This window comes from Cryptomeria japonica, chromosome 3 (genome assembly GCF_030272615.1).
Source record: "Cryptomeria japonica chromosome 3, Sugi_1.0, whole genome shotgun sequence".
Classification (NCBI taxonomy): Eukaryota; Viridiplantae; Streptophyta; class Pinopsida; order Cupressales; family Cupressaceae; genus Cryptomeria; species Cryptomeria japonica.
The window spans coordinates 914,389,661-914,533,839 of record NC_081407.1 but is presented as its reverse complement, the minus strand read 5'-3'; the positions used below and the strand labels follow the sequence as shown (position 1 = coordinate 914,533,839).

At 37.2% G+C, this 144,179-nt stretch overlaps 1 protein-coding gene across 4 annotated transcripts; it reads right to left on the bottom strand.

Annotated features, from left to right (window-relative positions):
• Nucleotides 1–45,398: 45,398 nt before the first annotated feature.
• Nucleotides 45,399–136,058, bottom strand: LOC131073519 (uncharacterized). 4 transcript variants are annotated; one of them, XM_059217010.1, is made up of 7 exons: nt 135,941–136,058; nt 135,599–135,686; nt 101,351–101,597; nt 101,101–101,253; nt 100,907–101,012; nt 70,687–70,801; nt 45,399–45,852 (listed from the first exon to the last, which is right to left on the bottom strand). In XM_059217010.1, the coding sequence occupies exons 2-7, from the start codon at nt 135,653–135,655 to the stop codon at nt 45,802–45,804; spliced, it is 729 nt and encodes a 242-aa protein (XP_059072993.1). In that variant the 5' UTR covers nt 135,656–135,686; nt 135,941–136,058; the 3' UTR covers nt 45,399–45,801. The 4 variants fall into 4 exon arrangements, with proteins under 4 accessions (XP_059072993.1, XP_057865976.2, XP_057866031.2 ...); XM_058009993.2 differs by having other exon boundaries at nt 135,847–136,048; XM_058010048.2 differs by having other exon boundaries at nt 135,776–136,047.
• Between the last annotated feature and the right edge of the window lie 8,121 nt (nt 136,059–144,179).

Below are 144,179 nucleotides of genomic sequence, written 5' to 3'. Positions count from 1 at the left end.
CAAGCAGGTCCTCTAGGGAAGATCAGAATAAATCAAGGCACTTTGTGATGAATAGGGAGTACCAAGACATAGTACTTTGTGATGAACAGGGAGTACTAATATGAGCAACACTTTCTGATGAATAGTGAGTACAAAATATGAGCAGCACTTTGTGATGAACAGGGAGTGCAAAAACGTAGTACTTTGCGATGAACAGGGAATACCACTAGAATAAATAGCAACACTTTGTGATGAACAGTGAGTGTCACTAGGATAGAGTATCATAAACACTTAGGATAATAAGCAGCATTTTGTGATGAACAGTGAATACCACTTTGACTGACACAGTTGATTTGCTTGACTGCAGGAGTACCTACCTATGCTGGAGTCCCGAGAGAGATTCCCATCGACTCAGAGCTTGCGAGTAGAGCTGACATTTGAGGACAGAGCCGCCATTGAGGTTATGGGCTTGCGCCATATTCTGTATGTGCCTGAGTTTTGAGTGAACATGGGTTTGCTGACTACACTTGCTGAGAGATGGCAGGCAGAGACTTGAACGTTTCATTTGTCGATGGGTGAGATGACAATCACCTTGGAGGATGTTTATAGGATTCTGAGGATATCGATCGATGGGGAGTTAGTACCCTACGATCAAGATGGAGATAGGGATGCACTGAGACAAGTGTCCCAGGATCCGGGACTGGAGATGAGGGCTAGACATGTTGCTTGGGATACTATGACAGCGACAAGATTGGTGCTACCAACGGTACTGGCAGGAGTGATAAGTGGGTTCTTATGTCCAGATAGGGCGACACGAGGGTTGGTTGTGGGCTGGGGGAGTACATTGGAGACACTCATGACACAACATACCAGATATGCCTGGGGACCGTGCATGTTGGCGCATTTGTATTATGAGCTCCATCAGTTCGTATACCATGGATCTGTAGGATTGGGCTGCGGAGTGACATTGTTACAGGTATGGGCTTATGAGCATCTGCCTGTGACACAACTGATACACTTCAGAGGTAGAGGGCATGGGCACAGTTTTGTTCACCTGTATGACATGATTACATCACAGCCACAGATTGGCCGGTTGGAGTATTGGCACCGAGTTATGGATGAGGTAGACACTGTGGTATGGAGACCATACCAAGAGTGCGAGGAGTGGGAGGATGATGCAGCTGAGCTGCCCTATACATTCAGGAGTAGGTATCTGATTGGGTGGACACCCTATGTACTGGAGAGGCAGTTGGTAGACAGAGTGGGCCAACAGTTCGACAAGATTCAACAGATGCCATAGGGTTCCGGGATGTATGCTCGGACAGTGAGGGATCAAGCGCACTTCGGGCCATTGCTATCATATGATCAGGCAGTGATGCAGCTGGTAGAGATGATTCCCTTGCCTTGGGATATGTGGTCGGAGATCGAGGATGGAGGGATGGATGCAGAGTATACTGCATATTGGGCAGAGCATCCATTTCCACAGCTGACAGATCCATGAGAGCTGTTAGATGGAGATGGCAGAGCGGATGAGGATGATGATGGAGATGGTGGAGGTAGAGGCTGACGGAGGAGGCGGGGTGTGATAGGGGAGAGGAGAGTTGCTCCACAAAGAGAGGGTGGAGAGGAGAGATAGGCTCGAGTGGTGAGAGGCAGAGGTGGGTTGCCATTACAGGTGCCAGCAGCACAGGGTCCTAGACAGGTGCAGGGACAGGTACAAGGACAGGGACAGGGGGAGAGGCAGCCATAGGAGTAGTCATAGGTATAGGGATAGGGGCAGCCACAGGAGTAGCCATAGGTATAGGAGGTCGAGGAGGAGGAGCATGATGAGCTACTAGAGCTGAGGGAGATCTTCCAGGCATAGGCAGATGAGATCTAGGATCTCGAGCGGGAGAGGGATTGACTTAGAAGATAGCTCAGGGACATTGAGCAGGAGACAGATCGGGCTATCCAGCGTTACACTAAGGCTAAGACAGCACTGAGGGTTGGGCGACAGGTGGCAGAGGACACAAGGGTTGGATACACCTATGTTCTACGGGCAGGAGAGGAGATAGGCTACTAGTGAGACCTATACTACGGGGCTGTGTCACCAGATCAGAGGGCTAGGAGCTTTCGTAGACCATCACGGATAGCGACGACCACTGGAGGGAGTCACAGGAGATAGGCATCTAGCGGTGGGGTCATGGGTCCTCCACCACCACCAGATAGAGGGGATAGGAGAGATGATCCTGAGGCATGTCCTTCCAGGGCTCAGATTCCGTCAAGGCCAAGCAACTCCGAGGGAGGGAGTTCATCATAGCCTTAGAGGGCTCCCTATGTATCAGTTTGTACCATTTTGTATGATGATGTAGACACCTTCGAGTGATTGTAGCCATATGTTTTTGACATCATTGTATCATGACACTTATGATTATATATATGTGAGATGATTCATCTTTGCGGCATCTATATGCATGTGTATCTATGTGATGTATGCTTCTATGTAATGCATGTTTCTATGTGATGATTATGATATGGATGCAAATATGTACATGATGAAATGCAATATTTTTGTTCTTTTATGTTTTATATGTGATGCATATGTGAATGTATGAAATGCAGATGAATATGATAATGCAAATAACTATTTACATGATGAGAATGTAGAATGTGCTAACATGTGTTGTGTGCAAGATGTGATGTAATGATGATATTTATATGTATGTATGAAATGCTTATATGTAGTAATGCAGGTGCAAGCTACATGAAATGCAAATGTTTTTGGTGTGTCATTATACTGAGTCATGTGATAGCGGGCTACACAGACTCGGGAAGGATGATAGAAGTCAATCAAGAAAGGGGGATGAAAGGTAGAAGATATGGAAGTGAAAGAGCTTCTTGTGTGTTATCATCATTGAGCTTTATTATAAAAAAAATAGGTTATGACAATCTAGGCATATGTTCGACCCAGAAAATCATTCTACCTGTTTGCATGGAGATAAGACAGTTACAAACAAGGAATGCCCCAGTTCACACTAGACTCACAGTGTCCTCATATCCTTGGACAAGTCATAGCATTACTAAGAGACGATCCACAGACAACAAATAAAAATAGGTGACGATACCCCATCCTCGCCTTTCTAGTCAAAGACATCCTGGAGATAGAATCTCTAGTCAGAGACATCCCAGAAAAGCTAAAAGACATGTCACCAAAAAGATAAAAATCAAAAGAAAACCAAGACTCGACACCAACATCCACTGTAGTCCTCAAGTTTAGTGTCTCTTGTCACTTGTATAAGTCTTATTTGATTATGGTCACAATGTTTACTTTCACAAAAGGATAAATAGCACTGAACCATAATGTTGTCTAAGTCTGTTGAAAGATTTGATTTGTTGAAGCCCATTGTTGCTACTGTGTCTCATCTGAAACTGACTGAATCCATTGAAACTGATACTTTATTGCGGAGAAGACGGAACTTTATTGCGGATCGATGATGCAAGTGTTGCTTTATTATGGATTGTGCGCGGATAGATTGAAGAAAATTTGGAAGAAACCACACTCCTCGAAACATGTGATGCTCTTAGTTCCACACCCATCACTAGACGTAGGATTTTCCTTAGCCACAGATAGGAGCCGATTTATTATGGATGGAAAGGGGTGAAAAGGGAGGTTTATTATGAATGGCTAACCAATCTTAGGTAGATCAATAACAAGCCATTATGGGAATGGGTAAGTTTATTATGGATGTATAGGCTTGTGAGTGTGTGCAAAGTGAAGGATGAAATGGAAACCTGAAGGAGGGAGGAGCAATGTCTCTACGCATGGTGCTGGTGACCTAGTTTTCACCACGGTACTTGCCCAGGGCGCCACCAAAGTGGTTTTCACAGTTGGATGAAAATGTTTTTCTGTTTTTCAATTTTATTTTATTTTTATTTTATTTTGTGTCACAAGGCACCTTTTTGCTAGGTTTTCACCAAGTAACAATTTTTTATGTTTTATGATTTTTTTGAATTTTTGAATTTTTTGAATTTTTTTGTATTTTTGAATTAGGATACTCTGAAGAGCTATCTGTAAAACCTGCAAAGGTGCATTTTGTTGATAGGATCCTCCAAAGGTTCACCCTCTGTGGTTGAGAGCCGATATGCACCAGATCCATATGCTGCTGTGATGATATAAGGACCGAGCCAGTTTGGTTCAAACTTGCCCTTCTTCTCTCTGTCTTGCTAATTTTTAGGATTTTCTCTGAGAACTAAGTCACCTACCTCAAATGTGTGAGGCTTGACTTTATGATTGTAGCTGGGACTCATTCGTTGTTGATAAGCCTTGAGATGATTAAAAGCAGTTTGTCTTCGTTCATCCGATAGTTCAAGTTCTTGTAAGCGAGAGACCCTGTAGTCTTCATCATTGATAATATTGTGCAAAGAGACTCGTAAAGAGGGCAACTTGACCTCAATAGGCAAGATAGCTTCAGCGCCGCAGACCAGTGAATAAGGTGTAGCTCCTGTAGGTGTGCAGACGCTTGTACGGTAAGCCCAAAGTGCGGGATTTAGTTGGATATGCCAATTGCAGCCAGTGTCATCGACTATCTTTTTTAGGATTTTAAGGATTGTTTTATTAGATGCTTTAGCTTGACCATTACCTTGGAGGTAATAAGGTGTGGAGAAATGATGTGTAATATGGAAGCGATCACAGAGTTCATGAACATCCTGATTTTTGAAGGGACGCCCGTTATCGATGATGATGGAAACAGGAATACTGTATCGATAAATAATATAGTTGAGAATGAATGTAGCAATTTGTTTTCCAGTAACTTGTGTAAGAGGAACGGCTTCGATCCATTTTGTGAAATACTCTGTAGCAGTGATGATGAATTTATGACCGTTGGAGGAAGGAGGGTGATACTTTCCTATGAGATCGAGTCCCCACTGACAAAAGGGCCAAGGAGTCGCAATTGGTTGAAGTTCTTGTGCTAGCACATGAATGAGGTATCCATGAAGTTGACACCACTTACATTTCTTGACAAACTGATATGAGTCTTTTTCCATATTGGGCCAGTAATATCCAATCCTGATGAGTTTTTTGGCTAAGGTAGGACCACTAGAATGCAGACCACATATCCCTTCATGAACTTCACATAACACAACCTAAGCTTCGTCCCTTTCTAAACATCTAAGAAGAGTGCCATCTAGACCTCGATGGTACAGGATATTGGCTAAAATGACGTATTGGGAAGATTGGCGAGTGAAAGTGCGACATTGGTTATTGGATAGGTCAAGAGGAAGAGTATTGTCATGAAGGTATGTGAAAATGGAACCATATAGCTGGGAATCAGGACCAACAACACATATCATCTCAGTAGGAGTGATCTCATATGAGGAAACCAAAAGGTTATCCACCAAGATCTCATAGTGGGTTTCATTATGTGGTAGATCGATTAGTGAAGCAATCGTAGCCATGGCATCCATGGCTCGATTCTTCTCTCTTGGTATTTGCTCAAAGTCTAACTTCATGAAATGTTGTTTTAGGTCATTCACCATTATTTTGTAAGGCATTAATTTTTCATCCTTTTTTTGGTAGTTATCAGTTGCTTGACGAATTACAAGTTGAGAGTCCCCAAAAACATGAAGTTCCTGGATTTTCCACTGAACTGCAATCCGTAATCCAGTTGTTAATGCCTCATATTCTGCTATGTTATTAGTGCAGAGAAAGGATAATTGATATGATTTTGGTATGGAATCTCCTTGAGGTGTGATGAAGAGGATGCCACCTCATGCACCATGCTGTGTGTAAGAGCCGTCAAAGTATAGTTGCCAAGGATTTGCGTGTGACACTGTCAAGATGGATTCATCTGGAAATTATGAAGTTAGAGGAGCATCATCTATCATGGGAGCATCTACTAATTGATCCGTGATAGCTTGTCCTTTTATTGCTTTTCTGTCCACATATTCAATGTCGAATTCACTCAGGAGTATCACCCATTTGGCGAGTCGACCCGTAAGCGTTACTTTATTGAGAAGGTATTTCAATGGATCGATCCTTGCGACCAACTTAGTTTTATGAGTTAGCATGTAGTGTCGTAATTTCTGTGAAGCAAAGACCACAACGAGACAAGCCCGCTCAATTGGGGTGTAGTTTAGTTCATATCCTACCAACGTGCGACTGATATAGTAGACTACCTTTTCTTTGCCCTCAGCACCTTGTTGTGATAAGAGTGCCCCCAGTGCTATTGAAGTAGCGGATATGTATAGTAATAAGGGGTGATCTAGAACTAGTGTCATTAAGACTGGTGGATTCAGAAGATAATCTTTGAGCATCTGGAAAGCCTGTTGACAGTTATCATCTCGTTTGAATTTGATGTTTTTGTGTAACAAGTGCTGAAAAGGATGACATTTGTCTGCAAGTTGTGCTATGAATCTTCATATGGATTGGAGTCTCCCTTGCAAAGATCGAAGTTGACTGATATTTCTTGGTGGTTGCATCTCAAGGATGGCCTTGACCTTGGCTGGATCGGCTTCGATTCTTCTTTTTGAGACAATGAATCCCAGGAGCTTCCTGAAGGTTACTCCAAAGACACATTTCTTGGGGTTTAATCTTACTTTGTATTTTTCCAACCGATCAAAAATGACTGAAAGTATGTCCAAATGTGTATCTCTATCTATTGATTTTCCCAAGAGGTCATCAACATAATCTTCCACAGTAACGTGCATGAGATCATGAAAGATATTAGTCATTGCTCTTTGATATGTAGCGCCTACATTTTTTAGCCCAAAGGGCATGACACTCCAGCAAAAAGTTCCCCAAGGACAAGTAAATGATGTTTTGTGTTGATCCTTAGATGCGATTTTTATTTTATTATAACTAGAGAATCCATCCATCAAAGATAACATCGCATGACCTACTGTGAGATCTACAATCAAGTCAATATTTGGTAATGGAAAGTCGTCCTTAGGACAAGCTTTGTTGATGTCTCTGAAATTTGTGCATATTCTGATTCTACGATCTAGCTTACTGACAGGTACTAGGTTGGAGATCCATTCAGGATAATCAATTGGGCGTATGAATCCGACATCCAATAATTTCTCTAGCTCTGCTTTGACTAATAATGCCACTTATGGATGCATCTTTCTTAACTTTTGTTTGACTGGTTTTGCCCCCGGTTTGACTGTCAGATGATGCATTACCAAATCTGGATCCAGTCCAGGCATATCAGCATATGACCATGCAAAATTGATTTGTCGCTTTGTGAAGAAACTTATGAACTTTGATCTTTCTGTCTCTGTGAGAGATTGTGCCAGAAATATGTTATGTGGAACTTCTTCCATACCAATGTTTGTTTTGATGGTCTCCTCTACTAACATAGATGATTTTTCTTCATATGATGCTGGGAGAATGTCGAGCCTTCCATCTTCAGGTGCCTCAGAGAGGTTTTCGCCCTCAAATACGTCCTCTCTTTTTACTTTTTTGGGGTCAAACAGCCCCACAATGTGGTTTTCACCATAAGACCCTTGATTTGTTTTTTTTTATGTTTTTGCGATTGGAAGGCCCAATACCCTCACCAAAATATGCCATGTTGTTGAGTTCTATAGTGTATCCTGCCTTATGGTCCCCAAGGGGGAGATCATCTCGTATGCTTAGATAGTCAATAAAGGCTTCATCATTTTGGAATGTGTCGAACTGTGCAGGTCCTTCATGGTCCCAGTCAATAAGTTGGTGGTGAACAAGGGGAAGGCCTTTGATGTCCTCAAAATTAGCGGGGCTAAGGGTAAAAATGCAGTTATATTCAGGTATGTCGAGGTTGAATCATCGAGGTCTTCGTTGGCACTCTCCTCATCTGTCTCAATCGTGAACGAATCCAAATTGTCATCACTAATAGCGCATTTCAGGATAGGTGTCCTCATTCTATGTGATCTCGACCTAGAACCTAGAGGCAAGGACTATGTGGGATCCTCAAGGGTTGTTTCTTGACCAATTTTGAATTTTCTATAAAATTCCTCTTCTTTTGAGGGTTCACCTAGTTCTCTGAATGTCTCAGTGAGTTCATAGTCACTGGAGGACTTGTCCGAACCCCATTCCCATTCATTGGAGTCAGTGGAATAATGGTTCTCTTATTGAATTTTGGCAACTTTGATTTGTAATGCTTCTCCTGTCTTTTGAGTATTTACCTTGGAAGACATGAAACCAAGTCCTTTCGAGCATTCCTTTTTGAATGTCAATTAAGGTTGTAAAGGTTCCATGATGCCTTCCTTTCTTAATCCAAGAGGACTTTTTCCATCATACCCAAATTTTTGTAGGATCTTGAATCCTTTGCCATATTTCTCACATGGTATGCTAACGTGATCTTGTGTATCATTTTCAGGGTCTTTGTAAAGCATTTTGTATAAGTCCTCTTCTTCCACTTCACCCCATCTTTGGAAGATAGTAGGATCCCATTTTAGTGTAATGATAGATACCCGTTTAGAAGGATGTGGTCGTCCATATTCCTTTGGTGAACTCATAACTTGTTGTAAGCACATGGTTTGATTCAAAGTTTATTCACCCATGCCTTTGTCCTGATATTTCCCTTTAAGCTCACCTTGTTTTGATGTCAAAGGTTTTAATGACTCAGGATCAACATATGCAGAAGAAGGGACAACCTCCCTATTACTTGGAATGATCGTCTCAGTTTTTGGTCTTAAGTTCTTGCAATATATGAATGGATTAGGATCACCATTAACTATTATTCTGACTCCATTGTGGGGCACCATTAACTGTTATTTCAACTCCATTGTGGGGAAACTTAATGCATTGGTGATATGTAGAAGGGACTACCCTCATTTCATGAATCCAAGGACATCCTAGCAAAATATTGTATGTGAGATCCAAGTCTAGGACTTGACAAACCACATCCTTTGTAACTGGCCCAACTCTAAGAGGCAAGGTGACTGTGCCTTTGGATGAGCACTCTTCGTCATCATATGCCTTGATGGTAATCTTGTTAGTAGAATTCACAGCCTTGTCTGAATATCCCAAATGTTTAATAGTAATCAATGTACAAATGTTTAGACCAACTCCTCCATCTATCAGGACTCATTTTATTCGATGTTTGTGTAGGAAGGCTTCAATGTGTAATGGTGCATTATGTGGCTGACTTACGGAAGCGTCATCGGCTTCTGTGAATGTAAGGGAGTGTGGAACGGAAAGGTATCCCACCATGGCTTGAAATTGGTCCACATTCAGATCAGTAGGAATAGGCGTATCTCTCAAGATTTTGTCAAGAATGGCTTTATGTGTGGGAGATATGCGTAAGAGCTCAAGGATTGAGATGAGCGGGGGTGTTTTCCCTAACTGTTCTACAAGGTCATACTCAAGTTTGGTTGATGAGGACGCGACATTTTTGGCTGGAGCACCTTGCAAGGTGAATTTACCTCGACGAGTTGTAACATTACATTATGAGGTTGGTTCAGAAGAAGATATGATGCCTTTTAGGACAATCTTAGGTCTTTGGGTAGAATTCTCAAGCATTTTGTCCTTGATGATAATGGTAGAGACATAATTATCCATTGAAATGTGATTGATAGTTGAATCATAGTTATAAGATGCTTTGGTATAGTTGGTCTGGTCATATGTGGCTTTAGCTTTCCCTTTGTCATGTTTTGGGAATGGTTCCTTAAACATTTCATGTTCTTGATTGGATGAGTGTCCTTCAATCTCAATGTCACCTCTATCAAAGAGATCTTGTATGATGTTCTTTAGTCGATGACAATTTCCTATTTTATGACCTTTGCTTTTATGAAATTCACAATACTCATCATCATTCCATCAATTTGGTTTGACCTTTGGCTCATATGGAGGCAAATCTGGAATTGTGATTATCTTGTTTGGCACTAGCTTTTTGAAAATGGACTCTAGTGGTTCTCCCAATGGAGTGTACTTCCTTCGTGATTTGGAAGTTGTTTAAGTATTCACCTGATTGTTTGTAGAGCTTGATCCAGAAAAAAATGATTTTGGGTCGTACTATATTGGCATCAACAACACCATCATTGACTGTATTCTTGTTTTTGCTCCAAAATCTTGGCTTGTCTTTTCCTTTATAGTCATCTTTGTTTTCCTTGAATATCTTAATGACTCCTTGTTCAATTAGGACCTTTTCTGTTGCTAAGCCTTTTTCAATGACGTCCTTGAAGGTGGACAAACAAGATTTTCTTAGGTCATAACCAATGTCTTTGTTAACATTTTGGGTGAACATCTCTACCATTTGTTTCTGTGGGATTTCACAAGAGCATCTACTGGCTAGATTCCTCCATCTTTGTAAAAATGATGAAAAAGACTCTCCATCCTTTTGCTTGGTGTTGCATAAAGTAGTGACTAATATGTCTGTCCCTATGTTGTATGAGAAATGTTGGATAAATGCCTCTGCTAAGTCACCCCATGACTTAATTCCATGTGGGATTTGGGAGAACCATTCCATAGCTTGATCACCTAAGCTCTATGGGAATAATCTCATCAAATATGTCTCTTCTTCTGCCACTTCAATGCAAGTTGTGAAAAACTACCTTATATGTGCCTTAGGATCCAATTTTCCTCTGTACTTATCAAACTTAGGTGTCACAAAGTGTGTAGGAAATGGAGGCATTGGAATGCTTTTGTCAAATGGATAGGGACATATGTCTCTCATTGTGTAAGTTGGCTTCGGTGTATTTATGTCCTCCATTTTCTTTTGTAAGTCCTTATTTTGTTGTTCCAAATTGTTCTTAGGTGGAGACCAACTTCTTGGACCATACCCCATGCTTAAACCATCGGGTGGAGGAGGAGCATACTACATATATGGATGATATTGATCATACATATGTTCATATGGAGGAGGTTTATGATGATGCTGCATGTAAGGACCACTTGGTATAGAGTCATGATGAGGAATAGAGTATTTGATTTGTCCATGTATACCATACTCTACAAGCATTTCATGAGTTTGTTCTAGTGTGTTGCCCCCAAATTTGACGCGGGGTTTCCTTGTGTCCAAATTTTGATCATGCCTTTGGATGTCCAATTGCTTTGGTGGTTGGTCCTTAGCATTGGAATGTGATTGAGTATATCTTTCTACATAAGACTTCCATAATGGTCTACGAAGGTGAGTACCATATGCTTGACCATGTGTGTATGGGACCTCTGGTTTTTGAAACAAAGATGATGGTGATTCAGGCACAAGATGTGGTCCTCTATTGCCTCCACTATTAGGCCTCCTTTGATCCATGTTGGGGTGAGGTTGTTGCAAAGGTTGATTTTCCATTATTTGAGACATGTCAAAATCATGAGGGATCTTGGCTCCACTTTGTGCCATCACTTGTAAGAAGTATTGTCTATCTCTCCTCATTATTTCCTCAACCAATCGATTGAAACAAGGATCCATAATGGAGTCTTCCACTTCTACTAAATGTACTGAAATGTTGTCCATATTGTCTTTGTGTGTGTCATTGTTGTTTGTAGTGTCCATGTTCTCAACATTTGAAATGTTTCTATAGGCATCCATGTCAGGTAATGTAGTATGATCAGAATTGAAAAAGATATCATTGTCATACTCATAGGAACTCATATTTGCGGACTCTTGAGCCTCTTTAGTTTCTCTCCTAGATTTTTGGGAACGGGTTTCAACCATGAACTAGGTATTGACCAAGATGTGTGAGACTAGATGAAAATGGGAAGATTATGGAAGACCAAGAGTTGGATGGAATGTAAATGAATCTGAGGTGTACTTGCAATGTCCAAAGTGTAAGACCAAGTATGTATGTAGTAGAGTAGGTGTGGCTTCCAAAGAGATGATAGTTTCTCTTGATGAGGTAAGTTGACCTTGACTCTAAGTAAGACCAAATGAGACCCAAAGGTGATAGACCTTGATGAGGGACCACTTAGCAAAATGTTGTTGTATGTAATGTGTTGACAAAGCAAGATGAGGACAAGCAAGTGGCCTTTTGACTCAAGTTTAGACAAATGTGAATGTAATGCAAGATGTAAAGCAATGATGGACTTTGTGAGACCCAAAGACAGGTTGAATGCTAGATGAAAACCCAGAGAGATACCTAGGAAGCTCAATAAGTCTAAAACTGGTTGTTCTTGTTTGTTGAATTATGAAAGTTTTCAATCTTGGACACAGACATGTCTGTATACTTCACAGACGCGCTTAAATGACATAGACGCTATTCTGTCAGACACAGATGCGTTGCTGGGATGTTGTAAATGCAATGTTGTTCAAAAACCACAGATGTGTTTCTGTCCTTCACAGACGCGGTTATGTCAAACACAAACGTGTTTCTGAAAACTTTGTGCAATTTTTCCAGTCTGTGAAGTTGTTTGTTGTGAACCAATCTGAATGCTTGACTATTTTTCGTGACAAGAGGACACAATATCGATGAAGACTCAATGTTTGCAAGTGTTTAGACTCAACATGACTCAAAGAAAAGTGTGTTGTTTGATGTAAAATTGTTTTGGATACACTTGAAGACACAAAAGACACAATGTTTTGATGTTTGGTCTGGAATGTTTAATTGTTCAAAATAAGACAAGCACAATTCTTATGGCTGGCCAGGACAATAGTTGTTGATCCCACATAGAGTTTCCCCCGAGGCTACGCTATTCAGAGCAGATACTTAGATGCTTGACCCCACTGGCTCCACCCTCGACACTCACTTCTCGAGGCAACCAAGCATCAGTCCCCACGAAAACTCCTCGTGGTGAACTTTGTATCTCTACTAAGAACCATATGTGTGTGGGCCGCTACCAGAGGTCCGACCTCCTGCCCCAACAACTAGAAGGATTTTGGCTTCTAAAACAAAAAGGTACTAGTAAGGGCATCCGCTCGTGTGGCCATACATGCAGCACTTTCAGCTCTGTAAATACAAAAGGCTCCCAGCCGGTAGGGGTTACGCCCTACAACTGATCAAATAAATTTGATCAAACGGGTTTATGGGGAGACATAGTGTCGGTATGAACTAATCAGCACACTTTATCCATAGTTTTCACCATGAATACAGTTGTTTATAGTGGTTCAGAAGAGGTGGGTTTTCCTCTCTACCACTTGCGTCGTTCTCTCCTCACTAGTAGTCCTAATGACCACACGGGGAGACAGACCCTCTAAAGATTAAACAAAAAGAGCCTATTGCCCAAGACACAAAAGACACTAGTTCAATTTTTTAGTTCACCAATTGAAGTGTTTTCTAGTCTATGAAAACAAAGCACACAATAAAATTCAAAAAACCCTTGCCAAGGTCCTACAACAAAGATCTGTTACTAGTTTGGATTGTTTCAAATGATCACCCCTTCCTGCAAGCACACAAGTTAGGTAAATTTTAGATCCAAAAGACTTTGTGAAATAGGGGCCTTCGACAAAACAATTTTGCTTTCAAGACAAGCTGCACCAATTTCGTTAGCTAGATCTGAAAATGTTAGCTCAATATAAACCAGATTTGAAAGCTAAATGACGAAACCGAATCACCAAAACCAAAATGTAACTAAGATGAACACAGACGCAGATATTATCAACACAAATGCTATATAATATGCAAACATGCCTAGATCTGGCAGAGACGCAATTCCCAGACACAGACGCGGCCCGCGAACACAGACGCGCTTAGATGGGTCACAAACGCGATTTCGGAACACAAACGTGTTTCCTGGAATCTACCAAAAAAAAAATGATGTCGAAGACGCAAACGCGATTCCAGATGTCACAGACGCAACAAAAAAACAAAAAACACGATCCGAAAGTGCGCAGACTCAAAAAAAAATCAAAATATTGTCGAAAATGTCAGATCTGCAACTTCCAAAACACAAAATCTGCAACAAAGATATTATAATGCAAAAGGGACAAGAGTCCCACCGGGCGTGCCAAAATGTATATGGTGAAAATGGAAACAACAATGATATTGAAAGACTAAATGAATTCAACCACAAAACCCTAGCCTGACAATTAATAAAGATCCACCATAACATATGAAGATTACGTAAGACAATGCAAATCAAATGAAATCACAAAGATTATACCATCACATGTCCAATAGGGTTTGGATCTCCATTCTTCCTATCTCCATTGATCTTGCTTGATATATTTGCTCTCAAATTTTATGTGTGCACAAGAGCTCAACAAAGAATGGAAATGTGGTTGCAAGTAGGATTGCATATGTATGTTCGAAAGTGTAGTCGAGTGATTAGAATGCATTCGCGAGGGTTTGATAATGAAGGAAACATCTCCTTATATAGAAGACACTATAAGAAATGGAGGGATAAGATTGAGAGGTGTAAAAGAGGTCGGCTATGATTAGAGGGTAGGTAAAGAAAATAATGAAAGGGTAGGTAGTGTATGAATTAAGAGATGAATGACATGTGTCATGGGTAGAAAAGGCTAATGAATTAATTAAATAAATAAAGATTCATTTAATTAATAGAGGAAGTGGGATCAATTAAATAAATAAGATATTTATTTAATTTAGGAAAAGGGTAATTTAAATAAATAAATGTATTTATTTAAATGAGAAATAAGGCTAGAAGAGGATAGATGAATTAATTAAATAAATAAAGATTCATTTAATTAATAGAAGAATTAGGCTAAAATAATTAAATAAATAAAAATATTTATTTAATTAGACCAGACAATTTTAGGTGTCTACACTAGGTTTGTCCTTTTCTTAGCTAATCCCTCTCTAGATAATATGTGAATGGTAGATTCCTTATTACCTTGATTAAATTTATCCTTCTTAGGCCTAGATGTTGAGGAAGAGGATCCAAATGGTTTTTGTTAACTATAAATTTATCCTTGAATACAGTTAACTTAAACATTTGAACTTCAACCTAAATATCTTCCTTGACGCCATTGATAAAACGACTTTGAAAAGTTTTCATGAAGGCCACTTGTTTGATTGCCCAACTTCTCAAACCCAATCTAGCATTCTCATATTGAATGTGTCTAATGTAATTTAGCTAAAGAGCTCATTATGGATCAACCCACAATACCGTGTCCCATTTTTTGGCCAAAGTAGGACATTGAAATCAACAATTTTCACCAATTGTTCACTTTTTGACACAAAAACTAAACAATTTAGGAATTTGAATATGATGTGAATTAGTTTTCTGAGGTTTTGTCTTTAAATTATAAAGATATATTTTTAAAAACCTTAAGATATATTTTGTGATTTTTACGTAGCTTTTAATAACATATTTTTTATAATTAATACTATTTTCAAAAGATGACGTTTATTCGATATACCATGACTTTATTTGTACAAAATTATGAATTTTTAAACATATATTTGCAACACCAATATCTAGGTCGGTGATATTTTTTTATAATTGTTTCATAACTTTTTGAATTGAGATTAAATATAATTCAAACGTAGGTTCATATGATATTGCATAATTTTTTTTGTATGAATTGAGTTAACTCTTTGTTTGTTGAGATAAGGACATCAATAACTATGACAAAAAAATGTTTTGAAATTTTACCATTATTTTCTTTTTTTTTCGCGTGTGTGAAACAAAGACCTTGATATTCAAGGGAAAAATTGCATTCAAAATAAATTAAAAAAATATAATAGTCAAATTAAATATATTCAAAATTATACTTTTTGGAAAGCTTATAATAAGGGATGCATACTTACAAAACATAATTTCCAAATAAGTTCATTTGATCCCCCAAAAGGTAGAGAAAAAGTGGTTTTTTACTAGCATTTTGGTAGGTCCAAAGGAAACTCCATTACAAGTATGCTTTAAGATTAGAGGGGTTATATCTAAGGGGTTTTTATTAAAGGGGGTTTGATCTAATCCTCTTCAATTAAAATATTTCAAATGGAAATTCCTATGGCTTAAATCATTAAATTTTCTAAAAAATATGCGATTTCAAACAAAATTTAGGATGTCCCAAAAGTGAGATATACTATTGTGGTAGCACCCATCTTGATAGGTACTTGGACCAAAGTAGGTGAGTACATTCCTATGAAATTGTACATGTAAGATATAGTAGTGCTTTTATAATCATTGATACAATTGTATGACTTAATTCTATAAGTGAAACAATGTAATAAAAAGCTTTTGATTGATGGAAAATTGATGAACTATACTATTATGCTTTATTGGTAAAATCATTACCACCAAATAATCAAAATTCTAACTTAAGAAATCATGTAGTCCTACCCAAATTGTTAGGGTTGGAAAGATCCTTGATTGGAAAATGTTGACACCTATCATGATTCATATGGTCTTGTCACTTCATCACATAATTATACATAGAATGAAGATCTCTCATCTTATTACTTAAATATTCTACCATATTAAGCCCATTGAGCTTGAAAGTGTGTGAATATTATTCATATCGTAATTGTTGGACTCTATCCTAGATGGATTCCAAAGAAAGCTTTGGTTTGTCTTCTGATTTATGGCCAACAGTCATAGTGAATACCCAGATTACTAAAAGGATTGCTAGAATTATATGAAAAATTTGATTACAACAATGAGATGATCACAACTATGTGCATGTCTAAATGAGGTAAATAGTGGCCCAAGCTAAAAACAGTTTGCCTAGATTTATATGTTAAGATATAAATGGGTAGATCATAGGAAAGATATTTTCCACAACTACTTATGTAGCCACTTTTGCTCACCAAGATCTCGAGAGGATAGGGTGAGAACATATGTTGGATAGTCATAGATAATAGTAAAATTATAATATTGCTACAAAAAATAACCCTCAAAGGATCTCTAATACCACTTGTAGTCATTCTACAAGATAAATAAATACAATGTACACATATATACACAGACAAAAGAGCTATATTATCTTCACAGGCAAAAGAGCTATATTATCTTCACAGTGCCACTTTAATGGGCAACCATTCAATAGAGCATATATTCCAATTAGAAATATCCGAGATGATTTCAATTGAAATTTTATTACAACATAATGAGTCTTACTTGAGGCATCTACTGCTATCCATACATATATCCAAATGGTATTTGTAGTAGCATGCACAAGTTATGGTTTCTATAAGTTTGAAGAGCAAAAACTATCAAGAGTGGCAATTTAATGTGCCAAGGTGGTTTATAAAGTGTTGAGCCAGTTTTTGGTGTGTTAGAGCAATTTCAAAATTCTCTCTTTACTAGAAGTAGTAGTTTCACTCATACTTAATAAACATACTCTAATGTTTTTGAATTTTTAAATCTTTTGTATTTAAAGGGGTTCTTGGAACATTTAACTCTACAAGTATGCAATGTATTTTTTAAATAACATCAAAGAGAGAAAGTAGGGTATTAAGAGTAACATTTTATGCATGCTTATCAGATCCTAGTGACTATTTCAAGTCTAAGAGCACGGTTGTGGATTCTTGTGAGGCGGTTGTGGATTTGAGGTAGAATATTAATTTGTTGATGTAGTTTAAGTCCAAGTGGATTGAATCAAATTGAATCAAATTATATACCATATTTGAGTGATTCTAAGACATGCTACAACTTTGTTGGAATTTTCACTTGAAGCAAATTTCTCTAGGGAATATTGGTGGCACGATGTTTAGAGTTTTAACTTGAAGGAAATTTCTTTAGGGAATATTGGTGTCTCTATCAACTTATGATGCATGTATGTAAATTTAGTCAATTAATTGCTTTCAAATAAAATTCATTGTCCATGAACTAACATATGGAATATCTATCCTAGTTTTTGGATCACCACCTAACAAGTCGAGTAAGTGCATGTGCCCAAGTCACTAATATTTTTTTGCAATAAATCCTCAATTTTAATTGAATAGTCCTTGTTATTTGATTCCATGCTCACCCAATGAAGTGCCTTGTTCTCCTTTCAATTTCAAAAATACATCCTAAATATTTGTAAATACACATTAAAAGGAAAATATCTTTATCCTATAATTTTGGAAATACACTTAGGAATAGGGTATCTATACACGTGTGCTAAATTTATTATATGTATGAATTCATTTTTTATGCTACTAGCCATAGTTGATTGTAATAGCTTAAATTGCATTGAAATAGTAATACATAAAAAATGTCATAATTGGTGAGTTGGTCACAACTCTCCATAGCCCATAGTGTCCAAGGGATATAAATATTACTAAGGGAATAAGAGAAGTTAGAAGGGGTGCTAGTTGAGTGAATTAAGAATTTAACATCATTTTTATGTGGTTAAATTAAAAAAGAGGGTCTTGCTACAAAGTAAGATTATCTAATCATAATTATGATGAAATTGTAAAAATTGTAACTTTAGTCAAACTTGCCATAATTAAATGATATATCAATGATGTGAGATCTTATGCACCAACATAATCCTTGAGATGAAAAGTGTTAATGATTAGTATGCTTCTAGAAAAAAAAATGCATTTACATTTTTTTTCAACGTTTCAAATTACACTTTGTGATCTATGATTAAGATTAAGAAATAAAAATGATAACATGACTACATATTAACTCCATATAAACGTAAGATGCCATGGAAAACAAAAGATAAGGTTTTAAAGTGAGTTTATTTTTTTAAATCAAATATAAATAACACAAACTAGATAAAAGCATCTAATCAATAATAGAAGTGGGGTAAGTAAATAATATGTAATGTGTATATACAACTACTTATGCAATGACCTTCAACTCCTTTTGCAATAAATCTACTCCAAATAAAAACTACACCCTTCCTACAATGTGTCATAAGCTCCAAACAAATTTGAACGCCTTTGAATGACTTTGTTTCTCATGTCTAATTTTTTCCTATGACACACTAGAGAAAGAGTTAAAAACTCAATAGACACCCTTACAAATACTTCCTCTTATCTTCTAGATATTTGGCTTCTTAGGTCAATCACATTTGGATAGTTTTATCCATGTCAAATGTCTCACTTAGATTTTATATCTCTAATTTATACTAAACTCAATCTATGTATATTGTCCTCTAGATGGCAAAATTGAAAGTTGTTGAACAAAGTTGATTAATCATGTTTTTCATTCTTAAACTTGTTTTCGAGTTCCTTGGTGTTAACATATTCCCTAAATCCCCTTGTTTGATCTAAATGCATTTTTGGATTAAATTATTGTCCCATCTAAATGCATTTTTGGATTAGATTATTGTCCCATGCTCTTCACTTGTCTAACATGTTTGGCCTTTTTTTAGTGTAAATTGTTTCTAAGTGTGAGCATTTTGTATCATCTTTTACTAAACTAATTTGATTTGTTTCCATCAAACTTAAATTGTTGTTTGTTGTAAGAATTGGCTATAGAGATCATTGTAATTTGTCATGCACAAACTATTGTAGACCACATAAAGTAAATAATTTTATGATGTGAAGAATATTGCATAGCCAATAAGGAAGATTTTGGGTCAAGATAAGGACAATGATTATGTCATTCTCATCTAAAAGAAGGAAGCATGGAAAATATCAAGATGAGCATTTGGGTTAAAGGGAAACAAATATATGTGGCAAAAGCACGACATAGAATCTTTAGTGCAATGGTTACACACCATAGATTGTCTAGACACCATATGTTAACAACAAATTATTTTTTAAAGGAGCGTATACTTTTTCATATAAAAAAAAAGATATGGGAGCCTACTACAAAGGTGATGAAGGGTACTCCCCTTATAACCCAACACACAATAACAATAGAGAAATAAACAGAAAATGTGAGAGAGGAAACACTTGCTTTCTATTATCTCAATGAAATGAAATTGAAACATTCGGAAAATAACATGCAACAACCACATAGGCATTCTCATTACAATAATCTGTAAGCCAGAGCCACGATCTGCATTACTGGAACCGTCCTCTGTAACCCTCGTTCACCCCTCTATATAGCATCTATAATCACCTTAGAATGTTCTAGAAAGTGTAACCTTTCCCCTTTTGGAGCCCAACAATCCACTAGTTCATTTTTCCCGCCTAGGTGGAATTTCATTGAAACAAGTTTTGGTGGCACAACTTTCGGGAGCCATAACTTTTGACTTGGGCATTGGATTCACTATTATAATATATCATTGGAAAGATGGTGAAGAGATATACAAGAAAAAATACATCAAAGATCTTTTTGTTTGGGTTTCGAACCTTTTTAGGGTCTCTAAGGTTTTCAATTTTGAGTTTTAAGCTTCATTAGAGAAACTTCTCAAGACAAAAACTTTCATATATTTCAAACTGTTTAGGATATTGAGATGATTCTTTCACCAATCATCTTATTTTTCAATTTTGCTCCTTGGGTCCAGTTTTCATGTCAATATGACAAAAAATGAGTAAAAGTCATGAAAATAACGCATGACTATTTTTGGCTATTTTTAGCTTCCATACATCTTATATAGTGCAACCAATCTAATGGGTCCCACATAACTAAAGAGAAACCACAAAACAAAAGGAAAACAAAATATTTCATTTTTTCAATGATGCAAGATTACTTCTACACCCTAGATGCTCCTGCATCAGATACCCGAGGTAATTTGAGAAGTGACCTTGTCACATCTCATGTGTTCAAAGGAAAACCAAGGTGGTCAACCTCTGCTTTAGACAATCATTATTGAATCTTCAACATGCCTTCCTTTCCACTCGACCAAATACTCCTCATACTGTCTATTTCATGTGCTTCTACCCACATAGCTATCTAAGATGCCTTCTATCTCCTCCTTCTCTAAACTAGTTGCCAGAACATTCCACTGTTCTTTTTCTATTTCATCTTCAATACCACCTTCATGATACTCTGTCAAATCTGAAATATTAAAGACCAATGAAATTTTAAGTCCACTTGGCAACTCTACCTCATATGCATTTCCTAAATCATGCTTCTTCAAGATTTTGTATGGCCCAAATTTATTCCTCTTCAACTTATTATATGTTTCCATTGGAAATATCTCCTTTCTCAAATGCACCATGAATTCTTCTCCAATATGAAATTACTTATATCTCCTTTTCTAATTCACCTTAGCCTTGTACTGAACATTCATCTTATTAATATACTTTTTCACTTCCTCATGCAAATTCTTTAGGTGTTCTGCAAATTCTTCAGCTTTGACACTACTCTTTTCTCCCTTGTCCATCTTCCTTAACTCATAAGCATTTCTAGGACTATTTCCAAATACAATATGGAATGGTGATTTACTACTACTCATATTGATAGAACTAGTGTATGCAAACTTTGCCTGTGGTAAAATCAAATCTCATCCCTTGGGCTTATCTCCTAGTAAGCATCTCAAAAGGTTACCCAAACTCCTATTCACCAATTCAATTTGCCCATCGATCTATGGATGGTGTGCTGAACTAAACTTCAAATTTGTCTTCAAATTTTTCCACAATGTCCTCGAAAAGTACCCAACAAACTTAGTGTCTTGATTCGAATCTATATTCTTTGGTAGACCATGTAGTCACACTACCTCTCTAAAAAATAACTTTGCCACATCAACAACATCATTAGTCTTCTTACAAGGAATAAAATATGCTATCTTTGAGAATCTATCCACGACCACAAAAATGGAATCATATACTCTCAAAGTCCTCAGTAAACCAAGAACAAAATCCATACTAATATCCTCCCATGGCCTCTCTAGTACAGGTAATGGCTAATGCAACCCTGTATTCTACTTGATACCTTTTGCCATATGACATACTCTACAACTTTGCACAAACTTCTTAACATCTTGTTGCAATTGTAGCCAATAATAATGCTCACTAACAAGATAAATTGTCTTTTCTCGACCAAAGTGTCCAACCAATCCTCCACTATGCTTCTCTTTGATTAAGTTCTCCCTTATGGAATTTTTTGGAATGCACAACAGGCTTTCTTTGAATAACATCCCATCTTGGGTTATAAAATCCAACCACTTGGTCCTATCTAAAGTAACAGGTTCCATGCAAGCTCTCGAAGCCTCTCCAAAATCAATATCTTCTGGATACAAACTCTTGAGTTCATGGAACCTAACTACTTCGATTTACATCTCTGTCAACAAATTATGCCTTTTGCTTAAGGCATCTGCAACCTTGTTAGTGTTGACAAATGCACACTCCAATGAGAAATTGTAGGTGATTGAAGGTATTGTCATTGATGGCAACCTTACAATCATATGATACCGGCAGGCACCGGCACCAGCAGACTCTACACCGGCATACAGCTCACCGGCACCGAAAAGATTGATTACCGGCACCATGGTCGATAGGAATTTTGTTTAATTATATTTTGTATTTAATTGTAAAATCTTTTTGTAAGCCAACATGGCGGATTGTAATAAGACTCATATAAGTATGAGATCTTGTAGATCATTTAGGAAGTGGATATGGTTAGATTATTGCAGACCTAATGTGCGAATTGTAAGGCAGATTTTGGATAAGGGTTTATGATTATTACAGAGCTTAAACCGGTACTGAACCTGGCATAGCAGATGTTGATCTGAAGCAGTACATGACATTGGATTTGTATAATCCATTTTGTAAGTCAGTGAGACTTCTTTTGTAACTAAGCAGTGAGCTCTAGGCACTTGGCCTTCCTACATGTGCATGCCCCTATTGTAACAGTAATATTCTCTTATTGGCCAGTAAGTGAATATTGTGGGTCACGAATCCCATGGAGGTTTTTCCTACACTGGATTTCCTCATTAAAATATTGTGTTATGGTGTGTCTTTCATGTTGTGCTTATTGTTCTTATTTGTTGCATTTCAATAGAAAAGTCTTTACATAATCCATCTTCTCCTCCAAAGATTATATCATCAACAAAAACTTCTATAACCAAGATGTCATCATTAGTCACTTTATAGTATAAGTTGTTGTCAGCATTACCTTTAGAAAAACTAATTTTCAAAAGGTATTTATCCAATCTAGCATACCAAGCTCTTGGAGCTTGCTTCAACCATTACAAAGCTTTCCTTAACCTGCAAACCATATCTTTGTTATTTGTCAAAGAAAATCCATCAGGTTGCTCAATGTAAACTTCTTCTTCAAGATCTCCATTCAAAAATGCACATTTAACATCCATTTGATATACTTTGTAGTTCTTGTGTGCTGCAAAAGCCAAGAATAATCTGACTGCCTCAATTCTAGCTACCGGTGCAAAGGTTTCATTGTAATCAATTCCTTCTTTCTGTGAATATCCCTTACGCACTAGTCTTGCTTTATTTATGATTACCTTACCATCTTCATTAAGTTTGTTTCTGAATACCCATTTTGTTCCAATTACATTTTTGTCTTTAGGCTGGGGAACTAATGTCCATGTGTTATTCTTTTCAATTTGTTCTAATTCTTCTTCCATAGCTTTAATCCAGTGTTTATCTTCACATGCCTCATTAATTGATGTTGGTTCAATTTGAGAAATAAGACATACCTCTTCATTTTCTAGTCTTCCTCTTGTCATAACTCTTTGATATTTGTTCCTAATTATCTGCTCTTCAGAGTGGTTCAATATTACATACCGGGGTGTCTTTGTTTGTTGTTGTTCTTCAGTTACAGTGGAATTTTCAGATGATACCGGTGTAACTGGATCATCATTCTGTACCGGTGTGTTCAATGTAGGTTCATTTGTCAGTATCTATGTTTGTGCTTCAGATGATTTCACTGTAGTGTCCACTATCGATTTTTCTTTGTTTACCTCTGTGTTGTCTACTGTCGGTGACTCAGTTGGTTTTTCAGTTTCAGTAGTTGTCGATGGCTTAGTAGATGCAACAATATGCACATCTATGGTCTCTGCCTTTCCAGTGTCCGGAAAATCATTTGATCCTTCAGTTTGTTGTTGTTCCCCAATTCCAATGTTTTCAATTCCAATATTTCATGTCGATGGCTCTGTTGCCACATCTGTCTTCTCAGTTGATTCCTTATCCACCACAATATTGACTTCCTGAGTGTCAATGTTCATTGTGTATAACACCTCAGAATAAGGATTCGTATCCTCATGTGGAGTCTCCACATTCTCAATAGCCGGTGAACTATTAGTTAGTACCGGTGGAGTAACTGAAGGTGGTGGCAAATTGTCTGTCACTTTTATATTTGGTGGTCCACCTACTTTGCCTTTTCCTTTGTCCTTATCCTTTTGGTATACCTTAAAGGGTTTTGGTCTTTTTAGTTCTTCTTGTTTCTCTTTCTCCACAAAGAAGATGTCTCATTTATCAGTTGTTTCTTCAGAGATTTCATTCATTCTGCCTGCCATTAGAGTTACATGTCGGTGACCACTAGAAAAGACTGTCATGTTTGCTTCACTGATCAGTTCATCAATTTCCTCAACTGATTTCACTGGATGAACAACTAGCAATTTCTCAATCTTGATTTTCTTGTCTAGTTCCATAATGGCTAACCTTTTAGCATCAAGCCGCCTATATAGATCACTAGGCAAGTCATCTATAACCTCTATCAAAACTTTCTTATAAATATCTAGGTGTAAGATGATACTATTTTCTATGCTTTCTTTCTCCTCATTTGTAAAAGTATCATACAATTTACTTACATTTGATAAGTTTCCATCATCGGTTATTTCATTCAATAGGTTGTCAAGTGGAGGAATAACCTGTTTTTGCTTTTTCTTTCTAGGTGTCATCTTTTTAGCTAGGGGCCTTACTGCCTGTTGTTTTTGTCTTGTCTTTCTGGGTGCCGGTGAGGGTTTTCTTTTTCTTTCTACCCTTTTGAATACAACCGGTATCTCACTGTCAGAAGAAGTTGCAACCGGTGAAAGATGTGCTTTCGATTCAAGTCCTTCCAGTTCACTTTCCTTAATACCAGTTTTCTTTAATACATCTTCTTTTATTGCTTTCGCCTATCTCATTCCCTTTCTCACTATATGTTCAGTTTTCTTAACTCTTTTCTGAGATTGTATGCCACTTTCAATTGTTTCAACATTACCAAATACTTTTTTTGTCAGTTCCTTAGGGGCTTCTAAGAGGGCTTTTGCTTAAGTTTGAATTATATTGTCATCTGTCTCATATCCCATCTCGGTAACCCAAATAGTTCTAGGGATAGCTGCCTCCATCCAGATTTCATCTTTCTTGATCACAAAGCATATCTCCTTTTGATACTTATCAACAATTTCTTGAGATAGCCTTATTCTTGTCTTCATTCTTGCTTTCAAAGTTTGAATATACTCATTTATGTTTTTCTCTTTGTCGTCTCCCATGTTGTTTAGTATGTCTAATAGTTGCTTTCCTACCGGTATATCAAAACCAAAGTCTTTCCTACCAATACCGAGTACTTCCTTGGTAATGTATAGCATTAAGCACACAAGCAAGTTACCAAATTTGAAAGTTCCCTTCTTATCACCTTTGATTTTCTTCAAGTTGTCTATCAGTTCATCTTTAAGCCATTCACATACATCAATTCTTGCATTGTCATTCACCATGTCATATGCACTTTTAATACATAAGCTAAAGACAGAGTTTAGTCTGTTTGCATGTGTAGCCTTATAACCAAGAATCATACTGACAAATCTAACATTGATGTCCTTCACATCATTGACTCTTAGGGATCTTTTGTCAAATGTTGTGCCGGTTAAGATCATCACAATGTCATTTGAAACTTTCTTAGTTCTGTTAGGCCTGCTACCGGTGGAAGGTAAGCATGTCACTGCCCTAACTGCCTCTTTAGTGATCTTATGGATGGAATCCAACCAATAGAATTTTCCATGGACTCTGGTCAGGACTATCCTTATCACATCTTTCGGAAAATCAGGGATACTAAGAATGTCCACAAAACCTAGGGTTTCCACTACCTTGTGTTCCGGTTTGATATTACCATTGCCTTGAATAGCTTGAATTTCCCAAGTGCTTCTGATTTTTCTCTGAGAAAAGTAACCCAACACATTCTAGAATAGTCATCAATTATTAGCATGAAATATCTATCACCTTGTAAGCTTTTAGTTTTAGCTGGATCGCATAAATCAGTATGAATTAAGTCAAGAGCATTATTGGATTTTTTTGGAATACTTTTAAAAGATGCTCTAACTTGTTTTCCAAATTGACATTCCTTACATACCAGATTGTGAGGTTTAAAAATCTTAGGTAAGTCTCTAACTGCTTTAGTTGTACTGATTTTCACAATGCAATCAAAATTTGCATGACAGAGTCTCTTATGCCATTGCCAACTTTCATCAATATGTGCAATCAAGCAAGTGAGCTCTAGGCACTTGGCCTTCCTGCATGTGCAGGCCCCTATTGTAACAACAATATTCTCTTATTGGCCAGTAAGCGAATATTGTGGGTCACAAATCCCACCGAGGTTTTTCCCACACCGGGTTTCCTCGTTAAAATATTGTGTTATGGTGTGTCTTTCATGTTGTGCTTATTGTTCTTATTTGCTGCATTAATTTTGGTTTACCAGTACATAGTTTTGGAATGCTTTTCATATAATAAGTTCAAAAAATTCATTAACCGGTCAGATACTGATTCACCCCCCCCCCCCCCTCTCAGTATCTTTGGGAATCCTGACAGTTAGACTTTCCACTACAATGCTTCAAATCAAAAGTGTAACTCTACAAAAACTTGACCCATTTCAAATATATCTGATTCAAATTTCCTTGACTATTCAAATATTGTAAATCTTGATGATTATTAGATTAAAACAAATCCTTAGGCAAAAGATAGTGTCTCCATTTTCTCAATGCCTGAACTATAGCATAAAACTCTTGATCATAAATAGAATATTTTCTTTTGGCATCAGTCAACTTTTCACTAAAATAAGCAATGGGTTTTCCTTCTTGACTCAAAACAGCTCCAATAGCATTGCCACTAGCATCACAATCTACCTGAAATACCTTGTTAAAATATGGAAGTGCTAAAACAGGTTGCTATGTAACTTTTCTTTTCAATAGATCAAAATTTTTTCTTCCCTTGTAGTCCACTTAAAGTCTTTTCTATCCACTCTCATTGTTTCAATTAGGGGTCCACAGTTACTACTAATTTTTTTTTAAAAACTTTATATAAAAACTAGCTAAACCATGAAAAGATCTCACCTCAACAACACTCCTTAGCATAGCTCATTCAAGGATAACCTTCACTTTATTTGGGTCCTTTTTAAGACCATCTGTTTAGAAAAAAAATCCAAGGTACACTAACTCCTTCACAAAACTATATTTCTTTAGGTCAATCAATAACTTTTCTTCCTTAACTTCTCAAAGACCCTATAAATATGCATTATATGCTCTTCCAATGTCTTACTAAAAATCAGAATATCATCCAAGTGAAAAATAACAAACTTACTCAAAAATTATTTCAATGCCTCATTCATGCGCCACATGAATGTGGTCGATGCATTGGTTAGCCCAAAAGGCATGACTAACCACTCATATAAACCATCCTTTGTTTTGAAAGTTGTTTTCCATTCATCTCCATCTCTAATCCAAATTTGGTGATATCCACTCTTCAAGTTAATCTTTATGAAGTACTCAGCTCCACTCAAACAATCCATAATGTAATCATCCTCGACAAGGGAAATCTATACTTGATAGTAATCTTATTGATAGCTTAGGAGTCTATACATGTCCTCCATTCTCCAATTTTGTTCGGTGCTAGTACTACAGGTACTACACATGGACTCAAACTCTCTCCAATCAACCCCTTTTGTAACAATTCTTGCACTTGTCTATTCAACTATTCACTCTTTGTGGATTCATTCTATGGGTTGCCTTATTCGACAAACTAGCTGCAAGAATTAGGTCCATTTGATGACTAATCTTTCTCACTAGTGGTAATCCATCAAGTACATTATCAAATACAATATCCTAAAAATTGTCCAACAAATCTATAACATCCACAGGTACATCTTCTTCTTCCTCTTTATCAACTTTTGGAATTAAAGCAAAACACATATTCTCATGCTTCATGCCTTCTAGAAACTTTCTTCCATCAACTAAACATATTCTTGCATTACTACATACCTTTTCCTATGTCTCCTTTAATTGTTCCAACTTGTGTCAAACACCATCCATTGTCAAAGAATAGGTATTTGCATACCCATCATGAACTGGATAACGATCAAATTTACATGGTCTCCCTAACAACATATGACAACATCCATAGGCATAACATCACACAATATCTCGGCATGATAGTTTCAACTCTTGAATTTTACCATACATTGTTCCTTGACCAAAGCCTTATGTTCCTTTTGGAACCAAGAAATCCAATAGGGATTCAGATGCCTACTTCTTTCTAACTTCAATTCACTAACCATTTCCTCATAACCAAGGTTATCAGTACTACCACTTGTAACACATAGGTTTACTACTTAGAGGGTAGGGGGGAGGGGAGGGGGGGAGAGGTGGCGTGAATCAGTAGTAAATAAAGCTTTTACAACTTCTTAACATTTATGTTTAACTTGTGTGCAACTAGAGTTGTATAATCTTCTAACTGAAAAATTGAAGGAGAATGCAATTGGAACATAAAATCAAAGTAACCACATAAGAAATAATGCACAATATTTTACGTGGAAACCCAGGATGGGAAAACCATTGTGAGAAATGTTGCTAGGATTGACTGTCCTAATCCAGCGTCACAATGAATCCAATTACAATATTTAAGGGTACCAACCCTAAGGAGTCACCAAACCCTTGTCTATACCAGAGCACCAACTCTGAATAAATAACCAATCCTTTTGTCAAAGCACCAACTTTACAAATCCCACATCAAAGTTTTGAGCACCCACCCAACAACTTAACATATCAGTATCAGAATGTTATGTTCACAAAATTATGTCACCACTTCATGAATTACATACATAAATCATCATTTCAACAAAAGACTAGACTTTATAATATCAAATAAAAACCATCTTTTGGAATTCAAAACTGTGGCGTTGAACAAAATAAATTGAACGAGTATTGAAAGTAATGTAGATTTAGTAGCAGAAATGACCAAAGATTATTAGATTTGAATATAAACATTTCTCTATAGATGGGTGCATGAATCAAAAAAGAAAACCAATCTGAGATGATGCGACACTATACATCAAACAAACTCTATCAAATGTTACTAGAGATAGATCTGCCAGAAGTTCCTCCAAATTTCAATATCAGTAGATTTCCACAATCCATTAGTATGCCTATAATTAATATGAGCTTTTGGATTTGATTGTGTGAGATTTTTAGACATCCTTCAAATTTGCTATCAATAATGACAATAAACTAAATAACCAATCTATTGTATCATTACTGGTATGACCCGAAACTATATAAGATTGAAACAATGTTATCAAATTCAAAATGGTTGCTATACGGTTATACCTGTTCACTGTTCACATAGCATTTTTCTTTGCTCATATACCTTCTAAATACACACCATTATTTTCTTCAACTCCTTGAAACTTTATCTTCTTATTTATATGGCATTAAATACTTATGCATTGAACACGTGGTTTTATATTCCTACTTCAAAAACACTCATCAACGAATGCATACCTTTCCATGCTTTAAAAGACTTATCAAATCGCATATGAAGGCTATAGTTGAAGACAGTTTATAACTATCTGAGACTTCAGTTATGGACAAGTAGAAACTAACTGTATTGGTTCTAATTTGTGTCTTATTTCTAACAAATAACAAAAACTCTTCAAATATTACAATAACCCTTACTTGTTTGGCTTTCAGTTATTAGTTAATTAGAGCTTAGCTATAACTGATTGCCAACCAAAACATTTTTTTATAAAAGTGAAACAAAGACAATGAGCCTTTTGGCCACACATTGACATCAATGGCAAACATGCCAACAATCTCCCCCTTTAGCATTGATGTCAAAATGCAATCTGCAAACAACATCTGTAAAACATCTGCCAACACATCTAAAACCAATGATCAACAAAATGAAGAATAATATCATGAAACAACATAGGTGATCAACAAAATGAAGAATAATATCTGCAAACACATATCTTTCTCTCCCTTTGACATCAATGACAAAGGGTCAGGGATAACAATTTTTCTCAAGACAATGCTCCCCCTAAGCAGATGCATGGATATAAACAGACTTAGCGAGAAAACAAAACCTTGGGCTTCCATCTATGTCGAAGCAAAACCTTGGGCATCTATCTATGTTGAAGCTAACCTTCACCAATCTGCCCAACCAAACAATGTGCACCCGATACTTCTCCTAAATCATAGATATTATATTTTGTTCTTATCCCTTCAGCAACCAACCTGCCTGAATCAACTTTTTTGATTTCACACCGGTGAGCATTAAAGTTCACAAAATATCCATTATCACATATTTGGCTGAAACTTAGCAAATTATACTTCAAGTTCTCTACATACCAAACATTACAAGCTTTGAAAGTATCATTAATACTTACAAAACCTTTACCTTTAATTTATATAGATGATTTATCACCAAACTTTACTACACCACAATTTCAATCAGTAACGGTAATATATTTACTCTTATCACCTAACATGTGATTCGAGCAACCACTATCTATGATCTAGAGATTCTGTCTATTCACATGAGGAGCAAACTGAGCAACCATGGACATTTCTGACTTCTTGTCTCATTTCTTTTTCCATAATTTCTTTGTGTCTGTCTTGAAGATCATGTTCTCAACCCTTTTCTTTTTTGCAAAACCCAAATAAAAATTCCTTGCAATATGACCAACATTATGACAATTAAAACAAATTATATCGAACTCCTTCAAGGAATCAAAAGAATTTTGACTATCAAAATTGATTTTCCTTCTCAGGATAACCGTACAATTAATTGCCTTATGACCAAAGTAATTACATAGATTTGAATAACCATAGAAGGAATAAAACTTATGTGTTGTCCTTTTTCTTGTCGGAAGATGCCATTGGGGATATTCTTTTTGTCTCTGAATTTTAACAAACTTATCATTAGTTTCCTTTTTATTAAAAGGGTTATTAGAACTCTAACCTTTATCAAGACCCAAACCTAATTTGTTCTCATCTAACATGCTAGAACTTTTAACAAACTTTGTTTTTCTAACTAACTCACTTTTATATTATTCTAAATCATGTTGTAAAGTCATGAATTTATCCTCTAAAACCATAGATTCTTCATATTTAGACAAAAATATTGAATGTATTACCTCTTCCCTTCTTACCTTCTTCAATTTCACTTTTTAACTTGATGATCATCTGATTTCCTTCTTCAAGATCTCTCTTTAGGACTTGAACTTCTTTTAATGTTGAAACCTTGTGCTGATAGTTCTCCTTCTTCAATATGTTGATTTCTTCAAGGACACATAGTAGTTTTCCTTCAAGATCTATTTCACCTTCTTCGACATCATCTTCATCACTATGATCTAGTGAACTAATTGCCATGAACAACACTTCACCATCAAATTCATTACTATTCTCTACAATTGAATTTTCTTCATTAACACACAAACTCTTCCTCTTTGAGAAGTTTTGTTGTTTGTAGAAAGGTTTGCTTTTATTCTTCTTCGTGAAATTTTCCTCACTGTCTCGATCATCTTTGGTATAGGGACACTTAGCAGCGAAGTGTCTAGCTTTCCCACAGCTAAAACACTTGAGGGGTAGTTTCCCTTTGTACTTTCTAAAGACCCTTTTGAGTTTCTTTATAAGTTTTGCAAGCTCTTCACTGTCATCACTATTTGACAACGAACTTTCTTCTTTTGCCTTCCTTGTTGCTTTGAATGAAGTTTCTTTTTTGGTAGTTCCTTGATTAACAATTCTCATCTCATAAGTAGATAGTATTCCATGTAAATCATCAATAATGAGTGTTTTAAGATCTCTAGCTTCTTCTATAGAAGAAAGCTTAACATTATACCTTAAGGGTAATGACCTTAATACCTTCTATACAACTGCTTTGTCCTCCACTATTTCTCCAAGGCCTTTATTATCATTTACTATTTCATCCACTCTTAACAAATATTTTGTGATTTGTTCTTCGTCCTACATCTTTAAACTTCCAAATCGAACTTTGTAGGTTTGAAGCTTGGCCTATTTCACCTTGTCATCTCCTTCATAAATAATCTTCAACTTGTCCCAAATCTCCTTGGTTGTTTTACAATGCATAACTTTAACAAACTCGGTGTTAGACAAACCACACAAAATAGCATTTTTAGCATTGGCATTGTTTTCATAATCCCTTTTCTCTGCAGGATAAGTTAAAGTATGAGTTGGCATAGTATATTCATCTACTACGAACATCCAAACATCAAATCCTAGAGAAGACAAGTAACTCTCCATTCTTATGCTCCAAAAGGCATAATTGGTGCCATCAAACAATGGTGCTTTATTAGAGGATGAACCTTCCCGACAAACCATGTGTTCTAAAACTAGAATCTACTTAGACTAATTAAGTCTTTATACAAGCATTGGCTCGGATACCAATTGTAGAACACAAGTTTACTACTGAGAGGGGGGGTGAATCAGTAGTAAATAAAACTTTTACAACTTCTTAACTTTTATGTTTAACTTGTGTGAAATTAGAGTTGTATAATCTTCTAACTGAAAGCTAAAGGAGAATACAATTGGAACATAAAATCAAAGTAACCACATAAGAAATAAAGCACAATATTTTACGTGGAAACCCGGGATGGGAAAACCACAGTGAGAAATGTTGCTAGGATCAGCAATCCTAATCCAGCCTCACAATGAATCCAATTACAATATTTAAGGGCACCAAACCTAAGGAGTCACCAAACCCCTGTCTATACCAAAGCATCAACTCTGAAGAAATAACCAATTCTTTTGTCAAAGCACCAACTTTACAAATCCCACATCAAAGTTTTGAGCACCCACCCAACAACTCAACATATCAGCATCAGAATTTTATGTCTATAAAATATCACCACTTCATGAATTACATACATAAATCATCATTTCAACTAAAGACCAGACTTTATAATATCAAATGGAAATTGTCTTTTGGAGTTCAAAATTGTCTTTGAACATAATAAAGTGAAAGAGTATTAAAAGTAATGCATATTTAACAACAAAAAAGACCAGAGATTATCATATTTGAATATAAACATTTCTCTACAGATGGCTACATGACTCAAAATAGAAAACCAATCTGAGAGTGACACATCATTGTACATCAAACAAACTCTATCAAATTTTACTAGAGATAGATTTGCAACAAGTTCCTTCAAATTTGTTGTCAATAATGACAATAAACTAAATAACCAATTTGTTGTATCATTACTGATATGACCCGAAACTGTATAACATTGACATAATGTTATCAAATTCAAAATGGTTGCTATACGGTTATACCTGTTCATTGTTCACATAATTTTTCTTTGCTCATATACCTTATGAATACACACCATTCTTTTCTTCAACTCCTTGCAACTTTGTCTTCTTATTTATATGGCATTAAACACTTATGCATTGAACATGTGGCTTTATATTCTTACTTCAAAAACACTCATCAACGAATGCATACCTTTCCATGCTTTAAAAGACTTATCAAATCCCATATGAAGGATATGGTTGAAGACAGTTTGTAACTGTCTAAGACTTCAGTTATGGACAAGTAGAAACTAACTGTGTTGGTTCTAATTTGTGTGTCTTATTTCTAACAAATAATAAAAACTCTTCAAATATTACGATAACCCTTATTTGTTTAGCTTTCAGTTATTAGTTAATTAGAGGTTAGCTATAACTAATTGCCAACCAAAACATTTTTTATAAAAGCAAAACAAAGAAATTGAGCCTTTTGATTACAGTTTCTCCACAAACCGAATTGGATTTGCTGCTTCTATATACGACAACACATCAAAGCCTTCAAGAAACACATAATATGCAATTTGAGTCTCACAAAGGTATAACAAGTGGTCTTAAATCCAATCTTGTTAAGTTGATCTTTAAACCGGAAATCATCTGGACAAATATTGACATCAATGAAAAACTTGTCAAAATCACCATCTATAATGACATTGTGAACTTTACCATTACACTTACATCTTGGGCAAAATCGATTATTTCTCTAGGTTGGTTCCTTCTCATCGTTCGACAAGGCTCTTCTAGTAACAAGAACCTCTCCTCTCTTTGCATCTTCAAAATGTGAGGACAAAACATCTTCATCTACATGGGAAACTCATGCATTACCCTCAGGTCTTCTATTTTTCCTCCCTTGATGTTGGGGACACTCATAGCCTCTATGACCTTCTCCACATTGGAAACATATTCCATGAAAGCTTCCTCTTCCCGATCCTCGTCCTCTTCCTCTTCCTCTTTGATCTCCATTATTTTGATCACAAGGATGGTAGGAATTATTTCCCCTCTCATTCTGACTACTACTAGAGTCATCATTCTTCTTCTAGTCTTCAATTCAATCTCCATAAGACCACCCACCAGTCTTTCCACCACGAGCTCTTGCTTGCTCTCTAATCTCATGTTTAGCTTCTCTTCTACCTTCAAAGCAAATTGATATGCATCTTCAATGATAGACACTCTTAACAAACTCAACTCTTCTTGAATACTTGGCTTCAACCCATTTATGTAACGAACAACTTTCTACTTATTGGCTTCAAAATGGCCTGTTTTAATTAGAACTTGATAAAACTCTTCTGTATACTCCTTGACAAATCTTCCCACTTGATTCAACCCTTGCATCTTTTTCAATAGATCAAGCTCACGGTTAACAGTAATGAATTGTCTCTTCAATTTTTCCACCATCTAATCCCATATTATTTTCTCTTTTCCTCTTCTATTCCTTTCTAAGTGAACTTCTTTCCACCAAATACTCGCATGACCCTTTATCTTGGTCTTTGCAAACTTGACCCTTTTAGGATCACCCACTTCCTCATATTCAAAATATTCCTCTATACCATTGATCCAATCGATCAACTATCTAGATTAAGATTTCCAAAATATGTGGAAACTTCAAACTTTGACCTTTTTCCAATCTTAGAAATGGCCCTCAAAAACCTAGCCTCATCAGGATTTCTAGCTACTTCTTGTTTTCCTTCAAACTAGTCTTCTTCAAATTCACCCCCCTTCATATTTTGCCCTAATATTAGCTCCTCTGCATAGCTCCTCTTATAGTGTTTGAACTTGTCTCTAGAGGGCTCTAAAACCCTCTTCTGTCACACTAGCGTTTCTTCCACCACGGTTCCTTCGTGGATGCATTTTTCTCTCTTTCCTCACAAACCCACAATCACAGTCCTAGTGTAAACAGTTGGATATTGTTGGTCATTGTTTCTGCTAGGATATGTTGTTGTCATTGATGTCAACATATTCCTATGATTTTCTCCAGTGATTACAGATTGGGAAGATTTTTTGATCTGGTTTGTCGTGTTGGTTTGTTGATCACTGTTTTGGAGAATCTGGTATATCCTCTGGTATATTCAGTTGTGATCAGATCTAGTGCTGAGCTTTTAGGATATTGCTTGGGATAGTCTTGTGTATCTTCATTTCAAATGGATCGTGATTTGGTGTTCTGCAAGTTATCTTTCTTCGTGACAATTGATATTTGGTTGTGTTCTTGAGCTTTCAGACGTTGACCGATGAAGATTTGAAAAGTGGTGTTGGTGCAGTTATTTCTGATGATTCTAACGTGCTTGCTGGTGTTTCTTAGTCATGTCCTATTTGTTTTGGCCATCTGCATTGATTGTTGTGCGAGTTTTTGGTGGTTTCTATCAACCGGTGATGGTTTGCATGTTATGCGGTATTTTTGGTGGTGGAGCGTGTTGTGGTTGAGCTTGGCATGATTTCCGATGGAGTTTTGAGTTTGGGAATTTGATTTAGGATCATGTTATGCGATGTAAATGATTATATTGATTCGGTGGTCGATCTTTGTATCGTGTGGTGTAATTTTGTAATTGAGGGTTGAAGGTTTAGCCAACCTTGTTATCAAGGTTGATGAATTGTATATATAGGTGATATAGTCATATAGTTTGGGTGTTGATGTTGTGTCTACATTATCAGAGAGAGGTTTGTGTGTGAACAAGTGATTTATCTTTCGGTATTGAGTTTGTGGTGAGATTGGTGTTGCAGGGTAGACATTTGTGTTTAACCGGAACTGTAATCAGGCATTTGGAGATGTTATTCTTTCAATTCATTTCTTCCGGATTGTAGTTCGAATTTTATTGTAAGTCATTGAGACTTCCCTGAGGATTGTATCCTTTCGGGACATTATATTTGAGCAATGAGATTTAGCCAGTGTGCCTGAATGCATGTGCATTCCCCATTGTAACATTTTCACATACTACTGCAGAGTATCATCTTACAATGGGTAGGTTCCCACCATGGTTTTTCCCTTAATTGGGTTTTTCACATCAAAATCTTGGTGTTGTATGTTGTGTTGTTAATTTGTTAATTTGTTAATTTGTCTTATTGTTGCAGTTTATCAGATTTGTGTTTTGTGGTTAAGTTTGTTATTCCGGTGAAGACTTATTCACCCCCCCCCCCCTCTCAGTCTTCCCTCTTGGTTGCTTCTACTCTGATACCACTTGATGAAAGGTACTCCCCTTATAACCCAACACACTAACAATAGACAAATAAACGGAAAATGCAAGAGAGGAAACACTTGCTTTCTATTAACTCTACTCATACCACTTGATGAAGGGTACTCCCCTTATAACCCAACACACAATAACAATAAATAAATAAACAGAAAATGCAAGGAAACAATTGCTTTCTATTATCTCAATAAAATGAAATTACAACATTCAAAAAATAACATGCAACATTCAAATGGGCATTCTCATTACAATAATCTACAAGTCAGAGCCACAATCTGCACTACTGGAACCATCCTTTGTAACCCTCGTTCACCCCTTTATACAACACCTATAATCACCTTAGAATGTTATGGAAAGTGTAACCTTTCCCCTTTTGGTCCAACAACTTCGAAGAGCCATAACTTTTGACTTGAGCATCAGATTCGCTATTATAATATATCATTAGAAAGCTCACAAAGAGATCTACAACTACTAATACATCAGAGATATATTTGTTTATGTTTCAAACCTTTTCAGGGCCTCTAAGTTTCTCAATTTTGAGTTTTAAGCTTCATTAAAAAAATTGTTCATGACAAAAACTTTGGTATCTTTCAAACCAGTTAGGATATTGAGATGATTCTTTCGCCAATCATGTTATTTTTTAATTTACTCGGGTCCAATTTTCATGTCAATACAAACAAAAATGAGCAAAAGTCCTAAAAATAACACGTGACTATTTTGGCTATTTTTAGCTTCCATGCATCTTATATAGTGCAACCAACCTAATGGGTCCCACAAAACTAAAGAGAAACCACACAACAAAAAGAAAATACAACATTTCATTTTTTGGGTGATGCAAAATTGCTCCTACACCCTGGATGCTCTTGCATCAAAAGGTGCCACATCCCAACAAATGATAGGATGAATTTTAAAACCCAAAACACAACTTGAAAAGTAAATGACAAGCATAACAAGCTCATATTTCCTCTCATTTTAGTCAAAGTGTTGAAAATAATAGCTAGCTCGGACACCTGATTATTGAATTTTAATGTTGTTAATGACAATTAAAATTCATATTTTTTATCTCTCATGTAAATGAATTATTAAGTTGGTCCCAAGCATATAACGTGCAAAGCAATCAAATGTGTTTATTGGGCTGGACCCAAATGTGTAACGTAAGGTAGCATGGAAGGCAATTAATTATAATTATTGGGCTGGACCCAAATGTAACGTGAGGAATGTATAATGACAATGTAATATAATTTAGATAATCATGCAAGCCGACTTGGTGATAATTGGCGCCAAAAGGTTGATATAAAACCATCAACAAATGAAGTCATTCTACAATCAACACACCACGGATATAATCTGCTCTTCTATATCAGCGAACTCTCCTTTACTTGTGCGAATTTATTTAAGGATATTAGGCGAAGTTGAAGGCTCTCCTTGTGTGATTCTGCTCCAGCCTATCTCAGACATCTGTTGTTGATCTCCTTTATTCTTCATTGCTCTGCCAACTTGTTGTTTGGACAACAATCTGAGATAAGTTCGCTATATTGTAATTGCCTACATTAGGTTCATTCAAAATAATCAGATTATTAGTTGCCCTTCACTTTTAGTTTTTTGTTTTAGTTTTGCAAGATGGTTACAGGTTTGAAAGTAGAGGATAGACTTGAAGGTTCCCTCAATTTTACATCATGGAAGGTTCGTGTCCTCCTTGCTCTTGAAGAATTAGAGTTGTTACAGTTTGTGGAAGATATGGATCTGACTGAACCTTCGGATCTAGAAGAGCTAAAGAAATTCACAAAGAATGCTCTCAAAGCAAAGAAGTTCCTTATTGATTCCGTGAAGGATCATCTTGTTCCAGTCATCTCCAAATTGAAGACAGCTCCAGAGAAGTTTAAACATCTAGAAGGGATATATGAGATCAACAACATCAGTCGGACACTTACATTGAGGCAGTAACTTCTTCAAGTCAAAATGAGCAAAGGAGATTCAGTCATGTCCTTCTTCATGAAGATTTCAGAATTGAAGAGCCAACTCAGCGCCATTGGAAGCGAGGTTGTGGACAAGGACATTGTCATGATTGCCTTGAATAGTCTTCCTGACTCTTGGGATCCTTTTATTCAAAGCATAAGTGGAAGAGTTGAATTCCCTTCCTTCGATCGCCTCCGGACAACTCGCATTCAAGAGGAGTCACGCCTTGCTGCTAGAGAAATGCACAAAGGTTCTCATGGAGGAGATCAACATGTGCTTGCATCTCAACATGTTAGAAGAAAGGGAGGCCATTGGAAGAAGAACAACTTCAAAAGAGATAGAGACTTCAGACCTCTTGCTTACGATTCAAGGAAGAAGCCAAGAGATCTTTCACGTGTCTGTTGCTTCAGATGTGACAAGTTTGGACATTATGCTAAATAATGTTAGAACCAGCCCATGCAAGGAGAGGCCAACCTGAATGAAGTTGCAAACTCAGAAGATAATGAAGACTACCTCTTCATTTTTGCCTTGTCCAGCAATGTGTCAACCGATAGCAACACTTGGTTGATCGACAGTGGTGCATCTAGACACATCAAGAGATATCGAGAGCATCTCTCAGACTTGATGAAGAAAGAGTCCAACCTTCATGTGGTAATTGGTGATGATGCTCAGTATTCGGTAAGAGGTTTTGGTAGCACTTCTTTAAATTTAGAATCTGGCATGTCCTTGCATCTTAGTGATATCCTATTTGTCCCTGGAATTAAGAGGAATTTGATTTCTATTTCTGCTCTAGAAAATAAAGGTTATCAAATAACATTTTCTGAGGGTAAAGTACTTGCATGGCCTAAGAAATCTAGTATTAAATATACTCGTGTTATTGGAAATAGATATGATAGTTTGTATAAGCTTTCAGCTAACCCCATTCGAGCACTCATTCATGAAGCTCCCAAATCTAGTGAGCTATGGCATAGAAGGCTCGGTCATCTTCACTATCAGGCACTTCCTTCACTTGAAAAGATGGTTAAAGGTATTCCTAAACTTAATCAATCTCATGATGATGCTTGCAAAGGTTGTGCATTAGGTAAGAACACTAAAAGTCCATTTCATAAAAGTGAAAGTAGAGCTAAGAAAAAATTAGCACTTGTTCATTCTGATCTATGTGGACCCATGTTTGTTCCTTCACCTAACGTATTTCTATACTATGTTACATTTATAGATGATTTTTCTAGAAAGACTTGGATTTACTTTCTAAAATCTAAAGAATCTGATGAAATGTTAAGTAGGTTTAAAGAATTTAAAGCTCTAGCTAAAAATATGTGTGGTAAAAGGATTAAAGTGTCAAGATCTGACAATGGAGGTGAATACACCTCAAGTAGCTTCAATGACTTTTGTGTAGAAACAGGAATTAAGAGGAAGTTCTACGTTCCCTACAATCCTCAGCAAAATGGTGTAGCTAAACGAAAGAATAGAGCCATTGTTGAAGTTGCCAAAGCTATGATTCATGATTGGGACCTGCAGACATTCTTATGGGCTGAAGCATCCAGGACTGTTGTGTACATTCAGAATAGATGTCATCGCCGTGTCCTGAAGAACATAACTCCCGAGGAAGTTTTCACAGGAGTCAAACCAGATATCAGCCACCTAAGGATCTTTGGAAGTCCTATCTATGTTCATGTGCCAAAGGAAGAGGACTAAGTTAGAGACTTCAGGGAAGAAAGGTATCCTTGTTGGATATAGTCAATCTTCCAAGGCATTTTGCATCTACATTCCTGATCAAAGATACATTGAGGTAAGTAGGGATGTCACCTTTGAAGAAAATATTGCTTTCAAGAAATCTAAAGGTTATCTTATTGATATTGATAAAGAAGTCAATGATATGGATATTGATACTAGCCCTAAGATTCAGAGGGAGTCTATTGAACCTCCTGAACCTATTGAGCATGATGATCCTCTTGAGCCTCTGGTTCCAACTGATGGACCTAGAGACATTGCAGTTAGCAAGAAAAGACCACTTTGGGTTAGAAGCACAATTCAAGATGCAAAAAATTTTGCAGCTCCTAGTGGCATTTTCAGAGAAAGTAAGAGACCTCAGAAGCTCTCCAACTATGTTGCAATGATGCGCAACATGATTGAGGCTAAACCATCCAACATAGAAGAAGCCATGAACCAACAAGCATGGAAGTTAGCTATGGACGAAGAGTATCAATCCATCATCAAGAATGATGTATGGGATATTGTGCCTAGACCTAAAGGTAAGTCTATTGTTTCTTCCAAATGGTTGTTTAAAATTAAACATGTTGTTGATGGTAGTATAGAGAAATATAAAGCTAGATTTGTAGCTCATGGTTTTTCTCAAAAGGAAGGCATAGATTATGAAGAAACATTTCCTCCTATTGCTAGATATATTTCAATTAGAACTATTATAGCTATTGTTGCAGCCAAAGGTTGGAAATTACACCAGATGGATGTAAAGACTGCCTTCCTTAATGGTGTTATTGAAGAAGAAGTCTATGTTGAACAACCTGAAAGTTATGAGATTCGTAATAGAGAAACTCATGTGTGCAGATTGAAGAAAGCTCTCTACGGCCCCAAGCAAGCTCCTAGAGCTTGGTATGAAAGAATTGATAAGTACTTAGTTAGTTTAGGGTTTTATAAGAATGATGTTGATCCTAACATTTACTTTAAAGTATTTAATGGTGAAATGTTAATTCTGGTTTTATATGTGGATGATTATTTCTAACTGATGAAGATAGTCTCATCATTAGGTGTAAGAAAGAATTAGCTACTGAATTTGAAATTAAGGATCTAGGTCTAATGCATTACTTTCTAGGGTTAGAAGTATGACAAAGACCGAATGAAATTATCCTTAGTCAAAGTAAATATACTATTGATATATTGAAAAAATTTGGTATGATGGATTGTAAACCTATGTCTACTCCTATGGAAATTAACTTGAAGAAGTTAAGTATTTCTGCAGCTAACTCTAATTTTGCAGATCCTTCAGAGTACAGGGAGTTGATTGGATCCTTGATGTATCTAGTCAACACTAGACCAAATATATATTTGCTATGCATTGAGTGCACTTAGCCAATTCATGAACCAGCCAAAGCATGTTCACTTGGTGGCAGCCAAGCACATCCTGAGATATTTGTGTGGAACAATTGGCTATGAGATGAAGTATCCAATCAACACAGTAATCAATTTGGAAGGCTACTCTGATTTTGATTGGGCCGGAAGTGATACTGATAGAAAAAGCTCTTCAAGAATCTGTTTCAGCTTGGGTTCCGCTATGATCTCTTGGGCCAGAAGGAAACAATCCTTAGTTGCATTAAGTACTGCAGAAGTTGAATACATTGCCTCAAGTGTGGCAACCAAAGAAGCAGTTTGGCTTCGTAAGCTTCTTGTTGGGTTGTTTGGACAGCCTTGGGAATCCACTGTTATTTATTGTGATAATCAGAGTTGCATTAAAATGTCTAATAATCTCATGTTTCATGACAGGTCAAAACATGTGGAAACTCACTATCACTATGTTCGTGATATGGCACAAAGAGGTGCCATCTAGCTGAAATATATCAACACTGATGAACAGGTTTCAGATGTTCTCGCCAACCTCTAGCTCAAGTGAAGTTTGAGTACTTCAGAGAGAAGCTTGGAATTGTGGAGAACACAACATTGATTGAGAGGGAGTCTCAATCTTAGTGATGCAATTTAGTTTGCATCCTCCACCCTCTGCGAGCAATGCAAGGTGACATTGTATCCTTCTCTGGGAGAAGGTTGAGGTGTAAGACCTCTTCCACCCTCTGTGGGCAATGCAAGGTGGATCCATCCTCTGCGGGCAATGCAAGATGGACATCATGAAATAAGTTCATGATATTTATGTGTTTTATTGCAGGTATACTCTATAGAGCTTATACATTCATCCTTGCAGGCAATGCAAGATGAAAGTCATGAATGGATCATGACAAGTGGCAGATATCCTCCTTAGCTAAGAGGGAGTGTTGAAAATAATAGCTAGCTCGAATACCTGATTATCGAATTTTAATGTTGTTAATGACAATTAAAATTCATATGTATTATCTCTCATGTAAATGCATTATTAAGTTGGTCCCAAGCATATAACGTGCAAAGCAATCAAATGTGTTTATTGGGTTGGACTCAAATGTGTAACATGAGGTAGCATGGAAGGCAATTAAATATAATTATTGGGCCCGACCCAAATGTAACGTGAGGAATGTATAATGACAATGTAATATAATTTAGATAATCATGCAAGTTGACTTGGTGATAATTGGCACCAAAAGGTTGATATAAAACCATCAACAAATGAAGTCATTCTACAATCAACACACCAACGGATATAATCTGCTCTTCTATATCAGCAAACTCTCCTTTACTTGTGCAAATTTATTTAAGGATATTAGGCGAAGTTGAAGGCTCTCCTTGTGTGAGTCCGCTCCAACCTATCTCAAGCATCTGTTGCTAATCTCCTTTAGTCAACTGTTGATTAGAGCTAGATTCTTCATTGCTCTGCCAACTTGCTGTTTGGATAGCAATCTGAGATAAGTTCGCTATATTGTAATTGCCTTCATTTGAGATAATACATATTATATTTAAGGTTGGGTTTTTCACCTCCAAGAGGGAGGTTTTCCCAAGGTATTGGTGTCTTGTGTCTTGTATTTTATTGTTGTTACTGTTTATTCACAATCTGATTATAATCTAATTGCTTAAATTAACATCTAATTGCTTAAAATTTAACACAAAGTGGTGCCCATCTCTACAAGGTCATGACTAGGCAAATCTAAGATTGGTGTTGCAAATCAACTTAAGCAAAAACAGCTAAGACCTAAGAAGCTAACTTCAAAACGCAAGTGGCTATGTGATGAAAACAATTAAACATAAAAAGACTCATCATTAGGCACAAGTATAACATGAAACATGGGTGCATTTCTAACACACTATATTACACTTCCTTGAGCCCTTTTTACAATACCATTCCAATTTAAAAATACCACACATGGATATCTTTATTAGAATAAAACCCATAGACAAATAACATACACACTATCATAACCATACGAGTTAGCTCACTCAATCTTGATTGTTGCTTGAGACAACCCAAGTTGTCAATTCAACTCTTGCTTGCAATGGTTTAGCTTGTATTGTGTGGTGATTACCAGGGGAGTCCACTACACACCACCAAAGAGTGGTTATTGGTGGGCTCCCTTTAGGTGAGCCTACCAATTCCTCTCTCAGTAAAATTAAATAAAATTAGAAAAAAAAAACACAAAGATGCTATCACTTATATGTGTGCCTTGATGAAAAGGATATAATATATGTTTACAAAGGATGGCACATATATGTTGCATCTAATGCTACTTAGTTGATTATATTTTGACAGCTTGTATGTCCCTTTAGGTGTCTAGGTTGTTTACCAACCCATGATTGATCAATTCTAAGGCGTATGGTATCCTTCTCAACATTATTGCCAAAAGAAGCAACATCAGAATGACCCCAAAACATTTTCATCCTCATCATTCATTCCCAAGAACAGGTCAAAAAGGGCCTAAGCATATATCTTATATTGCCACAAAATACAAACAAAATTCCATCGTGCCAAAACATGTTGCATGTTAGGATCTTGGGTTGTTACATATAAATTTGTTACTATTAAAGTCTAGTATTCCTTCAATCAACTAAATTGTGGATCTTGGGTTGTTACATATAAATTTGTTACTATTAAAGTCTAGTATTTCTTTCAAGTTCCTTACACAAGACACTTAAGCTGCTACTGGTGAATGTTCGTTCCAAAAGAAACACCTGTAGTGTACTTATAGGTTGATAGCACATAAAATAAACACAACTTTCCCTATAACTGCTTCCTGTAACTACTTGCAAATCAAGAAACATGGATATTTACATGACCTTATGTAGGCTATTAATGTAATCAAGACAACTTCAATGATGTGAACCAAAAATAGAAAGTTGTTGCATTATTTAACCAGAAATTGAAACCCATCACTGGCATCCTGCTTCATTGCCTTGCATGTCACATTGTTAGTGCACTCGAGAAAATTAATTATATAGCATAGTGATATCCAGCATTCTACACTTGTCTGTTGAGATTATGTTTCATTTGCTAGAAATGCTTAACACATATAAAATGTTCTCTTAGCAAAGAAAAATGACTAAGTCCTTAAACTAAAATACACCACTCCGTACTTTCAGGATATCATTTACATATTTCAACTCCACTTATATAAGACTGTATATCCACCTTGAAGAAACAAGCAGGCATTCTACTTACCTCTGAAAAATGCCATGGATAAGAACACAGCATTCGTAAGTTTTTTGCTTTAATCTAAAATGGTTAGACTGAGCCTCAAATAGGCAAAAGTCATGACTATTAAGCAAAATAGGTAAGTATCATATAAGCATTACAGAATTGAATGCAAAAACTCGGGCTTCTTGTATGCACTCAATTATCAGCTAACATTTAGCCCACTGATTATAACTTCAATGTTTTTCCTTGCCTTGAACATCATGTAGTAGAAAAAAAAGTTTTATAAAGCATAGAATGTCACATGCAATTATTATTAATATTTTTTTATTTATTTTGATGCTCCCCATATCGTAGTAACTGAGCATATGTAATGGTTGTCAACTAAGCACTTTATTTTACCTGAATGTGTAGCTTTAAATTACCTTATATATTTATATCATTGTAATCATTACCATCATGCAATCACTTATGAGATTACAAGGCTACATAGTTTCTCCTGAACTTTCAATGCAAGCAAAATAACAGACCATCCATAAAGTTTGCATACCTTCCCTCATATATGCAAACTTGCAAAGCATGCCAAGATATTTTCTCTAGGTGACTATGTCCAGTTCACACACAGGATGCAAAGCAAGGCAGACATCTCAAGATCACAATTAAATTTTTACGTGAAAATTTTGGATAATTGGCTTCAAACTAATGTTTCTGCACTTGTGGAATAAAGCACATCTTAGAAGGGAAGTTGTCAGTTGTTTTAAATTTTACATTTTTGTGAGAAATACCATCTTATTGATAAAGACAAGTGATATTAATATATATTTTAGCTTAACCATCAGGCATCGGTCAGTCATAAAAACAAATCCATTAAATCAATCGGAGTTCTTTAAATTGCCTTTAAATCCGTTCAAAGAATATAAGTCCATAGGCTTGGTGGTTTGAGGAAAAAAGACAGGTGTCAAGCTCCTGCAAGATTATCAGTGAACTGAATAGAACATATTAGATATGCTGAGTTGCATATTCAATAAATTTAATGAGAAAGTTGTTTGTGAGTGCATGGTACGAGATAGCAATACATCATTGCCCTTGCAATTTTACAACACTTGCAATATAATAATATCTAAAGATCTTAAAATATCAATACAAACATGTACTCCTTATGACAATCTGACCCAAATCTGTCAAGGAAAAACTGTATGATCCTTTAAAATTGAGATCTTCATTTTGTTAGCACCAGTAAAAGGCCAAATATCGTTTCCCATACCCTTTGTCATGTTCCTTCTTCAAAAGCCTCCGTGGTAGTAATATCCTTCTTAATTACCTGCAATGTATTTGGACTGTCAGACTATCTTAATGGAAATTTAAGCACCGAAGCTTTTTTGGTATCTGCACTTAAAGCTGACGTTGTCAAGCCATACGTGTTTATCCCGTGCCAGAGGGCTATTCAACCCATATGCAACCAGACAACCATCCACACCTATTAGTACTGTAGTGCCAAGAAAATAACATAAGGAAAAAAATGCTTTGTGCCACTGGTTACATATTTCTACTAAATTCCATTATTCTATCCTGAAAACCATCTCTAGCATGCAGAACAACAAACCAAACTGCAACTACTTATTTATCTACACTTCCATGTCCTGGCTACATAACAACCAGAAAGAGATGATTTTTGGCAATTCTAAAGATAAAAAGGGATAGAATGGAGCTGAAGAAATTCATATGGAGTTCCCCAGAAATGCATTGACTAACAATGATGGAGCTAATTGCAACAAAGGATTGAGGTGATAAGGGTACACATTTACCTCGTTGACACAACCTTTAGTCCTCTATCGATCCACATCTTTTGATCTCAACACATGCCTTTAGTTTCACCTCGAAATTAGGAAAGACAAAAGGTTTTCCCTAAGAAAGTTATCAGCCTGAGGTCTACCATGAAATATGATGACATTTCTAAACCCACATGGCCATTGTGAAATTTGCATTTTACTTTCTGAAATGGTTAACATAATAGATTGATAGGTGTTTGTGTTGTATATGAACAGAAGATATGAAGCATGGTGTTTATGGTTACTTTTTCAGCTTTCTAAATTGAAGTGCCATTAATATTACTTCTTTTTCTAGCTTTTGGTGCTGATGCTCTAGAAGAATTTCAGGATGCAAAACTCTAATAGTGAGAGAATAGGACTGTGGCAGATATGTTTTGGCCTATGAACATGAAATACATCAATCTGCGTTTTGTACAAATTGAGTTTCATTAATAAAGTCCAGAGTAGCAACAATTTAGTCATATGCCCCAAATTCTTCATCCATGCCATTCTCTCACATCAATATCCAACTATTATTCCAAACTAAAATTTGGCACCAAACTCAATTTTCCCATAATTTCTGCAACACTGGCTTTATCAAAGTCCACATTGGCTTGGAGGCAAGAACATTTAGTTGAAATGACATTTTAGAATATTTCAATAAATAAAGCATCCTTTTCCAAAGCTGACATTTGATGGCGCTTCATGAGGAAATTTTAAGATAAAGATGGAAGCATTATTAGAGATAAAAAAATAATAATTAGAAAAGCAGCTTATTTTTGTGTTGTAGTAAAAAATGTTGCTGAAACAAAAATGGCCATTTAAGAGTAAAATTTTCTTTTCAATGTGATACTGTTCTCAATTGAATCCGAACAAGGAATCCACCCAAGGATCTTTTGGATACATAAAAACCACCAACATGAACTTGCTAACTTAATAATGACGCTGAAAAAGTTACAGCAACAATAGGCTGCTTCTACATATTATTGATTTTTCTCTCAATTGCTTATAAATGGCTATAAACATCTTATTATATAATAATCTGGGACAGGAGATGCGTTCAATACAGGTGGTTGAAAAGTCGGTGCAGAGGTGCTACATCATGGTAAGTGCCTACTAAATACATTAAAACATGTTATTCTAAATGGGATGCACACCTATTTATTCAACTCCCCTTAAGTTTAGCTTACAGTATCAAGGAAGAAAAGGAGAAATTAAGGGACTATTTCAACTTAAGGACTACTTTCTTAAACCCAAATAAAAATACAAGATACAGAAAATGATCCTCAATAAAAAGGCTAGGAGAAAATATTTACAAAATGGCTAGTGGAATGAACATGGAAGTGTTGTGCTGCAAGAAACTTAGGTTTTTGAACCCATTTGTAACAATCAACTTCTTTTGGCATCAATCAACGTGTCTGGAACCATGTACCAGCAAAGTAAGGTTGTTTACTATATACTATGGTGGATCATTAATTGTCCCTGGAGATGTGGCTTGAGCAATATATTCTCTATTAAATAGCGTCCTACAAATAGTTGGGGGTACTACAGTTAGTGGTTCAACTGATAGAAGATCAGCTTATCTTCCCCAACCTAATCATCAAACATGTCATCTTTTAAAGAGGACAGGTATTGAGGGAAGTCTAATAAAAAAAGAAAAATTAGGCATGCAAACCTGACCAAGAGACGATGCTGTGGCCAGAAGTTATCAAACTAGTACAAAGGAATGAATCACAAACCTTGCTAGTGGTAATACTAATGTTTGACCAGTCCTCCATGTCTCCAATTACAACACAATTTGGTGAAAATTAAACATATTTGTCGCATCTTGGATTGGTGATTTGATCAATGGGGGCAAAATATTTTGTGATCATATAGGCACCTGATTAACCTTTTGAAATTATTCCCCATCTCTTCAACATTGCCTTCTCTAGGACATATAAAGAGGGTTTATTACTGACAAATATTTTGTCAATGTTACAATTATTAAAATAATATTGTATTGTCTATAATGGTCATTTTCAGTTATCAGTTAGTTGGTCTGTTTAAATTTTTTTTAGTGTCTTAGAGTTGAACTGGCAGTCGCTATATTTAGCGTCAAGTTTATCTTCCAGTTAACAGTTTGTACACCGGCTTGTAAATCTCTATTTAAGGAGCCATAGTCTCCTTTTATAATATATTGAATATTGGTTTATCTGAACAACAATGAGTGAGAATAGAGAAGTGGTATTTTGATGTGGCCATATGATGTGTGGCCCTGAGTTAATAAATCATGTGTAGGAGAAAATTTACTTGTAGCAGAGAGTATAAAGTAGGAACTAGATCTGGAAGCAACAAGACTCTGAGGAAGAATCGAGTTCTGACCCACTATAGATTGTACTTCTTTACTGCAACTTCTAGTTTTGCAATCTTCTTTGTAGAATGTGGCCTGCAAAATGTGCATACCATCGGTTCTATCTTCTTCAACTACTTGGAGGAAGAGGAATTTTACTAATTGCCTTTAGGTAGCTTTTTGATTCTTTCAATGATGTTTTGGTCTTCTTCGAATTCAACTAATGATGTGCTTTAAGTATGTTTTCAATTTATCTGAGATGTCCTTATTATGGCCTTGTGCGGTATCCCTGTTGATCCTCATGTCTTGTGTCCATGTAATTTGTTCCTCGTCTTGTGAGATACTCATAATTGTTACCTTGACTCCTTGTTTTGTATTCATGGTGGACTGTGTCATGTCCCCTCTAGCGAATACAATGACCTGAAGGGAATTAATACGAGTAGATTTGGTCAGCATAAATCACCCCGTATTAAAGAGAAAACAAATATGTTTCTGATTTGGTTACACATCAATTTGTTAAGACAGCCAATTTGTTAAGTGCGGCGATTAAGGAGAAAAAAGGATGCCACCTTTCATGAAAAGGGTTTAATCAAATGTCACCCCCCTTCAGCACTCAAGGTATAAGAAGAGAGATCGGGATAGAGGAAAGACATTCAGAATAGAAGAAGAAAAACTACAACAAGAAACATCATTGATTCTCAGTCATTAGATATTATAAAATCACAGGGAGCAAGATCAGACCTTCAATACATCAGCAAAATCCTTCCGAGTCATAGCAGACCAGCTGTTATAATAACAATACTGTGGTAGGTTGACTGAGTTTAATACTTTATTTATAGATATGAACATAAATATATAATATGATTGTTTCAAGTATATGCAAATCTAGTTAACTGATCTAAATATCTCTGCATTTAATATGATTACAATGATCTATTCATATAGGGTAAGGAAGGCAGAAATCAGCAATCAGGGAGAACAGTTTAGGGTACCCTCTTGCAGTGACCAGTAGGGAGAGAACGGCTATGAGGGCACCCTCTGGCACTGTGAAAGGGAGAGAACAGCTAAGGGCACCCTATAGCTGATTTTCCTTCCCATCCATACGTGAAGAACTGTTAAAAAACATAAGGATCTTCAGCCATGGATGTGTGGAGGAGGATTGCATGAAGGGAGAGAACAGCTGATTTAGGGCACCCTTCCTTGCCTACTCATTCCATATCTTCCATGACTAAGATCCGCATACAAATCAGATTTTCTATGTAATAATATGTATATAATATCATAGCTAAACTATAGTTTCATTCATGAATTTTGTTTGCAATATTACCTAACCCTAATATTAAAGATGTCTATATGTATATATGCATGTGTTTCATGTTGTGATTGCAGGATTTAAAAGGTAAAGGATCATATTATTCAAGGATATGTACCATAATTTGTTGCAATTGTGATCTTAGGGCAAATTCTAGGGCAGATTAGGAAGGGGACATTACAGACTGGTTTGTTAAAATATGACTGTAAGTTAAAAAGTTTGCCTTTGCTTTTGCCTTCATGTTATACTTGTTTGTCAACTTATTATCAACAGTCACCTTTCACATGAGTGGTTCATTTCATTCTATTTGTTGACCAGGTACTTGTTCTCCGTGGATGAGTGGAATGAATTGGCACGTAAAATGCCTATTTATCAATCCACCATGATGGTACAAGTACACAACTTATGTCTCTCTAGTATGGCGATTTCTACAAAAGTGTGCTGACATTTGTATTCCTGATTGGACCTTTAATGAAATTAATCTGCATCAAGAAGTATAGTTGGCAAAAGTGGCACGGTTTCCTTTTATGTAGTAGAGCCCACGGTTATGTGGCATGATCTGGTCGATTGCAGTCTATCAATAGATCATACCATCCAGCACTTTGGCAATACATAGATGTGCCAAAGACGTTTATTTCTAAGGCAAGTTGATTTTGACTGTTTAATGCAGTCAAGGTTTAAGTGAAGTTAGAACCTATTGAATGGTGAGATCTGGTGGGTATGATGCATCCGCATAGCATGATCCCATTGGTATCTACATATTAGTAGATCAAAAAGTATTCACTTTTGGTCATCTGCACATATGTTGAAGACACTGATCAAAAAGGTAATCAATCCAGACTATTGATCTCCATTTAATGAATCGAGATAATATAGTCAAGTGTTGAAAAATAAAGCTACATAGCATGATTCGGTTTACTCTCAGGAACAATAAATTTCTGTGGTTGTTCAAGGTTTCAAGCAAATTTGGATTCTCAAGATAATCTCCCTCAATCATTGATGTTAAAGGTGAGTTGATCCAAACCATTGATTGAGTGGAGTTCGAATGCATTGAGAAGGGTGATCAAATAGCTTTGTGGTGCTGCATGTCGCAATCAGATGAATATAAATAGATTGGCAGATTAAGGGGTGTGCAATTTTATGATTTATTGTTCTGCTGAACACATCATTTTCAAGGGTGGAAGCATCTTGATCGTTAATCATGTCGATGCCTAATCAACTAAAGTGGCATGGTCAAAGAGACGTGAAAAACACTTGGTATGGCATGTTTAACTCCTACTGGTTGATGAGAGAATATGTCAAAACACCATAAGGGTATAGATCTATAGAAGTAAATGAAGTTCTACCATATGGAGTCGAATGGCAAGAGATGGTGGGCTCATTTTATTTATTCAAAACAGTCTCTTATAAACTTGCCAAAATTACAAAGTTAAAATGGATCATTCGTCCCTTCACCCTGTTTGAAACTGGCTAATTGCAGTGGATTGGTCAATTAGGTAGGTCATACTTATGGTTGTCTTCTAGTCTACCATGTTCATCGATCTTTGGACTGTAGGATATTGATTGTTGATTGTGGATGAAATTTAACGGGTTAAGGGAAACAATTGGAGGAATATTTGAGGAAAACATGATACATTTTAATCTACGTTACCCCAAGTTTCCGGGACGGGGGGACAGGGGGACGAGTTTCTGGGACGGCAAATTTTTTTGCCAAATTTGGGGACGGGGGGGGGGGGACGGCAAAGGGGACGGCTATATAAAATATAGGGAAAATTTAAAAAATATAGGAAAATTCTAAATGTTCATACGAAAACATGGATAAAGCATGCATCTATACATTATATTCATATGAAAACATGGATATAGCATGTGTATGATACTATGAAAACATTCTAGAATGCAAACATCGAACATACAACATTATCAATATGCATTTCATAATAGATATTGAAGAAATAACATACAAAATGCCCAAAGGCTACACTGCTGCCATATTGTTTCATTGTTAGTTGCGATATGGAAATCAAAATAGTACTAAGTAAATACTAAAAAGCAAAGTATAATATTTATTATTTAATATTTTATTATTTAATTTATTTTCTATTTATAAATTTTAAAATTTATAATATTAATTAATTTAAAATTATAAATATTTGATATGAATTAATAAATTTAATGTTGCATTTTAATTTTAATTTTAATGTTGGAAAAATTTAAAAAAATTGAAAATACGACATTTTTTTATTTTTTTAATATTTTTCCCTAGCCCTAGATGTGGGGGACGTCTAGCTGTCCCCGGGACGGCTGGGACGTCCCCAATCCGTCCCCAGCCATCCCCGAGACGTACGGACGTCCCCCACAACTAGGGAAGCCGTCCCCCCATTTCGGGGACATCCCCTGGCCGTCCCCAAGTCCCCGAAACGTCCCCGGGATTGGGACGGGGGTTTTTAGGTAGGGGACACGTCCCCGGGTTTCGTAGATTTTAATCAATTGCAGTTGACTGGCTGATCAAGCAGTGAGCACTTCTAGTAACCCATTGAATGGCCTACAATTGTTGATCTAAAAGAGGAACTAAAGTGGGCCATTGGCCTAAAGTAAAGTTCAAATTCCTTCACAAAATATTCTAAATTTTCAAATGAAAAGAAATGGTGTATAGGAGTTTATCAAGAAAAAATTTCAAATGAAGGATTGATTAATGGAGAAGCAAAAAGCATTAAATGCCTGATTGCAAAAACACACTATGATGACCGATAAGGGTTTTATAGTCGATGAATATTTACAATGGAAAATATAGTTTGGCTGTTAATGTTGCAAATCAAGGAGATGGATGTTAAGGTAACTAATGGGGAGCAAATAGTAACCTTATTGTTTATGGAAACCAAAAATGGAGTTCACTAATGGAATATTGGCCATCTTCTAACCACTTATTTGCATTTGATATTTTGATCATGTTAGGTCTCAGCAAGCATAATGCGTATATGTATAAGGAAGATTTTTTCACCTTTCTAGAGAGGATCCTGTTATGGCCTGCACACTCATCCCTACACTCAATCTGTATTGAGTGTGTCAAAAGGCCCATCAACAGATCCAAAGGAATGTTCTGTAATGGACAAGGTATAAGTATCATTGTAAATTGGACCTCCCAAGTATTGCAGTTCTCAGGTGAGGCCTGATTAAGTGTGCTATATGGTTAAGATGGATTTAATACCCAGGTTTATCTATTTTTAGGGGTCAAGTGGTACTTTGTATTCCACAATTATACAGTAGAACCAAATATTTGAGCAAATGCATATTTTTGTCCTATTAATCATTACATGAAGTTGAATAGAAATGCATGCTTGTTACAAACTCCGTTCCTTCTTTTGGTATGGAGCATATGCAGCAATGCAAATGTAAACAAGTATCAATTGTGTAGTCATCTAGGTAGGAATTATTGGTTATAAATATAAGCTTTATCTATAGAGACAGGATCTCTTGTCCAGATTTGTACATTGTGTCCTCTAGAAAAAATAATCTCATGTCAAACTTTGTAGTTTCGGTCAGGAGAAGATGTTTGCAAGCAGTTAATTCTCTCCATGGTGTGAATGTCTCCATAGTTGGCAAAGAAGTTCAAGGGGTGATAGATTCATCTCTAGGGCCACATTTGCTAGTTAGTTACTATTTTTAATTATTCTCCCATTGCAGCTAATGTAAAAGCTTTTCACCAATAGTATATGGGATTTCTTTGATCATTTATGGATTGTTAAAGAATGCTCTATCATGTGAAGTTTCTTGATTCTTGAAATTACATTTAAATGGAATTACAACTTAAATGGTGGAAATATAATTTTGACTCTTTGCTCTTAGTTGATTCATATTTAGCTCTTAGGCTCAAATTTTATAGATGTGTTTTTGCCCATTTCTTTAGGTCTAGACTCTGTCACCGATATATTGACACACCAGTCCTCTATAATGATTACATCCTCTATTCTCTTTAAATTATTGTAAGTTATGTCCAACCAATTTGCATAAGCTTGTTAAAGATTATCTTTGCCACATTTTGAGAGCCTACCTTTGTGAACAATCTTTAAAGAGTTTTGCATTTTCAAGGGCTTCACAAGCCACAGATGGAGTAGGAAATTGTAAAAGATATTTACATTTCGGGATATTAACCTAGTGTTGCATTTTTAGTTGCATTGTAACCTGTAATGTCCCCTACTCGGATTTGGTCTAATTTAACCTTAATCAATCTATTTTCAAAGTTTAAGAGTCAAGTCTATCTTACACGAGTCAAATCTGTGATATTTGATCTTTCTTTAGTCTATCAAGTACTTGCTAACTTACCATATTAAATAATCAATCTTATTCTGATTCATTTATAAATCATTTACGCATTTATTAATTATTATTTGTACGAATTATTATGTAATATTACAGAGTAATTTCTAAAAGTATTATGTTAACCATAATTATTATATTAATATCTATTATTATCAATATCTATATTTACAATCATTATGTTACTCCTTATTATGATTTGAGTATATATATATATATATATATAAACAAATGAATTAAATAATATTACTAATTATTTATGGATTTGCTAGTATCCTTCTATATAATTTACTAATACTACTACCACTTAAAACAATCCTTATTGGTAATATGTTTAGGGCCTGGTATTGGCAGACAGATCTGACGCATGTCAGATCTGGTCTACCACTGTCATGATACTTGATATCCTTATTAAATATATTGCACTCTATGTTAATATTTTCATTAATATTAAATTCTGCATAGAAACATTATCGGACTTCATAAAGTAGAAATACATCCCCACGCATACCATCAAGGGCAAGGATGCTACCGCCTGTAGCTTAATACTGATCTGATCTGTTCTGATCGGTGGTTCCCCCTATTTTTTCCTCCTTTCGAGTGCTGATCTGCTATATGTATATTCCTCAAATCAGTATTGGAGGGTTACGTCCTTTCCATGGTCCACGACCCTCCCAAAAGTGGTATCTCTCAATAACCATCCCTTGCCCCTTCACTAATGAATTGCTGTTGTCAATCTTTAATGAGTTCGTTGACTAAGTGTAATCGTTCCATATCAATGATCAATTACACTGGTTAATATAAGCACAATTCGATGCTCCTTTAATCATACTAATCTCTAACGTGTGCCTTACTTATTGCTGTATTGTTGTCTTGTATAAATATCGCTGTCTGTACACAAGTTTATGCTTCGATCTCTGATTTTATGAAGATAACCACTGCTTGATAGATTGCTGTTCTGATCAACCGCCAGTTCGATCTGCCATATACCACACAATCAAACTCAAATCCCTGTGTATCATAACACAGTCTTCTTGTTGTTCATATACCCATCATAGTTGTAGTAATCAGAACACTTATGAAATTGCTACCACCCTTTTATTTGTCTTTGTAATCACTGCTGTAGTCAAATGGATTGTTACCTTTAACCAAGAGTCAACTCATATGTGATGACTTGTATTTGTTTCTAATTACATCGAATCTCCAATAGTAATAAGTACATTGTATTTGTTTATAATTTATAATATATTAATTATGTTTATAATAATATTGATATTATTAATAATAAATATTAATGAATATTAATTAAATAATAATATTTAATAAATAAATAAATATTAATATTATTAATAATAAATATTAATGAATATTAATGAAATAATAATATTTAATAAATTTCAAATAATCATTAATTAATAATATTAATAATTGCTTCATTAGGATATATATAACGATCAACAAGGGGATATGACATAACCCAAGGCCAATACTTGTTTGATGTATAGAGATTAATGGTCTAAAGTACTAGTAGACCAATATAAGGGGTACTCAGTGACAAATCTTTGAGGTGTTCTTATGAACAAGGTATATCTAAGCCATGTGACCATGTTATTTTCTTCTTCTTTTTTTATCGGTAATATATGATTATTATTAATAATAGAAATAAAGGATTACATACAATATTCAAAATCATATCCGATCCAAAAACCACCAAGACTGTAACAAAAAACCACCCTACATACCCGCCAGTGCCACCCCCAAGACACCGTTGACCCATATCCATTTTAACAATTAAATTGTACAAAAAACAAAGCTATTCACCAAATATGCCATTAACACCTAACCTTGGAGCAAAATGGTCTCCGTATACCACGAAAATTTTAATACACCACCCCCTGAGTCCCCCTACTAGATACATATCATGTATTCTCAGAAACCCTACATACATTATAAAATTGGGGGCTAATAAAACCAAGGACAAACAAAAAAAAATACCAGCTCCATCCCCAATTTGGCGCCATTCAGCAGGAACCCTTCATCTTTGGCTTGTCTGGGCCATTATCCCAGTAATCGTCAAGGTTGAATTTCAAGCCATGGTGACCCTGTTTCTTTTTCTCCTCCCGAGCCATCGGCCTTTCAATCTCCTCTCACACAAACTCTTTCAAACTCTCCTAGCCAATTAGGACATCCTCCCATCGCTCTTCTCTATTCTCACCATCCCTCCACAAAATGAAAGGCCTGAATTCTGCACTTTCTTCGCCGATACAGATGCCTTAACTCACATTTCATCGTAAGCCTTTCCTTGGGACTACTCTCGCGAGCAAAGATTTCAAACTAAAGAGATAAATCTCTAGTACGCAAGCTCAGAGCACCCACTCCACCCCCTCCTTAGTACCTAATTCCAAACCCCATGCAGATACCATCGACACTATATCTACATTAGTGTGGAACCTAAATTCTGATTTCATAAAGTCCTCCCCTAGCAATATGTCCAGAATTTGGATAAAAATAGGATCCTCATGCTTGAAAATGCCACACACCCTCTTCTCAAAAATTTTACCTAGAAAGGCCAATTGTTGTTTTGATGACAAGGGTGAAAATTTGGCCTCCATCCTCTCTGCTCTGCACCAGCTCTCCAACTCTTTCGTGCCTCCGCTCACTATCTTTTCACCTTGCTTTGAAATGGGAACCAACCCAAGGTGTCCTTTAAATCACTCCCCACCCACCATGGCCAATACATTTCATCATTCCTTCTCAAACGCCAACATACTCTCATCTTTGTACGCCATCTCAAACCCTTGAAAATCCTCCCATATCTCTTCTCCTCGCATAACATTTAATGATATCCCTACCTTGGACAGAGTGTCCGCAACTGTATTACCCTCTCACGAGGCATGTGAAATTTGAAAGTTTTCAAATTCTTTAATTTCCTATAATAATATTTTTATAAATTTATCTAATCTCCAGGAGGGTGTCTCTCCCTTAATTAAGGCATTAACAATTATTAGCGAATCCCCTTCAAGATGCAACTTCGGCTTCATTATTTGTCCCTGTTGGTAGCCATCTCGCACCAAGGGCGAGAATATCACCCTTCCAATTACGAGCCACGTATCCAACCCCTAATGGACCCAGATTCCCTTTTGATGCACCATCAAAATTAATTTTGATCCATCCTAGATCCAATTTCCTCCAATCCACTTTTACCTTGTCTTGACACTTCAGATCAACCAAAGGAAGCCCATTAACGGACCATGTGACCATGTTATTTTCATTTCTATTTAATTGTTCTATAAAAACTTCTAGGAACACACTTCTTGGCCTAGCAAAGCCAAAAGAGTGGACGAGCTCCCTGCTTGTTAATTGTCCCAAATTACTTGTTCTTTGATCATGAGTCACACCTAGTTTATCTAAACAAACTTTGTTCCCCAACTTTAGATTTAGAGATGTATCCTCTAAAAGATGATTATGAAGATGTGAGTCAAAATCTGCAAACCAAGCAAGTTACCAAGCTAATAAATATACTGCAAACCAAAGGCCTTACCTTCGAATGCCTCACCTACCTATACATCCAAGAATCCTAGAAAATCAAGTGAACAACAACCAGAAGGCCAACATTATTATATTGTTAATTTATTAAATTAATTAATATTAAGTCATTGTTTGAATATTTAATTTCTTTTTTTTTATCAACTTAACAAAAGTCAATTTAATTAATTGTCACCTTAAAAAAAGGGGGCATTATAGAAGAGAGTTATGATGGATGACAATGGAATAACCATATTCACTCTCATCAAACCTTCTAGAAAGTGTTTTGGTTATGGCCAAATTCTTAAGCCATTGAATTTGCAAGTTTTGGCTACTCAATACAAGAAGAGTTATTATATTTGTAAGGGTGTTAAACTACCATATCACTAGCCAACAAAAAAGGGTGGACCACAAAATCCAATTCCACAACATGAAGTTAAGCCCCTTGATACTACCACTTTTGAGTACTATTTCAAAAATGTATATCAAGGCTTGTGCCAAGTTATGGCATTGATGTAGATGACCAAGTGAATTTGGGGATGTTAGCAATTTGTGATGACAATCAAAACCATCATTCCAACTCACTACTTGACTATGCAAATTATTTATCTAAGAATCTATATGATCATATTGTGGGTTTCAAAGATGCAAACACCAAGATGGGTGATAAGAGGTTTGAAAGACATTCCCTCTTATGTCATCTTTACCTATTTGCTTTAGATTGTGACTAGGATGATAGGTAGAAAATAAAATATATGGCACCTAATGCTCACAAGGATGAGGTTAAGCCCATTCAACTTTGGTCAATCCATATGGACAATGATTTCCCCCATGCTCTTTCAAAAAATTTGAAGGATACTTTGTTTACCCCCAATAGAAGAAACTGGGTTATGCAAGGACCATAAAACAAATGATGTAGAGTTTAAAACCATGACATATTCCAACAATAGAAGAAAATAAGGAATAAATGGGGCAACTAGTTCATTTTTTAAACATACATTGCCACAAGCATTTATGGGTCCATTCTTGCTCCCTACAAGTTGCCCTATAATATACCAAACGTAATTACACTCTTGGAGGCAATCAGATAGATGTATTTTGCAAACTAAGATCACTTCAAGAAGGAATCAAAAGGTGTCTTTATTCCCCCACTTATTCAAGCTGTTGATTTTCAAATTCTCAACAAGTAGGGTATTAATAGGATTGCAAATTTTTTAGAAACTTTGGGATGCCACTCCTACACTATAGAAACTATGACCCTAAGCAGCAACTTGATAAGCCTAGGAGCAAGGGGAGAAATGGATATGAGCATAAGTACCTAGAGTCAACGGACCCAATAAGGAAGTACCAGAATAATGTGGAAAGGATTGTTGTAAAGAGAAGATGGATCTGCATAGGGCTAGCAAAAAGGAAGATGAATCATTAGATTCAAAATACACTAGAGCCTTCCATGATGTCAAGTACAAATTGAAAAGAATGAAATTGCTTGTGAGCAATGCAAATACCCTTGTAGTAATGCCAAAGGATATTGTGTAAAAAGCACCAGAGTAACAAAAGAGATATAAGATAAATTATCCCATATGAACCAACAATTATTGAGCATTCTACTCATCCACTACCTACTATATCAAAGGTACCACAAATGGAATTGCACGTTGAACCACAAGAGGATTAAGGAGGATCAATTCAATGGAAATTGTTGAATAGCCCTAAGCCAAGGCCATGCCCCCTACAATTTCAGCACATGAAACACGAGGAATATAATGTAGAGATCAAGCAAGCACAACCATGAGGTTCCTCCCTTAGTCGATTACTTTGCTACAAAAGGTTTTGAGGAGTTCATTCCATCTAATGATCCCCTAGGCATGCAAGTCAAATTCCCTAACAAAGATGATATGAATTCTAGTCCACCTGAATCCCCCACTATGATGCAACGAATCTTTTGAAACAACAAACATTAGAGATGTGAGGCGAAAAGATCTGATGGTCTTTTGTTAGATGATACATTTATCAAGGCAAAAGAATTTCAATCATTTGCCTAGATAGTAAAACTAAGAGAAAAGAGAATCCTTGAGAAGACCAAAAGAGTTAAGGAGATGCTGATGAAAGATGTCAAGATATTGTAGAAAGCTCCAACCTTGCCCCTATTTTTTACTTCAGAACCGAAACGTCACTCCAAAACAAGGGAGGTAAATGGTAAGAGATAGAGGATGTCTTTTTTTTTGCTTGGGTCGAATATTACAAATGCAATGGCCCCTGACACTATAAAAAGAAAGTAAAGGGACGAGAATGTGTACCATAGCCAAGAGGAGGCTAGCAAATTCTTTAAGGGGACGTCTTTTAACCCTAAAGTGCAAATCTTGGTTGTTTGGGCGTTAGCCCCTACTAAACAGATTACATGCCACAAAGGCTCCAAGGCAAACTTGTGAAGAGATTTGTTGACATCTCAGCAAATGCATTACTTGTGCAAACCATCCAATTAGTGAGGCCACCACTAAGAAGTTATACAAAGAGCATGGAGAACTGAAAGAGAAAAACTTGAAGCTCAAGTATGCCCTGAATGAGGAGTCCTTAGTGAGAATTTTACAAGCTCAGGTTCAAGGAGCCGAGTGAAAAGGGATTATGCCCCCTCCAAGGACTTTACAAGCTCGTGGTGATTCAGGGCAAGAGATGAGCAGATTGAAAGAGCTGCTACAAGAGACAAAAGACAAGGATAGAGAATACAAAGGAAATTCAAAAGACCCGGTCAAGTGTGTTTGCCAAACCAAAGAATACAAAGAAAATTTACAAGAGATGGTTACGGGTATTTTCTAGGCCATAGTAAAGAGCTTGCTCAGACTTTTTGATAACTTATGGAAATGTTCACCAAAGCTAGTAAAAGCTACAATCAAGTGAAGTTAGATTGAATCACAGCACAAAGAATAAATAGCATTTGGATTCCTTGAGCATATTCATTGAAGAAGATGCTGAAAAAAGCTAAGTATGCCATTGGGAATATTGATAGAATGTCAGCAGCCCATGATGTTTGAAAGCTTCTTTATGATACTGTATTTTAAAAAAATTGAAGGCTGAATTAGAGGAGAAAAGAAAAAGAATATCAACATTTCCTTGAAATATTGTCGTCTTCAATTGAGAGCTCTAATGGTAGTAGATTATGTTGACGTGGCTAAAGTCGGATTACCAACTCCCTCCGCTCAACACAAAATAGAATTGTTGAGTATCCTATCCTCTCTTGCGTAGGGAAATCCCTAATGCTGTTTTAGATGATCAAAGGGGACAACCTCAAGGTTCCAAATGCCAGGTCATGACTGTGGGATAGCTCAACGATTTGTTGTGTTTTGCTGGTAACACAAGGGGGCTTACGTTTACAACAAGTTGTCTACATCCAACGATGTTGCAATTCTTCAACTAGGAAATAAAATCAAAAGGCAAGGGTTTAGGGATCCTAAGTGCAATGATAGGAATGACTAATGTTGCAGGTAGACAGATTTCCATAACCAATTCTTGTTTCGCCAGAGACACCCTCACAACTCGACAAGAACAGTGCACTCTGCAAGGTGATGAAGGATTTTCAGACCAGAGATACTCATCTAGTCACCCAATTCTGGCGCAACCTAAAATGAACGCCTACAGTTGAACTAAGCATAGTTTTGGGTTCAAACTAACCATGCACGGTGACCTACAACCAGCAAGTCCCCAATGGTATGAACCTGAAATACATCAAATCCCCCCACATTTCACCATCAGAATCATTGAACTCTAATTCTCACCAGCTGAAGGGAAACCATGCAAACAGGGGAAAAACAAAATAATAAACACCATGCTTCAATGTTTATGTATTGATTTCAACTGCCATTACAACAATTCCTCACAACAGTTCTACTCTATTCCTAATTTACAAACTACAAATACTTCAAACTCCTAAAAATCTAACTAATTCTAACCCCTAAAAAAATCTAACCTTTTACAAGAGAAAGCCCTCTACCTTTTATAGATTTTACAATTCAAATCAAGGGCCAAGATTAAAGGCATCCAAGGGCCCTGATCTGCCTTCCAGAAGCTTGGCAGCTTTAGCCCATGACCATTAACTTTCATTTGTCCTCCCAACCATATTCTCAACTACCTGCAATTGTTTGGCATCAATTCAGTCAATCTGGTAGTTGGAAATAACTGTCTTGTGTCCCTTTGTTTTAAAATTTCTTGAACGGGGCCCACAGGCAGTCCTTTTACAATAAAGCAATTCAGTTTTTAAACCGATTTTCTGGAATTAATTCCAGTTGTGTATGTTTGAGTTTGCACATTTTGAAGCCCTTTGAGTGTTCTTCTATCTTCAACCTTGTTGGCTTAGTGGCGTCGCGCTTCCCCGTGCTTCGTTTAGCTCTGCACTCCTGCATTTTTGCTTCCCGGCTTTGATCGCGATCATGTCTCCAATTTGCGATTCAGGTTGAAGAAAACTCAGCTAAAATCAAACTCCGGCTTCATGAGTGTAAACGTGAGATTTTAAACTTGGCTTCTCTTGCTGTTTGCAAATTTGGCCCTTCAAGTATAATTGTGCGATTTTTATGACTCTTGCAAAATAAAATAGAAAACACCGAACTTCTTACTCGCCCTCTTTGCCAACTCGAGCCTTGATAAAAAAATGCACGACTTCATGCGACTTCGCACTGAAACTCGGCATCTTACAAAAATGTGCGATTTTCTTCCATTTTTGCAAACTCGGCATTGGGCAGTTTTTTGAGCGATTTTTTAAACCTTTTGCTCTATGAAACTTGCGCGATTTAAGATAACTACGACGTCGGGTTTTCTCAGGAACTAGTCCAACATTTTCATGGGGAAATGAAAATCGCGATTTTGCTTCGGGATTTTCTCGAGTTTACAGAGGATATGGAAGATGAACTTCAGGTATCTTAGTGCAAGTGTGTGATTTCATGTTAAGCCTCGACCCTTTTGGACAGAATGCAAACTTTGTATCCATTGCGAAATTAACAAATTCGCTGAACTTCCTTTCACCCCCCCCCCAACCCCTTTGTCATGCGAATTCGGGTTTCTTAGTGCAAGTGTGCGATTTCTGTTTTAAATGCCTCTCTTGCACTTTGCAACACTTAGAAAAATGTCGCGATTTGCATTTCGGGATTATTCCTGGGTTGAGAAGGCTCGAATTTCATTTCTGCTACGAACCACAAAAAGCCGAATCTCATCTCTCTTTCAACCGGGCAATGGGGGTCCCCTGTCAAAGATGAGGTGGGGTGTGCGATCCGCACAACAAACTGTAGAAAAGCACTAGAATTTGGAAGGATGAGTTCAATAATTTGGCCTCCTTGTTTGCCAAATCACTTTTGTCAGGAGACAAGGTGGAACCTATAACATTCAATCATTAAGTTGATGAAATATCCCTTTCTCTTGTTGTTTCTGTGTTGATGAACAATGAGTTTGTTTGTTTTCAAGAATTCTTTTGATTCACAACATTAAATGTTGAACTTGTAATGGTGCAGATTGACAAAGGAAACGAAAATAATAAAAGTTTGCAAGAACAATGTTGCAGAAGCCACTGATAATAATTTGATATGGTCTTCTTGCAAGTGTTTGTAAACTTGCATAGGTTGTGTGCAATTTAAGCATTCAAGGAAATGAACAGCAGAAAGTCGTAACTTTTCATTCATCACTGAATAGGAAAATACACAGCAGAAAGGAATCTATTACAGTATTTAAACAACACAAATTCTGACCTCAGATTCAGACATTTGGCATGATAATAGTTGTATTCGCTATCATTTTCCAGATGGAAATTACAAACTGAATGTGAGACTATGATTGGAAGACTCCCAATGCCCTCAAGGCCAACTACAGGTACCACATCCCCTTCCAAATCCACTTGATCAAGGCAGTAAGTTAATCGCTGTCATAACCTATGTCACAAGATTCACCGAACTTCAACCATAGAATTCGGATTTTGGCGAATTTTAAATATCGCTATAAAATTCGTTAAAATTCGGCTTCATTTTCATACAGGAAAACGTGTCAGCTTCTTCCATTGAGTAAAATAAAGTGTTTTTGAAGGGTTTCAAAAATATTTTCTAAGGTTTTCAACCATTTTTTAATAAAATGGTGTTTGCGGCTCACTCTAGAAACATTGCTAAATCTTCCCTGCACGTCTTTCCTCCGTGTCTTTCCTGATCATTTCCACCACGACTTTCACTTCCCTGCACTTTGAACTTAACCAACCTTTGGTCGTTAGGGAGGTCTGCGGGGCCGAGGTTTGAAGGCCACGCTGTAAGAATATTAACTCTGGGTTCTATCCCATCCAGCTTCAGGATTTCCCAATTGGCAGTGCTCAGACCCCTCTTTGCTACCAAACACAGTGCCCTGAAAATCAATTGCTGCAGTCGGTGTTTTTCCTGAGGCTGCGTAAGCTTTAATTTCATCTCCGGCTTTGTAGCTGACATAGGTTGCCGGAAAGGCATGGGCATCTGCTATGATTTCCTTCCCAGACATAATGTCTGCAACCAATATCATCCCCGCGCCTCCTGCTGCTAGAAGTCTCCATCTGCAATTTCAATCTTAATCTGCAATTTGTCTTCTGCATTCTTTACTTCTGTTTTTTTTTATTTTCTTTTTATAGGGTTATTTTAATCTATAGAATTTCAAGATAGTTTACAACTTTATAATATTATATTTATTAAGATATGTTTTAAATTATAAATTAAGTTATATTAAAAACTGCTATATTTATCAAAATATAGTTTTAAATTTTTTAATAATAGAAGTTTTAAATTTTGAAATGTTATATTTAAATTAAGTATATACTTAGTCTATCATATTAAAAAACTTCTATATTAAATTAAATAAAATATAACATAATACAATTATATCATATTGTTATGAACTATATATATATATGTATAGTTATATGTTGTATTTTTTTTTTAATTTTATATGTTCATAAAATTATTGTTTACAAATGATAAATTTTTTTTTATTTAGCTATTTTGTGATCTATTACTTATATTTTAAAAAATTAAAATTATATAAAGCGAATTTAATGTTGAATTTTTTTTGAATTTTTTATCTAGTCGAATTTCATCCGAATTTTATTATTACCAAATTCAAATTCGAATTCGAACCTTGTGACTTAGGTCATAACGATGCTGGTAAACACAGTTAGGAGCTGCCACTCATCAAAATCTGTCCAATATAGGCTCGTGTTCCCCTTTTAAAACCCAAATCGGCTTGTATCTGATATTCATGTCTGCTCCAAACATCATATTCAGTCATCATGCCCTTCATCCACAGACAGACTTGCAAATGGGTTTCCAAAATCACTGTCTCAGACCTGGAAGTTGTACACACAGCCTGTGAATGGCCATGTCCAGCAAGGAAGATATGGGCCAGCAAGATAAGCCATCATTCTACCCAGAATAGGTTCATTTCTGCCATCCAACTCCTCTAAGTCTTCTTCCTCACGATTCCAGCTGACGACTCCTGGTGGCCCGGAAATAGCACCATGTGTCAATCAGCCCAAAATAAAAATAAATATAATGTCTTCTACTTGCTGTAGCGAAGCTTGTCTTCGTCCTTGAATCTGCAGAATGAAGCACTTTGTGGTTTCTGAGATGAAGCCACCAAGGGAATACCTGATTTTGCATCCAGACTACCCGAAGGCCACTAGGGTTTCGTCCTAGGGCTGGAGAAAAACACGCACACGGATCAAGAAAAAGTTTCCATAAAAGTCAATAACATAAATGAATGCCAATACCCCGATTTCTCCTTATATTTTTGCTTTTTTCCTTTTATCAACTTTCACACATTAAAATGTTAGTTTTTCCCACATTAAAACATTAACTTGGGCTTAAGTCAAATAAATTGCCCAAGGGGTCTAGGCATCTCCAAAATAATATTAGGTGTCCCTCCTTGTAATTAAATATGAAAAGGTTATAATTTATACCTTAGGCCTTATTTCATATTTAATTAATAACTTTTATTCCCTTGTCGCTTTTATTTTTGCTCTAGCGTCAGAGAACTAGAAAGGCTAGCAAAATCAATCATGATGGAGCGCTAAGCAGAAGGGGAAATTACAGTTGATCATATCCTAGCACTAGAAATAAGAGTAGGTAACTTTATTAGAGAAACCAGGATCATATTGGATGCCAAATATGATGCAAGCATGGACAAAACTAAGAAAATCATTAATGTTAATTGGCCAAGCAATGATGTATGAGATAAGTGGTCAAATAAAAGAAATTGAAGGTTTTTGAATAAGTTATGTATTCTTTTCATGTTGCATTGATCATTCCCTTCAAGTATAAAGGGGACACATGGGTTTGTTAGATTCTCTGGCAAGTACTCTGCTATATGAGCAGTAATAAGTAAATTCAAAGGCAGTAAGCAATAATTTTATACAACTGAATATGTCAGCCACTCACAAAATCACATGAGGTAGCAGAGTGTCCCCACGATGCAATAAGTGAATCATCTTGTTGAGCTACATACGGAAAATAAAGCTTGCAGTACCAAAACCAAGAAATTCTTGTTATACAAATCACATGGTATTGCATTATTTTGATCAATGTCGGGAGATGTTGAAGAAAATAGAAGCCAGCGACAGTTTGTTTGCATGTCACCAAACATCCAGATTCAGTTGGAATTAAAGGAGCTATTCAAAGGACCCAGATCTACTCCTTCAGTACTCTTAACAGTGATTTGTTCTTTGAAGAATGTAATGAGAAGTTTGAGAAGTGGCATTGATCCAGCTCCTTCCCACTTAAACATCTACTATGAATACATGGTCTTAATTATGGATAAGTTTGCTCTTGAAGCATCTCTTGGCTATGTCTTTCTAGAGGATAACCTAAGGAATAAATTACTAGCAAAGGTTTCATTCATCGCATGTTCCCCATCCTCTCTATTTAAGGTCCAGCTCATGAACAAGTGGCAGTTGCACTAAATTTTTATGTCAAGGTAGTATTTTACTTACGCATCATATGGATCAGTTTCAGCAAAAATATAATGCATACACCTGTGAAAGAGTCCATCTGGAAACTCCTAGTGAACAAGAATAGAATCAAATTTTAAATATGTTGTGATGCATTCAATTTGTAATTGCATTTCAATTAATCAATTCAAAACTCTTTTCTGATTAGTGTCATAAACTAACTTAATTTCATGCTGAGAAATTCAGGCGACCTAACAAGTCTCTAAACACACATTTGTTGTGTTTATGTTAAAGCTTAGTTAGTATCCTAATCAAGTATCAACTGCAAACCTTTCTAGCTTAACATGTGTAATCTGACAATAAATGTGATTGAGAAGCACGCTTTATGATTCATTAAGCAGGAAAGCATTTGATGATTCAGAATCTTCAAGTTAGAGCATATCAGGTGAGCCTATCTTCACTGTGATTTTTCTTTGTTCTGTCATAGCTAGCTTGTCTAACTTTGTTCTCAAGGGACTAAGCATGAACTTACAAATTGCTCCCGATTCAACACTTTAAAATCATAATGACAAATCCCTTAACAAAGTATAACTTAATTCACTCCATAATTCCACAATGCACTTAAGCATACAAACGAGTACTCAAGTTCTTTATTATTCATAAATCCTTTGCTCATTTAGTTGTGGATTTATTATCTTCCTGTAATTTCAAAATCTCTGATTGCAATTTCACACCAAACTAACACAGTGACAGCGAATCGGGACCTTTAGGGTTTAGTTTAGTCTTTGCAATAAAGTTTCCCTCAAAGCTGTATGCCATTCTTTGAGATCTTTGATAGAATCACCCTCTTAAGCTTTGTAAAGCTCAAAGTGTAGAAAAGATGAGGCCCCTCTTGTCAATTGGCATGTTGAGTCAGATATTTTGAGCATTAAGATTCATTTTATCCAAAGCTTTACTCCATACCCCAGAAGTTGTTAAATCCTTTAATGAATATCATAGAATATATTGTTAACTGATCAGAAAACCAACACATCCCACAACACATTCTCTCACCACGCAGAAGCCTATCTCACCTGTAACATGGTGGAATTACTCGTTCAGTCTATACTAGAATCCAATCTTAATCAAAAGGTACAAGCTTGCTTCCATCACGAGAGCAACTGGGGGCACCAACAACAAAGCACCATCCCACTTGTGCCTGGTAAACTCCATATAAACTGCATCTGGAACCATGGCAATGAACTACAACATTTAATTGCTAAACATATAAGCTGAAATTAAGTTATGATTCGATTTCCTCTGAATTCCAGAACCCATTCTTTGCACCTTCCCCGGTGGATGTATTTATACCCAAGGTTGAGTAAAATAGTTGACACAAGGGACTCGAACGTCTCCCATACAAAGAGATAGAAGAAGAACCGAGTCTACTTCCATAGAAGGTTCTACCATATTTTTTTCCCATACATGAGACTTACTGCTGTTAAAATGATCTGCCAGCCCTTTCCCCATCAGTGAGCTTTTTGCTGCAGCTGAACTAGAACCAAATGTTTGTTTAATCATTTTTGAATCAAGGTGACACCTCATGATAGATATCTACCAAATACATTAGGACATGCTGATTTAACATTTTAAAACGTAGGTACATATGTTTGTTCAAATGCACATCTAAATAGTAAATACAAAATCCAACTTAGTAACTAACTTAAAGTTTACCTCAACATAAAAAGGTATATTTTACACCAACATACATGTACAAGGGGATTCTAGTGTTCCTAGTCTCTTGGGATTCCTGTTGGATACACAAGCATTAATCATTTAAATGCAAACCCTTACATGCTATTTATTAAATCTTGCAACCAATAAAACTAAACAATTAGCCAAAGCTTTGGTGGATGTTATCTCCAAAATTATAGCATGAAAATCCATTAAAAAGTATTTATCACAATGTAAGAAAATTTACATTGGTTTCCTTCACCTACATTAACCACCATGGTTACTCTCCATCCTACATATCATAAGAGCAAATGATGACCTGAACTTTATGCTTAATTGTATTTAAAAAAACTCCCTATGGTGCAAGAAGATGGTTTCCATTTGTTCTATTGCAATCTCATATGGTGGGCCTTGAGCATGAAGGTATTGGATCGTGAGATTATCTTTATATTCATATTACTCACAATTTAATTGTATTGCTGTAATGTCCTCTACCTGATTAACATAGTTAATCTATTTCAATATACTCTAATTGATTGAGAGACTAATCATGAAGCCGGTCATTGATATTCTTCAATTTATTAGTTATTAACAAGAGCTTATTTATTTTCCTCATTAGATGACTGATTTCATTATTCATAGTTCTTAATATAGGTATCAGACCCTGCTACTACTTCAGTTTTAAGGGAGAAGGGTCTATGCATGTTACCAAAGCGCTTAGAGACCAAATACAATAGGTTCCCTCAAAGTTTACAGATCCAAGCCCTTACCTATCTTGGGTCTATACCCTCAAGGTTTATGGGTCGCTGATCCCCACCCTATTTTGGGACTTAACCTGTTGCTTGGATTTAGACTGCCCCTCTTTGGAACATCTCATTCCCATCTTCTTATATACTGACAGTAATTTCTTATGTATTATGAATATATACGAAATTAAGTATGACTGTCATACATATTACAGTCCATATTAATATTACTATTAATTCTGCATAAGAGCATTATCGGGCTTCATATATTAAGCGTACTTATTAAACACATCCCCATGCATACCACCAAGAATAAGGATGTTACTGCCTGTAGCTTAATAACAGTTCTGATCTGATCTGATCCATGATGATGTACAGTTTGGTTCAGACTGAAGCCTGATTCTTAGTTGATATCTTCTTATTCTTACCGATTCTTGACATTAGGCCAAATGCTTAGATTGAGCGATACAAATAGGATATATTAAAAGATGTAAAGATTCCATGATGCTGAATGAGTATTGTTTCTGTATTAAATATCTCAAAAGTCTGATTGGTTGCATATCTTCATTTGGAGTAGACATATCCCTTTCTTTAATCGTGGCTCTTCACATACACTAAACGCATCCTTTAGTGTATTCAAGTTTTTAATTATTGACGGTTTGTTAAGGCCAACCGTTCTTTATGTTAAGGCATAACAAATCGGTTTTGACATAACATTGATCAGTTTATTTTCGCTGCCAATAAACACTAAAGGCTGATTATCACTGTCTATTGCTGAGGGGACAATCTCTGACACCTGCAGTCCTCCCAGTATTTGCTTTAATAATTAACTTTATTTATTTTTCAGGTTATCGATCAGGATGACTGCAATTCTATTATATATAATTTTTATTGAATATTTATTTATTTATTATTATATTTGTTTCTCATTATATTGTTATGATAATGAATGTTTATTTATTTTATTTTATTTATTGGATTCATAATCGGGGGCATGCATTGCCGTTGCAAGTAGAAACAAAAAATTTAGGCAGCACTAACATGCTTTTGAAAAGGCAATTTCTTTGCTTCATTGAATCTGTATATGGGGGATGAGGCAGGGGCAAATATATGTACAGCCTGAGAGGTTCTAATAGTGAAGGTCTCTGTATTCTATAGAGGCACAAGCTCAAATCCAGCAGAGTGTACAGCATGTACATTTATTATGAATGGCATATAAGTTAGCAATCCCACAGTGGGAATGGGGTGTCTCAAGACTCATACACCAAATTGTTGCTTGCTTGACATTCACCTATAAAACACCTTTTTCCTATAGGCCCTCTACCTAAATACATGTGTGTGTACACACATATATACATATGTATATATATGTAAATGTGTGCACATGTATATATTTATTGAGAGAGAGAGAGAGAGAGAGAGAGAGAGAGAAAACACTTAGGGAAATTAATCACAATAGCTAGGAAAATATACCTGCATTATGGATTCTTTAACTTTTCCGCTGACAATCCCATCAAGAGCTCTCTCAGCAAGCTCATATACTATCGTATCACCTTCAGGACCACTGAGCCTTTCCCTTTGTATGTATCTGCATATACAAATGATATTTAGCATTATCACATACAGGCATCGAGATGACTCACTTGACTCAGATACAGGTCTATAAAACTGAAGCTTCAATATGAATCCCCAAAATAGCTGCGTCTCCAAAATCATGTGTAAGTGCCTCAACATTTCCCACATTTTTCAAAAGGACACATTATTGCTTTCATTGAATAATGCATTTTTCTTGAGTACATGGCACACAAATTAAAAAAGTATATACACCACATGCAAATAATGTGAGATAAAAAGAGTTTAAAAAATTACTAAACCTCCAATACCTTTGTAAAGTCAAACCTATCAAACTGAGCTTGTCAACATCTGTTCAACTGTAATGTCCCCTATTTATAGGCTGTCAATTCCCAAAGGGAAACATACATTACTACCTACCATGTTACAGTGATTATGAATTAATGACTAGGGTTGCTCATAATACAGTTAGGCATTGTCCTTATTCAGGCCTAATCTTAATCCCCTTCTAATTTCTATCCTAGATGGGAGACTTGCTTGTCTAGAGCGCAATGATACCATCTCCCTAATGCAGCCCAGATTACCGGAACCTCAGTTCATTCACCCTTGGGGCCCGCAGCCTAGATTTCAGGATCATGAGTTCTTTCACCCTTGGGGTTCATCTATCATGAGATGGTTTTACTCCACCTCTCCATAATAGCATCACACCACTCCTCAGGAAAAAGGAATTAGAACGGGTTAATAGTTTGGGACTGTAAATATGTCAATATCTTGTTGTACTATGAAAGTATATGAAATTAAGTATGACTGTCATACATATTGCAGTCTATATTAATATTGCTATTAAATTCTGCATTAATACATTATCAGGCTTCATATATTAAGCATACATGTTAAGCACATCCCCATGCATACTACCAAGAACAAGGATGCTACTGCCTGTAACTAATAACAGTTCTGATCTGATCTGATCCATGGTGATGTCACTGGATGCTTTTGATTCCTTTCCTTTATATCTCTCAATATGAGTGAGAGGTCACACCTCTTCATCATGTGTGCCCTCTGGCAAGAGACACACCGTTTCACCATTAGCACCCTTTGAAAGAGAGCAACTCTTCATTATTTCTACCCTTTGAAAGGGACACAACCTTACTTCTTATTTAAATCAGATCTGCACTTCTGATTCCCAAATTATTCCCCCTTCAAATGAGTTCTACTCTCCCTTTTATACCTCATATTTGAGGGAGTCACAACTTATCATTTCATGCCTTTTGACCATTCATTAACTTTAATCAAATTTTAATTATATTTAATTATATTCTTTTACATTTTAATTGATTTTTTTTATGTTTTTTTTTGTATTTTAATTTTATTATTAAATTATACTTCAAAGTGGGGACATTACAGTCCACCCCACCTAAGATTGCTTGTACTCAAGCAATGTCAGTTTTAATTTTCTCAAACTGAGTCATCTACTAATTGTGAGGATTCCCCAAATCGACCTTTGGGAATTTGTAATCTTTCATGTGATCTAATTAGCTTCTTCTATACAGTCTAAGATAATTAAGGAATTGGAGGTTCTATACCAAGTGATGTTTCTTTCATTATCTTGGTTATGTCCACTTGTGCTAACATGATAGACATGTTGGAAATACATCAGTTCAAACACAAAGCATACACACAAATACACATGCTGTTAGATTTATTGATTCAGCTTTACCATGCAGGATGACTGGATCAAAGCTCTGATACCATTTGTAATGTCCCCTATTTATATATTGTCAATTCCCAAAGGGAAACATACATTACTACCTACCATGTTACAATAATTATGAATTAAATACTAGGGTTGTGTTGACGTGTCTTAAATCGCATCGCTCCAAACTCCATACGGCCAACGCAGAATAGAATAACCAACTGAGTATCCTACTCTCTCTTGAGATAAGAAAGTCTCTAATGCTGATTTTTAAGTTTGATCAAAGGAGACAACCTCAAGGTTTCTTTCGTCAGGTCTTGACTGCGGGATTTTTCAGTGGCTTGATGTGTTTATGCTGGAAACACAAGGGGGACTTACGTTGAATGGGTAATTTATAGATAAGTTCCCTGGAACTTTTATAATCTTTCTATCAAATGATTTCGGTTAAGCTAATACTATTTTAATGGGACTACAGGTTTTCTGGATAAAAAAGGGGAAAAAGGAGGGAAGGATAGAGAGAGAGAGACATGAAATGTAAATTCTAACTAAGATAGCAAATTCAGTCAAGCAGACAGACACCTCCAAGTAACTAGATTAAGCATTATCAGCTACTCAAACACAATGTTTGCATAAATCAAGTGCAATTTTCAAAGGAAAAACAAGATTTTCATGTTACCAAGCACAACATCAGAACTTTTACATTCATAGTTAGTGTTTAATAACCGAACTAAGTATAAGGGGTTCAGACTAACCATGCAGAGAGAAAGGCCATCAGCCGTTCCCCAATGGTATGAACTGCGAGGATTCTATCAGATGCTTGCTTAAAAATGCTATGTAAAAGAAATGAACATAACTGAAAGATTTCTAAATTAAGTGAAGAAGGAGACCATGCACTCACAAGGAAACTTGAAAACAGTCTTAATCTTTGCATTAATTCCTATAAATTTCTCCAGAGCTTTCGCAACAATCCAAGAACTTCTTACAAAATAAGGGAAAACCAGTCCCTTAAATAGACTTCAAAACAGGATGAATGGCCCAGATCTAATCTAAACAAGTGGCCCAGATTCATCCAAAAACATTGCTGCCCATACCCATAAATGGGATGCAAATATCAATAACCACCCCCCAAAGGAGCAATAACTACCAAAAAAGGTAATTACAACAATTTGAAATAATCCAAAAAGGTGCATCAATAAAGTTTTACATTTTGTTGACTAAAAGTCAAATGTCACCTTTTGGTGCCAAAAATGCACTTTTCAAAATTTAAAAAAGGAAAAGCACTTTTAAAGTTTAAGAAAAAGGATAATTACTTTTTAGGAAAGCACTTTTTCCTTTCCAGCTTCACATTCCTTTTTTAGAAATTCATTTTCACCATGCAAATACTCTTGCCAAAGATCTCGACCTGCGGCACGCTCTTCGCAAACATATTCTTGGAATCTGCGGCATAGTTGAAATAGCAGACTGAATGGAGGCATAGGAGGATGGCGAATTTTATATTGCATGCCCTCGAGGTATTGGTCTACCTGTTTAAGACCATCTCGCCAACTGGAACGATTACGCTCAAAGCATAACATGTCCGAGTGGAACTACCCAGCAAAGTCGAGGTCCTTAGTGGAATAAGTGATCTTATTTGTTCCCAACCTTTCCTCCCAGTCTGGCGGTATCACTTCATCGGACTGGTCATTTACCCATCCCGAAACCATTGATCGAAGGATTATCTTGCCGAGCTCCTACATGTTTTTTAGAATTGCCTCGCATGCATCATGTTCTCTATCAATGATTTCCTTAGCATTATTTTTTAGATTGACCGTCCAGTACCACTCTTTGAACACGCCGATACCATGAGGGTGCAGGATGTCAGAGAGTGTAGGGATCTGTGCCTGGGTCCAAAAGAGGGCATTGATGAGGGGAAGAAAAGTGTCAGCTACTTCCTGCATTCTAAGGGATTCCCTTTTTACCTCCAGCAGCTTAACCAAAGTGGTCTCTCGGTGGTGAGCCATTTCCTTCACTTCCTCAAGGATTCGTTCTCCCCTTGTCCTGATGCCTTGTATCCATTCCTTGACGGCCTTTGCGGTGTCCCGTACTCCTTCAAATTCTGTTGTGGTTCTTTGTGCCAATACCATCAAAGGAATATGAGACTCGGGGGCATTGCACAATGGTCTCAGGAGTTGATCGATATACCCTTCGGCCTGTTCAGCACGAACTCGATACATATCCTTCTCAGCTGTTATCTCTTCAAGTTGCCTGAGTATGTTCTGTACTGAATCTTTGAACTCTTCCTTCTCCTGCTCTTTAGTGGCTCGTCCGATGGGGACAGTCATTATGCTATAATCCACCAGTGTGATCTGATCTGCTGGCTTGTCTACAGGTGGGGTGGCAATATGGAGAGTGCGGTTCCTTTGCTCATCTTTGGTCACTCTAGAATATGCCTTGGGCTTTTTCTTCCCCTTAGCCTTAGCTTGGTCTATGCGCGAGAATATGTCCTCTAGATCAATAGGTGATTTGGTGGCAGCCTTGCATTGGGCTCTGGCAATTAACCATTCTTGAGGTACTGCTTGGGCTGATGATATGGTTAAGTCTGCAGTCTATTCTTTGGGGTTCTCAGTCGACTCATCACAAATTTGCAGTTGTCCTGTTACTGGAGGGATGGAGGAGGTGCCAAGTTCCTTGCTTGCAGCTGAATTTTCTCCCACTTCACTGAACAATTGTCCAGTACCTTCGCGTGACGGTCGCTCTTCAGTCCTTTCGAGCTCGCGGGCCTCCTCTGTCCTTTGCTCTCCTTCAACGGTAGAGTCTTCTTTGGCATTATTATGGAGCAACAGTTCATGGCGGCTCTGTTGAGTGGGTTCACGCACTTCGATCCCTTGAATGGATGGAATTTCTCCTTCCTCTATTTGGTTACCTGGTTGGGTTGATTCAATGGCCCTTAGCTCAACCTCTAGCATATCAGGTGCGGGGGAATCATCAGCTCCGAATGCTTCAATGTCACTCTGGGAAGGCGGAGCAGGTATGCAATCTAATTCCACTACATCGTCGAACGAATTGGAGTTCTTTGACGATGAAGTGACCTCTAGCTTCCTTATGGGGATTTTTTCCCTTCTTGTTCTCTTCGACGTCCGAGTCCCTCTGCAAGCCTTAGCTTTCTTTCTCTTCTCCGGTTTCCCAATGTCTTCTCTGGGTGCACTGGACGTTCCTTCGTCTTCGGAGGACTGAGAATCAAGGCTGCCCATTAGGTGGTAAGTGAACTGGACTCCTTCGTGAATTAGCCTCTCAATCTGTTGATGTAACCATTGATCCATGTACCTTGCTAGGGCTGCCATGACCGCCTCGAAATCAGTGATTGGGTCCTGGGACCGATCAACGCCTGGCAAGAGATGCCTTACTGCTTCAAACTCTCGGACTTGGAGGCAATTTCCCGAATCTGTGAGCTGATCTGAGACCCGACGGTATTCAAAGAGTCGCATCTGCTGCACACTCAGCCTAGAATATTCCCGCCTCCGGACCTCATAGTCATCAAAGAGATTCTTCCAATAGTCTTCAACCGATTCCTTTGCTCTGTACCGCCTGCCATAGGCTCTTTTTGCCAGATTATCATGATCAAAATATTTTCTTGGAAAATGGTCCTGTAGGCCATAAGAGGCCAGCTCTGCAAGGGATTCCTCTGCTAGGGTAGGGGTCTTCAGGTGGACATCATGGCTGCCTATGACCATGGTGAATGTGAATCCAGCCTGCTTTCTTTCTCTGAGTAAGATGTCGGTCGGGCGTGACTGCCTTGCGACCTCCATAAGAACTACTTTGTCGGTTGGGTACCATGGAAGTCGGAGAGGGGCACCATCGAAGCCTGCTATTCGGATATAGGAGAACCTCGGGAACTGAATGAACCAGGCTCCATACCTTTGTACTAGAATAGTAGCTTGCTCGGAGAGCCTTATATGTAATCCTCCCTGCATTAGCCTGACCAAGCGCATTGTGAAGGCGTCATTGACACGCTCGTATTGGCCAACTGCATAAGCTGGGTTGTTCTTTTCCCTCTGAGCTATATCTTGGTAGTGCAGTTGCAGGTAACAATCATTGACCTTCACCTGACCAAGCCCATTTCCGATTTCTCCTTTCATTATCAAACCTGGCAGCGGCTGGTTCTTGGCGAACATATAGACCAAATAAGAGGTCATAGTGAAGTATTTCTTCATTTCCAGCTCAATCAGCTGAGTGTGGATGTTGTCGCTTATGATATGGGCCCAGTCAAACTTAGACTTCCCAGCGAAGACCTGCTCTGTGAAATAGAACATCCACTCTTCAAAATAGTTGGATTTAGGAAGTCCCATGACTCGGCTGAGTAATGTGATCATATCCCCATGCTCATTATGAAAATCACTCCGCGGGGTCTTCTTCCCAATTCTGGCGCTCAAAAGCCTCCTCTCTTTGTACCATTCTTCGTTGATCAGTGCTTTGCATCGGGCCGGATTCATATCATATGCCCCTTGTGCTTCATCTATGGTTGTAGCTGTGGGATTGTTAGGGAAGGGAATGTCGAATGCATCACCAATGCCCTCAGGAGAGAAGTTGGCGATAGTCATATTCTCGAGGAGCACTAATCTGGAATTTGGCTCATAATGTCGGGCAGCCTCTACCACTAATTCATAGTTTTGTACCACTGGAGGAAATCCTACCGCCTGGGCGATGCCACTTTCCACCATCTGCCTAGGCTTGCCATATGCGTTAGGTGAGAAGACCCGATTCCTGAAGTCTCGAATATCAGTATGGCCAAGGTCGGTATCACCGATATTGTCCCAGACGCTCTGAACTTTCGACTCCCTCAATCCTCCTCTCTGATATTGATACTTCATCCTTTCAACCTTACGCAGGATATCTGATTTGGATGCTCGCCATGTCTCAGCTGTAGCGGGCGTCTTTGATGATTCTACCGCCGATTTAGGCATTTATCCTGCACAGCTGGATGCGGATTACGAGGCGATACACAAGGAAGTAAGGTCGGTTAGATAGAAAATACCCCAGCATTCAAAGGTTAATTCAAAATTTAGATTGGACATGGAGCGACATTTCTAGCTAAAAGGGCTTGATCAATTTTAAACCAACATATTCATGAAGATTTTTTGATTACGAATTTATACTTAACGCATTTTGGATTTTGGATTAATTTTCAACAGAGACAAAGCATGAAAAATTTTCCCAAGTTAAAAAAAATGCAATTTCTGGCAAAACCTTAGGAGTGAATTCTAAATTTTGAGTGCTTTGAACAACGTTTTACAAGCGAAAGAGATGCAGATTTCAAAAAATTCAAGCATTTTGATTAAATTTCACGCATTTGTCTATTCGATTTAAGCATTTCAGATGATCATACGAGACAAAGCGTACTTACCTGATGAGAGTGGATGGTGAGAGATTGCCCGCCTCTGCCGCGTGAAGACAAATGGACGATTCTGCAAAGTTTCGAATTTCAACGATTATCTCCTTGATTTAAATTTTTCGCGGTTGTTGGACGAAAGAGAATTTATCATTTTAAATGGTTTTTACCCTGGGCAATTGGCAATCTGAATTTGAATGATCTGGAAAAGTTAACGCAGCGTTTTACCTTGAATATGAATCGCGCGAAATTAGCTTTCTTTGCCTTCCAAAATCGGACGTGGTCTCCTTTGCACGAAATGTGGCAGCGTTGAGGGGATATATCAAATTTTGAATTTCCAAATCTGGGCCTGTGCGCAGCGATTTCGGAGAAGTGGAGGACTTTTAAATTTCCAAACGATTTCACCTTTCAACTTCGGACCTTTTGGCGAATGCAGAGGCCCTTCAAAATTTAATTTTGGCTTTTATTCAATCCCAAGGGCAAACTTCGGACCCAATAACGTCTTTTGCAAATTTCGCGTTTCTGCGTTTTGGCGAACTGGAGATTTTCGGAGCACCCGCACTGTTTGCAAGTAAAAACTTCGGACCCTTAACGCTATTTTGCAATCTTTCCAAACATCTTCGGAGCTTCAGGGCATTTCGTGATTTCGGCGACTTCTGGAGTTCAACGCTTTGCCAAAAACTTCGGACCTATGGGATGATTCTACAAATTTTGGAGCATATGGATGTTTTCGCTACCTTGGAGATATTTTTGGATTTTAACGATTTCGTAAAAACTTCGGACTTCAAAACCTCCTTTGCGATTTTGATATGTTTTGAAATTTCGGAGCTAGGGTCCGAAATTGAGGACAAGGCGAATTTCGGAGCTAGAGGAGCTTTTCGAAACATTTCACATTATTTCACATTTTCTAATTTTTATCCTAGGGTCCGAATTTGGTCGTTTAAGTGATTTTCGGACCTTGAAGGTCTTTTTGAAATATTTCACGTTTTTCAATTTCGCCCCTAGGGTCCGAAAAATGGACGCCTTAAGTATTTTTCGGAGCTTTCAAGCATTTGGCGAACTGGGAATATTTTCGGACCTAAACGTGCTTTTGGGCAATTCCAATATATTTTCAATTTACCCCCCAAGGTCCGAAAATGGATTAAGGCGGATTTCGGACCTGGAGCACCCTTTGACAAATTTCGGAGCTCTCAGCACCTTTTGCGATTTGCCATTATTTCAAATTTCGGAGCTAGGGTCCGAAATTGAGGTTTTAAGTGTTTTTCGGACCTTGAGGGTCTTTTTGAAATATTTCGCGTTATTTCACACTTCTCCAGTTTTCGCCCCAGGGTCCGAAATTGAGGTTTTAAGTGATTTTCGGACCTGGGGCTACCTTTTGCAACATTCAAAAGCATTTTACATTATTCTCGGACCAAATGGGAAACATCGAATTTTGAAATTTTCGCCCCAGGGTCCGAAATTCAGCCCCCTGGGCGATTTTAGCAACTTTTAACTTAGTGAAATTTTAACCCTTTTGGCCTCTGGGTCCGAAATTTGGCCCATAAGGCAATTTTGAAAACTTACGTAAAAATTCGGACCTCAAAACAGTTTTCGCTAGATTCTACAAATTTGGATCTTGGAGGCTTCGGAATTCTAAGGCATTTGGGCAAGTTTCGCAACTTCAGCATTTTAGCGAGAAAATTCACTCCTTCACCAGCAGGCGAAAATCATCCTTCATTCAAATCCTACAAACATTCGCGGGGATAAACCTTATGCAATCTGCTTCGTAGCTCTTGTGCGAAAACAGGGACTTTGGTCCTCGTGCGACCTTTAGACGCACTGCTCTTGCTTGGCAGGCTTCGCTAATTTCTACCACCTTACGCCTATCCAAGGCGATTTCAAAATTTCAAACAAAGTCTTGGCATTCATGCCCGAGGGCTAGACTAGCCAGATAGATTTATCGGCTCCTTTCCTTGACATCATCACTTTACGGACCAGTCGCGGACTCGCTCGAAAAGACGCGAGACACTCTGCGCGAAACTCAACAGGGCAAAGATGAGAGGCTCAAAAACAGGAAGGGGGACCCTGTCGGTGACAGGGAGCGTGTGCAACGCACAACAGGTTGCTCATAGTACAGTTAGGCATTGTCCTTATTCAGGCCTAATCTTGATCCCTTCTAATTTCTATCCCGGATGGGAGACTTGCTTGTCTAGAGCGCGATGATAGCATCTCCCTAATGCAGCCCAGATTACCAGAACCTCAGTCCATTCACCTTAAGGCCCGCAGCCTAGATTTCAGGATCATGAGTTCTTTCACCCTTGGGGCTCATCTATCATGAGATGGTTTTACTCCACCTCTCCCCAACAGCATCACACCACTCCTCAAGAAAAAGGAATTTGAACTGGTTAAGAGTATGGGACTGTAAATATGTCAATATCTTGTTGTACTATGAATGTATATGAAATTAAGTATGGCTGTCATAAATATTGCAGTCTATATTAATATTACTATTAAATTCTGCATTAGAACATTATCAAGCTTTATATATTAAGCATACATATTAAGCACATCCCCATGCATACCACCAAGAACAAGGATGCTACTGCCTGTAACTTAATAACAGTTCTGATCTGATCTGATCCATGGTGACGTCACTAGATGCTTTTGATTCCTTTCCTGTATATCTCTCAATGTGAGTGAGAGGTCACACCTCTTCATCATGTATGCCCTTTGGCAAGAGACACACCCTTTCACCATTAGCACCCTTTGAAAGAGTGCAAATCTTCATTATTTCTGCCCTTTGAAAGGGACACAACCTTTCACAATCAGATCTGCACTTCTTATTTAAATCAGATCTGCACTTCTGATTCCCAAATTATCCCCCCTTCAAATGAGCTCTCCTCTCCCTTTTATACCTCATATTTGGCGGAGTAACAACTTATCATTTCATGCCTTTTGACCATTCATTAGCTTTAATCAAATTTTAATTATATTTAATTATATTCTTTTATATTTTAATTTAATTTTTATTTTTATTCTTTTGTATTTTAATTTTATTATTATTATTCATTATTAAATTATATTTCAAAGTGGAGACATTACATCAACAAATTCACCATGACATCAGCCCTCATTTTTGTTCAACAAAAAGTATTACATCTCCTTTATAGCTCATCATCAAGCTACAATCTTTAAAAAAATCAATACATTCTAGCCATTTAGTGGTAGCACAGATGCATTAAACCATCATAATGACAGTAATTGTGTTAATGATCATAATTTAGAAAATGAAGCAAATTTTGATATTATATAGATTGTTATTTTAGAACCCAGAGATCCTCAGTCCTAATCTATGAGGACCCAATAACTTGTGCCATTCTCTAAGTATTGTATGATAGCATGATGTATCAAATTTTAGACTACTAAGAACAAACAATGGACAATGAAATGTCTCTATTAGACCATTTTTCATATTTTATGTGTGATTATACATGATTTTGCATATCATGTAGTTTTGAACCTACTTGAAATTTCAAACTTTGGCAAACTTTTGCCCTTCTAAAACCTAATTTTTTAACCTCGTAAATTTTAATTCTGAGTCATGGACATTCATTTATTATATTGACTAAAAGTGCACTTAAGAAATTGCCCTGCATAGGAGGTTCTGTTAGACCCATGCCTAGAGAATCCAAGCTTTAACTTTATTGCAAAGTCACCAAGAGACCGGGGTACTTGGAACCTTTGGAGACTACTACCGGTACCGGTACGGCAAATCTTCAAAAATAGGAGACCGGGGTACTTGCAGATGGCAATTTTTTTAATATAATTTAATAATTTCTAGAAAATAGCAACTGCGCTAGTAGACATGTATGCAAAATGTGAAAGCATTCACACAACATGTGAACACTGTTAACACTTACAGTTCTGAGTTTAAATAAATAAACCAGGTGTGTGAATATAAACTGTATGCAAAAAGTTGTAAGCATTCACACGACAAGTGAATGGTATGCAACACATGGTCTGATCAAATGCCATGATTGTATGGTTTAAATGAATAAAAAACAAATGTAAAAAAAACGTGATTTCCAAACCTGGTTGCAATCGTCAGGGTGCATTTCACCATTCTAGGGCCGAAGAAATACTTCCAATGCCGGATGAAAATGCAAAACGATGTTTTTTGTTTTGTTTTTTATCTAATACCTTGCATTTTTCTGGTGGAGACATGCAGGAGATGCCAAATCTCTTGGTGGGAGACTGGGAGATGACGGGAGATGCAGGCGAAAGATCTCCGGGCCAAAATGAAGACTCTAGGGACGCCAAAAGAATCAGAGACGCATCTGGGGGGGACACATCTTTGGGGGGGGGCGACGCATCTCCCAATAACACAGCTTTATTGCAATAGCCTTACCTATTCCTTCTTGAATGTTTATGTTGAAATACCATCAGCTTGACATCTTGTGCTTTCAAGCTTTGCCTTTCTGACAGCCACTCATTGAATATACTGGAGTATGGGCTACTAAGACATTTTCCTTTGTCATTGTAACAACAACCACCCAGATGAAATCTCCGAGTGAGACCTTGAGACACTGTAATGTACCTTTGTGATATCCTGAAGATTTTTGTTTACTTAATACATTGAATTATTGTTGCATTCAAAACTACTCACCTTTTTTATATTGTTTACAGAATAACTTCTTTGAAAAAAGGACATAAAAATATGATTAATGTGAACCACCTTAATTTGAATCAGAAAGGCTTTCCTCACTGAGTGCCAAACACCAAATCTTCCAATTTCTAGGTAGACAATTTAGGACAATAACAGTTCTTGGCAACTTTGCTCGGGAACAGACAAATAATGCATCCCAGTAGCATATTTTACATCCCTTATGAAAGTTGTACTACTCATTGAGCTGCAACAATTGTGGCAAAGATATTTGGTTCTCGCAAACATATCTCCATGGGTGTCATCATCTTCAAAAGGCAAATGTGGTTCTTGGTCCTTTGCTATATTTTCAAGTTATTTACTTTATTCCTCCTCATCATAAACAACCTCAATATAGTATATTTTTCCCTTGCCAAGACATATGTGACTTGGTACCAAAGGTTTCCTGCAAGAGAAACACAAACTCTTGCTCCTAAGCTCATTCTTGGTCTCATCTTCTTTTCCAAGTTTTGGAGGTATGCTCCTCTAAGGCTGTACATGAGATTCTTCCTTCGAGAAAGTTTTCTTTGATTTCTCCACAAGAGATGCATTTATGTAAAATTTATTTTTGGAAATTGAAGTTTCCAAGTTGAGAACAAGACAATGAGTCTCCTTTATGTCACATCAAGAACATTCACTAATAATCTTTGATTCTACTACCTAGCATTCCACTATCACATCTTGGTTCAGTTGAGCAATCTCTCTAAAATGAAACTTTAGATCTTTTCTATCAAATCTTTCAATCAATCTTTTGCTAAGTTCATTATAAGTGTTAATGAGGTTGTAACCCTAGATGACCAACCCATGGTACCACCACTCATAAGCTATGCCTTCAAGGTGACAGGTGGCAAACTTGATACCTTCCTCAAACATGGCTTTAGGCAACAAAAACAATATCTAGTTTCTAAATCTATGCACAAGTTGTACAATCATTTGATTCATCAAAAATAGAAATGGTCAACTTTTCCAACTTATGCTGAAGATCTCTAGGATGCTGATTTACATGGGGTCTTTGCTCATATGTCTTGTGTTATGCCTTGCACACACTCCCCGTCGCCGACAAGGTCCCCCTCCCTCCTTTCGTTGTTTGCCTCGTTGAGGTCCTGAGTAGGAGTTTTGTGAGTTCGCAGAGCAGAGTTGCTGCAGTGAGGAAGTTGAGCTAGGGAAGTGTTGTGACGTTTTCACACATCGCCCCATTGCAAATGGGGACCCTTGCTTTTTTGCTTTTTAGGGTTTGTTTTCTAGGTCTTTTAGGGTTTTGTTAGTTAGCCTTTGCATTTTGAGTGTCGCCCAGGTGATCAATAGGATAGCAAGTCCGGCTTGAGTGATGTCCTGATCCTGAAATTTTGGCTAAGTCTGGAATGTCTTGATCCTGAATTTGACTAAGTCTGGAAACTGAAAAACCTCCAAAAACTAGATTTTGCAATATAACTCCTGGAGGTCCGAAACCACTCTCAAACATCCTGAAAGTATATATGGAATATAACTTAAAGTATATTCTATCTTTCTTCTTTCTTATACTTAAATGTTATATTCCATTAAAATTGGCCTGATAGAGAGTTCGAAAAGTCAAATTTCGCTCCTGTCCTTCACTGAGGATCCAGAGCGAATTTCGCTCCTGTCCCTCCCAGGAGGACCAAGGCGAAGCGCTCCTGTCCCTCACCAAGGGACCAGGGCGATAATACTAATTTGAGCCATTCCTAACCTTGTTTGGACAAATTGAGACATCAAAGGCATGATGGAGGACAAAATGAATGTGATGGAGCATCCAGACTTGATCAAAAGCAATGAAATGATGAAGTTTTTGCCTAGAAGGTCAAATTCGCTCCTGTCCCTCACTGAAGGACCAGAGCGATTTTCTTTATATGCACAATTTTAGACCTTTTTTTGGACATTAACTTTTATTCATAGCATGAAGCAGGATGATATCTTCCCTAGCAAAGACATTTCATGGTGAAAAGTGAAGCATTTGGGCCTGGAGGACAAAAATCGCTCCTGTCCCTCACTGAAGGAATGGAGCTTGAAATTCAAAATTGCCTTGTCCTTGAAAGATTTGAACGATTTCGCGAATTGAGAAGATCAAAGGAGATACATTTTATCAGTTGAATATAACTTGAAAGCGCAATCATGAGGAAAATTGACCATAGAAGCAAGTTCGCTCCTGTCCCTCTGCCAGGAACCAGGGCGAATTTAAGTGATAGCTCCCGTCCCTCTCCCAGGGACCAGAGCGAAATTCCTCATAAGGCAAAATTTGGGTGAAGATTGAGCAAGTCTTAGGTTTGAGGCAAGAAAGGAGGGTGAAATGAACCTGTTGAATACAAATTGAAGATTACAAGACATCAATAGGAGACTCAAATTGGCCTAGGCGCTCCTGTCCCTCAGCCAGGGACCAGAGCGATTTTTGCCTTAGGTCAATTTCCTGCCAAGTTTGAATGAATTCCAAGCCATGAATGAATGAAAGGATGCATTACAAGACCGTTGAAGATAAAATTGGAAGTTGGCAAAGTGTGATGGAGCCTACAAGTCTAAATTCGCTCCTGTCCCTCAGCCAGGGACCAGGGCGATATGTTAGTTATGATGCCTTTCCTCCAAGTTCAAACCACTCCAAGTCAAGGTGAAGGGTGGCAAGGACATTTTGAAGCGTCTCAATGAGAACGAAGTATCAAAGGTCGCCAATATTGAAAGAATTGCACCAAATATCCTAGTTCGCTCCTGTCCCTCAGGCAGGGACCAGAGCGAAAGTGTTCAAATGAGGCCAAGTTTGGATTGCTATCCACATTTTGAATATTTGAAGGGGAGTAAGGAACATCGTTTTGCACTTTGAAGACAATTGCAAGTTAATATGATGAAGATTTTTGCACTAAAAACCCAAGTTCGCTCCTGTCCCTCTCCCAAGGACCAGGGCGATAATGGTTTGTATCTTTCCACCATCTCCAAGTTTTGGCGTTAAAACATTTTTTTTGAATTTTATTAAATGCTAGAAAAATCGATAAATTGGAATATTCAATTGATAGCATTTAAAAATTAACGCATGAGCATTTAATTGATTAATTTTGCCTATTTAAAAAAAAAACGAATTAATTAAAAACGATGGCATTTAATTAATTAATTATTATTTTAAATGAAAACTTGGAGCGCTTGGATTTACTTGTTTTATTCTTACAAAGTCGACCTTTGGTTTTATTTTAAAATTGCTTTTAATCGCCTTATTTTGCAAAAGTCGGTCTTTTATTTTATTTAAAATTTGCTTTTAATTACCAAGTCGGCCTTAAAGTGAATATGAGGTGAGCGCTTATAAAGGGAGGGTGAAAATTGTTGTTTTCACATTATCATTTTATCATCTCACATGCGATCTTGGAAGGAGAAGTGCGAATTGTGTTTAGAGAGTGCGAATTTCATTAAAGCATGGTGGTGCGAAGCATTATCAAAAGGAGAGTACGTGCGGACCTTGGTTAGAGTTAAGGCAAGCTTGCCAAAGACATTGAAGATCACGTCAAAGCCATCTAATTTCAAATTTTGCCTAGGCAAATTCCTTGTTTTGCATTCTAGAGTTAGCTCTCAAGTGAGGTATGGCGATATGGATTTATTGTTTTGATTTTGATTGTTGATCGTCATAGCCTTCAAATTTTGAATTTTGAATTTTGAATTGTAATAGCTCAATCGTTTTTTAGGAAATAATAACTCAAGGACTTATCATGAAGTTTCCTAAATTTAATCTCTAATCTAGTTATTCATTGCAAAATCATGTTACTAATTTTGAAATGTTGTGTAGGCATCAAATGGAGATCTCATCAAGGAAAATCAAGCCAGATCAAGGACGGTCTCCTCAAGGACGATCAAGCAAGGACAAGGGCGGCCTCCTCCAATCCAGCGTTCCAAGGCGAGGTACATCATCATCCTGCAAATCAAGGACACAAGAAGTCAAAGCAAAGGGTTCGTTGAAGAAGCAGATAGTTCCAGAAGAATTAATTAAAGATAGCTTCTCAACAACATCAAATTGAATATCTACCAAGCTACAAGTGTCAGACGAGGTGGCATCCTAGTCATCACTCCTCCAGTCAGTGTGGTCCACCTCAACATGTCCAGATTCGATGTACCTAACTCATGGAAGGTGGCACAAACTCCGGTGTACCTACCCCGGCTATCCATTGGTCGATTTTTCTAGAGAGGACATGTGTCCAAGCAATACAATTTTATCATTGGTCAAGCATTAAATGTTATGTAATGGTTGTAACAAACCCTAATTAGGGTTTTCATTGTAAAATCTTGGCCATTGATCTCGAATTGATCTAAGCCATCGAATTGTATTGAGGGCACTATATAAGCCCGGACATTTCATTTTGTAAAATTATTAGAAAGAGTTGTAAATAATAGAAAGCAGTTAGTAGATAGAGAGTAGTTAGAAATTGATAGAATAGTAATTAGAGTAGAATAGGAGGACAAGGCAAGAAATTGTTGCCATTGATTGTAAACAAACTCCATTTTCATTAAAGTAATGGTGAAGTGTGTCGTTTCTTGCAATTTGCATGGTTTCTTGTTGAGTCTTCAATCCTAGATGGTAGATGATTAGATGAATGGAGGAAATGTGATTGATTGATGGTGGAATTCGTATATCCATACTACTAGCAGTTTGTTGATTGCAGACTTGCCTTGTGTAGTCAACTGGAATCATTCAGCTTAAGCTCAATTTCAATTTGTCACTTCTTCATTGATATGCATCAACTTGATGGTGTCTATGCCTGCGGTGATGATTTGAACATCATAAAGCTTCCCTTAGAAGATCGCACTAGCCTTGTGGAGATGGTCCATTGATGTCAAAACAAGACCTAGTTAGAGTTTCATCAAAAATCAAATCATTGCTCCTACATTCTTAGTATTAGGATTAGATCTTCTCTTCGCCCTCATCCTTTTTCCATTTTTTCAAATCTAAGCCAGTAAGAGCCTGTGTTCCAGCAAAGCAGATCGGAAGTTCAATCATCAAATGTAAGTCCCCTTGTGATTCCAGCAAATCACATCATACCACTGGAGCTTATCCACACGTAGAGACCCTACCAAAAAGAACATTGGAGTCATCCTAACTGATCCTTCTTGTGAAATCTTCAGCAGTTAGCGACTTTATTCAAGAGAGGATAAGATGCCTTTGGGTATTTTATTCTGTGTATGATTGTGTACAAAATACACGTCAACAGGAAGATGATTAGACCTAAAATTGAGCTAGCCTATGTCCGAAGTCCTAGAGAATTTGCACCTTGAATGATTGCAATTCCTTTTGCAAGGGAAAACTTGAAGCCAAAATGCCTAAGACAAACCAAAAGTTACTCTTTCTAGCTAAGTTGGCCGAAGTTTAAGGTTTGCTAGGTGGATACAAAATCTCGCATTTGCCTCAATACCCGAAGTTTGCAAGAGGGAGCATTTTAAATGTAAAACACTAAAATCACACATCTCACCCAAATTGCACAAGCAAAAGGAAAAAATCAAGTGATTAAACCAGAAAGGGCGAAGTATTGAAAGGAGATGTCATTTCATGCTAAAACAAAATCGCGCAAAATGAGAGAAGTGCACGAGTTTCATAAGGCAAAAGAACGTTACAACTTAAGACCAAAATTGCACGTTTTAGCCGAACTGGCCGAAATTCCAAATTAGATAGAGAAAAACGTTGAAAGGTAAATTCGCACAAAATACTTGAAAAACCCGAAGTTTTGGATAAATAAGAGAAAATCTCTCATTTCGCCTAAAAGGCCCAAAGTTTTGACAACTTAAGGCAAAAGAAGCAAAAAATTGCACAAATAAGTCAAAATGTGTGAAGTTGAAAGGCGTCATCAGTTAGAAAAATCGTGCAAAAGGGTCAAAAAGCCCGAATTTCACAAGAAGGGGCATTTTAACTTTAAAATGTCAAAACAAAATAGCACAAATTGTTGATTTTTTAAATGCTTGTTTAACCATGGGCACTAATTTGCCCTCCCAGCCATAGAAAATCCACAATTGTCTCCCCCGAGCACTGCTTATTCTCCATAAGGCAGATTATGTGTGTTCTGTATGTTATCTTTTTGAGAGAGGAAGATTAATCTTCCTTTATATCTTTTGTGATGCCCCTTCACCAAGGGACACCACTTCCAAATTATTATATTATTAATATAATATAATAATTTTTATATATATAATATAATAATACAATAAAATTATATTATTATGTGATAATATAATTATATTATCTCACAATAATAATATAATAATTATATAATATAATTATATTATTTCACAATAATAATATTAATATAATTATTATATCATAATAATTATATTATCACAACCTTCATGTTATATATGTCGGCCTGAAGGAATCCGACCATAGCTACAATAACATTAACACAAATGAGTTAAAAAGCCCGAATTTTGTGAAGCCAACGAGGGGGAGTTTTAAGTTAAAAACACAATCGCACTTTTCCCACCAAAGCCCGAATCTCATGCTCATAACCAAGTCAAAATAAAGTTCGCTCGTTTGGGCTAAAGTGGCTGAATTTTATAAGGGCAGGAGGGCGTCTATAAAACAATAAAGTTCGCTCATTCCTATCGAAATGGCCGAAATTTTAACTAAGGCGTCCAACTTAAAAACAAAATCGCGCAAAACAGCTAAATAACCCAAAATTTACAAGAGGCGTTGAAACTAACACAACAAATCACACTTTTTGGTTGAAAGGGTCGATTTCATGAGTTAGGCATTCAAAGTCAAAACAAATCGCCCATTTTCAACAAAATGGTCGAAGTTTTGAAGGGCAAGACATTTTAACTTAAGGGAAAATCGCATTTTTGCCAAAGTGGCCGAGTTTCAGTCAAAGGTAAAGTCGCGCAATCCATTTGAGAACCCCTAAATTCACACAGGGCCCGCATTCAGAAGGGGACGTCAAAGTGGAAGTCATCAATTTGTGGGTCTTGCAATGAGGTCGCTTAACCTAAGATCGGAGAAGTTCAAATTCGCTCATTTCAGGTTATATGCCCAAGGTTTGTATTAGGCAAAAGGGCGAAAGTGAAAGGGTCGATTGTTTAAAGAGCACGATATCAAGCCAAAATCTCACATTTTTAGACGAGGCCTGAATTTCATCTGTTATAGGGGCGTCGAAAAGGCAAGAACTTCGCCCATTTCCATCAAAAGTGCCAAGTTTCAACTTAGCAAAATAAGGGGCATTTGAAGAGTTTGGCGTCTAGGAGAAAATCACAATCAATAAACCTCTACGGTCACTGCCAGGTAAGTTCTAATTTCCCCTTCAAATGATTAAAATTTTGTGAAATGATCATGTTGTTTACACCTAGGGTTGAAATGCAAATCAAATCCAAGTAAATTTTGAAACTTAACACCCAAGCAATAATACCTACTGTCAAATTCGGCTTCCAGCTGAAATTTTGAACTTAGACAAATCTTTAAGGACTTTGGTCTAAAACTGCAAAACGTAAAATTATTGTTTTCCAAATGCACTCAAAACATTCAAAGCAAACAAATTGAAAACTTAACACTGATAACCAAAGGTGTTCCCAACTTTCACAACATCCACAAAAAAAGGAGCAACAATATTTTGAAAACTCGCTCAAACCAAAACAGCTTGATTTTCAGAATCCAAATTACATTTATCTCCAAAACACAGAACCCAGATTGATTAAATAGCATGTTTTAACATATTTTCAAATTTTGAATTATCTCGCTCATCAACGATTTTAGTGCTAACGTCGTCTTTTGGCACTACTGACCCGCGTTTTTCACCTTATCTCGTCTTGTAATTCGTGTCCAGTTGTGCAAGATAGATGCCTAATCAGGTGGTAGAATCTTCCAAGGCACCTGACGCACTAGGGACATCACAGACGACCAAAACTGACATTCCCTGCAAGCTTGAAAAGATGAAGTATCAGTATCAGTATCAGGGGGTGATAAAAGAGTCAAAGGTCTAGAGCAATTGGGAGAATGTTGGAGAATGAGAGAGGGTATATGCTCCAAATGCATACGGAAAGCCCAAGCAGATGCTAGAAAGCGACATTGCATAGGTTGTAGGTTTCCCACCGGCAATTTAGAATTATGAGCTTGTGGTCGAGGCCGCAAAGCACTATCGGCCGGAGAGCACGGTGGTAGTTGCAAATGGAATGGTGATGGTTGATTTTACTCCAAAGGCCATAGGAGAAGCATTTGACATCCCGCTTCTTGAGGGCACCACTGCGGCAACCATAGACGAGGCCCAACTCGCTTTTGATATGAATCCCAATAAGTGCAAGGTACTAGTAAATGAAGAATGGTTCAAAGTAAGAAGAGCCCCCAGCACTAGGATCGTCAAAAAGACCTATAGAAGCAAGTTCGTTGAGGAATACGGGGACATGGTCACACTGCTTAGCCAAGTCATGGGGCTCCCCCACTCTAACCTATTTGAGGAGTGGATATTTTATTTCGCAGAGCAGGTCTTCAATGGAACGGCTAAGTTCGATTGGGCTCAGATCATAAGTGACAACATCCATACACAGTTGGTCGAGCTCGCAAAGAAGAAATACTTCACCATGACTTCCTACTTGGTCTACATGTTTGCTAGACATCAGCAGCTTCCAGGGTTGATCCAAACAGGGGAAATTGGGAATGGACCAAATCAGGTGAAGGTATACGACTGTTAAACTCAATTGCATTATTACAACATAGCTCAAAGGGAGAAAAACAACATCGCTTATGCAATCGGCCAATTTGAGCGCATTAATGACGTATTCACGATGCGCATGGTCCAAATGATGCAAGGAGGATTGCATATAAGGTTGTCAAAGCAGGCAAATGCACTGATATGGAAGTATGGAGCATGGTTCATACAGTTCCCTCATTTTTCCTATATCAGAATTTCAAGCTTCGAGGGAACTCCATTTCGACTTCCCTGTTATCCGTCAAATAGAATGGTCCTCTTAGAAGTTGCAAGACAGGCACACCCAGCTGGGCACATACTCAGAGAGAAGAAGCAATCAGGATTCACATTCCCAATGGTCATAGGGAAAAATGATGTGTATTTCAAAAACTCTATGCATGCCGAGGAATCCTTCGACGAGATAGCATCACACTGCCTACAAGAACACCTCTCCAAGAAGTACTTCGACCCCACTGGATTAGGGAAGAAGGCTTATGGCAGACATTACAGAAGTAAAGCATCCATAGAGGACTATTGGACTAATTGCCTGGATGACTTTGAGGTCCATCGGCGAGAATACTCAAGGTTAAGTATTCAACAAATGAGAATTTTCGAGTGTCGCAAGGTCCCAGATCAGATAGTTGATTATGGGGATTGCTTGCAGACCCAATATTATGAGGCAGTCAAAGACCTCCCACCATCCATTAACTGGGCTCAGGACCCGATCACAGATTTGGAAGCCATAATGGAAGGTCCCCGAAGATATATAGATAGCTGGCTATACCAGCAGATAGAGAGGCTAACCCATGAGGGGACCCAGTTCGCATATAATCTGATGGGCAGCCTTGAGTCCCAGTCTCCAGAAGACGAAGCGTCAAGTGTGCCAAGGGAGGAGGAAGTTAAAAAGCCTGAGAAGAAAAGAAAGAAAGTAAAGGCCAGCAGGGGAACCCGAACATCAAAGAGGATAAAGAGAAACCCCAGTCAATCGCCCGAAGCCCATGTGTGGGAAAAGATCCCAATAAGAAGGCCAGAGGTCGCCACTTCATCTAAGGACCCCAACTCAGACGATGAAGTAATTGAACTTGATCATCTACCTACCCCACCTCTACAAAATGATCTAGTTGTCGCAAAGGCAAATCAGCCACTAGAGACAAATGATCCGCAGCAGTCTAATGAGCAAGAAACAGAGACACAGATCATCAATTTGGATGGGCCTGAAAAGCAGGTCGAGGAGGGGGAAATTATGCCAAGTGAAGAGACTAGCAAGCAAGAGCACACGCAAGAAAGAGGGTGTGAGAAGCAGAAGCAGCAAGAAGACAGACATGAGGCGCGGCAGGAAGGAGGTGACACAAGGGATAATACCATAGTTGAAGGAGAAAAGGAGGAAGATAGAACTGAAGAACCCCACGAGACTGAGGAGCAACCTCCATTAGAAGCTACTCAACAATTGTTCAGTGAGGTGGGAGAAAACTCAACTGTGAGTAAAGGACAAGATATAGTGCCCAATCCACCTTCTACATCCGATCAACCGCGGATAGGCAGTGAGTCCACTGAGGCGTCTAGAGAACAAGGTGGGGAGTTGGTAGTCACATCAAGACAAACCATCCCTCACGAATGGTTAATAGCCCGAGCCCAATGGAAGGCAACTGTCAAGCCACCAATCAACCTGGATGACATATTTTCCCGGATAGGGGAATCTTAGGCCAGAGGAAAGAAGCCGAGAACTTATTCTAAGATCACCACGGACGAGCAAAGGAATCGGACAATCCATATTGCTGCCCCACCTAAGGATAAACCAGCAAAAGAGGTCGCCTTGGCTGATTACAGCATCACATCTATCCCAACTGGGAAGGAGCAAGAGAGAGAAGAATTCCAAGACTATTCAAAACATTCTTCGACAGCTGGATGAGATGACTGATGTACGTAACATGTACCGGGCTCGTGTTGAGCAAGTTGAGGGATACATAGATGACTTGCTAAGGCCGCTGCAACATACAACCGAATCTCACGTTCCTCCATTGGCATTGGCGCAGAAAACTATGGCCGAGTTCGAGGGAGTGCGCGATACAGCTAAAGCAGTTAGAGAATGGATCAAGAGCGTCAAGGTAAGAAGAAGGCAAGTTATCAGGGATGCAGTCAACATGGCAATTGATCTACAGTCAACCAGTGTGAAGATGTTGGAGGTCAAGAAAGAATACGTCAAATTTCAAGAAATGATTGGTATGGCTCTACCCATCATGAGAGCCTTATTCTGGACTCTCACCCGGATTCCCATGCTGCAAGCAATCCTGGATCCCCATAGTATCAGTACTTTTAAAGAATGGTACTGGATTATTAGCACAAAGACTGACATGGCAAGCACCATCAGCAAAATGTAGGAGGAAAGTGAGGAAGCCTTGTCCGATGTCAGGAGTTTTGTCGAGAGTGTCCTCAAGGCGTTGGTCACCGATTGGAATGATAACATGGAGTTGAGCGATATGATATCGTGCTGGAATGGCACGTTAAAGATTGATAAAATCACATACTCCACGGCTGACATAGACTTCGTCAGCGAGCTGCAAACAGAGGTGTTGTGTTTTGAGACTTATCAGGTAGAATGGTTCGGGCAGTTGAGAGTTGTGGACAGCCATCGAGAGGGCATCCAGTTCAAAATGGATAATCGTCCTATTCCTCCTAGTAAGGAATTGTTCCCTATGTGCATAAAGTTTCAAAAATATGTTCAGGCAGAACGCACAGCAAACCGGGATATCTGGAAAGATCATTTGGATGGAGAAATTGACTTTTTGGAGAAAAAGTCAACCTTAGGATCATAAAAGGCACTTTTCCAGAAATAGTTATTTCTTCCCACCACTAAAGTGCTTTTGCAAATTTTGAGCTCCGTGCAGGTGCACTTTTTGGGGGGGCAGCTTTATGATAGGTAGTTATTAGTCAGTTGGTGGTTGGTAAGGAGATATTTTTCCTATTAAATAGGTATGGGCAGCCACCTCTTAGAGGATGAATCTGGGCCACTTGTATGATTAAATTTGGGCCATTCATCCAATTTAGGAAACCTATATAAAGGGATTGGAGTTCCCTTGTTTTTGTAAGAAGTTCTAGAATTGTTGCTGAAACTCTACCAAAATTTATACAGAATTAATGGAAGTTGAAGCTGTTATAGTTTTATGTAAGTGCATGGTCTCCTTCTTCACCATTTAATTTTATGCTATGTATTTTGTTTTCAGATAGTGTGTTCAAGTTAATATTTGATAGAAGTCTTTAAGTTCATACCATTAAGGACTGGCTGATTGCATGATTGCCATGCCCTCCGTATGGTTAGTCTAAACTAAAATATATGCTTAGTTCGATTATTAAATGTTGAATGAATGGATGTAAAAGCTCTGTATTCATGTTTAATAGCTTGAAAATCTAGTTTCCCTTTAAGATTGCATCAGATTTTACATAGTTGTGCTATATTAGTTGTCAAAGTTAGATCTGATTTTTCAAAGGTTTTCATCTATTCACCCGAATATGCTGTTTTAGATAAATTAGTTAGTTTCTTTCTTCCTCTGTCTCCCCTTTTTTCCCTTTTTTTTAATCTAAAAGTTGAAGCCATAAACAACATCATGACAAAGAATAGTTTGATGAAGTTAAGACTGTAGAGTCTTAGGGAACTTGTGAAACCAAAGCTGATTTTATCTAACCACGTAAGTCCCCTTGTGTTTCCAACAAAACACATTAAATCACTGAGCTATCCCGCTGTCATGACCTAACAATTGGAACCTTGAGGTTGTCCCCATTGATCAATTAGAACAGCATTAGGGATCCCTTATTCAAGTGAGGATAGAACACTCAGCAAGAACATTCTATTCTGCATTGACCAGAGGGAGTTGGTTATTCGACTTTAGCCACGTCAACATCTTGGTACATTTCTCATCTTCAAATTGCAGAAATGTGTAGGGAGCATTTATGCCTGAATCTCTATTGCAAGAGCTCTATACTCAGCATAACAAGCAGTAATTTCATTCGTCACTGGATTCTAAGCTTCAACTTCTAGCAGTTCATCTTCCCTTCATAGGAAAGTTAGTTGGAAAGGTTTTGCAGCAGAATTGATAATGGTTCTATTAAAGTTTTTGTAATTGTTGTTTGCTGAGGTACTCCCCTCACCATCATAATTCTAGGTAGGCCTAGAAACATTCTGGTTCTGCATTGTTTGCATCAATTGTGCCATCACATTTATCAAATGTTGTGCCACTGAATAAGGACATTATAACATGCTTCAACTGAGTTTTCATCTGACATGGTTCTCTTATCTCTCCCTTCCATTTCCAACTCCTCTTTCTCAAACTCTCGATTTTGATGGTCTAACTCTGCATTCTAATGTTCTAGAGACTAAGCTTTTCTTCTTTCTCCCTAATAATATCATTTTGAAAAAGATATACCATTTTTGGGGCTGGATATACAACTCTGGTGCTGCGATCTGCATATTTTCTGTCATAGCAGTGCGCCATCATCATGTGCTGCTGCGTCAATCATTCCTACCTCACTTTTGAGGGCATTTAGACCACAATTGGTGCTGTGATCTGCAAGTTTCAGGTCAATTTTTACTCATATCAGCAGCTGCAATACCTTTTCCAGCCTTGTGGACTGCTGTGCCCCACTATTCAAGCCATAGATCTTGAGCACCACCCTTGAAGAGGGGCCATCATCACCATTTCCAGCTGTTGCAGCCTTTTACCAGCCACCAAAACATCATTTTTCAGGGATTTCCTAGCGTGAGACAGTTGTATATCATTTTCAGTAAATCAAATCAGTTATTAGTTTGAATCAACAAGGAGCATTGTAAGTGAAAAATACATTGCTGTAAATCCGAATTTATGTTTCCAGAATCATTTCATCAGCATTGTACCTTGTTTCCAGCTGCTACAGTTGAATAAAAATCAAATTCAAGGGTTTCCTATTGTAATTAATTCTAAGAATATTTGACAACCTAGGGTTTATATCAGTCTGAGCCAGCAATTGTATTTGATGAGTTTGGGCTCATAGGGTTTGTAACTTTATATCAATCATATCAACAATTATACTTGATGTGTTTTGAAACAAACTACTCAGATCCATTGCTCAAATTGCATTTAAAGTTGTATATCAGCAATGTAAGGGTTTGAATTTACTGTTTGAAGTTGCATATTTCATTTGCAAGGGTTTTGTATTGGTGCTGATCAGCTAGGGTTTGGAATCTATTCTTGGCATTTGATTATTGTCTCAGCTTGCACATGTTTGAAAAATCACCTATTTCCTAAGGTTCTGATTGAAGACATCACAGAAAAACTAACTTCTACCTCAAGGGAGGGCTAGTCTACAAACTGGGCAAGCCATGTGTACCTAAAGAACGAAGAATTCAGCTCATGAGAGAAGCACACTAAATGTATAGGATCAACCTGTGGTAGGAAAAACTGTAGCAAATTTGCTGTAATATGTTCTTTGGCCAAAGCTGAGAGAGGATGCATCTGTGTTCATCCATGTATGTGTATCATGTAACACAAGCATAGTGTTGACGTGGCTAAAATCATATTGCTACAACTCTATTCAGCCAACGCAGAATAGAATGTTCTCGCTGAGTATCCTATCCTCTCTTGTGTAAGGAATCCCTAATGCTGTTTTTAATTGATCAATAGGGACAACTTCAAGGTTCCAAATGTCAGTTCATGATTACAGGATAGCTCAACGGTTGATGTGTTTTGTTGGGAGCACAAGGGGCCTTACGTTTTCAACAAATGAGTCTGCATCCTAAGATGTTGTGTTTCTCAAGCTGGGGAATAAAAGCAAAGGAGAAGGGTTTAGAAGACCTAAAATTAACAAGACTGATGTGCGAGTAGATGGATTCGACATAACCAATCCCTTCTTGGCCAGAATAACTCACAACCTCACAAGAACGGTGCAATCTTCAAGGGGACTTAGAAGATTTTCAGACTACAGGTGCATGCCTAAGCACCCAATTCTGGCGCAGCTCAGACGGACACCTGCAATTGAACTAAACACAATTTTAAAGTCATAGACTAACCATACAAAGGGATACACAATCAGCATATCCCCAATGGTATGAACCCAAATCCATCAAATACCTGCACACCAGGAAGGATCTATCTAAACCTACTGAAGGAAACCATGCAAACAGAATAAAACCAAGATGATAAACACCAAATCAATGTCCATATATTGATTTTAGTTGCTATTACAATAATTTCTGTAACATTTCTACTCTATTCCTAACTACTAAATTTTAACCTTCTACCAAAACTCTAACTATCTAACTGTAAAAATCTAACCCTTTACAATGACAGGCATCCTGCCTTTTATAGATTTTACAAATTGAATCAAAGGTCAGGATTGACTACATCCAACAGTCCTGATCTGCCTTCTAGAAGCCTAGCAGCTTTAACCCATGCCTAGTTACTATCAGTTATCCTCCCAACCACATTTCCAACTACCTACAACTGTTTGGCTTTAATCTGGTCAATCAGGTAATTGGACATAACTGATATGTGTCCCCTCATTTTGAATCCATTAGGTAGGACCCACAAGCAGTTGTTTACATTAAACAAGTTCAGTTTTCAAAAAATCAATTTCTGGAGTTAAATCCATATGTGTATCCTTCTGAGAATGCATATTTGGTGGCATTCTAAGTGTTCCTTGTCTTTGATCTGGCGGGTGGACTTCCCCATGCTTGGTTTTGATCCTTTGCAATGCGCTCTTCATTCTTGCTTCCCGGCGTTGCTCGCGATTGCGTCTCCAATTTGCGCTTCACGTTGACGCTCTAGCTCTTCCTGATGTCGTCCTGCAGACAATGAATTCCACCTTGGATTAATCATTTTGAAAAATTAAATAAATTAATTTAACAAAAATTAAATCTATTTAGGTAATGTAAGGCTCTGTAGTTCAAATGCCTCCTCTCTGACAGTGAAATTTGACCATTAACTTGGAATGAGCGAACTTTGTTTCCTTTCCCCCAAAATACAATTAAAGGCCTAAATTTTGTTTTGAACGCCCTTTGTCTTATGATAAAATTCGACTATTTCAATTGTTTTGAGCGACTTTTAATTTTAAAGGCCCCTTTCTCTCTTAACATGATAGTTGGTCCTTGATGTATTTTGTGAAATTTTGCCTTTCTTCTTGCAAAACGTATAAAATAGCCGACTTTTCGTTGTGATTCATTTTTTATATTACCCTGGCATTTTTTTTTATTATTTTGGCTTTGACTCGACTTTGTATTATGCAATGGTTATTTCGGCATTTTCAGCTCGTGAGAATTTTCGGCCTATTTGGATGACTCGCGATTTTCAGGGGGTTTTGTGTGATTTTTCCTTGAGTTTGCAAACTTCGGCATTTTAAGCCGAAGTGGGAGCTTTTTAAAGTTTTCGACCTTAGAGGCCGAATCACGTGACTTTAGTTTTAACTTTAAAACTCCCCTATGTCTTTGTGATGAAATTCGGTGGAGAAAAAATTTGCAATTTTGTCCTCTTACTTTTTTGGCCTAGGAAGTAACTTTGCACGAATTTGGAGATTTTCAGTTGAATGGGGCTATGGCGCAACATTAATGTCTTTGGTCACCTTCGGCTTACAAAGCCTTAGTGCGCGAATTTGGAGATTGGTCTCATTTTTGGCCAAATTGACTAAAATGCGCGACTTTAGTTCTTTTCATCATTTTCGGCTAAATGAAGTAGATTGTGCGTATTTAACCTTTTCGGCCTATGAGGGAGATTAGGGCGATTTAGACTCTTCATTATTTTCGGCTTATAAGCCGATATTGCGTGATTTTGAAGCTTGCTTTTCATTTTCGGGTCAATGAGGTAGTTTTGCGCAATTTTACACTTTCCTAAGCTTTTCGGCTTTTATGGACATTATGCGTGAACTTTGGTTTTCTTTTGCTCTACAAATTCGGATTTTCAGCTTGGAATGGGCAACCTTAAACTTGGACGTTTTGAATGCCCAACCCATGTTACTTCAACACTCTAAGAGATTTTGTGCGATTTGGAATACACAACTTACCTTTTACCCTAAACGCCCTTCCCTTCTGATACAAACAAATCAGACTTTCGGGCTTCAACACGCGAATTTGGTTTTCGTATTGGAGAATTTCACGATTATAGGGCTTTGATTCCAAACACCCAACCTGCCTAAGCTAGCAATTCGGGGTTTCACGAGATTACACAAAAAACAAAAGACGCACGAAAGATCCAAACTTTCCTATGGCCCTCCCTCTCCCATTCGGGTAGACAAAAAGACGGGGGTTCCCTGAAGCATGGGCGTGTGTGCAACTAGCACAACACATGGCAATACAAAGTTTGGGCTAGAGTATGGGAAAGCCTCAATATGGACTTTGTAGGTGGATTACACACAGCAATAGGAAGCTTGGGTTGTACTAGTAGTTACAAGTAGATCATGGAGAGCATCCCAATGGATTTTATAGGTGGTTTATCTTTATCCAAACAAAGGCATGACTACTTTTTTGTCATGGTACACTGCAAAAACTTGACTTCAACTGTAAAATGGTAGGATGTTAGCAATCGCAATGAGAATGAATCTCCATTTAGATACCACATCCAAAAGATATCCACCATCATAAGCAATCATTGAAAAGGATTAGAGGTGCACTATGGCATCAAAAGAATGAAAGATAACTTTTACTCCTTAGTTTTGCAGCTTTTTACCATCTACCTTCTTCTTCCTGAGAGCTTTGTAATTTTGAGATTGAGAGTGTAACTATGACCCACCAACCTAGCTTAGTCGCTAGTTGTAATGTTGTGCATAATAAGGAAGGTTTGTATGGAACAACAACTTGATAGAACTTATGAATTGAATATATGATTTCCAACAAATTATAGCTCCAATCCTTATTTACAAATTTCTATTTCTTAAAAGAGGCATATATTTGATATTTAAAAGTGTTTTGCTCACATTGAATCAAATTTCAATCTTCTTCTGCAAACAACTGCATAGTTTTATTGGATTCCAGCATTTCAGGCCATGCTATGCATACATCGTTTCTATTGTTTATAATATATATCCACTTATTTAAAAATAGGATAGAAACATAAAAGACAAAAATATTAATTATAGTAACATATTTAATTTGAAGCAAAATGGATTTACCATCTAACTATTATCCCAAATACTAATAGCATCTCAACTCTGGGAGAAAATCTAGGGTAATTAAATTTTCAATGGAGTTGTTATGCATTTCAAAATTTAATTTAATGGACTACTTTTTTGTCTGTTGCAATCAAATGGAGCTTATGATGTACACTGACAATGTGTAAGGGGTTGAGAAGTAAACTATAATATTAAAGTGTAGAATAGAATTTTGCATTAAATTTACCACATGTGTATAAAAACTTAAAGATGTTCTTTTAACTTATTAAATATCCTTTAATGGCAGACTCGTTTTTGCTGGAGGATTGAAAGTCTTGATGATCATAACCCGTCTTGATCACAGCAAACATTCTAAACCATTATTTTAAATAACCAAGCTTCTTGATCAGATTTTCCATTCTTCCATAGATTGGCATGTCATTCTAATACAAAATCTTCTGGAAGTATTTAAAACAACCTACTCCACCCTACTTGCAAAGGACAATAAATCAAATAATTATAAGCCAACTATACATAAAAAGTTCTTAAAGTTCATGATATAATTCTTTCCACCAAATATCTGAAGCCATCCAAACCAACGTTGTGCACCTTAATTACTGAACATCAATTTTTACCTCTGCTTGGTTATTGTCTCTATTGCCTGTTTTACATTTCCAAAAACAGGATGTCTTTCCTCATGCTCATCCAGCCCTAGTCTCCTCAGGTGTTGCCATAATGTTTCTGTTGGCAAAAGATATTGGGGAAGCTTAAATTTTGAATATCACTATAAGCACCTTAAAGAAGTGTTGTATTTGTTTCTAAAGTTTACCTTCTGGAATTTTGCCTCCAGAGAGTTGCAGAATGCCAACTACAACAAAAGTCAATCCAAGGAGTTGTGAACTGTCCTTGTCCTCAACAAATCTGGTTCGAAGCTCCTCTTTCAACATACTTTTTAAAACATATGATTTGACCTCAGTTGTGCCTGCATGTACCACATGGATGACCTACTTTAAAGCACATGCAATTAATGATCATTTCCGAACAATTAATTACATTAAAAAAAAACCTCTAAAACTTACTTTGTTGACTACCACGGGCTAGATTGTCCTTTGAAGATCGAGAACGCTGTAGTTCCTTCATTTCATAGCCAAAAATACTTGCAAATTTCTTTTGAGCCTGATTAATTACTAGATTTGGAAGATTTCTTTGACGATAGTTCTTAGTGACAATCTGCGTTAGCTCTTCCCTCCTTACAGGAACACCAGGGTGTTGATGATTTTTGAAAAGCATGAATCTCATCATTTCAGCAACAAGCTTGTCCCGTTCCTGCAGTACAAATTATACAAAAAAAAAAATCAATTCACTGGATGGCATCATGCAGTTAATCCACATTTTTTAATTCTAGACTTACTAACTATTATAAAACAACATTTCTGGGGCATTACACATCATACCAATCTAGTAAATTTTCTAGATAACAAGGGGTTTATTTGCAAGCATCAATGTTGAATTAGGATGGCTTGTAAAGGCATGTAATTTTCAATATATTACATATTATGGTGAGAACCGAGAAATTTATCATCTGTACATTTATTGTCCCCAGCTCCTTATTCCTCCCAGCTTTTAAAGTTATCCCACTGTCCCACACCCCCCACCCACCATAACACCTACTACTTTCCTTCTCAACGTCTTCCCCTTCAGTTTATAAGCAAACTGAATTTTTCTGTCTCTCTCCTATATCATTTTCACTCTTTTTCCCAGATTATTTTGCCTTAATTTCTTTGTTGAATTTGATCCTTTTCTTTGTGTCTAATTTTTTCTTCATCCTTTAGTCCTTTTACATTCATCTCATTTACTCCTTAAAAAATTCCTTTACTATTATCTCCCTCTACTCTGTTCACACTTTTCTTGGTTTGTCCTTCATTTTTTTCTCACCATACTCTCCAAATCATACATAATACAATGATCATTTAACTCTTTTATTTTTCGACTTAAGTTTATTTACATTAACATCCTTCAACTTATTATTATTCCAAAAATCTGTCATATATCAAAGCACTTGGACACTCATGAACTGTCAATATACTAATATTAATATTTACGCTTGTCGCATTTCCTTCCATGTTACTATACATGTATTTTGCAGTTCTACACTAAACCTTTTTCTACTTGTTTAATTCCGTGCAATTTATCACCATTTATTAATTACTATTGCACCAAAAATTATCTTACTGCCCTTAAAATTCTATTCATCAATATCACTAAATTTTAAAAACATATAATTACTATTATTATATTACACATTTGACCTGCCACTCTTGTGTTTCTCTAGGTAGCCAACCTTACTTGACATCCTAAGCACCATACAAGTGTGACTGGAATCTGCATTCCTCTCACTCTTTTGCCTTAGTTATTCTGATGATGGATCATAGAATGTGATCTAAAATGTCTAAGACGTAGAAGTTATTGAACATTTATTCTCCAAAAGCTTTTATGCAATTACTGATATGGAGTGTGAATATTTAATGCTACTCTACTTTGAGATACAAAAAACAGGTAGATTGTTGATCAGAAATAAGTCAGAGAATTAAATATTTTAATCTTTAATTAATTTTTGTTCTCATATAAATGTAATAACCTTTCAATACTGGATTGTCTTTTCGACTTCCGATGTAAACATAAATGTAGTGGTTGTTTAGCTTCTTTGAAAGCTTATAAATAAGCCCAATTCGAATCCAATTGCAAGGAGTTGGAGAGTTATTGAGTTACAGAGTTATAGGCATACGCTCCTTCACAAGATTGCCTAAATTTTACAGGCTCAGGTATACAACTCTCTTTTACAAAGTTTGCCCAAATTGGATACAGTCCAGGCATACAACTCTCTTTTACAGAGTTTGCCTAAATGGGATAAATTTAAGGGCACACAACTCTCTTTCACAGAGTTTTGCCAAAAAAAAATTGTATGGTTCTTAAATGTTTTCAATAAAATAAATTTTTTTTACATGATTTATTATTTGTTTACAATACCACAAATTCTGCTTTGGGTATTGTCCTCTGAATTGACAAAATAATTCAGATCAGTGGTATCAGAGCCATTTTCGATTGCTGCAAGTGCATCTACAGCCAATGAGCCGCTGCCCATACTACGCCAAACTCTTCCTTGTCTTCGTCTTCAGCAGAAGGAAACAAGGAAGCTACTGCAACATCTACCAAGGAACCAGTAGCTGTTACGCCTCAAGCTGACCAGGCTCCCGCTGCTACAGCAGATCAAGAAGAAGCGATTATTCTCTCGAGAGTCTCACTAGCACTTTCAAGTTACATGGCAGAATTTTATTTGGAAGATGATCGAGCAATGGGGCCCATTGTCTTTCAAGGAGGGAGTAATGATCAGAAATCAGTCAGAGAATTAAATATTTTAATCTTTAATTAATTTTTTTCTCATATAAATGTAATAACCTTTCAATACTGGATTGTCTTTTCGACTTCCGATGTAAACATAAATGTAGTGGCTGTTTAGCTTCTTTGAAAGCTTATAAATAAGCCCAATTCGAATCCAATTGCAAGGAGTTGGAGAGTTATGGAGTTACAGAGTTATAGGCATACGCTCCTTCACAAGATTGCCTAAATTTTACAGGCTCAAGCATACAACTCTCTTTTACAGAGTTTGCCCAAATTGGATACATTCCAGGCATACAACTCTCTTTTACAGAGTTTGCCTAAATGGGATAAATTCAAGGGCACACAACTCTCTTTCACAGAGTTTTGCCAAAAAAAATTGTATGGTTCTTACATGTTTTCAATGAAATAATTTTTTTTTACATGATTTATTATTTGTTTACAATACCACAAATTCTGCTTTGGGTATTGTCCTCTGAATTGACAAAATAATTGAAATCAGTAATAACCTTTCAATACTGGATTGTCTTTTCGACTTCCGATGTAAACATAAATGTAGTGGCTGTTTAGCTTCTTTGAAAGCTTATAAATAAGCCCAATTCGAATCCAATTGCAAGGAGTTGGATGGAGTTACAGAGTTATAGGCATACGCTCCTTCACAAGATTGCCTAAATTTTACAAGCTCAGGCATACAACTCTCTTTTACAGAGTTTGCCCAAATTGGATACATTCCAGGCATACAACTCTCTTTTACAGAGTTTGCCCAAATGGGATAAATTCAAGGGCACACAACTCTCTTTCACAGAGTTTTGCCAAAAAAAATTGTATGGTTCTTACATGTTTGCAATGAAATAATTTTTTTTACATGATTTATTATTTGTTTACAATACCACAAATTCTGCTTTGGGTATTGTCCTCTGAATTGACAAAATAATTCAGATCAATTGTAGTCTTGTCTTACCAAAATTGCTTGGCAGTACCCAATATATATTGACAAGTAAAATAGCAAAACTTTTTCTTAAATAATGATCATTTGAAATTGATCCTCAGAGTTAAACTAAACTCATCTATTCAAACAGATTGTTTTACTCATAGTTACAAGACTTGACATCAGCTCAGACTCAACTCCTGGGCCAACCCAAACTTGACAAGTTAAAAAGTCGTAAATATAAGACATTTTACAAAAGAAAATGATTTTTCTTCTTTGCAAACTGATGAAAATATGTAACAATTGTTAGATTCTGCAAAGAAACAATCCAAGACCTAGTGTAGGATAAGATACAATAGAAATATTTAAACAAATGATCCTAGAATCAAATTAGTAGAACAAAGATAGTTAACACTTAACAGTAATACAAATGATATGCAAACAGCATAAAAGATCCATCACCAAAAATCAATGATGACTGTAGTATGTATAGATAAAATCAAGGCAAATACAACAAATAGGTGGAGTAACTCCAACTACTAGCTAGAAATGGGCGAGAGTTACACCTACTAGGAAGATGCCAAAAAAACAGTAGAAGCTACTTGGTAGAAGACAAACAAATATTTAAAAGAAGTGACATATACATCCAAGAGAACAAGTAACTCCAACTACCAAGAATAGGTGGGAGTTACATATGTCTCTTATAGAAAATGCCATACGCTCTCATAATTACCACTTCTTATTATTGAGAAACACAGTAAAACTAATGTAATAAAGTCTGTTATAGTGTATACAAATCCAAAATTTTAATTGTCTATCAAAGAATCACAGTATGATGATTATGTGATTGCATAAAATCAAGTTTCAACAATAAGAATAAAATAAGCAAACCATATGAACCAATATGCAAAGATCCTCTACTCCCCTAGCACCTAGAATTGGGAAACTGCATATAGTGAGTCCAAAGTCAACAGTAACAACCACCATTGTGCTCCCTCTCCTTAATGAATGCATATAACAACTAATGTCAAGATTCCCAGAGAATCTAAATTTCAAATTATTTTCCAATTACACCCTAGGCGTCCAAGGGCACTTTCCAATTGTGTTGGAGATGCATAAATAATACATAGTAAATAACATCTTAAACCGAACAGTTATAACCTAAGCAAGCTTAATGTGTTGGAAAAAGAAATAACTACACTAACAATAATAAGTCCAAACACCAAACTATAGATATTTTGACTTGTAAGCATGGAGATTTGACCTTAAATTCACAAAGATCAAAGGAAACAGCAATTTCTTTCCCTGACCCTCTCTCTGCCCAGCAAATGTGAAAGAACGAAAAGAAAAAAAATAATTCATATTGTTGTTTTTATGGGGCACTGGTTCTCTCCTAAATGAAAGAAAGTCTCTACATCATGATCCATGTCTCAAAATGTCTTGTGAATCTCAGCAATTTTAGGAGGGTAAAGCCATTTGGATTCTTTTAGGCCCACTTGGAGATCAATCTGAGGAGCCTTTGAGGTGAGTGGAGGAGACAAGGCATGTGACAAAAATAGTAGATAGGTTTCCTAGGAGCTCGAGAAAAGCTATCTTTTCAGAAAGTTTGAATTGAGTAGTGACAACTTGCAAGCAAAAATACTTAGAATACTTTTCATAAATGCAGCAAGGGAACTTCTCCCCCATTTAAACTCAACCAACAACTTTTGCAACCTGTCTCACTTCAACAAAACTGAGTTAAGACTTAGAATTTCTTTGACAGAAAACAATAATCAACTATTCTTTCGAATTCAGTTAAGTTTTTATCTGAATATAGCCAATTCACACAGGATCCTGGTAAATAATTCTATAGACATATAACAAACTCAGCATGATACATATCTGTGCATTTTCCCCAAATCGCAAAATATGTGTCCATAAACTTTAATGTCATTACAAGAAGTCATGCTGATTGATATATAGTGCTCAGTTTAATTCATCTGTGGATATGGAATCAGCAAGAAAATAACCCAAGTAAGAAGTATTTCACTAACTTCAATGGAATCTAGTCCATCATTTTCACTTAAGGAAATACTTAGTATTTACATTGTGATGAGTTGCTTATTTTATTTATCTCGAAACCACACCAAATTATCTACAATACACTACAGTCAACATCTTTTGGGGTTAATGCCAACTAGTCGGACTGAGGAACTTCAAAAATCAGTTGGCTCTAAGCCCACATGGATTTGAACTCTAGTTGCTTACATGGTGACACCCCATCTTGAGAACTGGACCACAGTGCAGCAGACCTTGTATGGCTAAGGTAGTTAATAATTATAAATAACTCTTTAATTCCACTAAACACTTAGAACTTGGCCCTAGCCTTGTATATTGAGCCCAGAAATAGTAATTAATTGAAATGAAAGGATAATTTGCAGATACTTCAGGGCAGAACACCTGGATTGTTTCTTGTTAGAATCAAATTGTTTGCAAAATGCAACCTGATGTTCCTATCGAATTTGAACTTTTGCAAAGGGCAAAATCTGATCACTAGCCCATCTCATTGAATATCTGCAAATTGATAAAGCAAAAAGGGCCCCCCTTCAAATATGATCCAATGCTGATGTCATGAATCTCTCATATGCAACATAAAAGTATTGGTGGAACTGTGGAAGTACAGATTATCTGGCTTCAGGATGTATTCTTTGGTAAAAAAGCTCAGTTTAATTAAGGAAGAGGTCAGACATTTGAAAGTAACAAATTCAATAACATCACCCCCAAGGTTTAGCTCATGTGGTGCGGCTGCTCACTCTAAGTGTGTGGCAGTTTGCCCACCTGAGTTCAAATCCCATTCACTTATCAGCTAGGGCTGGGGGCATTCTAGTCCAGCCTAGGGTTATAGGGGCTCGCCCTGTTGATCACCGCATTCATGCAGGTGTTCATGCCAGGCTGATCCAGGTCACTGGGCTGCCAATTCCCCTACTTACCTAAACAAAAACAAGAAAAAAAAATCAAATTCAATAATATCTTTTGAAAGGTAAAAAGATCGTCGAAAGGAGCTGGAACCCAATCAAGAAGAGGCAGCAGCAAATAGGATCACTGCGAACACACTGACAAAGGAGAAAACCCTTTTAAATGACCTCAACTGTGTTACTAATGGAAGAAATCCACCAGAAGTGGAAATCTGGAGAAAGGTGATTGAAAAAAGCTGATAGCATATTTATCTCGTTTGATATTTTTACTATCCCAAAGGGAATATTTTGGAATATCTAATCAAGTTTAAGTTTTAATTTCTATATTTGCAGGAAACTATAATTTTCCTGATTGATATTCTGATAATTATCAAATTTGCACATTGACAATGGTGATCTCCGTGTGAAATCACTCGAAAGAATCGTGAGTTTTCATCCTCCAATTCCTAACCTAGAGGGGTTTCATCCTCAAGTTAATTGAACCATAGCTCCAAGCTCCATAATGAGTAGAAATCAGATAATAAAATATTTTTTCAATCATACCTACTCCTTGCTTGGACTCTCTAAGATTTTTCCTCTAAGAGACGTACCTCTTCAAATGTCCTTTGATTATTTAAAAAATAAACTTTAATCGTAATTTCATTTTATAATATAGCTTGTTTCTTTCTTAAGGCTGGTAATTCCACTATCCTAGCTAACACACCTGCACCATGTTTATAGCATATACTTCTACAATTGATCATGCTCGGAGGCTGTAGGTGTCGCAGTTATTAATAGTCGCCTGTATCTTTTATAGTGTAGTCAGAGTTTAAATCAGAGAGGGGACATTACAGATAGAAAGACATGTTTTTCCTCAAATATGCAGTCATTACAAGAAAAATTAATAATATTACAAAAATCATCATGCCAGATGGACAGATTCATGATCCGTACAAAATCAGTAAAGAAGTAATAATCTATTTGTTGGTATTTTATCTGGGTTGAACATTCAGTGGGGGTGAATATTAAGAATACCTCTTGCAATCCATTCCAGAATAAACTTTGAAGCAGACAAAAGCTTTTAATAAACCCATTAGTGAGGAAGAGGTCCATCAAGTTGTTTTTCTTTCAATGGGGATAGATCCCCTGATTTGGATGGATTCCCAATTGGTTTCCTCACAAATTTTATTGCAGCCATTCAAGAGTCCAGCGAAGTAGAAAAGTACTGAAAAAACACAATGCCATTTTGCTTGTGCAACAAGGTCTATGACATAATTTCCCAAGTAATAGAAAATATGAAGAATATCTGCCAAATGTTATTTCAGATGGGCAAGTGGGTTTTATGAAGGGAATAGCAGGAACAGTTATTGCTCATGAACCAAGTTACAAGGTTCTGCCCCTGGGCTCCACATACCCATACCCAGCTCAATCTAGCTCATGAAACTAGGCCGATTCACATTTCTAAACAGCCCAGGTACAATCTGTTTTTGGTCTCCAAGTGTCTCCTTTATGAATGTATGGGGGTCTATATATATTTGTGCATCTGTTTGTATGCAAATTTGTGTATGTGTGCCTGTCTGTTTGTGTGTCTGTGTCTGTGTGTGTTTGTGCGTGTATTTTTTGTGTCTGTATCTGTGTGCATACATGTGTAATGTCCCATTTTATAAATGCCCTAGTTTTTGCCCTAAATCACAATTCCAAGTAAAACAAGAAATGGAACAGAGTTAGTGATATCATTTACCTGGTTGACATCTTTCCTATTAGAAACATTATTTTAAATAGATCTTTCCTATTAGAAACATTATTTTAAATCAAAAGCATAGATCTTCCCTACTAGCGTTAGGAACATTAACTTAATCATAAGATATACCTGTTGATGTATTTTTTATGCACTATGCAACACAGAATAAAATACTTAGTATTCTATCCTCTTGAACAAAATCCTCCCAAGTGCTAAACTTCGTGATCAAATGGGATGACTCCAAGGTTCCGAATGTCAAGTCTTGACATGCTCTTAGATAGACTCAATGTGTATGATGTGATATTGCTGGAATCACAAGGGGGACTTATGTTGAACTAGAATGTTTGAATGTTGCTGGAACGTGGAAATTTACTTGACTTTAATAAAAGATAAAAGAGATAGGGTTTAGAAGGCTAGTCTAATCCTGGAACGTAAGAAACTATAGATGACTTAGTGAAATTCAACTAGACTTTGCTTTGCCATGTAAAGCAACAACTCTACAAAGTTTAGTGCAATCTTCTAAGGAGAGCAAAATGATGTTCAAATTGCTACCAACGGCACAGACACCATCAATGCAATGCATATCAATGAGTGAGTAGCAATCAAAGTTAAGCTCATGAAGAGAGTTCAGTTGACCACGCAAGATACTTCACAATCAGCAAAATACTAGTAGTATGAACATAAGAATTTACCATTAATCATCCATAATAGCTTTCATCCATCTAATCAACATGAAAATAAATGAGAAGTAGAGATCATGCAAATGTCGAATCAACACATGAAATTCACCATATCTTCAATGAAAATAATATGCTTCTTGCAACAAAGTCTTGGCAACAATCTCCTTTTCTCCTACTCTACTCTAGCTGCTATCTAACTATTGACTATTAACTATCAACCTTTACAAATGAGAGAGTGGAGCCTTTTATAGTGCTCTCATTACAATTGAATGGCCGGGATCAAATCTACATCAATGACCAAGATTGAAAGATAAAAACCCTAATTAGGGTTTGTTACACCCATTACATAGCATTTGATGCTTGACCAATGATAATACTACATTTTTAGGACACGTCTTTCCTTGAAAATATGACCAATAGATGATGAGGGTAGGTACATCAAACTTTGTGCCGATATGTGGTAGCTATCCACCTTGTTGGATGAGTCAAGTGCATTGAATCTAGACGCCTTGAATTGGAATGATGTGTTAAGGTGGGTTGGTGATGACTAGGCGCCACCTCAGCTATGTGCTCCTTGAAACTCATTACAAGAGTTTGTGATTCAGGCCATATCTCTTGATACTCAACATTTCCAATTGCCTGCAGTGACTGTGGTGGTGGTGGAAGATATTCCCAAATTGCATCATCTCTCTGACTTGAGCACCTTCACCTGAAGCCTCCGTCTTAGATTATTCTTGCTATACTGGCAGCGATTTCTTGGATTTCCGAAGGAAATACAAGATTGCCTTAACATCTTCCTCATCATCAATATGATGTCCTTGAATATTTTAACTCTTGATCTTGCATGCTCATCGTTGTCTTTTCATCTTTCATTCAACGGCATCCTTGAAGGTGCTGATCATTGCATATGCACAACATGAGGTCATGACAACTCTCTCTTGCAAGGTTGATGAATGCTGGAGTGTTCATCAAGTGGAGCAATCTGCTTCCATGCCTTGTTAGATTTTTTCATATTGTGATATCTTCTCTCCACCTTCTTTGTAGTGTGTTCCCTGTCTTGATGTTATATATTTCTTGAATGCTGATCCACCTTTGCCTTGTGAAGACCTTTGTCTTGATCCTTGATCCTTATGTGAACTAGTTCCTTCCGATGTTGACTCGCATCCAACCTTGAACCTCTTCTTGGGCTCCTTGTGTCAAACCCGAAAGACCAGCCACAATACCTTGTATCAAACATCAGGAGAAACACCTAAATAATCAAGTGCTTCATCTAGAAATGAGGACTGATTTCTGATTTTCGTTCTTTTGATCTGATTTCCATCAATTTGAGTCTGATTTTGATGCTTGAAGGTCAAATTTCTGAGTTACAAGTCTTGAGTTTTTTTGTGTTTGAAGCCTGATTCTTATCTAGATTCATGCCTGATCGTCAATTTTAGGAGCAACTGGAAGTGTTCTACAGCAGGTTGGGGTTTTGATGAGGCACTGGAAGTGCATTATAGCAGGTTGGGGTTTTGATGACGCACTGAAGTGCACTATAGCAGGCCGTGGATTTCAGGTGCTACTGGAAATCACTATTGCCATGAAGTGTAAGTGGTCAGCTTGGTCATGGAATTGGAGGGTGAGTGGAAGTGGTAATCAAGTAGGTTGTGGTTTTCACCCTCAAGTGGAAGTGCTTACTGGCAGGTCGGACTTTTAGGGTCCTACTGGAAATCATGGCAAGGTTGGACTTTTAGGATCCTACTGGAAGTCACCATCAGCAGATCCTGCCTTTTGGAGGCAAGTGGAAGTGACTTCAGGCAGATCGTGGATTTTGAGGGTCAATGGAAGTGACTTCAATGCATGAATGTAACTTGCTCATTTAGCATTTCAAAGACTTCCACTCACTCTTAGCAAACTTCACCAACCTAAGACAGCATTAACCTTCAAAACTTCAAATATTCACTTCAATCAACGTTCAACTCACCAAGTATAAGGACATATTCTTCCTGATCGGGCTTTTGACAGCCAACTGCAAATGCTTGTAAGCTGGTTGAACTTTTGGAGGGTCACTGGAAGTGACTTGAAGAGGCTGGTCGGGGATTTAGGGTGTCACTAGAAGTGTCATGGATTTAGGGTGTCACTGGAAGTGAACATGATGGTCGAGGATTTGAGGGGTCACTAACAGTGACTCTAAAGTTGTCAATATAACTTGCTCAAATGAACTTTCAATGCACTTCCACTCCCTCTTAACTGACTTAACCAATCTCAAGCAAGACTATCCTTCAAATCACTAAGTATTCAACTTCACCAAGCATTGATCTCAGCAAAAGGAAGGCATATGTATCTAAGGCGGGCTCTTGGCAGTGAAATGGCAGTAGTCTAAGACAGATCAGGCCTTTTGGGTGCCACTGGAAGTTGATGTGAAGGCAGGCTGGAGATTTTGTTAGCAAGTGGAAGTCATCCCAGGGTGGTCGGACTTTTGGAGGGTCACAGGTAGTGACTCCAAGAAGCTGGTCGAGAATTTAGGGTGTCGCTGGTAGTGGCAAAGGCTGGACGTGGATTTTGGGTGTCATTGGAAGTGTCGGGGATTTTGACCCCTACTGGAAGTGACTTGATTTGCGCCTTTTGCTGCTTCCATTACTTACCTCATCCAACTTCAAGGGCTCTCCCTTCAACTCATAAGAGTAACCTCATCTCTACAAGGCTTCTTCATCATTTCTAATGCCTTGACCACCCTCTCCCCAAGCATTCCACTTTGTCAAACAGTTCTCCACACTTAGACTCAACATTCCTATCCTAGAACTTGAGAGTCACATGGTGATGATCAAATGAAATGATCATTATAAATCGCTCATCACCGATGCATTGAAAGCTAAATTGACCTCAATTCCACTTAAAGAGAGAGACATGACTTGATCACTTCCTAACAACCTGAGGCACTACACCTCCTCAAGTAAAAGGTTAATAGCTAAAGACACTACTAGACAACTAACTTAGAAAGCGAAAAAGTAGGGGTCCCCATTTGCAATGGGGCGATGTGTGAAAACGTCACAACAATACCTAATTTATTAATGGAATTCAACCCTAGGAGAATTATAATAAGGAGGCATGTTAGGGTGCCTAAACGATCCTCTACCCTAGGCCCAAGAGCGGATATACCATCCCTCTTGGCCTCATGTGGACCTTTGCCATCCATATGAGGGGGGTGTACCTAGTGAGGAATCCTATAGCCGTTCCCCTCTTCTTGTCGCCCTTATTCTCCTCCCTATGATTGGGGTTCTGTTGTGACCATTTCACACATCGCCCCATCAGGATGGGGACCCCCTCTTTTTTCTTGGGTGTTGCTTTCCCTTAGCTAGGTTTTTTCTCTGCTTGCTAGGTGCTTTGAGTGAGTTAGTGGTCGCCTGGGCTGGGTAGATTAGGGTTTCCTTTGAAAAGCTCATCCAGGGTTTCTTTCAGAGCTAAATTTAACCTGGGCTTGGGGAAGTCATATGTTGTCTGCCTTGAACCCTAGTGTTACCTTAGAAGGATCTTGCCTTTCAGGAGATGGAAAATGGATAAATTGTGCAAAAGGGATAAAAGTCGTAAGTCAAGATAGGTCAGGGTTGTTGGTTTTCGAGTCAAAGTCTTCTCTTATGTCGAGTCGGAGTCAATAAAACAGAGCCAGTGGCAAAGTGAAGATTCAAGAGGCGATTTTAAGAATTGTTGAGCGAATTGGCAAGGAAACAGATAAGTTATGCATCAAGGGATGAGTCTGGATGTAAAAGTCAAGTCAATCTTAGAGGAAATCATGCCAAGACTAGGATTTTGCTCCTGACCCTTCCAAAGGGTCCAGAGCGAATTCCTCCACAAGACACTCCACCCTGACCCAAACTCTAAGCTAGCCCATTCCTAGGCTTGAAGGAAGCTAAAAGCACTTGTTTGAATGAGGAAATGAGAAAAATGAAGTCAGGATCATGGCCTAAGGGTGAATTTCACTCCTGACCCTTCCAAAGGATCCAGAACAAAATTCATGTAAAACCCTATTTTTCAAAAAACCTTGAGTTATATGTCGACTTGAAGAGCAAATTTGGATGATCATGATGGAAGAAAGCCTAACAAAGTGTGTCCAAGACATGAAAGGGAAAAAGAAGTGAAAGACTAGCCTAAAACCAGAATTTCACTCCTGACCCTTCCAAAGGGTCCAGAGCGAAATCCTCATTTGACCCTCAATTTTGGCCTAAGGCATTGAAAATGAAGATTTTGGAGCCAAGTGGATGACAAATAGACTTGGATGCGGCGAGAGGAGAGCAAATTTGATCAAATTTTGAAGATGGATTGGATGAAAAAGGTAGGAAATCAAACAAAACTAGAATTTCGCTCCTGACCCTTCCAAAGGATCTAGAGCGAAATTCTTAGAAGGGACCTTTTTCCTCTTTGTTTGCACTAAAAAGTCTTTTTTCTTGGACATAGTGGACGTAAATGATATATCTTTGCCTTTTCAAGTGATAGAATGTGAAAGAGTGAAGGAGTTTTGACCAAGACAAGAATTTCGCTCCTGACCCTTCCAAAGGGTCCAGAGCGAAATTCATATTTCCTCTACTTTGCTATTTAGCTTGACCAAGTTTGGAGCTTCTAAGGAATGGTTTGGAGGACTTGGATGCATATTTGCCTTGGAGAGAAGGTTTGAGGCAATAAAATGATGGAAATCAACCTGGAAGGAGAATTTCGCTCCTGACCCTTCCAAAGGGTCTAGAGCAAAATCCTCCATTTGACCTTCTTTTTGCCTTAAGCCCTAGGTTGGCCTTGTCTTGAGCTAGTTTGATGATGGATTGCCTTGGATATGAAGAAAGGACCTTGAAATTGATCAAGTTTGAGAGAGAATTGGATAAATGAAGTGGAAAATCAACCAAGAATGAGGATTTCGCTCCTGACCCTTCCAAAGGGTCCAGAGCGAAAATCCCCATAGCTCTCATTTCCTTCCTTGTTTTGGCCAAGTGTTGGTTTCTAAGGCATGTTGGAAGGTGGATTGATATGTTCTTGCCTTGAGAAGTGGTTGAAAGCATTGAAAGATGAAGATTTTGCCTAAAGGATGAATTTCGCTCCTGACCCTTCCAAAGGGTCCAGAGCAAAATTCTTTATAAACCTCATTTGCTTCCTTGCTTAGGCTACAAACCTTGTTCCTTGGGCGAAGAGTGATGTATTTTTGCCTTGCAAAGAAGATTGGAGTTGAAAAGATGAAGAGTCAAGCCTAGAATATGGATTTCACTCCTGACCCTTCCAAAGGGTCCAGAGCGAAAATCCTCATAACCACTCTTTTCTCTCAATTTTGTGCCAAGTCAAGTGTGGGTTAGGATGAATTAAGATTGGAGATGTCTTTAGGCATGACTTTGACTTGCTAGTAATCAATAAATTTGAAGGAATTGAGCAAAAACTAGGATTTCGCTCCTGACCCTTCCAAAGGGTCCAGAGCGAAATTCCTAAGATCACCTATTTTCCTTTCAAAACAAGTCAAACTTTTGGTTTTTATGGCTTAGAGAAGAATGGAGTAACGTTTCCTTGACCTTTGAAGTGAGTTGAAGTGGAAGAATGAAGGAATGATCTCAAGAGCAAGGATTTCGCTTGACCCTTCCAAAGGGTCCAGAGTGAAAATCCTAAAACCTATTCTATCTTCCAAAATTTGTGTCAAAGCAAGCCTTACCCAACGTGAGATAAGTTGGGAGATGCCCCTAGGATTGTCCTTGAATGGGTTTTGGCCATCAAAAATGAAGACTTTGAGCTAGGAGAAGGATTTCGCTCTTGACCCTTCCAAAGGGTCCAGAGCGAAATCCCTCAAATCAACTTTTTTATCCTTGTGTCAATCCAAGATATTGATTCCCATGGCATGATTGAGGGTGGAGATGTGTGTTTTCGCCTTGCAAGATGAATTGAAGTGAGGGAAATAAAGGATCAAGTATAAAACTTGAATTTCGCTCCTGACCCTTCCAAAGGGTCCAGAGCGAAATTCACAAAATATCATTTTTCCTTCCAGTTTGTGTTAAGCCAGGACAGTGATCAAGGTGGATTGGACTTAAAGATTGCCACAAGCATGCATTTGGGTAGGTTATGAGTTCAAGAAGAAAGAATTTTGAGTTAAGGGATGAATTTCGCTCCTGACCCTTCCAAAGGGTCCAAAGCGAAATTCTCAAAGATCACCTAATTCACTTATGATGGATGCTAAAAAATGAAACCCTAGGCTTTGGAAGAGCTAAGACTAGCATATTCTTACCTTGAGGAGCGATTTGGAGTGAAAAAGTGATACAACTTGGGCCTAATCATAGAAATCGCTCCTAACCCTTCCAAAGGGTCCAGGGTGAAGTCCTTAGTAATCCTCATTTTTCACTTTGGTTGAAGACAAAGCTCATAATGGCAAAAACATTAGAAGAAGGATCAAGATGGTGGAATAATAATAAAAAATGGAGAGAAGTGGCAAACACTAAAGAAACATCAATATCTCCTAGGCTTGTCTATGCCTCTTCAAGAAATTCGCAAATTAAGCCATATTCAAGACACATTTTTCTTCTCATAAGTTGCTAATCAAATCTCATTTTGGTAAACAATGCAAATCTCCCTAAATTAGACACTTGTCAAATGTGTAAATTGATTTTTTAAGCCTTAAAATTAAAAAATTTATCCTTTGCCGCCCAATTATATTTATTTTTTTAAGCCTTATGACTAGGTCGGCCACCTTGAGGATGAATTTTTTAATTTTATTTGTTTCTCTAAGAGGTCGGCCTCTTAAGGAAATGGAGAAATCGCCATATAAAGGGAAGGAGATTTGTGAAGTTTTAATCATTCATTCATTTGTGTTTTTCCTAAAGCGAATTTTAGGAGCAGAAATAGCAGAGCAGATTGCAATAAGAAGGTGAATTTCTGATCCATAAAGGCTAATTAAGGGCTGAATCATCAAGGGCGAACCTGAAGTGCAGATCAAAGACTTTTCAAACCCTTGGAATACCACTTGGAAAGGGCAAATCCAACAGAAATCTCTATTTTTTTATCCCTCTTTTCAAATTGATAAGTAGGATTCGAAGGTAGCAAATGGCGACCCCCAAGGCGAGTGGATCCGCTACCCGGCAGGCTCTCATCAAAGAAGATCAAAAGAACGATGATTTGGAGACCAGGATCGTGTCCAAATGGAGCAATATCGAAGACACCAACTTAGGGAACTTCAATGTGAAGAAGTTTCGAGAAGCACCCTACATCGGCAAGCCATCACCCATAGACAAGAAGATAATTGAGAGTGGCATAATCAAGGACGCAGGCTTCCCTCCCGCAATTAGATGTCACGAGCTAATGATCGAATGTGCCAGGCACTATGATTCACATTCGAGGACAATCGTAGCTGAGGATGGAACTGTCCTAGCCTATCTTTCAGAAGAAGCTATAAGTGAAGCCTTTCATCTCCCAGAGCCGAGAGATATGATCTATAAGAGCTTGGAAGGAGCTAGGTCTATCTACGAAGATGATCCTAATACCTGTCTGAACTTCATCAATAAGAATTGGTTACTCAAGAGTAGGACTCACTTGAACAAGATACGTAATACGCCACACAGAATTGATTTCCAAGAGGAATTCAGAGACTTGATAACCATGCTCAATCGGGTTATAGGTGCCTCTCAAGCCTTCTTCTTCGACAAGTGGATGTTCTTCATTCAAGTGATCGTCCAAGGAAAAGGAATGTTCAATTGGGCTAGAATTATTAGCAACAACCTAGATGTGCAGTTGAGGAGGCTAGTCCCTACTAAGTTATTCCACATGAGTTCATATGTTATATATTCTTTAGTCAGAAGTTTTGAGTATGCAGGGCTACCACATAGAGGAGTTGTTGGGAGAGGGACAGGAGAGATAAGAGCATGTGATTCTTATGCTCAACTGCATCATCCGCCTAAGAATGACTACAAGTTAGTCAATGACACCTTCACAATGTATATCACTAGGACATTGCAAGGAGGTATTCACCATCGATTGTCTCCGGAGGCACAGGAGCTAGTGAAGAAACATGGTGCATGGTTCATTCAATTTCCAAAATTCACCTACATCAGGGTCCATGGATGTCCTTCACCTCCCTATATGTTGCCAAGGTATCCTACAAACAGAATAATATTACTTGAAGTAACTAGACAATTGGCAGCTTATGCTAAAGCATCAAGACATAAGCATGGAAATGGTATCCCCGTACCTATTTTATTGGGAAATTCAATTGAAGTGTGTCCTAATTCTCAAGCAGCCAAAGATGCAGAAAAGGAATTATCTTTGTATTCATTCACATCCTTTGCCTCAAGAGAGAATTTCGATCCTCATGGTCATATGGAAGAGACAGTTGGGAAGATGTACAAACATGAGTTTCAAGTAGAGGACTTCTGGATGAATGTTCAAGATGATGTGGAGGTGAAAAGAAAGATGCATTCTAGATTACCCTTGGATCTTATCAAGAAATGTAAAGTTTATAGAGTAGCCGATCAAGTCCAGGACAGTGGTAGATATCTCCAATCATCCTATGAGGAGGAGGATAAAGAAGTGAAGATAGATTGGAATGAGCAAGAAGTTGCAGACCTGAGAGCATTGATGGACCCAATTTTAAATTGCACTCGCAGATGGGTGGGCGTACAACATAAAAAATTGAAGGAGCAGAATATAGCCATGACATTCACCCTAGAAACAAGAACAGAAGAAGGAGAAGCAAGTGTGAGTGAAAATACTTCTCATTCCAAAGGGTCGAAGAGAAAAGAAGGACCTGAGAAGAGAGAACCCTTCAAAAAGAAACAAAAGGTGAATCCTGATCGTCCATCGAGTACTTCTTCTAGACATGAAAAGGAGATAAGTCAAGGAGAGGATCAAAGAGAGAGAGTGTATGAAGTTGATGAGTCTATGGAATCCATGGTGCAGAATGATAAACAAGGCAAAGGACGAACACCTCAGCACTCATCAAGTCAATCCCTTCCTCTCCAGGTTGGTGCTAATGAACAACAACAAGAAAAGAATGATGATGAAGCAACATCTCCTTTCAGAGACGATAGACCTCTACCTAAGGAAATACAGATAAGGGAAAGAAAGTCTTCCATTCCAGATTGGCTAAAAGAAAGACTGACAAGGGTAGTTGTAGTTGAAGAGGAAGAACAAGTATTTGATTTGGAGAGTTTCACAGGAAACTCCCAAGAAAAAATCGAAAAGAGAAAGGCTACAAAGATGTCAAAGGTAATTAGAAAAGATGCAGGTTCCAGGAAGATACAGGTAGCCACACCAGCAGCGGACAAGTATGAGGATGAGATTATGGCAGAAGAATATGATTTAGAGAGATTTGATCTTGGTCCACTTACCTCCGAGTAGGCCATGGAAGAAGCAACTAATTCAGTGAGAGCACTTAATGATAAACTCAAGGAAGAAATGGAAAAGAATAAGAGGCTAGAAAGGGAGGTTAACGCTTGGAGGAATTATTTTAGCCACCTTAATCAACCATTAAGGCGATAGGATCCAGTAGAATCACCTTTGCATGCACTTCCTCCTGAATCAATAAATGAGGCAGAAAAGATGAAGAACTTAGCCCAACTCATGAGTTCATGGATTGATGAATCTTACAAGGTAGCCATTGAATTTGTAACAAGAATGATGAAGACAGTCCATAGGGCTATCCAAGTCCTTGAGACCTATCATAATCTATTGATAATTGTAGATGCATTCGCTCACACTAGAGACATTGTTATCCCGGTCTTCAATCCATAGGGCTATCCAAGTCCTTGAGACCTATCATAATCTATTGATAACTGTAGATGCATTTGCTCACACTAGAGACATTGTTATCCCGGTCTTACAAGTGATAAGAAGGACGCCAAGGCAGATTTTAGCACAAGAGAAGATAATGGATGGAGGAACCCATAACCTTCTGCAATGGTCAACTTTGCTCCAAATCAAGGAAGTTCTTTTCGAAGACATCAATAACAGATGCAGCCGAGTTGAAGTCACTATCCACCCTATTCAAGACAAGGTGTTTGATGTACTATGTACAATCCTTGACAGAAGGATAGAGATCGAAACAGATGTGGACTTCCCAGAATTGGAAGACAGGATCAAGATTTTTTTTGTAATGAGGAGAACATGATCACAAAAAAGCAGAGAGATCAAATGTATGCTACTATGTTCCTGATCGAGAAAACAAAAGAGCTAGAGCCTGGATGGGAGATGACCCTTCTCGCAGCTTTTGATCAAGTCCTTCACTTGGAAGAACGAATGAAGAACCTGCATGAGATTCCCATTGCTGAGATCGAGGGGATTACATCCAAATTCATTGAATATGCCAGAAAAGAACATAGAAAAGGGAACAAAATTCTAGATGAGAAGTTGTTGTAAGATGATGTGGCAACTCTATTCCCATTGGGCTATGTTTCCTCGTTATTTGTGCCAATTTCTATTGGCTATGGATTGATAATGTTTATCTAAATGGGGTCTTTTTGTAACAAACCCTAATTAGGGTTTAGGTGTCAAAATCTCAGCCTTTGATCTTTTTTAGATCCAAGTCGTTCATTGTATTTGAAGGTGCTATATAAGCCCTCACTCAACTCATTCTAAGAGGTTAGAGTTAGAGAAAAATAAATAAAAAGATTAGGATTGTTAGCAGCAGAGAAAGAAGTAGTGACGAAAAAAAGTTGAACAATTGTTGTTTTATTTTGCTATGAGATCAATGAAATATTGAAGTTATGGTGTTTTATTGCAATCCTTGTGGCTATTTTCATGGTTGTTTATCTTCTTGAATCACTCTTAGTAGAGATAGTACTTAAGTTTAGAATTAGATTGAAGGACGAATGTTGTGTTTGATCTTTGGTAAAACTCACAGTCCAAACCACAAGCTCCTTACTAATTGTAAGCACGCCTTGTGTGGTCAACTGGAGATATTAAGATTGTTTAAGAGTTCAATCATTGTTGGAGATATTGATATGTATCTTATTGATAGTATCTATTCCATTGATGATTCGAAAATCATTGAATCCCCTTAGAAGATTGCACCAATTCCAGTAGAGTTGTAATATTTTGGCAATACTGAAATTGGTAGAGTTTTACCAAGACCACTCCCCATTTAGTCATTCTTAGGCTTAGTTTAGCATCGCCTCCTTAACCCCCTTATCTTTTGCCTTTTTTGAAACATCAGTTAGTATTAGGAGAATTCAGTTTCCCCATTGAAAAGTAATTGCAAGAACAAGCTTTCTTAGAAAGTACGTAAGGCCCCTTGTAAAACAGCAAACACAACGACCACTGGTGCTTATCCACGAGTAGAGAACCTACATAACAGAACCTTGGAGTTGCTCCGATTGATCCTTCTGCAAAATCTTCAGCATTCGGGGAGCTTTATTCAAGAGAGGATAAGATACCTTTGGGTATTTTATTCTGTGTTTGGTCGTGTACAAAAGACACATCAACAGGTTCCTTAATCCAAGGGTCAACCATGATAGAGGTTTGAGGTGAAACTACAATAGGGTGTCTGGAACATCCTTCCCTTCTAAGACCAAGGGTGTTGATGTGTGTTTTGTGACACCTTACAACACAGAATAAAGTACTGAGTACTCTATCCTCTCTTGAACAAAATCTCCTCAAATGCTAAACTTCATCATCAAACGAGGTGACTCCAAGGTTCCTATAGTTCGGTCTTAACTTTATATGTGGATAGACTCATAGGGTAGATGTGATTGATGGTAATCCAAGGGCACTTACATTTATGAACTACAACCAGAACATGAACATCGGATGTATCAATCATGTGATGGTTCTTCTCCTATACTAATTCAGACTCAAATAAAAAAAGGACAAAAGGGAAAAGGGTTTAGAGAATCTATGCTAACTCCTAATTCCTAAGATCAATGACAATAATGAATGATGCTTTGATAGACAAATCCTTCATGAAACTACTTTCCACTTAACCAAAAATAGCTCACAACGCCATAGAAAGAGTGCGATCTCCTAAGGTAGTGAAAGATGTTCATATTGTAAACAATCCATTCAAATATCCAATACTGGCGCAATCTAAATGAAGTATTCACAATCAAACTTAGCCACAATAAATATTAAGTTCAAGCTAACCATGCAAAACCACTTGCAATCAACAAGATTTAAATGGTATGAACCGAAGGATTCATCAAATATCATTAAACTTTTCCATCATAATCAATCCACTTTATCTAATTTGAGGGAGTAGGATCCATGCAACATGTAGAAAGAACAACACATTCCACCATATCTTCAATGAAAAAGTATGTTTATTTACATGCCTTGGCAACAATTCCTGCCTTCTCCTACTCTACTCTAACTTCTAATCCCATGATTATTGCTTAGCGACTATTAACCTTACAATGAGAAGACTTGAGCCTTATATAGAGAGCTCATTATATTTCAATGGCTCAGATTGATTCTCAAATCAATGGCCAAGATTTTACAATAAAACCCTAATTAGGGTTTGTTACAACTAATTCTTTCTTGACCAATGAGATTATTACAACATTTAGGACACATGTCCATCTTTGAATGTCAACCAATAAAAACATAAGGTTAGGTACATGGAACTTTCTACCTTCACATGTGCAATTTATTAGAATATTTAATTATATTTTAGTCACCTATATTTAGTTCCTTGTTTAATGGTCATTTAGCTTTTTCTTTTTAGTTAATTAGCTTTTAAGCTTTATTTAGCATTTAGCTTTTTAGTAGTTCACTTTAAACAACTTGTTCTTAATTTAGAACGTCGTCCTTGTAATCTCTTTATATACACTTGTATATTGTTGAATATATATCCGATTATTGAATCATTCATTCAATTTATTTTTCATGGTATCAGAGCGAGTCGATGGGATTCTTTAAAGTTTGGCGAATTTTTTAATAAAAATTCGTGGCCTTCTTTCCCAGATTTTTTTTATTGCTTTTTTTATTAAAAAAACGATTTTGCTTTTTTGAAGGCTTTTTGAGGGTTTCGAGGGTGTTTCTAGTTCATGGGCGAATTTCTTTGTACTAGGCAGCAGTTCATGTTTTTTTAGGGTTCTGGAGATTTTTCGGGCCTGCAAAATGGAGGTTTTTTTTACAGATTGAAAATTTTCCTAGGGTTTCTACAATTTTCGATTAGGGTTTTGACCCTTCAGTTCAAGTCGAAATTTTATTCTGATTGCAGATTCTTGGTGGGTTTTTCAAGACCTGAACTGGGTCATCGTAAAAATTTTCAAGGTGCATCGTTTTCCGTGCCTCAATTTTTGAGCCATCGGATCTGCATTCTAATTTCAGATTCTTGGTGGTTTTTTCGAAAGCTTTTCTGGGTTGGTCTCAAGATTTTTTTGGGTGCCTCATTTTCTGTGCCTTGAATTTTGTGCCATCGAATTTGCCTTGGAATTTAAAAACAGTCAACGATTTCTACTAATTTTGTGGACGTCGAGAATTTTGGTGTTTTCTGGGTGCCGTTTATGTTGTACATCCGACCTAGGGTTTCTGCCCCTATTTTTTTTTTTTTTTCGCATTTTTTTTGGAAAACAAATCAGAGGTATTTTTTTATTTTCTGCAAATTTTATTTTTTTTCTGATTATTTTCAAGAAAAATTTCAGGTTTTAAGTTTGCAGAAAATTTTAATTTATGGGTTTCTTCCAAACCTCGAAATTCGTGCCTTAGAATTCGTGCCAGAATTCTCCTCCAGGGTTTCAGATTTTTTGTGCAGCTGCTTCTATTCTGATTTTTGAATCAGATTCTTCTCTCTCATGCTTTCACTAGGTTGACCTCGTTCAACCTCCATTTTCATGATGGCATCTTTGACCAACGTCATGATGGAACACAGTCAAAAGTTCAAATAGCTGCCACAACACCTGGAAACAATGCATGTTCACGATATTTGAATATCGTGACCTTTATCAGATTGATTTAGGCCAGACCTTGTCTTACAGGTCCCAGGGTTTTCATGATTTTTTCCTAAAAAATTGTCTGTCGGTTTTCTGATTTTTTCCACAAAAAATCATGGGAGGGTTTTCACGTTTTTTTCCTCAAAACTTGTTCGCAGGGTTAAGAATTTTTTCCTTAAAAATTATTATCTATCATCTACAAAGCTTGCGTGGGTTTTCTAATTTTTCACCATAAAAAATCATGGGAGGGTTTTGCTTGATTTTTTCCTCAAAAATCAAGGTTTTACCATGTGATGTTTGGTATTTTACCACGTGATGTTGTTTGGTGTTTTCCCGCGTGATGTTTGATGTTTTACCGCGTGATGTTTGGTGTCTTATCACGTGATGTTTTGGGTCTTGCCATGCGAAGTTTCAGGGTTCTGTTTGATTTTTTCCTCAAAAATCGATTTAGGGTTTTTTACCATTTTTTCCACAAAAATGATGATTTGTATCTCCAGTTTTGGACGGTTTGCCGATTTTCCTCAAAATCATGGTTTCAAGTTTCAGTTTGGTTACCCAACATCAGGTTGGATGGATTCTGGTATTCTTGGTCATTAACACTTTTCAGATCCAGGGAGGGTCTCCACCGCAGCAGTGTTATTTTCATTTGTGATCAAAAAATCTGCAATGTCTTCAGTAGGGTAGTTAGTAGATAGAATGACCATTAAGGGAGGGTATTAGAATATTTAATTATATTTTAGTCACCTATATTTAGTTCCTTGTTTAATGGTCATTTAGCTTTTTCTTTTTAGTTAATTAGCTTTTAAGCTTTATTTAGCATTTAGCTTTTTAGTAGTTCACTTTAAACGACTTGTTCTTAATTTAGAACATCGTCCTTGTAATCTCTTTATATACGCTTGTATATTGTTGAATAGATTATCCGATTATTGAATCATTCATTCAATTTATTTTTCACAATTGTCCTCGTTGGATGAGTCAAGTACATTGAATCTGAATGCTTTGATTTGGAATGATGTGATTGGGTTAATGACTAGGCGCCACCTCAGCTCGCTCATCTTGTAGATCATCACAAAGTGTATGTGTTTGAGCAATATCTCTTGATACTCAACATTTCCAATTGCTTCATGATGAATGTGATGATGATGAGAGATATTCCCAGATTGCATCATCTTATTTGATTTGATCACTTTCACCTATCCTTCTTCATACTTGGGAATTCCACCTTTGATGTAGACCTTGTGACGTCTATGCTTGATGTACTTGACCTTGACCTTTGGAAATCCAAGGTCATTGTAGTTGTAGCCTATGTCACAAGGTTAGAATTAGAGTTCGAGTTTGGCATCAATAAAATTTGGATAAAGTTCGGCAAGGGTAAAAAATTCGAAAAAAAAATCGACACAAAATTCGCCTTATAAATTTAAAAAGAAATATATAAATAATGAATACATCAAATTGTAATAATAGTTTGACTATAGTTAAATAAATCTGAAATAAATTATATTATAAAATAAGTGGTCAAATTTATTATTTATTAAAATAATATAATAGTATATTAAATTTAAAACTAATATAAATATTTTACACTTATTAAATTAAAATTATTAAAAATAAAACAATATTACTAAATTTTAATACATTGTGATAAATTTTAAAATACTATAATATAGATATAGTTCAAAATTTTCATTTTAATTTATTATGTATATAAATAATAAATATGTTAAGCTTTATATATTATGATAAATTTATTATAATTTAAAATCCAACTTAAATATTTTTAAATATTATAGAAGCATCTTGTGATCCATTCCTTCCTTCCGAACTGACTATACGATCCATTCATCCTTTTCGTTACTGTACACTAACCGGAAAAGCACCTGTACAGGGAGAGTCGGAGAGGAGAACAAGGTCAACTAAAATTTACGAGGCAATGGACTTCATTTCCATCGTTTACTATCGTGTTCAGGATGTGATCGACTTCATATCCACTCAAGCTTTTGTCCTCCACGAAAACCTGTATCTTTTGCATATATTTTATTAAAAAACGCGTGGGCCTTCTTCCGTATGAACGTGAGGGCGAATTTTTTAGATTTTATAAGAGTTTGCCGAATTTCAAACTTCATACAAAAAGTTTGGCAAACCCTGTGACTAAGGTTGTAGCTTTCACTTGCACCATCTTCCTTCGTCATCACCTTATGTATGTTGATTGTTGATGTCATGATGTCTCTCTCTTGCATGGTTGTAATATCTTTCATCCTCAGAATTCTTCTTATTGCTAGGATATCCTTGACTTTGATTGCTTCATCCTTGTTGTGGTATTTATGAATCCTCATGTTGCTAGATTCGCTGCCTTCACTTCAAGCATGGCAATATTGTCTTGATGCATATATCTTGAAGTTGTATTCTATATAGCTTAGTAGAGTTGATGCTGAGATGCTCTTCATCATGAATGTGCAACCTGAATCTTGATTTGCCTCCTTTATGAGATTGAATCTCGATGATGCCAATTTGCTCCCTCTATCATGTTGATGATCTTGACCTCTTCATGTTGTTGACTCGCCTCCCCTTCTGCCTTGTGAAGCAATCCAAGTATAGCCTTCTCTATGTTGAACCTACAAAACAAGCAAACATTGCATCAAACACCAATGAAATGAATAACTATCTCACAATCCTACACTCCATGTCTGACTTTACATGCCCTGGAGCTCTGATTTTATATTTTGACTGCAAATTAAGGTCTGATGCTATCCTTAAGGGTAAATCTGATAATTGGATACTTGACCGGGATATTCAGTGCATAAAGCATCTCCTAGACTCCTTTCAGAGATTCAAGGTATCTCATTTTCGGAGAGAAGGCAATCAAGAGGCAGATGAGTGTGCGAATTATGCCTTCGAGATTCATGAAGGTGACATCAAGATAAAAATCATTCAAAGCTAATATCTTTCATGGTAGAGAATTTAAAATTTTTTAGCCGTTAGCATTGGTTATTGGAGGTGATGGCTTTTGAAATTGTCCAATGTAGCGAACTGATATAAATGCAATGCCATTTGAGTCGCGTTTAATGTTTGTCAGTGGAGTTATGTCTAAATGGCTGGTGAACAAGGATCGAAATATTCATATCTTGGCTTGGACGATCCGATGGTACGATCCCCCTCGCAGGTGTTTTGGTTAGTGGTAGTGGCAGCGGACAACCAAGGAGTTGTACCAGCCCAGAGTATGCGATTGACAGAGATGAAGGAGCTTCCTTTTTCCACAACCTGAAAAGGCAGGAACATTTATGGCAACTGTATCAATGGAGATCATATTCATTCTATTTGGCGTGTTAAGGAAGAATAAGCATTTAGGCATTTATGTCTTGGGGCATTGGGAGAGCTTAAGATTTTATTCACTTGAGGACCTGTTTCTAGGTCCTTCTACAGAGTTGAAGTTGGCGAATTGCAGCATTGAAAGCATCGTCTGCAACGGGCAATGGAGGCCAATTTCTCACTCCGTGCAGCAAGGCTGATGGTGGCGTTCTGGGGTCCTATCTCTGATGATCAAATGTTTTCAAGATCACGGAGAGGGATTTCCTTACTCGAGTAAAAAACATACTCAGTGATGAGTATATGAAGGCTAACTACTAGTATAGAACCAATGCCGACATCGCCTCCATCTTCCTTGCCTGGTGTCTTGAGTCGGAAACAAAAGAGATCACACAGTGAATTTTCAGTAATTGTGTCTATGAGGAATGGTGTGGAGGTTTGGAAAGCTTCCTAGGGATGTCGATGGAAGGCAAAGGCTTTGTATGCCCCAGCAGTGTATGGTTGCAGGTTAGCAAGTTCACTCCTCCGTTGAGGCCTTACTTCATATGGAGCGCCAACTATAATAAGGAAGTGAGGAGGGCCACTGCACAAATCGGCATGAACGGTGTAAAGGAGTTCCTAAAGGCTATGGAAGCAAGGAGCATTCGTGAGGAGCTATTGAAATGGGGGCCATACGAGATGACGCCCAGGTCAAGGAATGCTGCTTCTTCCTCGAAGCGGAAAAGAGGCAGACCTAGGGGTTCGAAGAAGAAGAGAACAGTACAGATGCTGCGGATTGGTGGACCATCGAATCAAAGGGAGGATGCTGTTGAAGGGGTTTCTCCAGCTGGTCGGGAGTCACCCCTGAATGATAAAGGCAAGGCCATCATGGTCCGTTAGTTGTATATGTTTGGTTTTGTTAGAAACGTTTATGGTCTGGTAGTGTTTTGTATGGGTTGGGTGGTGCTTTTGTAGTATTTTGGACTGTTGTATAAGGATGGGGTATAGGATGTTTTATCTCTTTTGCTGCAATTCTGCTACAGACAATGTAACCGAATCTTAATATTAATAAAATGACCCATTAACCACTCAAAAAAAATATATATATATATATATATCAATATCAAAATCTGATCTCATTTCCTCAGATCTGCCCCCCATTTCTGAATCTAACTTCCCTTTTATATCCTCCCACCTGAGGGAGAAGTCATGACTCCTTAATATTTCTCCCCTTTGAAAGATTCACAACTCTTCCTCTTGGAAACCTAATTATATTTTAATTATTTCCTTTTCTAGGAAATTCTGACCCACATTAATATAATTGTTGCTTTTGTAAATGAATCACTACTGCTTATATTTGTTCATTTTCAGTCTTTTCTTATTGCTGACTATAATGATGTTAATCGCTGCACTGCTCTGTGAATGAATGACAATCGCTGTTTACTTTATTAAACCCTCAACTAATCATGGCGGTTGGTAACTACTTTGTTCAACAATTGGTCAAGACTAAAGGCTGTTGATTAAGGGAAAGAATATTGTTAACTCGCAACTGTCGGGCTTAATATCAGATTTTATTTTATTTTTTTATTTCTTTTGAAGACAGTGTAAGAATGTACCATGGCAGGGCATGACAACATGTTTATCTGTGTCTGTGCATGTGTGTATTTATGCCTGTATATATATGTGTGTCTATGTGTATTTATGTGTACATATGTATGTGTGTAAGTATGTGTATATGTGTGTGTGCTTATGAATACGCATACACTTGCATGGTCACTATGTCTTGCCATGATGGTATAGGATTACTTATGCTTCAGCAGACATCCCTCTTATCCCAATAAGAGAACCCCATCCGCTCAAATTGTGGGATAATGATATGGATACAGATCTGTTATATCACTACTTTGGTTATGCTTCTTCCTTTGGCTTTGTTGATAGTTGGACTCGATATGGATGGATATTACTGTCTTTTGCAAATAGCAGTACTATACTGGAACCTTGTTCCAGTATTAATCAGTCTGATTTCTAAATCCTGACTATGTAATGACTCCCCCCACCAACAGAAATGAATCGCATGTCAATAAATTGTAGAGAGGTTGCTAATAAAAAATAAACACCAAGGATAACTACAGAAAATAGATCACTGTCCGCATAGCATGAAATTTAATTATCTTCACCAGCCACCTATGATAGTAAAAGGAGTGATCAAGGAGAAATAAGCAATATCATTAAAACTGAAGATATTAAGTTAATGAAAGGGACAAAAGGCATGAAATGAAGAGTCATGTCAATTAAATTAAAAAGGTATATACATAAATATAAAATCAAGAGGAAGAGGGATCATATTTGGACAAAGACATTTTATTTATTTCCCTTGTGAACATAAACTAAGAATTCGGCAATCTGAGGACGAAAACCCTCAAGATCAGAAATTAAAGGATGAAACCGTTAATTTCTCTTGTCAAGTTAGTAGACGAAAACCCCTAACATTGGCAAAAATTGGAAACATTTCAAAGACATTTATACAAAGACAGATAGATGCAAAATGGAAGCAGGATTACAGCAGAGACTAGATAAAAAATTTCATACTTTCAGAGTTCTATTATAAGCTTTAAATATGAAGTATATGGTAATCTAAATCATAAGTTTAGGTTAAACTAATATTTATAGTTAATTATGCAAGTATTATTGTGAGTTAAGGTTATTTATTAAAGGCAAAAAAAAGGAATTTTAAAACAGGACATTACAATTGGTATCAAAGCTGCTTTCCTGCAGGTCTAAAATCAGTTTATGTAGTGAAATCAAAGAGATCATAGGGCCTTGGAGAGAGAAAAGAAACGACTAGAGGCAGCATTACAAAAGACTCCCAACCAAATTAGAGGTGTAGGAAAGAATACGATGGTCAAAATCAAGAAGAAGAACAAGAGAATGAGTCGAAGGCTTATCTGCAAAAACAAGAACAAATGATACAATTGCACCTTTAAACGCTTCAAAGTATGAATAATACAATCAATTCACTCAAGCCTGCACAAACTAATGGAGGAGAAGGTAGTAATTCAAATCATTCAGAGTCAGAAAATTTACAATAGAACTCCACTTGGATCAACACCTAGAATCACACAGCCCACATTCTTACCTAGAGTTGAGCAGCCACAGAAAGAGCCAAACATAACAACAAATGACTTTGATGAGTGCATAGACGCATACTCAATACTTGATCCAATTATCAATAGATAGATTTGATTTATACAATTTCATAATGCATGATCAAGGAATATTTCAAGAGGAGAAAAAAGACAACCATACAAAGACCTGCAACAAAGGTTAAGTAAGCTAACTCTCCCCACTTTTGATTGGTCAGGGAAGGTCACTGCATGGGCATGGATCCAAAACTAGATACCTATCTTTTCCTTAGCCGCATGACAGAAGATGAAGTTGTTAAGTTTGCCATTCTTCACTTAGACGGTACAACACATGAGTGGTGGCATCATGAGCTCATCACACAAGGGCATCATCAAAGTGTGACATATGCTGACTTCACACAAAGGCTCATAAACAGATTTTTCGAATTTCAAAGGATTTCAATCATGGTATTGGATATTACAGAGAACAGACTTAAGTTTTTGTTTATTGAAAGGCTTTCAAAGTCACTTCGAGGGTTGGTCAGAGCTTCTGACCCATCATCTCTACATTACGCTATTTAAAGGGCATTTAAATTGGAAGACACCAAATCTGAGAAAAAGAAGTATTCCAAGAATGTACCATCAGGGTCGCATAGGCAACCATATCACCAGGATTTTTTCCAGCTGAAAGCATTAGCTCATCAATCCAAAAAGGTGGAAGAATCCAAAGAACAAGCTTCAAAGGAAGAAATTGTGCCTTTCTTGTAAGGAGTCGTGTGAGCCAGGGCATAAATGCTTAGGCAAAGGACATGTTCATTACATAGAGCTAGTCATAAAGGGAGGGTTCAGAGGTAGAAGAGTCCAAGCCCCAAGGTATTTTGGAGGAGGCTGAGCATGAGGATCAAGAAGTAGAGAAGCCGTTAGAAGGTACACCTGCTACACTTTTAGAAGCACCTAGATATCACCCCTTCCATGTGCAAGGACTGCTTCAGGGACATAAGGTAAAAGTTTCAATTGATAGTGGGGCTACCCATAATTTCATTGATGAGGGGTTACTGACTAGATTAAAATTGAAGATGGACATGCAAAAACCAAATTGAAAGGACATGCACTTCTATGGTGGGACTATGAGCAAGTAGAGAGAAGAAAGAAAGGCAAAGCCAAGATCATATCTTGGGACAAGATGATTGCAAAACTTAAAGGTAAATTTCTTCCTAGAGACTATGAAGTTCAGTTGTTTAAAAGAATGCAAAGTTTAAAACAGAGGGATTTAGATGTGAAGGCATATACTGATGAGTTTTATAAGTTGAGCATAAGGGTGGGTAGAGATGAAGATGAAGTTGAAAAGATGGCTAGGTACCTTGGTGGTCTTAGATTCAATATTTAGGATGAATTGGTTATTGCTCACCCCAGGAATGTGGAAGAATGTTTTCAATTAACTATCAGGGTGGAGGAGAAGATAAAGAGAAGACAAGAGAAGTCTACCAAAGGAAAAGGCAGCAATACAAGAGGAAAAGGAACTTTCTCTACAAGCAAACAGTATCATGAGGATCAAGAAGAATCAAGTAAGAGTAAGGAGCAAGGTGCTGATACAAGAGGTGGCTGTAGAGGTTCAAGGGGCAGATTTGGAGGAGGGAGGAACTCCAATGTCTTTACTGGTAGATGCTACAACTGCCAGGAGATTGGGCACCCAGCATTTAAGTGTCCTGAAAAGCAAGGCTCCTCAACCAGTGGTGGTGACAGAAGAAGCGAAAAGAGGATCCACTATGTGCAAGAAGAGGACGATGAGAGTGTTAACTCTCCAATCGGATATGCTGCTCCTGAAGTAGGGGAAGCTTTGTTGATGGTAAGGAAACTTTGTTGCAGGCACCTAAGGAGAGGAATATGAGCCAAAGGAGGAATTTGTTCAGAACTGCATGTAAGTGCAAAGGTAAAGTATGTAAGATGGTCATTGATTCAGGTTCACAGGATAGTATGGTGTCTAGTGAGATGGTGACTAAGTTGAACTTAGATAGACTACCACATGAGTCCCCTTATCAAGTTTCTTGGGTGAATGATAGTCAAACTCTCTAAGTGAATGAACAAGCTTATGTAGACTTTCAGATTGGTGACTACAAGGATAGGATTTTGTGTGATGTCTTACCTATGGATTGTTGTCATGTGCTTTTGGAAAGAGCTTGGCAATTTGACAGGGAGGCAATATATGATGGTTGTGAAAACACCTATCTTATTAAAAAAGATGAAAAAACATTCAAACTGACTTGTTTGCAGGCAGATGAGAAGGTTAAGGGTACAGCAAAGATGGTGATGTTTGGTATGAAGGAACCTATCAGGAGTGAGGAGGTTGAAGCCATTCCAAGGTTTGAGAACACTAAGGCAACCGGGTTGCTTGAAGGGGTGATGATTGGGACAATCATGTGTCCTTTTGTAGTGGACAAAATCAATCAAGAAACAGAGATTGCAGGTGTAGAAGGTCTGGTTCAGAGAGAAAGAGTTGAAGATGTGGTGGAACGGGTGCAAGTGCAAGCACCTCATGGCACCTCTTGGTGTGCACCAAGCATGACAATGATTTGCAATCCTTTAATGTCTGATATGCTTTTGTATTCTGCTGTGTATCCTTTTGTTGCAGGTGTCCCAGGGGTGCAACAGCAGCATGGAGTTGGATTTTACTCATGGGACATGAGCTTTCTTCTAGGGGGGTTGTATGGTGCAAGAGCACCTAGGCTACCATCAAGCCTCTATGAGGCAAACTATGAATCTTTTCTATTTTGAAGGATGAGAGTTGCAAATAAGGTCATCAAGACTATATGTGATGTAATAAGGTCAACAAGACCATTGGTTTGTTTGTTGAGTCATAATAGGAGCCAAGTTGGCACAAATTGGCAAAAATGGCCTAATGTGGAAAATATGCCTCCATAGGTTAAATATGATGTCTTATGATGTATAAAGGTCATATGGACCTATTTGTACCAATGTGTATCACTTTCGAGTCATAGGAGTCATGGATCAAGTCTACGCACAATTTGGAGCAAAATTGTCGACATTGTCAAAAGTTGTACAAGCAACTTTTGGTGTTTGAAGGGGTAATTAGGTGTTGGTTGTTAAAACCAATTCAAAAGGTAGTTATAAACGTTGGGGAGGCTTGGAAAACATATATAAAGGCCCTTCCCACGTTGGTTTTGAAGGTTGGCGTGTTAAATGTAACAAGAAAATCAATAAAATTTGGAAGTTTTCTGCACTTTCTCTGAGAATCACCACGTAGCAGACTGTTCATGCTTATCATTCACCATTAAAACTCATTGATCTGCCCTTGGAATCGATTTGGCATTGAAGGAGGGTGAATCCAGTTTCATGTGTCTTTTGTCTCATCAAATTTTGTTGAGTTTTTGAAAAGATACCTTAAATTTTGTAAAATCTGCCTAAACCGTGATCTAGGTAACCCGAGAGGGAAAAACTATGTTTTCAAGGCCATTCCACGTTCATTAATGCTTATTTCTGTGGTGGATGGCATTGTTGTACTTGTATTTTGTTTATTTTGTTTTGCAGGGGTTCCATGTAATAGGATCTGATCTCATTTTCATCATTTTTTGAGTTTTGTAATAGGACTAAACAGTAGGCCATGAGATGGATGTTGACTTCTATCGCAGTAGCAGTAATATGCCGGACCTCTTTCAACTACAATCAGCTTGCCTTCTGCTATTTCGCCGTGACAATTCTTGATTAGGTTTGGAAGGTTGTGGCAGAAAAGAGCATGCTTTTTGTAGCAATTATGATAAACCTTTGTTCAGACCTCACAACTTATGTTAGCAGATAGATAACAGACCTTTGTTCAGATCTCACAAATTTTGTTAGCAGATAACAGTATTTCTGGTCTCCTTACTTTGATGATTTATTATGGATTGGACTCAAATAACTATGGTTTTCCACATCTATCGTGGAGGCAGCTTGACAGGTGTTATAAAATTATAATTCTATCAATCTTGGCAGCAAACTAAATTCATTTGGGATGCTATTATTTTTTATCATTTGAAGACTTTTCTTTCTGATTTATGTCTTCATATATGGAATGTATCAGTTCAGAAAGTAGGTTTAGAGCCTTGAACAGAGTACAATCCATGAGTTTGATTATTTCACTCAGGTTCACTCGTTAAAGTTCCTTGTGGTAATAAACTCAAGTTGTCGTCCTGGACATAACTTTTGCCTCCAGATCTTTGACAGAAATTTTTGCTTCAGGTTCACTTGCAGTATCCAAATAAGGTAGCCATCCTAAACATAACATTTTTAGGCAGCGTTGATGACTGAATGTATTTTGTACTGATCTTCACTCAGTTATCAAGCTCATCTGTATCTTGGAGTTTCATCAGTTTCTTACTCTTTTCTGCTGACGAATTCTATAGTACCAGAGCTTTAAGTTCAAATATCTCACACATCCTTGCTCTGGTCAATGACAGATGCAGCAATATTTTAAGAAAATTTGATGACAGTTCTGTCTCACCATAGCAGAAGCATGTAGTTTTATTTTGGATCTGTTGCCGATAGTTGCATATAAGGTAGTGGACTGAAATGGAGACTGTGTATACTGTAAATGTCATATTTAAGCTGAACGAATAAGCAGTACTGCAGTAAAACGAATTTAGCTTAAATATATAGCTAATGCTGACGGTCTTTATAAACACTAAACACCTTCTTTATGATGCTGTAACATTGCAGTTTGCCTCTTGGTGTTTTGATTGCAGCAGTTGAATAGTTTATTTCTTGCATTTACAGTGCACCACTGTTATACTCTTTTATATTTTCATAAATCAAAAGGTACAAAAGTTCTGCCCCTAGAAAAAGACCTTTGTTCAATCCAATTCGAATATACCAGAACCAGAACAGTATTATTGTACAATACCATAATCCATAAGTTCGACAATAGAGTTGCAAGTAGAGCAAGAAACGCAGGTCTGTTTGTGCGCTGATGATCATAATTACAAAAAAAATTAGGGTTTTGTTCATATTTAAAAAACTATTATGTTTCTTCCATTGGCTACTTGAAGATTTCTTTTTAAAAGGCCATTATCAGTTAAAAAATTATAATTTCAGTGCGGCCAGTGTAATTAAAGAATCAAGTTGGAGCATTACTACAATGACAACCCTCAGTCAAATCTTCGTTCGTGTGTGCAAATATACTACTTCCTATCTGAGGAGTAATCACTGTTTGTGTCCCATGTATGTGATACCTCCCGTCTAGGGGTTAGCTCTGGTTTGTGGCCCAGTGACCGAGGAACCTTCAACCCTCAATTCTGCTTTTCTAAATAAAATTTATAAATTTAGGTAAGAGGGTTGCGTTCGTTAAAACAATAATTTTGGAAGAATTAGTAAAACTCTAACTAAAGAAACATCGAACCTCTGCAGAAACATTGACTTGTGAGCTAATATCAGGGTCCACATCTCCCCTGGCCATTGTAACCCGCTCCTCTCCTCGTCTCAGATTTCTGCATAGGACATCAATCATGTTATCTTTTAATAACAAAATAAGAAATTAAAATACCTTCTAAAAAACATACATAGCTTTCTTCTGTACATTTTCTGTTTGCTGAATCAAATATTAAGTCACAGAACAACTGCTTTGCCGCTGAATTAACAAATTTATACATTTTAGAGAATTGGAGAGCAGGAAATTAGCTAGACTTGAGATCAGGGTACGCTCGTAAAATAGTTGTGAGAAGGAACTCGCATTGTAGAGAACCTGAAGATTTTCAGTGAAACCAGATAGCTAAGATGCGAACAAGCATGGAGTTCCCGCGTGAAAATCAAAAGGCCCACATACCCTCCACTGTTGGCTACAAATATTTTACAAATGGTTTTAAGAATGGTGTTGTATTTATTTTTATACACATGTTTTATTTTATATGAATGTTTTTATATATTAATATATCTATATTAAAAATAATTATATAGAGGTCTAAGGGGTCGAGCTTAGTTGGTTAAAGCATTGATTTTTCAATGTGGAGACCCAAGTTCAACTCACATGAGGGACACCATTGGGAGTAGAATTCTAAATTGTGACTCTTGGTCTTCCATTGGTTGTATTTGTCACTTTGTTTAAAGTGGATTTCTAAGTTGTGATCCTTTGTGACCCTGAGAAGAGTATAAATTAAAAAAAGCAAGAAAAATTTCAAAAATTGATATAGTCTTCTTTGTTTTTCAATTAAAAATTTTAACCTCTATCTTAATATGAAAATTATAAATGTAAGATTAATATATTATTTTTGTGGGATTCCTTTAAAGAAGAATCAATTAAAGTAGGTTTATGATATCAATAAGGTTATAAGATAGAGTTTAATTTATTGTTATAAATGTGTGGATACATAATACAAATAATTATTAATTGAACATTTATAATAATTATAAAAACAAAAATGCTTGGAGTGATGAATCTATTGACTTGACCTTTAAAATCATAGAAACAACCAAAGAATATACATTATCAAATATTACAAATTATAATTATAAAATTTTAAGTCTAATTATTAAAATAAAATCTTAAATTTGTTACTTATATATTTAAGTCAATGATAGGCAAATGTAGATATTGAAAAAGTGTTATGTCCATTATAAATAAATTAATTCATGACTTTTTAGCAACATCCATGACGTTAAATTTAAAAGACTTGTAATATAAATAAATGTTATAATATTTTATATGTGGTTGTTGTTTGTTTGATATATATTTTATACTTCAATCATTTCCTTCGTAATGCTCATGGTAGTACAATTGTCTTAGGAAATCAAAAAATCCAACTAGTTAGTAACATGTTGTATGGAAATTCTTCATTATTTCCTCCATTACAATAACTTCATTTTCTTTAATGTAATATGCACATAAGGTGGATGTTTTAACTCATTGATATCTAAGAGTTACATGGTAGTATGTGCCATATGGGAGGCACAAGGGGTGATTCATTGGTGAGACCAAGGTGGAGTGTCAGAGGAATGTCAAGGAGTATAAAGGGTCTCGAAGTAACAAAAGCTTGCATGCATTCACATCTGTAGGGGTGTACATGCAAGACAAATGAGTGGATAATTCAAAGTATTGGAGAGGCATAGTCTAGGGATTTGAAAGGACTCATCTAAAGAGGGGGTCGCCAATAGAGTTAGTCAATGTCACATGAAGTCTAATCTCTTGAGAAGAAGGAAAAATTATGTTTGGGTAGTGCATCAATCAAGCCTCCTGATTTTCAATAATCTTTTTGCAATGATATGAAATGCTTTTCACAGTATTTTCAATTTCCATTTCACTATAACCATTCCAATTCACAAAATCATTTGACCCAATTGATAGTATCTTCTAAACTAGAACTTGAAATTTCAATTAATTCTTGAGGATTGGCCATTACCTGAAAGGAAGGACATTAAAAATAAAATGAATTTTCAGCGTGACTTAAGTATTATTATTAAGACATGGAATAAAATATAGATAAAACATGCATGAATTTGAAAAAAAAATTGAATGCATAAAAAAATTGTATTAGCAAATTAAAAAAAAATATGAACGTGACACTATTTATAACTAAAATATGAAATCTTAAGACAAAAATAATGGGCATTTCAAAACCGTACCAACAATTGACTAAAAATAACTAATCATTCAAGAAAACAAATGTAATCAAACAATGCTTCCAAAATCCTACTAATGATGTTTGAATAGAGGTAAATAACATAAGAATAGTGAAGGTGTGTCTATGTGATGGTGAGAAGAATATAAGATGTGTTAGCTACATCAAACTAATCAGTCTTATAATTCAAATATATTTTATTTTGAACATAAATTATTGTATGGCTTGCAAGAACATCTAAATGAATTTAAAATACAAAGTCCACAACTTTAATAATGTATACACCTTTCCAATTTTATGGCTTGTATTTAAAGTTTTGGAGTCCCTTTGAAACTTGATTTTCCCTTAATCAAAATCAATGTATACACCTCTCCAATAAAGATGCTAACAATAATCAAATATCTATAAATTAAAAAAGATGTATTTCCAATATATATATATATATATATATATATATATATATATATATATATATATATATATAAACTACCTGTATGTTGGAAATGTGGTATCAACTTGCAAAAGGAGAAAACAATTCAAACACACACATGAAACATTGCATTAGAGGTTAGAAATCAATCAAAACAAGTTAAATGGATCTAAACTCTTTAAAATCGTTCCATGTTCCTCTATCTCCAAGGATCTTCAAGATTCAAGGTGACTCTTAGCTTGGAAGAGCACTTGATTCTTTAAGATGACAACCTAAAGAACGAGATTTAAATGATTCTAAGATCTAAATGGAATGCAACCAAGATCTTAGTGAATGATAAGATGAGATGATGAAGATAAAATGCAAAACTAGATGATTAAGATTTAGATGAGTTCCATATTGAAAGCTAAGATGATGCTATATGAGTTAATTAAGCTAAGAAAAGGATATGCATTTAAGCTAAATGAAACTAAAATGCTATGAGATGAATGCTTGATGTTGGAAGATAACAAAGAGAGCTTCTTAACCTGCAAAATGACTATAAGTTTGATGCACAAAAGACTTGATTTTTTTGAAGAAGGAATGGGCTCTATTTATAGGAAAAATAGGGCAATGGAGAGTTGAGATTGAATAATCTCAACAAGGGCTAGGATTGAAAGTTAATCAATCCAGGTTTACATTTCTCACCAGTAAAATAATGACAATTGTCAACAAGGGGTTGCTTGAGAGGAGATGTAAGAAGCATTAAATGCTTGAGAATACATGAAGGTTACCTTAGGAGGTAAGGGTTAAGGTTGGGTTAGGGTCATCCATTGGATAAAGCTTTTATCCAAGGGGTAAACTCTTGTGCAAGGGTTAATAGGATAAACAAGGTTAAAGTCATGAATGCTTGATGAAACCCTTGGGTTAGATGAGGGTTAAGTTAGAGAGAAAGTCTCTAACCATGCAAGAAGGTTGAGTTAACCATTAATGGTTAAGAAGACTTTAAGGGTTAACTTGTTGAATACATAAAGCCTTTAATGCATTTCAAAGACTTTGGAGGCTTTGAGAAGTGACTTCTCCTTGCTTAGGAATGTGACAATAATTAGGAGATGAATTAGGCTAAATTGGAAGGGATTAGAAGAATCTAGAAGGGGTTTAGGAGGCAAGTGGGAGATGTAGAAAAATGCAAGTGGGTGGAGGAGGATTTTAATTGAAATAAAATTACTTTATTTCAACAAAATAGATGCAACTTGCATTTGTAGGATTTTGCAAGTGGGGGGATTTTTAAATAAATTTAGATTTATTTAAATGCAAAGGAGATTTTTTTTTTTTTTTGATAGGTAATTGGTCGAAGCCCTGAATAGCTTTTGATTGGAGCTATGAACCGGTGGGGACACAGTAGGGGGCCCCATCCCCATTACATTTCTTTGAATTATTATTATTATTATTATTATGTTTGATTAGATTGAGCCCAAGACCTTCCCCATCCTATGGAAGGCCAAGAGTCACAACTTAGAATTCCACTTTAGATGTCCCTATTGGGAATTGAACTTGGGTCTCCACAATGAGAACCCAGTGCTTTAACCAGTTAAGCTCAACCCTTGGACAAATGCAAAGGAGATTTTAATTAAATGTAGATTTAATTAAAATGGGAAAGGGGATAAATTGATATTTTTAATTAAATGTGAATTTAATTAAAATGGCTAGAGGGGGGTATTTAATTAAATGGCTTAGATAGAAGAAGGGTATATTAATTAAATCTTAATTTAATTAATAGGTGATAAGAATAATATGGATATTAATTAAATCTTAATTTAATTAATTGGAAGAATTAAGAATAATTAAATGACTTAATTCATTGTGCACTACACTACCCACCGAAAATCAATAAAAAAAGAAAGCATTCATCTAAATAAACTATTAATTTACTTTCATAATAAATTAATGAAAAATAACTATTAATGATCATAGGTGACCGAAAGGTTTTTTCGCTCGGTTTTTCGCTGTTGTCGTTGAGTGGTGCTTGTTGCTGCCGGAAGGGTGGCGTCGGTAAGTGAAGAGGCCAACGGCGGTGGACACCTGGATGTCCCCGCGCGTACGGCCTGCACAGGTGGTATTCCCTCTACCATTCCTCCCGTTAATGCTGCATTTAGTGCAGAGGCCTCTCTTAATGCTTCACAGACCCCAGTACCTCCCTCTTCGGCGAACACATCAACTAGGTTTAATGGAGATCCCAGCTCATCCGCTCTCAAATCTCTCAAGGCTAAATCATTTTCGGAGGCGGTTACTAATTCTGTAGGAAGTATTAATGAGCAGGCTAGGTTTTTTATTGCTGATAGCGATGAGGTCGCCCAGAACGGTAAGAACCCTCGAGTTCCCTCGGCTCCGTTTTCCTTAATTCCTAACTCTGAAATGCTTGCCGAAATTGTTAAGGAAAAAGGTAGGCTTAAAGATACTGCAATATTCTTTGCTACTATTGAAGCGGAAAAATGTCCTCCGCGTAAATTTTTGGATGATTGGTTTCACAATTTTTGGAACGTTAAACTAGGATTTCAAATTTCTTTCTGCAGACAGATTCAAAAGGGATTGTTTGTTGTTTTTTTCGCTAATCATGAAGCCCAACAAGAGGTCTTAAAAAAGCAATACTGGTTGGTCGGTTCCACATCCTTCCGTGCTTTAGCTTGGACCCCTGATGTCATCCATGAGGAAGTCCTTGCCCTTTCGGCCCCCAGGTGGATCCTTGTTAAAAACATTCCGCCCTTTCTCTGGCGTTTCTTGCCCCAACTCTTGGAAAATCTGGGCAAAATTATCAGAATGGATGAAACTGTTAGATTAGTCCCACACATGGATGCCAGGGTCCTTATTTCGCTTCTCCCTGGCAAAGAAATTCCCACTGAAATTAACATTAATGTGATTAATGATAATTATGTTTGCCCTATTGAAATACTGGGGGGGTTTAAATGCCTGTTTTTTATGTAGGAAGGAGGGTCATCGAAGGAAAGATTGTCCCATCCTAGCGAAAACCTCTGCTAAATCTGCCAATAATATGAATGCTCAGCCTAACCCCCCTCTGTCAGTTAACCCTACTGTTGCTTCCACTTCCGAAGGCTGCCATGTTAAGGAAACCCCTAATCTGTCTGGTTCCTCCCAGAATACTTCCGCTCTTAATTTGAATCTCCCGCCCCCTCTAGAGGCTAATTCGGGACCTGAGCTCGAAGATGGATTTACCCTGGTGAGAAACCGGAAAAAAAGAAAAGGGAATTCATCGGGGAACCCCAAAACCAAAAACCTAAATAATACCCCCAGTTCGCCTCCCACTTCGAACCTCCCTCCGATTGTTGACATGATTAACTTTCCCGACCATTCTTTTGACTCTGTCAATCCCGTTGTGAATCCGTCAAAGCCTTCACCAAAAATCTTTAAGGAAATTGAGGATGATTATGTTTTTGAGATTATCCCTGCTAGTGGGTCGTCTCAGATTGGTTTTAAGATGGACATGGAGTTGAATGATATTAATGAGGCTCCCAGGTTAGATGTCGTCCCCACCAAAAGGCGTGAGAGGCCACTAGGTTCCAAAAATAACCCTGCTTATAAGTCCCCTGGGACCAATCCCAATAGTCCCTACATGACTATTGAAAATGCGTCTCAAACCCCATTTAATGTGCCCCAATGAATTGCTTGTCTTGGAATGTCAGGGCACTTGAGTCTCCTAATAGAAAGCAGATTGTTAAGCATGTGTTTAATTCTTTCAATTATGTTGATATTTTTATGATGCAAGAGATCAAATCTACTGGTTTTATGCTTGATTCCAGTTTGAACTTCATTTGGAAAGATGCTCTTAAATTCCACTCTAATCACAGCAGGGGTAAAGGTGGAATTGCTATCCTTGTTAACCCAAAATGGGGGTCTGTCATATCTGGTAATGGAATTTCCCCTTGTCAAAGGGTTGTCTGGTTTACTATGACTATTAAAAATAAATCTGTTGGTTTCTGCTCTATTTATGCGCCTAATGACACTAAAGGTAGAATTACTCTATGGAATTGGTTATCTGCTCTCCCTGATATCCCCTGGTTTTTTGGCGGCGACTTCAACATGGTTGATTCCCAAACTGATAAAATTGGTGGTAACCTCTTCAAGTGGAAGGACTATGAAAATCTGCATTGGTCTAACTTCATTAATACTAAGAATTTGTTTGATCCGCTTGCTAATAATAAAGATTCTCATCCTGGTATCTGGCATACTTGGTGTAATTTTCAGCAAGGTCAGTCAAGGATTTACTCCAGACTGGATCGCTTTTATGGCAACAAGGATTTCTTCTCCTTTATTCCTGATATCAATGGTAACATTGTCTTGGTCTCTGCTACCACTCTCTCGGATCACCACCCTATCTTCACCCGTGTTAGTATCAACCCTGAACCCACTCGTCACAATCCTCCTTGTGCTAAATTCTTCCTCAACGCCAAGCTCCTGCAAGATGAAGACGTCCTCTATGCCTTGCATATCATTAGAAACATAAATTGTTGGAATATGAAGGAGTATTCCATGGTTGACAAGTGGAAAGCTAATCTTTTGGCCTGGAAATCTTTGCTCCAAACCATTGGTCAAAAGCGTGCCAAAGATTATAGATTCTCTGAAAAGCTGCTGCACGCTAATCTTCAAATTGCTGAGTGCAAAGTGCAGGCTGACCCCTCTAATTTGGTTCTCTTAAACCAGTTGGTTGCCATTAAAGATACCCTCAGTAAACACCAACAAACTAAAGTTCAAGGAGCTAAAATTAGATCTAGGATTAACTGGCTCCAACACGGTGATCAGGGTTCCAAATTCTTTTTTAATTATCTTAAGCACAAACAAGTTAAAGAGTCAATTGATAAGCTGATTATTGACCAACAGGAGATCTCTGATCCTAATTGCATATCCTTGGCCTTTGCTGATTATTATAGTAAGCTTTTTTCTACTAAAGATTCCATGGAGGCTGCTGAGCTTAGTAGGCCTTTTATTCCTGCCAAGCTGGATGCTGAGTATATTATGTCTTTATCTACTCCCTTATCTATTACTAAGATCGAAAGGGCTATTAAAGCCCTCAAGGATGATAAGGCCCTTGGGCCTGATGGGCTCTCTAGTGAGTTTTACAAGGCTAATATTAATTGGATCAGTAAGGATTTATTTGATTTGTATAATGAGGCCATTAACATTGGTTCTCTCAGCCCTGAGATCAACCATGGTATTATTAAACTTCTCCCTAAAGATGGGGACAAGTCTCTTATCAAGAACTGGAGACCTATTACGTTCCTTAATGTGTCTTATAAAATTTTAGCTAAAGTTTTAGCCACTAGACTGGTTCATATTCTCCCTAAATTTGTTAGCATTACTCAAACGGGTTTCATCAAAGGTAGGTACATTCTGGAAAACCTCATTACTGCTTGGGAAGCCATGGATTGGGCCAAATGTTCTCATCAAAACGTTGCTCTTCTCCTCCTTGATTTTGAGAAAGCTTATGATAGGGTTGAGTGGAATTTTATCATTATGATGCTGCAGTCTTTTGGCTTTCCGCCATATTTTTGTAATGCTATTCAAACCTTGTTCAAAGAAGCCTGTGCCCAGGTTGAGATTAACGGTTCTATTTCAGACCCTTTCCCTCTTAGTAGGTCTATCCGGCAGGGCTGTCCTTTGGCCCCTGCTCTCTTTGTCATTGCTGCTGAAGCTTTGTTCTATATTCTGAGAGATAATACCTTGTCTCCGGAAGTTAGGGGATTATTGCTTCCCAATGATGATGAGCTTATTAATAGTCATTTTGCTGATGACACTGCTGTCTTTCTTGAGCTCTCTGATAATAACTTCAAGAATCTTCAAGTTAAGTTGGATTTATTTTGTTCTATCTTTGGTGCTAGGGTCTCCCAAGCTAAGTCCATCTGTTTAGGTTGGGATGATCAGCCTCCTAATTGGTTTCTTCAGCATAA

What these genes read in the sequence shown, in the direction of transcription:
- LOC131073519 (XM_059217010.1), bottom strand. Translation starts at nt 135,655, where the DNA reads ATGGCCAGGGGAGATGTGGACCCTGATATTAGCTCACAAGTCAATGTT. An exon ending in GAGACAATAACCAAGCAGAG is followed by an intron (nt 70,802 to 100,906) that starts GTAAAAATTGAT and finishes TTGTATATGCAG; the next exon opens with ATACATACAAAGGGAAAGGC. An exon ending in TTAAAGAATCCATAATGCAG is followed by an intron (nt 45,853 to 70,686) that starts GTATATTTTCCT and finishes AATACATTGCAG; the next exon opens with GTAATTAAGAAGGATATTAC.